We start from the raw sequence: 144,179 nt of genomic DNA on the forward strand, positions 1-144,179 counted from the left end.
TGAGACTAAGCATTTAGAAACGTACAGCAATTTTCTGTCTGTTGAATCTAATAAGAAAAATTTTATTTTTTCAACTTTGTATATCTTTTCAAATTTAATTTTTCTTGGAATTCATTTTTAGCATATTTTACAAAACTAATCATTCTTCTATAGATTGGAAATAAAAATATGAAAACTAGTCCGTACCACAGACAGTTTTAGAAGTCCTGTTTTAGTATAAAGCTATCATTTAGCATGAAGTCATCTATTATTTTACTATTACTCTTGAGTGGTTACTGAGCGTTACACGGTAGGGTAGGATTATAGGTTATTTACTAAATATGCTAGACTCATTGACTGTTATGTATTTATTGAGAACTCAAAATATTTGAGGTACCTGATGAAGTTGATGTGCCTCTCTGCCCATATCCCTTTTGGAAATATTACAGAATTTGGCTCACTTCTGCCCCTGGCCTCAGCTTGTTGCACCATGGTGGGCTAATATTAGTTAGTCTAAGAATATGTGAGTCTGATATTATGTCACCCAAGAATCTGGAATTGGGACATGAGAGACTGAGTGATTAGGTCACAGCAAGCACACGAACTGAAATGTCAACAGTTGTTACAACACCAACCAAAAGCCACACGTAAGCTGATGTTAGGAAGGGAACACAGGAGTCATGAGTAAGCAGAGAATGAGGGGAGGTGGAACAAATGGCAAACAGGCCAGAAGCGGAGAGCGGGATCCTGTCAACATGTAAATCAGGTCCTGTCACTCACAGGCTCAGAATCCTGCCCTGTCTTCTTTTCTCACTCAGAGTAAAGCCAGTCTTTGCAGCTGCCTACAGGTCCTATAGAATCTTCCCTCCGTCTCTCTGACTTCATCTCCCACAACTCTCCCCGACATTCATTCCAGCCTAGTCATCCCTTGTTTTTCCTTGAAGCCAGCCACATTACTGCCTCAGGGCCTTTGCACTTGCTATTCTGCATGGTATGCTCTTCCTGTTTCCAGCAGGGGTGGCTCCCACGCCTCCAGAGCTTTGCTCAAAGTTGTCTTCTCAGCAAGGCACTCCCCAAGCACCCTGTTTAACTGGAATCCTTCCCCCTGCCCACACTCCCTGTCCCTGTCCCTGATTTCTTTTTCTCCATAGCACTGTTTCTCTGCCCTTCCCTCTGTTCCCTCTTTCCCCATTTGGTTACCAATTTTATTGATTTTGGGTTTATCTTTCCATAGTTTCTTTTTACAAATATTAATATAAGCATACATGTACATATTTTCATATCCCTTCTTGCTTCTTACACTAAAGGCAGCCTATTATAAGCACCATTCTGAACTAGTCACCCTGGAGCTATACAGAGATTGCATTCTTTCTTGTTCGTATCGCCCACATGGCACTTCTCACATACTGCTTTGTACATACTCTGTGTACATCTCATCTCCCTAAATGGACAATACGCTGCTGCAGATTGAGGAACACATTCCTTGTGATTTTTCTCATCTCTGGTCCCCACTGGTGTACCTTGAACTAGGAATGAATGCCTGAATGAATAAATACAACAGGTTGCTCCAGCACGTGGCAGTGCCCTGTATAAAAGTGTCTGTTTAGATTTATGTCTCGCCATAGCACCCCACAACAAATCCTAGGTGGACAAAAGAGAGTTAAATATAAAAAAGGTAAAAAAATTCTAACAAAATAAGAAGTGATATTTATTATCCGTTTGGAGATCAGTGGAAGGACTTGTCCGAACCTTGTGACTTTAGACTGACCCAATAAGAGTGAGCCTGGAGCCCTCCAGCACACCATTTTGGACCTCTCAAGTAAGTCCTGCCTATGTTCTCGCATGGTACCGATCCTGGCTGGTGGCCTTTGAGGGTGTGATTAAATGTTCTTGCCCAAATCTAAGGCTCCAGTGTCCAGCCCATTGCTACAGTGACGTGAAAAAATCTGGCAACTATAATACTGTGCTCAGGAAGAACATCAGCTTCTATGTGGAGGTGGTGGCCTTTTGACTGAGCGTAGGAGGAGTTGTTTGTTCTGTGTTCATATGCGCTGCCTGGACTGAGCAGGCTACACCTACTCTTGGACGGCACCTTGTGCAACATTATGAGGTAGCTCTGAATGCATCAGAGGAGGAGAAATAGAAAGATGTCTCTTTTACCTTGCCTGGTGGAGAGGTTGGGGAAACTCATTGCCTCCCGTGTAGCCTGCAATCCCATCGCTGAAAGCAATACACACTTTCCAGCTCTCCTGAAGTATGCACATACCCTCTCCCTGCACAGCAAAATTTTGGTGGTTTGCTCATGAGCTGTCTACAAACGATACTACATCATGATTTGGGTCCAATATTCAAGGACTCAGAAGATGCTCAAGCAGAACTTCTAACTGATGCATATGACTCAAGGTTGACTAAATACTAACTATGGCTGACTGGCAGGTCTTCAGGCCTTCCTGATCAACTGACCTGGGCTGCAAAAACAGGCAGCAGAAAAAGCTCAATATTTGAGTATCATGGTGGTAGGAAAGAGGAAACGAGTCCTCCAATGATGTTGGTAGACATCCATGCCAGCACAGCAGCTCTGCTGGAATTGTGGTCTGCCACTTCACGTGTTGGTTCCCCATCTGAGGTAAACCATACCCACTGACAACAGGGAACCACTTGTCCCATACTACTCATCTCTTCCCACCCTGCCCAACACCTTGCCCTCATTTCTCCAGAGCAGAGTGCAGGTGTAAGATGAAGGCTATCTGGTTTCCAGGAACTATGGGGAGATAGAATCTGTTTACACAACGGTGGACTCTTCTGCATTAGGGAGCTTTGCAGATTGGGCCCTAGTCCAGTAGATCTGGTTACCAATTTGTCTCAATGCTTGAAACCCACAACCCTGCCAGGCAACAGAATCCCTGACCCTTTGAATGCAATTGTCCCTCCCACACACCCTGCTAGAAAGGGCATGGAAACAAGGGTTGCAACTGCCTGCAACCAGTTAGTTTTGGTATTCATCAAGAATCACCCTCTCCATCTAGTGTTGAACCCAGTGCTCCTTGCTCTCATCAGTTTCCCTAGCTCTATACTTTGGCTTTTGATGTCTGCTTCTAGTCTTCCTTATGTTAGGACCCATTCACATTTTTCTTCTCTGGTATCTAGGCCTAGGACTCTTGCCACTAAATTCTGAATCTTAAATCTTCTTGCTTTCTTGATTGTTTGTGGTATTACTGCCCTGGGTAAGAGACTCCTTCCACTAATTTCTGTCCCATAAAACTGCGGTCCCCAATCTTCGGGCTGTGGCTTGGTACCGGTCGGTGGCCTGTTAGGAACCAGGCCATGCATCACCCCCAACCCCATCTGTGGAAAAATTGCCTTTCATGAAACGTAGGAACCTGGCTGCACACGAGGAGGTGAGTGGTGGGTGAGCGCTTCATCTGTATTTATAGCCGCTGCTTCCTGTGGCTCACATCATTGAGTAAGCTCTGCCTCCCCACCTCCTGCCCCTGCCCCCAAGGTGGTGGAAAATTGTCTTCCATGAAACTGCTCTCTGGTGCCAAAAAGGTTGGGGACTGCTGCAGTAAAACCCCTACAAACTGGGCTAGCTCACCAGCCTTTTCAATGAGAAGCTCAGATGCTGAAGCTTCATTTTAGCAAACTGCTGACTGGTAGGTCTTCTACCCACTTCTCAAGTACCTGGAGTCCTGCCCAGGTAAATGGCTCACTAGCAAGTCTTTTGAGCAAGAGATAGAGGAATTGCCTCCCTCTCTGAGGAAATGATTGTTGCAATGTGTTAGGTTCTAGAGGTGCTGAGACATCCAAACTGGCACACTTGCTCTTAGAGCAAGAGGATTGAGTTGTTGAGTATCACAAAGACAATGACTCCAGTTCTCAACATTGTCCCCCAATCCTCACCCCAGGTGATAGCTGACTGAGGTATCAAATCCTCGGCCCCCTTTTTTTCTGTTCCCACAATTTCAATTCAGAATGTCTTATATACCTAACCTTTAAGGTCCCTTGGATTCCTTCCAAAAGTTGCATTGTGCCAAGACAGTGAAGACGAGGCCCCTTGATAGACCAGAGGGATGTACACCTGGAGGAAGGATGCCGGTGAGGAACAGATAGATGAGAGACGACAAGTAGGAAATGACTGGCTGAGTGTGTACCCATGAACATAAAATGGATGTATTGGATAGTAAATGTTTTGTCAAAGAATTTGAGCATTTTTTTAAGCAAATGCAAATTTTTCGTTAAGTGTCTAGCAATTTCTAAACTACTTTTGGGGATGTGCTCATTCATACACCCCCTCCTTGATTTAGGATTTTAGGACTGCTAAATACCTTTAAGCCATTGAGTAAGAGTTTTTCACTCTAAATACTTTTAGTGGTTTGTAATATTTTCCACTTTGTCAGGAGTTTCACTAAGAGCTAACATGCAAGTAGGAGCAAGTTAAAAAGGGCCACACCTGCTTAGAAAAGAAGCAGCTCCTTTATCCAGCAGCAAAGCAAGCTTATCATAAAAGACAATGCCTGGAAAAGTAGTTGGGATAATTGTGATGCATACTTCAGACACCTACTAGCTCTCCTCCTTGTATCTACACAAGGGAGTCACTTTTAGAGTAATTTTTTAAAAAACATGCTTTAACCTTTCTGAGTCACCAGCAAAGACAGAGTATTGTAGTTAACCTGAAACAGGAAGATCCTGGCAATGTTTAGGATACAAAGGAAATATTCTTGTCCTCATAATTCTCAGTGAGAACCTAAGACTCTTAGCCTCAGCAATTCTTAAGGGCTGTTGGCACTCAGGAGGTGGAGAATGACCTAGTTTTGAAGATGACATATATAGAATGACATGTTGCTCTTTCAGAAGAGGAAAATATAATTTAAAAAAAATCAACCATTCAAAATAATTAGGAATTTCTACTCTAATGATTTGGGACATAACATATTTATCTGAAATTCTCTTTTAGGAGGCTTCACTTCACCTAAATGCATTATTCATTCACTCAACAAACATTTATTGAGCACCTACCATGCACTAGGCACCAGGCATATAATTGTTCTCAGGCAGTTGACATCCTACTAAGGAGAGATAAGAAAGAAAGAAAAAAAAGAAAGAAGGAAGGAAGGAAGATGTGTCTGAAGAATGAAACAGTTAAGAGGATGCAGAATGACAGGGATGCTATTTTACGGAGGACAGTCATAATGAGGACAGTGAACTTAGCCAATATTTGAGCAAAACCCTGAACAAAGTGATGGACTCAGTCAGGTGGCAACGTGGAGGAAGAATAGATCCTAGGTAGAAGGGAACAGCAATGTGAAGTTCCTAAAGTAGAAACATGCTTGGCTTGTTTCAAGAACATCAGAAAGGCCCGTGTGGCTGGCATAGAGTGAGGGAGGGGAGGAGTGGTAGTTAATGAGATACTTGCAGAAGTTGCCAAGTATCTAGAGTCCTATAGGCCAAGGAAAAAACTCTGAAGTATGTTGGAGGATTCCAAGCAGGGGAGTAACCTGATGTGACTCACACAAAGGATGATCTGGTTGCTGTGTACACAACAGACTTTAACCAATAGAGCGGAATTGCTCACTAAGAGAGCACCACAGTAATCTAGACAAGAGAAGACGGCAACTTGAACTGGAGTTGTAGCAGTGGAGGTGCTGGGATGTAATCAGACATATTTTGTTTTTTTTGTTTTTTTTTTTTTTGAGATAGAGTGTCACTTTGTTGCCCTGGCTAGAGTGAGTGCCGTGGCGTCAGCCTAGCTCACAGCAACCTCAAACTCCTGGGCTTAAGCGATCCTCCTGCCTCAGCCTCCCGAGTAGCTGGGACTACAGGCATGCGCCACCAGGCCCGGCTAATTTTTTTCTATATATATTTTTAGTTGTCCAAATAATTTCTTTCTATTTTTAGTAGAGACAGGGTCTCGCTCTTGCTCAGGCTGGTCTCGAACTCCCGACCTTGAGTGATCCACCCGCCTCAGCCTCCCAGAGTGCTAGGATTACAGGCCTGAGCCACCACGCCCGGCCATCAGACATATTTTGAATGCAGAGCCAGGATATCCTGCTCCAAGATTGAGTTTTTTGGGCGAAAGGAAGTGAGGATTATCCTAAAATTTTTTGGCCTGAGCATCTGGAATAAAAAAGCTACCATTTACTGAAATGGTGAAGACTACAAAGCAAGCATATTTAAGGGTGTGTGTATGTGTGTGTAGCGTGTATGTGTTTGTATGAATCAAAAGTTGTTTTGGACAAGAAACCCATTAAACATCCAAGTGCCTGATGGTACCTGCCACACAGTAGACACTCAATATTTATTGAGTGAAAAATATTAAGATACAAAGTAAAGCAACTGGGTAACAAAAATCCAAGTATATGTACTATGAACTTATATATATATATATGTCTACGTTGTTTACATTTATGTTTTGCAACTGTAGAATTCATCAGAATCCTTTGCTTTTTGGTACTGGATGAGATATTGGAGATCATTCAATTCAGACGTTCTGAAGAAAGTTAAGGACCAGAGATTAAGGTCAAGCACCTCATTCATGGTAAAGCCAGAACCTGCCATCAAGCCTTCTGATTCTCAGCTCATTGTCCCACTTTACACCAAGCTCTCCTTGCCCCATGGAACATTACTGTTAACTTCATAGCATCGAGTGAATTATTCTTTTCAAGCGAACATATTTGAAGAGATCTCCTTACAGAAACTGGCTAGATGGAATCTATTTCACAAACCAGTAAATGCAGGTGAAAACTGCTATGTATGAAGCAGTCATGAGTTTAACCCTCTCATGTCAAGTTCAGTCATGTCAGAAACAGCAAGGATATTTAGAAGTGCATTATATAAATAATACATATATTACTAGATAACTATTGTATGTTAGCAAACAAAGACGTCTTTTAACTAGGTCTGCATAGCTAGGAAAATGCAGTTAGCCAGCTAACTTTGAACATACTCAATGTGTTTTTTGCTATGAATAAAACTCTACCTGGTCCTTGGCCTGTCAGAACTTAGATTCTGTCAATAATTAACTTTCAACAAACCCAGTATTAAATGTCCACTGTGTCAGACACCATGCTAGCCACGATAAGCAAAAATGAATGCTTCTTTTTAATCAGGTAAACAGACAAAAACAAACAAAAAAGAATTCTCAGAACAAAAATGCAATTTTAAAAAAGACTTAAAATTTGATCAGGTAATGCTACAGGAAGCAGAATAACTAGATCTTTGTGGAATTGTCAGGAAGAGGTTTCCTGGATGGCTGTGTATGGGTTTTAAGAAAAGGAATCGGATTTGACAGGTAGGACATTACAGGCAAGGAAAACACAGAACTGAAAAGTTAAAGGGAAGAAGCAAGTAAATGCTGTCATCTGCGTCCACACCCAGGTGTGGCAGGACTGGATCCGCGTTAGCTAAGGGTGGGGGCGGCAGTTTAAGGAAGGAAAGCTGCAGACAAGCCAAGTGGTTCACAGTCCACATCTGAGGAGCAGGCAATGTGATCCAAACAAACCATTTAAGTTTTGTTTGGTTTCGCTGCCACTAGTACACACGGATTTTGACATTCCTACATCTTTCAGCATTCTTCCGTCTCTGTCAAAGCGTTTAAGTACTCTTAACGCACAAGTTTTTAAAAAGTCAAGACATACTCTGAGAAAGTTTTCCTGAAGCAAATGAAGAGTATGCGTTAACGGAGAAAGGCAGGAGAGGGGCGGTTTTCTATCCTCCGCTTCTGTGCCAGCGTGCTGTAAACATTGTCAGGAACACCAGGTTTTATACCAGGTCTTGTTTTTGCTTTTGTTTTGAGGCAGGGTCTCGCTGCGTTGCCCCGTCACCACGGCGCCCGCAACCTCGCACTCCTGGGCTCGAGCGATCCTCCCGCCGCAGCCTCCGGGGCGGCCGGGCCCACGGGCGCGCGCCCCAGCGTCCGGCCCATTTTTCTATTTTTAAGTGCTCAGCAAGTGTCTGGCCCCACAGGAAGCACTCAACACATGATGATGATTATTTCGACCTTCGACCTCTCATAACTGTCTGAAATTCGGGTTTCTCGTTTTCAGAGGGTCCCCGAGGCTCCCGCCGCGCCGACGATCGCGGGCATCGATTCGACCTTCGCGGAACGGAGTAAACCTTGTCTCCGCGGGCCCGGCTCAGCGCTCGCCCGAGAGCGGCGGGAGCTGCGGAAGGAGCGGCCCGCGGGTGCCAGGCGCGGTGTCTGGCGGTGGCGGACACACCGCACGCCCTTCGCCCGAGACCCAGCGGCGGGGCCGGGGAGAGCTCGGGCCGCGGCCCACCCCACCCGCGGCGAGCCGCCCAAGCCGCCCAAGCCGCCCAGGCCGAAGTCCCGCCTCCGCAGCCAATCGGACACGCCCCTTCCGGCAGAGGCCCCACCCCTCGCGCGCACGGCGCGGCCCCGCCCCGCCACGAGCTCGGCGTCCGGTCTCCTCAGCGCTCGCCGGCGGCCGCGTCCGCCCCCGACGCTCTGAGGTCACCGACGGGGCCGGCCTGCGGGGGGCGGAGGGACGGAGGGAAGATGGCGGCAGGGGCCGGATATTGGCGCCGCCTCCCCCAATCCCGGAGCCGGCGCAGATGAGGCGGCTCGGCTGGGGCCAGCGGCGCTTTGGAAGCCGAGCCGGGGGGACCCTGGCGGTGGGGCCTGGCCCTGCTGGATGCCGGCGCCTCGGCTAGAGTGAGCGGCGGCGGCGGCGACGCCTCTTTCCTCGGGCTCTTCCCCTGTAGCCGAGAGTGCGAGCGGGAGGCCGGGATGGAGGACGTTAACTCCAACGTGAACGCGGACCAGGAGGTGCGGAAGCTGCAGGAGCTGGTGAAGAAGCTGGAGAAGCAGAACGAACAGCTGAGGAGCCGCTCGGGGGCCGTGCAGGGCGCGGGCTCCCTCGGGCCCGGCAGCCCGGTTCGGGCCGGCGCGTCCGCTCCCTCCTCCGGCGCGGCGTCCCCGCGGGGCTTCCCCTTGGGCCTGGGCGCCAAGTCGGGCTGCGGGGCCGGGGCGGGCCCGAGGCGCACGAGCAGCGAGGAGCTGCGGGACGCCACCTCCCTGCTGGCGGCGGGCGAGGGCGGCTTGCTGGACGAGGTGGAGCCGCTGCGGCCCGACGAGCTGGAGCGCCTGTCAGGCTGGGAGGAGGAGGAGGAGAGCTGGTGAGCGCGGGGCGCCGGCCGGGGCCGGGCCTGGGGGCGGGGAGCGTCTTCGCGGGGGCCCCGTGGTGGGACCTCGCTTTGTGTAGCCGGGTCCGCGCTCTGGCGGAAACCCGGGGTTGCTTGCTCGGGCTGTGGGAAGGTCCGCTGGAGTTGGGGAGCCGAGGCGTGCGCAGGGCAAGGGCGTGTAGCCCGTTCTCCTCTGGGTGCTGGAGCCTCTGGGGGTCTCGGGGTTGGCACGGCCTGCGAGGGGCTGCTGGCCGTGGGGGGAGTCGGAGGTGGGAAACTGCCTTGTAGGAAGGGATCCTGCTTTGTGTGCAATACCGGCTTTCGGAGGGTGGCCTGGGCATTTTGGGTGTCGCAGGGGTCTGCTTGGTGAGGTCCCACCGGGTGCCCGGGGCAGACCACGGTCGTCTGCGTCTACGCAGCGGTCAGTGTTTCGGACCGACGTGAGACGGGTGCGTTTCCGGCGGGGATGGGGAGACCGTGTGAATCAGCACTCACTCCCCTTTGGGTAGTGGGTAAAGCTTGCTTTGTGCGGAGAGGGCAGAGGCTGGTGCTGCTTTGTGTGAAGAGTCCAGGGTGGTACGAGAGCCCTGGATCTTGTTTTTTGGACAGGAATTGGGTCTGGCATTTTTCGGAGCTGTGAAGTGACAGTTATCACTTCCATCTTTCATGTCCGCGTCATCCTAGGGGCAGAGAAAAAGAGGCTTATGTAAAAATCTAAACCAAAACTGTGTTGTGATAAGCCACTTCTTGATGAAATTGTGACCTACACCTTAATATCACTTTCATAAACGGGAAGGACACGGGAGGCTTTTCTCTTCATTTTATTGCTTACCTGATGAAGGTGTCCCAGGGAAATTCTCTTAATTCATCCTTTTTAAAGTTTTAACTTTTAGTTAATATGTCTCTACTTTGTTGAAATTGAATCTTCTAATGTGGTGAAATCGAAATCCTTCATAGACTGTGGTATTGGAAGGCTGGAACTTTGCGATGTTCTGAAGCAGTTAAGTGCTTTGCCTGGATTCAGGCCCTGGCTTTGCCACTTGCAAGCTATATGACCTTGGGCAAGTTACCCTGACCTAAACTTTATTCCTCTATTTGATGGAGAAAATAATAGTTTGTACCTTTATAGAGTTGTGAAGATTGAGATCATCCATGTAGGCACTTAGCACTGGGTCTGACATACAGTAAACTCTCTAAAACTAGGTGCTATTACTCTTAAGCTTGGTTATTTAAATCTAGAAACATTTAGTGAGTTCTTACATGATGTGGTGGGAGATTCTAAAGATTCTCAAGTGTTGATCCGTGTTCATAAGGCAGTTACAGTCTTGTTGAGAGCTAACTTTTATGCAGTTAAATAAACTAGGATGTATACAGTGAATTGCCAAAAGAGTGGTAGAACAAAAAGTACTAACAGTGGTCGAAAACTGAGAAGAAAATAATAGCCCAAAGTAGTTGGGACAAACTTTAAGGAGGAGGTGGTTTTGGAGGCCCGGGCTAGGGAAAGAGTGGGAAGGACATTTTATGCTCTGACAACTACAAGAGCAAAGTCAGAGGTATTTGTAATAACCAATTAGGAATATTTGAATGGCAGAAGTACTCTTGAATGTATGATGTCAAGCCTTTATTTTACTACCGAGTGATACCAAACATTATTAGAGCTGACTATGGTAGTGACAGCTTTTCATGTAAGTGTGAAATCACGTCCTCCCAAAGGAATCCTCGGTATGTGTGCACTTTAAAAGAACCCAGAATCATCTAAATATTGTCACATGCCTCTTCCAAATAATGATAATGATGATGGTAATAGGATTAGCTGCACTCATAAGCCCATTTTAGATTATGTATTATTAGAACACATTGACTCCACTTGGAGAAGCTGATGAAGTCTTTAGCTGCTTTGGTTTCTGAGCATAGGCTTTGTTAAGGTAAAGCAAGCCTTAGATGCTATTTCAGGAGTTTGTTTTAACCAGATGAGTCCTGCTTACTGCTTTGATCCTGGCTTCATATATTGATATTATAGATACCCTACACTTTTTCTGAAAAGGTTTGTGTGAATCAAAAGTTGGATAAATCATATTTAAAATGCTTTTGGGTATAAGTTGAAGGGATGGATGTCAGTGGCAGGAAGATTCATATCAAGAGTTATTTCTTAGCAGGCTAAAAATCTACCTCCTGTAACTTCTACCTGTTGTATTTTCATTTTCATCTAAAGGAATGTTTTCCCCCAAGTGTGCATATCACAAACTGCTAGTCCTAAATATGTCAAAGGTGGAAGAATAATAGTGAGTTCTGGGGTCAAATAAATGTGGGGAAAACTGGGTTCAACAAAAATAAACAGGCTTCTTTAATACTGACTTCTTTGAGATGCTCATGTGAACCGAACATAGTAAATCTCTAAGGCGTATGGTTTGTTTCTGAGATTTGAGCTCCCAAGGAACTAGTATCTTACAGAACACACACTGTTTTTTTTGGACCCAGCTTCATGATAAGAAATAAATTTTCCATCATGACCTAGTACACACATGTATATGAATAACTGAAACAAAAGTTTTGTAAACCTATGGTTACTTTTACTACAAGTAAAACTCTAATGATCTAATATTTTCTATTCTGTTCTATTTCGTTAGAAAAAAAATGCTGGTTACCACCTACTAAGCTGGTTTTGTGACCTGTTAATGGATTGTAACTCTGTTTGAAAAACACTGTTCTAGAATAACTCAGAAAAGTCGATGGACAGGAACTAACATTGTGCATCATGGTGTGTCAGGCTGTCCCAGGCAGCTTATAAATATTTTTGCATTTAATTTCTATGCATTTATGAGTTAGATGTCATTTTCTAGGTAAGGAAACTTAATCTCTATATAAGCATCAGATAACATACAGTAAATGATGGCATCAGGATTTGAATCCAGGTCTTTATACATCAAAGCCTATGCTGTTCCATCTATATTTTGCTTTTTTCAAGTATAATCCCTTTCTCACACGAATGGCCCCTTCATATATTTGAAGACTACTGTCATGTCTCTGCCGACCTCTTCTCCCCACCACGTACTCTGAGCATTCTCTTCTCTTTTCCAGAGTAAATAATCCCAATTTATTTAATAATTTCATAAATAATGTCATTCTCTGGTCCTTTGACCATGGTTGTTTTTTTCGTAGCTCCAATTGCTCATTGTCATTACACAGGTACCCAGAACTGTGCTCAGCATTTTAGATGATGCATGACCACACAGAGTATGGTGGGTATATCTTGCTTGAGCTAAATTCTGTTATTTTTTTAACCAAATACTTTGTTAGCAATTTCAACTTCTGTTACTTGTGCTTAATATCAGCCAGGAATGTTGACTTCTCCAAATTTTTTTTTTTTTTTTTTGAGACAGAGTCTCGCTCTGTTGCCCGGGCTAGAGTGAGTGCCGTGGTGTCAGCCTAGCTCACAGCAACCTCAAACTCCTGGGCTTAAGCGATCCTCCTGCCTCAGCCTCCCGAGTAGCTGGGACTACAGGCATGCGCCACCATGCCCAGCTAATTTTTTGTATATATATTTTTAGTTGTCCAGATAATTTTTATTTCTATTTTTAGTAGAGACGGAGTCTCGCTCAGGCTGGTCTCGAACTCCTGACCTCGAGCGATCCGCCCGCCTCGGCCTCCCAGAGTGCTAGGATTACAGGCCTGAGCCACTGCGCCTGGCCTTCTCCAAATTTTTTAATACATAAGATGTTTAATACATAAGATGTTACATGAGTCTTCCTAACCTTGTTTTTGTGTAGTGAGTATTTTTAGCTTAATTGTAAGGCTTTTAAATTTCATTTTGTTAGTCTTGACTTAGGCATTTAATATTATCTATTCTTTCTGATTTTTTTGGTCATCTTTATATTTGGTAGGCATACATGCTAGGTCTTCATTCAAATTATTGATAAAAATAATTAAATTGACAGAATAAATTACTCTGAAGTATACAACTCAACTAGGCTCCCTCTAGGTTAACGTCAATCCGTTAACAAACACGTTACGGCAGTTCAATAACTACTAGTTCCACCTGTTACCGTCAGGCCTATATGACATTTTGTCTGGATATTGTGAAAGATTTTGCCAAATGCCTTGCTGTAATTAAGCTTTACTGTTCCTATAGGACTCTAACCTGCAACGAAGTAAACCTGTTAAAATAGAAATTGCAGTTAATTTGGTTTGACTTGTTCATGGTGAGTCTTCTGGCTTGCATGTAATCACTTTTTCCTTTCCTAACTTCACAACATTCTGTTCAGTCCAGTTTTGAATTTTGTAAGGAGTCAGTTTGGTCTGGAATTTATTATCCAGGCTTTTGATCTTGCCCTTGTTTGCCATGGTATTTCAAACCAACAGTGATTCAGTGATAAAATTTCTATTCTTTTCCATCATTCAGAGGGGTGAGCTTAAACCCATGTCAAGGTATATTCTGGCTTAACTAGATCAATTTTCTCTTACATTTATGAGGAGATTTTAAACTTAGACTAATTTCTCATCAATAATTTTGTTGATAAATTTTCCCAATTGAGAGATAGGTAGGTATGTTGTTTTTACTGTGTTTTTTTACTCATGGCTCTTCACTTCTGAGCCTTAATTTATTACATGAGCTCTTTATGTGTGCTTTTTTTAGAGGATGGTTAGTAAAATATGCTTGTAATTTAATTTGATGAGCCTAGGTTAATAAAGCAGTTTAATTTGCACATCTGAATAGTTTGGCATTCTTTCACTGATTAACATCTCGGGAAGTTTTGTTTTCTAGACTCTTATATACCAAGGAGATGTTATTTTAAAGTAATGTGGTTGATGTATGTTGTGTACGTGTGTTTTAGATGAATCAGAAATTATACAACCAGATGAATGTTCTACTCCCATCTTAGCAGTGGTTTTTCAGTGATTCTAACCTGGCTTTAAATTTTTTTCATTAATGAAACAAATTCTTAGAACCCCTGCATGCAGCACAATGTTTGAACACCGAGCACATGATAATGCAAGTTCTTGCTTTCTTAAAAAGTGGAATTTGGCTGAGAAGGGCCCCATGGCTGGTAAAATATGTTACAATCACTATTGTTTTAGCATGTTTTATTTACCAAGTTTTGTGTAAGGCATTTTATATCTGTTGAATAATTTAATGTTTTACGTTGTAGTTATTGTTATCCTCCTCTTTTTATTGTGGTAAAATATGTATAACATAAAATTTACCATGTTAATCATTAAGTGTTCAGTTCAGTGGCATTAAGTATGTTCACGTTGTGCAGTCGTCACCACCATTCATCTCTAGAACTTTTTCATCTTCCTCAGTTGAAACTCTGTATCCATTAAACAACTCCCTGTTCCCATGGTACCCAGCCAGGGCAACCACCAGTCTACTTTCTGTCTCTATGAATTTGACTACTCCAGGTACCTCACATAAGTGGAGTCATACAATATTTGCTTTTTTGTGTCAGGCTTATTTCATTTAGCATTATTTCTTCAGAGTTCATCCATGTTGTAGAATGTGTAATGTTATCAGCATTTTACAGTAAAGGAAGCTAAACCCAAAGTCACATAGCTAATAAAGTGAAATTGAGATTCACACCAAGCCTCAAAGTCATATCTAAAGAAGAGCATTTGATCTTGATTTATTGAGCCTATAGATATTTAGCTTGGGGAAGAGAATACTTTTTAAATATTTGAAGAACTGTAATAAGGATTGATTATTAGACTTATATAACTTTGGAAGTCATCACTACAACAATAGGTATAATTTAGAGGTAGGCAAATTTTGATTTATTATAAGGTAGAATTTTCTAATAGAGCTATTCTTGGATGTATAGACCACCTTAAATTGTTGGAAGTAGCCTTCAAAAGACTACTGAATATTCCTGTGGCAAGGGATGTTAAAAAGAAGTTTAATAGTTGAATTAGGTGAATTCTAAGTGGTTTTTTTTTAATTCTGTGTTTCTGTGATTAAAATATTGCAGTCTAGTTGGGAAAGTAAGATACCTTCAAGACAAAGTGCTAAGCGTAAGTGTGGGAGAGAACTTTAGCAATGGAAGCATCATGGATGTTTTTCTTCCTAGTCTATGGCATATTTCTCTGAATATCCTCAGTAGTGGTTGGTTCTCTTCCTCTTGAGGGTATGTTTGAGTTTTGAAAGCTATTAGAAGTCATTATCATGCCTAGTGAATAAAAAAAATGGGTTAGCAGGATACTTCAAAGTCCTCAGGAGTCCAGCGCTAATTCACCTTTTCCCTAGATCTACTTGCTTTGGCCGGAACACTTCATGAACATTCATGCCTTTTGGCTTTTGATGTTCATTCTGCATATATTAATAGTTATCTTTTATTCTCCTCTTATCAAAATCTTACTTATTCTTTAAAGCGCAACTCAGATTTTTTTCTCCTTTGTGAAATTCTAACTTTTCAGCTTGGTTTACTTCTTCAGTGTTAACCTATCACTGTTTATATATCCTTTTTTAGAGCATATTTAACAACCCTGTACTTTGGTCTGTCTCTTCTAGATTGTGAGCAATATAAGCAGAGGAACAGTATCTTACTTATCTTTGTTTCTGAACAGGACCACAATATCTTGTGTGTAGCAATGGTTTAGTTACATTGAATTAATTTGATTATCAGTGATATTTGGTTAAAATGAGGTGAGGCTTTAAAATAATGAGACCAAATTTCTTGCTTGACCCTTATGCCAGTCACAAATGAGGGATTTCACACATGTTCTGAATAATGGCAGGATTGAGTCCGTACTCTCCCGTGATGAATTAAAGAAGTACTGTCTAGATACAGTTACTGACGTTAAAAAATCAGTTTTAAAATTAACCAAAAACAGTGATGTGGTTTTCTTTGGTAAGATTAAAGGTGCATTTTGTTTTAAACTTTGTACTTTTGTGATTTCCAAATTTTCTGATATGAATATAAGTTGCTTTTATAATTTAAAAAATCCTATTGATAAAATTTAAGTCAGCTTCCTTACCCTGTGATCATGTAGGAATCATAATGTAACATGATATATTAAAAGCCATTGGTGTTTTCCTTGTTACTTAGTGGTAGTAAGATTATGTATCATGGATGAAGACAGTTTGGTTCCAATAAGTTTAGACGTGCTTTTTTTTTTTTTTTTTTTTTTTTTTGAGACAGAGTCTCGCTTTGTTGCCCAGGCTAGAGTGAGTGCCATGGCGTCAGCCTAGCTCACAGCAACCTCAAACTCCTGGGCTCAAGCGATCCTACTGCCTCAGCCTCACGAGTAGCTGGGACTACAGGCATGCGTCACCATGCCCGGCTAATTTTTTTTCTATATATATTTTAGTTGGCCAGATAATTTCTTTCTATTTTTAGTAGAGATGGGGTCTCACTCTTGCTCAGGCTGGTCTCGAACTCCTGAGCTCAAACAATCCACCCGCCTCAGCCTCCCAGAGTGCTAGGATTACAGGCGTGAGTCACTGCTCCCGGCCTAGACGTGCATTTTTGATAGAATTGGAACCGAGGTCAGCTGATGTGTATTGATCTTATGATCTGTTATTCTTGTTTGGTTTAAATTTAACAGAGTTTAATTGGACAGAAAAAGATTCATGAACTGGATAAAAAGATTCACAAACTGAACAGCACTGAGGACCAAAAGTGGTTCAGAATTTTCCCTATTCTTGTTTTTAACTTGCATTTTAAAAATGAAATTCCACAAGTGTAATTATTAAAACATTTATTGGATTTGCCTAAATAAACTATGTAGTCTGTTTTCTCTTTCTCTCTCACATGTGCTCACACACACGCAGACACACAAACCTACAACTTTATTTTCCAGAAATACCAGAAAAGGAACCCTAGAGCTGTGTAGCTCACATCCTCTGAGCCTTCTGGAAGTTGCTTCCGCTCCTCAGTCCCATCTTTGGGACCATTCTGCATGTGAGTCCCTATGCCCAACTGCCCAGGGAGCCTGGAGCTGATGCTTTGGTGGCCCGCAAGGGCTACTTACCTTCTCTCTCCACTTACAAAGACTCCTGCCTCCTTGCCCTTCTGCTAGGAACATACAGATGAATATATTTACAAGTTAACCTGACAACTAGTATAATTTTGGCCAGGCACGGTGGCTCAGGACTGTAATCCTAACACTTTGGGAGGCCAAGTGGAGGATCACTTGAGACCAGGAGTTCGAGACCAACCTGACTGAGCAAGAGCAAGACCCTGTCTCTACAAAAAATAGAAAAATTAGCCAAGTGTGGTGGTGCATGCCTGTAGTCCCAGCTACTTGGGAGGCTGAAGCAGGAGAATCTCTTGAGCCCATGAGTTTGAGGTTGCTGTGACCTATGATCATGCCCCTGCACTCCAGCCCAGGCAACAGAGTGAGACCGTGTCTCAAAAAAGAAAAAAAAAAAAAATAGTGTAATTTTGACAGGATTTTTTAAAAAGAGACAATTTGGGTGGTAAGTAGCAGAATTAAAGTAGTGTCTTAATGTGAATGGGTTGAGTTATAGTAATATAGTAATACTATTCCTTATAGTATTGACCCGTACAAGCTTAAGCATGCTGGATGTGACTCCTGTTATGTTAGTTTTTAGTAGCAAAAATGAATTTGTAAAAGAATGTAGGATTGAGGGCTTTCAGTAATATAAGTTCTTACTTTGCCTGTTCCCTTTACTCAACATCATGTCCTTGGGGATCTAAATTATGGAGGAAATGAACACCTTTAGGAACAAACTAGCTTATTTAAGAGGAAGGCTTTAAATGAGATCTTTAAACTAGGAGTGGCTCTGAAAATGCGAAACAGTTTATTTTGATCTGGGATAAGTCTCAAATTCTGTAATGAAGTCAAAATTTTCTTAAGCACTATAGAGAGAAAAAGAAAAATTATATCTCCTTGAAATGTGAGGATTAATAGAGGCAAGATAATGCAGTACTACTGTGTCTGATACGAAATTTTTGAAACTATTTGGAAAGATACTAAAGAGGTAGTAAATTAGAGGTTTAGAATTCATCAGGATGAATCAAACCTTCTCCCACTTCTACTTCAAGAGCTGCTGCTCATCTCTCTGTGAGAGAGTAAGAAGGTACCCAATCATGCGTGGCTGTTAAGGTTGTTTTGGGTTTTTTTGTGTGTGTGTCCACATTTTTTATTAATATTTTAGGTTTACCTTTTTTATTGATACATATTATTTTACATATTTATGGGGTACATATGATCTTTTGTTGCATGCATAGAATGTATGATGATCAGGTCAGGGTACTTGGGGTATCCGTTACCTTGAGCATTTATCGTTTCTGTGTTTTGGGAACATTTCAAGTTCTCTTTCTTTTAGCTACTTTGAAGTACATGTTTTTGCTAACTGTAGTCACCCTACTCTGCTATCACACACTAGGACTTATGCCTTCTATCTAATTGTATGTTTGTACCCATTGACCAGCCTTTCTTTTATATTCTTAATTACATTTCTAATAGTTCTTGTCTTAGTCCATTTGGTATTGGTATAAAAGAATACCTGAGGCTGGGTAACTTATAAAGACAAGAGGTTTATTTGGCTCGTGGTTATGCAGGCTATACAAGAAACGTGGTGCCAGAATCTCTTCTGGTGAGGGCTTCAGGGAGCTTCTAATCATGACAGAAGGTGAAGCGGGAGCAGGCGTGTCACATGGTGAAAGAGGGAGCAAGTGAGCTGGGGCAGGAGGTGCCAGGTTCTTTAACAATCAGATCTTGCAGGAACTATAAGATGTCCCCAAAGTCGCTGTACATAGGGAAAATGGGAAATTGTAGCTAAATGTACCTTTATTTACAAAATATGCATTAGAAAATTTTTCATTTGTATGGAGACTTTTGGGACACCCTGTATTATAGTGAGAGCTCACTACCACAATGACAAGGATGGCACCAAGCCATTCATTAAGGACCCACCCCTATGACCAAACACCTCCCATCACGTCCCACCTCCAACATTGGGGATCAAATTTCAACGTGAGATTTGGAAGGGACAGATATCCAAATTGTATCAATTCTCTCATAATGATGTATACATTTAACAATATACATAAATTTATAAACAATTTACATAAATTTATGTAATATATTTAACAATATATATAAATTATGTTTAATGATATTTAGTTTCTTTCTAACGATTGTTGTAAGGGAAAAAGTGACATCTTGAAAAACCAATTTATTTCTAACAGATTTTAACAGCTTTATTGAGATACAGTGTATATACCAAGGCTGTGGCGCAGTGGCTCAAACTGGTAATCCCAGCACTTTGGGAGGCCTAGGTGGGAGGATCACTTGAGGCCAGCAGTTTGAGACCAGCTTGAGCAACGAAGCAAGACCTCATCTCAAAAAAAAATTAGCCGGGCATGGTGGTGCTCGCAACTTGGGAGGCTGAGACAGAAGGATCACTTTGAAGCCAGGAGTTTGAGGTTTCAGTGAGCTGTGATGACACCACTGCACTCCAGCCCGGGCAACAGAGTGAGATTGTGTAAAAAATAATTTACGTACCATGAAATTCACCTGTTTAAAGTGTACTGTGGTTTTCAGTGTTCAGTAATTTTTAATATATTTACAGAATTGTACAACCATCACCATAATTTAGTTTTAGAATATTTTCAACATACTCAAAAGAAACCTTGTACTCATTAGTAGTCATTTTCCCTTTCTCTTCTCTCCACCCCCTCTCCCATCCCTAGGCAACCACTGATCAACGTTGTCTCACAGATTTGCCTATTCTAGACATTCCATATACATGGTGTCATTACAATATGTGGTATTTTGTGACTGACATCTTTTACTTAGCATAATGTTTGAGATTCATCCATGTTGTAGTGTTCTTACTGCCTCCAACACATTTTTTTAAATGTCTCTTTCAAAATTATAAATACCAACTCAAAAAATTCAAACAGGACAAAAATGAATAAAGTATAATATAAAGTAAGTCTGTTGTAATTAGAACGAGGATTAAAAAATTTCTTTTTGGTGGGGCAGATCTAAATGGCTACAAAGATACTTTGTTAAAACATCTTGCTTCCCTGTGTTATACATAGTGGGGCCACCTAATATATAGTCTTACCAGAGATGTTCAAGGGAGGTTTTCCTGAAGAATTGACATTTAAGCTGAGACCCAGTAGAAAGTAGAAATGAGCTGGGTGAAGTGAGCAGGGGAGGGTGAGATAAGCAAGGAGTGAAATTGAACTTATTCTAGGCAAGGGGAACAACATGCACAAATGACCTAGAAGCAAAAGTGTTGGGCTTTCCAGGAATAGAAATTAGTCCATATGGCTTTTATTTAGATTTGTGTGATGGAGGAAGGTGAGAAATGAAGCTAAAGAAATACTGCAGCAGTTAGATCATCGGTCAGGTCTCAAGGGCTGTAGGGACCATTTTTGGAAAAAATTCTATCCTAAGGGCAAGGGAAATTGGCACAGAATTTTTAGCAGAGGACCATTAGTAAAGTCAGATTTGTATTTTAGAAAATACTTGAGCTGCAGTGTATAGAATGGATTGGAAGAGGTCAAGACCAGAGATTTTCAAATTTAAAGAGAGATTTTCATTTTAAAGTTGTTTTGGCCATTGTTAGTCCCTTCCATTTTCACATAAATTTTAGGGTCAGCTTTTCAATTTTATTTATTTTCCAAGTACTTGCATGACTACAGGCTTGTCAATTTCTTTTAAAATGCCTTTCTTTTAAAAGTGTTCTAGGGATGTATTGATTCTAGAGGTCAACTTGGAGGAGATGACAACAGTATAGAATGTTCCGATCTATAAACATGATATATCTCTCCATTTATTTAAGTCATTTTTAATTTCCCTCAGCAATATTTTGTAGTTTGCAGTATACAAGTTTTGCATTTCATTTGTTAAATTTACTCCCAGGCATTTTATTTTAGATGCTATCATGAATGAAATTATTATATTTATTTCATATTCAGGTTGTTTATTGATAATATATAGAAATACAATTGATTTTTTGCTTATTGATCTTGTATCCTGTGACCTTTCTAAACACATTTGTTATTGTAGATGTTTTTTTTTTTTCTTTTTTGTACAAAGGATTTTCAGTATACAGGATCACTTTGTGATTAAAGACAGTTTTACTTCTTTCCAATCTGGATGCCTTTAAATTCTTTTTCTTGCATTATTATATTAGCTAGATATTAGCTATTTACAGCATTTAATAGAAGTGATGAGAGTGTACATCCTTACTTTGTTCCCAGTCTTAGGAGAAAGTATTTGCTTTTTTGCTATTAGGTCTGGCTTTTTTTGGAAGAGTTTGTGTAGAATTGGCATTATTTTTTCCTTAATATTTGATAGAATTAGTAAGTGAAAGCATCTGACTATCCCTGCATTTTTAGTAGGGCATTCAGTCCATTCACATTTAATGTAATTATTGGTGTGGTTGGATTTATGGCTGCCATTTTGCTATTTGTTTTCAGTTTGACACAGTTGTTCCTGTTTGTTGTTCCTCCTTTTAACTGTATTCTCAGTATGATGAGTGATTTCCAATCATATCCTGGACATTTTGGGTGTTATGTTGTGAGACTTAGAATCATACTTATTCTTTTTCAGTCAGTCAACCTGTTTAGGCATATTTTGTGGGTCTGGATTGAGTGGATGTTCAGGTCTCTGCCGGGTCCTGTTGATACCACCTCGGCAAGCGAAGTACTGGCTTCCACGACCTTCTTTCCTATGGATGGCGTGCTCAGATCAGCTCCCTAGTGGGACCCACTGTGACGCATGGGAGGTGGGGAAGGGGAGATGATGTGTCCTAATCCCTGATGCCTTCTTTTGTGGGGGTGGAGGCTCAGCCCTCCACTGGGCCTCTGTGACTTAATTTTAGTAGTAATAGGATAATTAAGTCATGTTCAAGATTTTTAGGCAGGTAAAAACTTGAATCTCAACCTGTCTTGGGTTGCATTAGCCATCAATAAATTGGCTGTGTTTATCAGAAAATATGTCTCTCTTGATTAAACCGTGTACTATGATTTAAGAAATTCTAAAGTGTCAGTGAAAAAATGTTTTTAGTAGGCAGACTATTTTGAAGAATTCCATGTGTTTGTAAGAAATGAGCAAAAGAGATATAATGTATAGTTACTACAAATATTTTTATTTGGGATTTTCTTTAAAATTCAGGAGCTTAGACAACTTGGTTCTGCTACAGGTAGATCCAGTTATGTGATACAGCCCAGCTCATGTGTCCTCTGGCAGGTTTAGAAGAATGTACTTTGAAACCTTAACCAGAGGTTCCCTGACCATAGAATTAATTTCGTGCCAGTATCATATAGGCTAAAGCCCTTTGTTTCTAGACTTGGAGTAGTGATAGGGACATTGAAATAAGAGGATATACAGTGATAGAGAAAGTTGATAGATGAAAGTACCCAGGGATTCTTCTTTCTCTTTGTTTTTTATTTGTAATTTCCTCCTCACAGCCTGTTGAGTTGATACCCAGGGATTATTCAGTCATTCTCTCCCTTTTCATCACTGTGGACACGTTGCTCTGTTAACTTTTGACTGCTAATGGGAGGAGAAAGGAGTGTTCCCTATTCCCAATTAGTGGACAGTAAGTACAGGAATGGGGGGAAAGGTTTATAAAGGTAGGATTAACAAGGCTTAGTGACAGATTATTGATGAGGGTGGGAAATTTAAAAAATGGAGGAATCCAAAATTACTCATAAGTTTTCAGGCTTTCTAACTGAATGAATTACAGTGCCATGGACAAAAACAGGAAAGATACCATGGGAGATTCAGTGTGAGTAGAGGGGGATGATGATGTTTTATTTTAATTGATTTTGAATTATTTATGTTATATTTATTTAGTTTATTGTAGTTCCTTTATTTTTAAAGATGGTAAAGGCACCTTGCAACTTTTTGAAAACAGCTTTACTAAAATGTAATTTACATACCATAAAATTCATTATATAATTCAGTGAATTTAGTATATTTCCAACCACCAAACCATTACCATAATCATCACTACCATCTAATTTTAGAATATTTATATTACCCAAAAAAGAAACCTCATCCCCATTCCTACCTCCAGCCCTAAGCAACCACTAATCTACATTCTGCTTTTCTGGACATTTCGTATAAATGGAATCTTACAACATGTCAGTATGTGTTCTTTTGTATCTGGCTGTTTTCACTGAGCATAATGTTTTTGAGGCTTACCCATATTCCTTAAGATTCTTTTTTTTTTTTTTTTTGAGAAAGTGTCTCGCTCTGTTGTCCGGGCTAAAGTGCCATGCTGTCAGCCTAGCTCACAGCAACCTCAAACTCCTGAGCTCAAGCAATCCTCCTGCCTCAGCCTCCCAAGTAGCTGGGACTACAGGCGCTCGCCACCAAGCCCGGCTAATTTTTTTGTTTCTATTTTTAGTTGCTCTGCTAATTTTTTCAATTTTTAGTAGAGATGGGGGTCTCGCTCAAGTTGGTTTCGAACTCCTGACCTCACATGATCCTCCCATCTCGGCCTCCCAGAGTGCTAGGATTACACAGGTGTGAGCCACCGCGGCTGGCCTCCTTGAGCTTTTTAAAATGAGTTTTTTAGCCAACAGCAGAGTAAGTGTGTACTTAGTACACATGAAACGTGGGTAAATTGTGTAAAACCAGTTAGTGTAGGGAAAAGTTATATATTGGAAAAGTGGTAATAACATCATCAAGTGGTTTTATTAATGTTTATTATTCATCTATAGAGGTTTAGTTTGCTTAACATTTATTAACATAGACTATCAATATATAATATCACAATTTTTACAGTGAAGATGCTGAGGTAGAGATTTGTCATGGAACATCTGTAGTATTTAAGCAGGAAAGAAAATGAACCCCATTGATTTCATTTTGAATTGTTTTTTCATAAATGAGATTCTATTTCAATATTATTGTTCAAATGAATATGGATTGTGGACTGAAGAGATGATCATTTATCCCATTAGTCTAGATTATCTTGACCAAAGCTAAATAATGTATGTGAGTGACAGATTTAGGTTATAGATAGGGGAGAACAGAGAAGGAGTGAGAAAGGTGCATATTGCCACTAGAAGTTGTCTGTTCTAGTACTATAGAGATATATTTATTTAAATATTTGCACTGAACAACACTTCATATTATTGTGCTCAGTTGATTAGCATAAAATGTGAAATTATTAGCTCCTTGCCTTATTGAGACATTTAACTATGTAGATATATGATATCAAAGCACAATTTTGTTTGCCTTATAAATTCTACTTAAAATGTCTTAATCTGAAAATCACTCTAGTTAGAAGTCAAGTAACTATTCACATTTTTCATATGCTTGAAATAAATTAATAACTGACATAATCTAGACTAATCTGAGGAAAAACTATCAAGTAAGAAATTTAAGTACACCCCTCCCCTGTCTTCTACTCACCTTTTCCCTTCCGTGTACCTTCCCCATTAGCTTATAAAATACTGTCCCTTCTTTTCTGAAACTGAAGCAATTTCATAATTGATTCACATTAAGTTATTAAGAGTTTAAAGTATTGTTTTTCTCAGACACATTATTGTTTGAAAAGAGGACTACAGGCCAGATGCAGTGGCTCATGCCTGTAATCCCAGCACTGTGGGAGGCCAAGGCGGGAGGATTGCTTGAGCTCAGGAGTTCAAGACTAGCCTGAGCAAGAGTCTCTACGAAAAATAGAAAAAATTAGCCAAGTGTGGTTGGTGGCCTACGCCTGTAGTCCCAGCTACTCGGGAGGCTGAGGCAGGAGGATCACTTGAACCCAGGGGTTGGGTTTTCAGTGAGCTGTGATGACGCCACTGCACTCCAGCCTGGGTGACAGAGGGAGACTCTGTCTCAAAAAAAGCAGGAAAAGAAAGAAAAGAGGACTACAGAGTGGCTACTGCTTAACTAAAGGGAATGAATCACTGATGGCAGACTTCTGTGTGCGTGTATGGTGGGAAGGGAAGCGAGAGGTGGAGAGCAAGGAATTTAGCTCCTCTTGCTTTCTGTGCTAGATATAACGATATGACTGTATTAGAGAGTTAGTCAAGTACTATTGAAATGGAATAAACTATTGTAAAGGTAGATGTTTCTTCATGGTTTTAGTAATGATAATAAAAGAAAAATAAGACACATTTTAGGAATGCTTCATTTGGGTTCATTTAGTACTTGAAATTTGAGTTTTGTATTGTTATAGTATCATTGTCTTCCTGTGCAGTAAGTAAAGTGGGTAATTTTAAACATACTCCATTTCTTTTACTCTCTTCCGCCCAATTTAAATCTATCCAGAATGATGTCTATTTTATAACCTGTGCTTAGTAATGAATGTTTTTGTTTTTGTTTTCTTCTAGGCTGTATTCATCACCAAAGAAAAAACTTACACCAATGCAGAAATCTGTTAGTCCATTAGTTTGGTGCAGGCAAGTTTTGGATTACCCAAGTCCTGATGTTGAATGTGCTAAAAAGTCTCTTATCCACAAACTTGATCAAACTATGTCAGGTATGTCTATAATTGTACTTGTAAATTTGTCTAAAATTAAAAAACGTAAACGTCGAGCAGTGTGGTTTTAGGAAGGCAATTCCTTGTTTGGCAGCATTTTTCAAGTCTCATTGTGCACACCATCGTAAGAGTTCTTGCCATGTGCACATAACCCTGTTCTATCATTTACTTAATACCTTTTTTGAAAATATCGTCTTTTAGCCTCATCCTAAAGAATAATAGCCAGGAAATAATGAATTTTATGTGATAAGTTTTTCTCTAATACAAATTAAAACAACTATTAAAATAAAAATGTCTGATACTATCTAAAATCATCTCACATGCCACACTTTGGGGAAACTTATGTGGTACAAGATACAGGGGGAGAACCAAAGAGACCTCGTTCTCACTCTGGCACGACATTGCTGTGGCACTGTTCACATTATTTAACTTCTGTGAGCTCAGGTTTCTTTATTTATAAGAATGATGAATCTCGAAAGGTTATTTTAAAGATTAAATGATAACGATACAAAAGAGACTTGCATGTTTTCTGCCTCACAGTAGGTGCTTGGTAAATGTATTTGTTTCCTTGTTGTTTTTCTTGATTTTCTTTACTTGGCATTTTAGATTTAAATTGCTTTTATGCTCTTTTATTTAATAGCATTAACAAAGCTGACTAAATGTGTCTGTGGCTATTTATGACATTTAATGTAGCATGCTAGGGCAGGCAATGTAGAAATGCAGGGAAAATACTGATTTATTCTTGGTATTTCTCTCATTCTCTTTTTACTGTTTTATGAACTATTCAGATAGTAAAGAATTGATGTATAATTAGGTTTTTGGTTTTTGTTTTTGCTTTGCATTTACTTGTAAGCCATGTACTTAAATTTTACTTATTTTGGCTTTATTACAGAAAACAATATGTGCTTTATGGTTAGAGTTTAAGCTGAAAATGGTCAGGGGAAGCAGAGGGGAGACCAGCTAAATAGTTAAACTGGCATACAGTAAAGCCAAGTTCCTTTGGCTATAAGGAGCGGTGATTATTATATGCAAATAACTTATAGGATGAGATTACAGAGCTTCTGAATCTGAGCCTGTTTTGATACTAAAGTCTTACTTTTCCTCTACGTAAAGAAGCCCTTTTGAAAAAGCAATAGCCTTTATGTAAAATATTTTAAAAATATTTAGTCTGAATAGCAACTTGTTTTTAGAAGTATACCCTAGAGCTTGATGTAAGTTATCTTCGTAAGAGATTATTAGAAATATATAGTCAAGCTAGTAGACAATTTGAAATAGCTGAAAATTTTCTAACCAATTTCAGGTAGACAATATGATTTAGACATTTGTTAAGAATATTTCTAGGGACCAAGTCTGGTAGTATGTGCCCGTAGTCCCAGCTGCTGGGACTGAGGCAGGAGGATCGCTTGAGCCCAGGAGTTGGAGGCTGCAGTGAGCTATGATGATGCCATTGTACTCTAGTCTGGACACAGAGCAATACTCTGTCTCAAAAAAAAAGGGAATATTCCTAGGAACCATTTTCCAGTACTGTCTCATCTTAGAAATAATATAGTTTATAATTTAATTAGGAATTTTCATCATTCATTCAATAGTATGTGTTGAGAATCCACTATGCTAGGCATTGTTCTCAACTCTGAGGATACAGCAATGAATGTAATGGACCAAAAAATCCCTTCCTTCCTGGAGCTTATATCTTGTAGAAGGTATCAGACACTAAACAAATAAAACAGGGCTTGGCAGACTTTTTTGTAAAGAGTCAAATAGTAAACAGTTGAGTGTTTATGAGCTCTCAGGTCTCTGTTACTATTACTCAGCTTTGCCCTTACAGCATACAAGCAGCTGTAGACAATACATAAATGAATGGACATGGCTGTGTTCCAGTAAAAGTTTACTTACAAAACCAGGTGGCAGCCTGGATTTGTCCTAAAGGCTGTATTTTGCCAACCCCTGATTTAAAACATCCTAAGGAATAGGAATTATTGGCAATGGGTAACTAGTAACTTGGATTTGAGGGAGAAAAGCAAAGCTGTTGTACCTCAAAAATATCAATTTTGAGTGAGTGACTTTTTTAGTTTATTGTAATGAGGGTTTTAAAGGTCGTGGGGATATGTAAGAAAGGCAGTTATTCTTCAGCCAAAACTTGGTGTAATCACATACTGTATCTGTGTTTAACAATGTTTAAATTTTATAGCTGTATAGACAGAACAATAGCTACAGTTATACTGTATATTTATAATATATACATTAAAAAATTTAAGGGAAAAAATAACTTGGCTATTGCAAATTTGAACTTTGTAGTAATAAACCCCCCTTTTTCCAAGGAGATTTTTTAAAATGTAGTTTTTGATAAGGCAGTGCTTCCTGGGAACTTAGGTGTTGTATTCCAGCAGAGCAGTTTCCATTCCACCATACTTAGCTTCTCTGCAGTGCTCTACCGCTTGTTCCTAAAATTTTCTTCTCGATTTTTTTTTTTATTTTTTTTTTATTTTTTTTTATTTTTTTATTTTTTTATTTTTTTGAGACAGAGTCTCACTTTGTTGCCCGGGCTAGAGTGAGTGCTGTGGCGTCAGCCTAGCTCACAGCAATCTCAGACTCCTGGGCTTAAGCGATCCTACTGCCTCAGCCTCCCGAGTAGCTGGGACTACAGGCATGAGCCACCATGCCCGGCTAATTTTTTTGTATATATATTTTTAGTTGGCCAGATAATTTCTTTCTATTTTTAGTAGAGACGGGGTCTCACTCTTGCTCAGGCTGGTCTCGAACTCCTGACCTCGAGCGATCCACCCGCCTCGGCCTCCCAGAGCTAGGATTACAGGCGTGAGCCACCGCGCCCGGCCGATTTTTTTTTTTTTTAAATAATAGTGCGTTATCTTTTTTACTGTCTCTTACTCTCCCTGCCATTTTCTTTTCAGTCTTCTTTGAAGTTGTTCCTTCTCTATCCATCTTTTTTGTGTGTTTGGTAAAATTTAAATGACATAAAATTTCCCATTTTCACCATTTTTAAATGTACATTTCAGTGGCGTAAAGTATATTCACATTGCTGTGCAACTGTCACCATCCCCAGATGGCCAGAACTTTTCATCATCCCATCCTGAAATTCTGTACCCATGTTAAACAGTAACTTCCCATCCCTCTGGCCCCTCTCTGCCTGTCTTTTAAATTTAGGTTGCCCCAGGTCTCTCTTTTGCCCCATGTCTCTTTTGTTTTGGTTGTTCATCTATTCATATAGCATCCAGTATCAGCTTCTGTTCAGATTAATTGCATTCATTCATGTGTGTATTCAGTTAATTTTTATGACCAGAGCCTGTTATGTATCAGCCTTTAGGAAAAGGGTGGGGATACATGATGATGAAAAATGAACACTATACCTGCACTCATGGAGTTTATCATCTAGGAGGGGAAACTTATTAATACAAATAATCTTTACACTGGTGATGTGTAATAAAGGAATGATTTATAGTACTTTGAGAAATAGCAGTTTTCCCTCAGAAAGTGATTTTTTACCTGCGTCCTAAGGACTCGGAAAAATTTAAGCTCACTAAAGAGGAAGGAGAAAGAGCGGGTAGGGCATTCTAAGTAGAGAGAACGGTATTTGTGAAGGCTTCGTGTGTGAGATTATGGCCTGTATGAGGAACTGAATAAGCAGGGTTGGCTGGAGAAGAGTAAGGAAGGGAGAGAAGTGAGAAAAGGCCAGAAAGATACGTAGGAGCCAGACTCTGCAAGGCCTTATAGGCCATGTTAAAGATTTTGGACTTGATTCTAAGAGCATTGGGAAAATATTGCAGGGTTTTATACTAGGGTGTGGTGTGTGTAGGTGGGAAGACATGATTGGATTTATATTTTGGAAAGGACATTCTAGCGGTAGTATGGACAGTAGGTTGGAGAGGGCCAAGAGTGAATTATTAACAGGGTGCCTTTGAGGAGGGTTAATGATGATAGCTGGGCTGTGTGTGTTGAGGGGAAAGGGTGGTAGTAGAGATGAGAAGATATGGTAGTAAAAAGGAATAAACTAAATAATGAGGGAAATGAAGGAGAAGAAAATATCAACAGTGATTTCTAGGTTTCCAGCTTGTGTGACGTTACATTCTGAAACAGGGACCCCCTAGAAGAAAATTAGAATTTACTGGGAAGATCATGAGTTGGATTTGATATGTTGACTCAGGTACATCTGCCATACGCAAAAGGAGACATTAAATGAGCAGTGTATTATTATATGGGTCTGAAGCTCAGAGGAAAACTTAAGACTGGAAATATATATAAATAATGGGGGTTCTTTGGCACATAGATAATAACTGATGTTGTGAATATGATTGCGATCTCTCAGGAGAAAGAATATGGCATAGAGTGAGAAAATAAAAGGGATGAGAGCTTGAAATGCTAGTGATTAATAACCAAGTAAAAGAGAGTAAGCTTCAGAGGAGATGGAGAAGGAGTAAAAAGATAAGAAGAAATTACCAGCTATTTCTGCTCAAGTTGGTATTTCCAAGATCATGCTACATACTGCATACAAAGTATGTGTAAAGTGTCTGCTGTCTTGTCTCATGGTGAAAATGTATAAAACTACATGGTCCAAATTACTGCTCTAACTGAACAGAAAAACTAAACAGAAAAGGTTATGTTCCTTCTCCCAAAACCACTACTCTGCCAGTAGGCAAACCAGAAAATTTAGTCATCTGATTTTTTTTCTTTAGTGATCTTTTGTGGTTTTTAACATTTATCCCTTTCCCCCATTTTTTCTAGTTACCATATACTGTTTAGTTCATTCTAGTCTATTCAACATCAAAATTTCCATCATTTTTTTCCTAAATCGATTGGATCATTTCAGTCTTGCACAAAATCACTAATAACTTTACCATGCTATTGGATAGATTTCAGACTCCTGCACATAGTGTTCCGGGCCTTCCATGACCTGGCCCCAGCTGGTTTTTCCTGTTTTGTCCCTCCCTGTGCTTTATGACACTAGAGTACTCTGATTCCCTGAGAATGCTCTGTATTTTCAAGAAGTTGCTTTTGTTCATCTTATAAACACAGATGAAAGTACATACTTTCCCTACTTTCAGTGTGCTGTCAAATTATTACTCATCCTCTCAAGAAAGCTCTAGTGCTTCTTCCAAAAAGCCTAACCAGTTTTTCTCAGTTGTAATGAATTACTCCTAACCCTTCCTTTCCGTTGCCCTTTGCACCTTTATGATAGTACTCATTTCATTTGCTTTGCAGTCTTTGTTTCTGCCTAGCTACTTTGCTGCAGTTCTCTTGAGAGAAAGCAGCGTGTCATATTCTGTATATTCCATACAGTGCTTTTGCCCATGCTCAGAAACATTGAGTAAGCTGTGGATATTAGGATAAGAAGGAAGGGAAAAATACTGTGTTAATTATTCTTGTATATAATTGTACTTGAGATCTTAGTCCTACTGTTGTACTGTTTATGTCATTTTATATGCATAGCCTAATTTTTTCTTTGACAGAAGTATCCTGGGGATGAAAGCCTTTTTTTTTTTTAATTTTTTAAAAGGAATTTCTCATGTCTTGACCTTAACCTATGTTAAAACAATCATTATTGCTTAATTTTTTCAAAAACCCAAACTTTGAAAAGGCAATTTTTAAAACTTATTTCACCTGGGAAACATAGCAAGCCCTTGTTTCTAAAAATTAGCCAGGTGTAGTGGCTGGTGCCTGTAGTCCCAGCTACTAAAGAGGCTGAGGTGGGAGGATCACTTGAGGCCAGGTGTTCAGGATCAGCCTTGACGATATGGTGAGACCCATTCCCTTTGCCTTTAAAAAACAAAAACAGCTTATTTCACAGGTTTTTCAAAAAGTAATATGTTTGTTCTAGAAAATGAGAAAACAAATATGCTTTTATATTTGATTTATTTTAAAGATCACTCAGGATTAATACAGCAGTTATTAAAGAATATACTTTAAATTGAGATAATTACATTGAATTTTCTAATAGGAAGACTTTTGAAATGTTAACTTTTTCTCAGTTATTAAGTTTGATTTCCCCCTTCTTCTCATTAATGCAGCTCTCAAGAGGCAGACTTTATATAATAATCCTTTCAACTCTATGAGTTACACAAGTCCTTACAGTCCAAATGCCAGTAGTCCATACAGCAGTGGCTTCAATTCTCCATCCTCAACCCCAGTACGGCCTCCTATAGTCAAACAGCTTATACTTCCTGGAAATTCAGGTAAGGAGAAAACAAAATGGAGTTACTAAGGAATGATTTTTAAGCTGTAGTACCTCAAAAGATAACTTATTCATCAGCTGTTCAAGTTCATTTAATTTATGAAACTTTTAACTGATTAGAGAAAATATTGAAGAGCTACTTTGCACCAAGTACTATACTAAACACCAGGGGTACAAAGATAAGCCAGTTGTTGCATTTATAAAATTTTCTTTAGCATGTTACTTAAAAGTTTTTTTTAATCTGGCTTAAATGGAGTCACAACCTTGATTCTTTTAATCAATAGATCCTAATCGAACAGCTTGCTGGGGTTGCAAAAGCTACAGAGTTAAAAGTTCTTTATAGGAATTTTGATAAGCTTTGATATGCAGTTAAATAACAGTGTAAGGTTATATGTAAATGGGCCAAGAGAGTGAGAGGGGCTGTAAGTGATGTGGGAGGGAAAGATTGCTATGAACCAGGGAAAATATATTCTCTGGTTCTGTGAGTGAGGTTGTTACTGTGTAGCTCACCCTACTTTGGAATTCACCTATTCACTTACTCTTACTGCTGCTATGGTTATGACTAATTATTATAATTCCTTTAAAACTTAAGGTATTGTTACTTTCCGAATCCTGTTTCAAAAAAAAAATTAAGATATTGTTAACCATCTCAAATTTTGCATACACAATTTGAAATAATGAAAACCATTTTTTGGGTTATTAATATGTTTTTCTCCACCATAAGAATTTTTTTTGATTTAAATTGAATTAAATTTTCTAATAGGAAGACTTTTGAAATGTTAACTTTTTCTCAGTTACTAAGTTTCATTTTCTCCTTCTCATTGGTGTAGCTCTCAAGAGACAGTTTATTGACTGCTCTTTGTTTAGTATATAGGTTGTTATTTGCTACTTATTTCTTCTATAACATGTCACATTAAAAAGTTAAATCTGCAATATTTGTTTAAAGAATTTGATTCAGGCATTATTTAAAATCTTGTAGTACTTTTCCTATTATGTACACTATTCTCTTCTTTCAGTAATAATATAAAGATTAATTATTTTGTATTCTTCTTGCTCTCCTTACATGCCTTTCATGTTGAAGCTGACTATTACGGTGAAGAATTCTGGAAAACAAGTGTTTCAAAGAAATTTGTATTAGAAATATTAGTGACAGCGTTGGGATTTTATTCTTCAGTACAAATAGATGATCTGATGAAAGTATTTCCTTAGAAACAAGTTAGACTCTTGGATGTGTATATTTATTCCTTTGGCCTGTTGTCTGTCCCTCTTTTGGTTTAGAATGATAAAGTACTTTTAAAAATCTAGTCATGTTTTTCATCCCATGTCTTGTGCTTCACTACTAAACTTCAGAGAACTCCTTGGATCCCCATTACTGATTTGGCAAAGGAATTTTGTAAACATGGCATAATGTAGGAAAAATGAGCCTAGTGTTCTTCTTTTGGTTTGTTCCTAAATCTCTAAGGAATCTAATTTTCTTCAAATTGTAGTTTTCTTGTTTTTATTCGGGGGAAAAGATGATGGTGTTTGTTAATGACTATGAATTTGGGAGAAGAAAACACTACTTCATAAATTCATCTATTTATAGAGCAGTTTAATTAGCTGTCTTATACAAGTTGAAATCCTCTCTAACATATAGTTATTGAACACTGACTACTTGGCAGGAACTGTGTTGAAAACTTAATTGTTCCATAAGAGAATAGAGAAGTTATACTTGAATGAAAATATGTTTTGTATTAATGCAGTAGTATGTAAAGGAGTCTCCATAGTTCTCATTTTTCTTAATTTCAGGAAATTTTGTAAACAGAAGAGGCAGAATCATAATGACTTGAACCAGAGGATATATTAATAATATGAGGTTAATTTGCAACAGGCATTTATTCAATATTTGTCTCACCAAAAAATTTCTTTTTTTTTTTTTTTTTAAGGTAACTTGAAAAGCTCATCAGACAGAAATCCTCCGCTCAGTCCTCAGTCCTCTATAGATAGTGAGTTAAGTGCTTCAGAATTAGATGAAGATTCAATTGGATCCAATTATAAGCTAAATGATGTAACCGATGTGCAGATTCTAGCCCGGATGCAGGAAGAAAGTAAGTATTTTAATTGTTAAAAGTTGAGGTTTTCAACTCTTGCATAATTTTGCTGTGGGTATTAAATATGTCTTGTAAGTGCTGTGGGAATAGTAATGTAGGTAAAGTAGAAATAGCGCAATGGACGTATCACAGGCATATGCACTTGTTTGTTCATTAACTTGTTTTCAAAGTCCATTTTACAGAGAGCATTTTTTGCTGTGTGAGGGGCAAAGAAAGGCATGTTATGCTCTGCTTCTGTCTTGAATGTTACCCTACACTAGGACTCACTCATGTAATTATTCCTGTTTTCTTAGTGTAAACCAGTGTTTCTCAACCTTTTTTTTTTTAGTTGTTCCTCTAAGGAGCCTCTTTAGAAATATTTTTTCTTTTTCACTCCCCAATATGCTCGATACTGTAAGGTACAAGTACTGTAAGGGCCCAGAACTATTATGATAGCTAAGATTTTCTTCACACCTCAAGAACCAGTTTTTGCCCTCAAGGGCACGAATGGCACCTCAGTTGAGAATGCATGCTTATAAACTATAAAAAAGACCTTTATGAGGATGTTCGAATTGTGACATGAAATTAAATGAAATGTGTGGTGGTGCTTTGCAGAATAATCCTTGAAAATTTTTAGGACACAGACACCTTTGAGAATCCAATAAAAATTATGATCTCTGCCATCACCAAAATATTTATATACACAGAATTTTTCATACCTTTTCAACAGTTCATGGATGCACACCCTGGCTCTTATATGAAGGTAGTAGTAGTATTCTTGCCTGTGCATTTTGTTAGAAGATACCATGTGCTTAACTAGGAAGTAAGAAATCTCTCTAAAGTGATCCTTTTAACCTTTACAGTGGAAAGATCCTTGAGATACACATTTCAGAATTTTGACAATTGGCTGAGGGTAATGGAGCATTGCAGTAATTTAGTTCAAAAACTTTCTGTTGTTTATGTATAAAATAAGTCCTTTCTTTAAATATGTAGTAAGTTTTATCAAGCTGTAACATTTATTAAGAAACTGCAGAATGTTTCTTACTCTGATGATTCATTTCCCATTTCTGTACAGCTTCCCCTAGAAAGATAGCAGGCCCTAGTGGTTGCATTAATTATCTTTAGCACTAAAAGCTAATAACACGGTACCCCTTTCTTTTAACTCCTCACCAAGACTGGTTTTGTCAGCTGGTGAGGACCTGGTTATTGTCATGGATATGGAAGGAGAAAAAAGAATGCTGCTTAACTCTATTATCTTAGAGTAAGCTCACTCATTTCTTTTCTGAACCCTGACTTTTAAAATCCCAGTATTTTGTTAGAAGCTCAACTAGCTTTTTGTTCTAGGTTTGGTATTGTGCTTTCATAACAGATAATAGAAATTTTAGCCTTACTTTAATATTTTCTAAGCCATTCACATGCATGAATATTTTTCTAGTGAATAAAAAAGAAAAGATACTAAAAACATACATGAAACTTCCTCGAAAATGACAACTTTTTTATTTGGAAGAGCTGATTTTCCTTTTTACAACATTGTTTCTCCAGGTTTTTGTAACAGGTTTCCTGTTCAGCTTCTCTCTTGTTTTTAAGATGAGAAATGCAAAATTGTATAGTGATTGTGACTTCCTTAGGATCACTTTGTTAGTGGAAGGGCTGCACTGGGAACTGAACTGGATTTTTCTTTTTCTAAAACAGTGTTTTTTTCACTAGTCTGTCTTTTGTTAGATGATATTAGTGCACGTTTGCTATAACTAGATACTAAGTGACTTGTCAGTTACTACTGTGGTTTCCAAACAGACTGAAAGGCCAAGTGGAGTCCAGGAATTCTTAAAGATAGCTAGGGTGATGAACCATGATGATAACATTTTCTGTGTATGAATCCACGACTTAAAGCTTTCGTTACTATTCTGTAACAGATCTTTTTGACTAGACTGCCAATAGTTAGCAGGAATTGCTCAAAATATTACCTAAATTATATTCTATTGCATTATAATTTGTTTCCTCCACAAATATGTATAAACATTTATTTTTGTTCTAGAAGCATCTATAATATTTTAAGGGCTCCTAAGGTTGCTTGAGTGTTTTTGAGGGTATCAAGCTGCATACGGGACTGCTTTGAAAATTCTTACCTAAAAACATGGAATTTAAGCTTGTTTTATCGAAGTCTCTTGGGTAATGAAGCAACTGAAATTTCATTTATGCTTAAGTACTGAATTTCTAAGAGTGGGATAGAAGTTTCTTTGGTACTGTGTCATCTTCATGAATGAGATTACTCCAAGGATTAAATATACAAGGAATTTTATTTACTCACTGATCTGTTCTTTTCACTTGTTGGATATTGTTTTTCCTCAATAGTCCTTTAATATTAGCCTCAAATTTAGATTACTGTCTTTAGGAGTAGAAATATTTTTAAGTTTATGATTGTATCAGGTAATTTATATTTCTGATTCAAGGATAAATATTGAAATTGGGCAAAAGTTTATAGAATTTCATTCCATTTAAAAATAAACTTCAGGGACAGCCGTGGTGGCTCATGCTTGTAATCTTGGTACTTTGGGAGGCGGAGGCAGAAGCTCATTTGAGGCCAGGAGTTCAAGACCAGCCTGAGCAACATAGCGAGACCCTGTCTCTACAAAATATTAAAAGATTAGCTGGGTGTGATGGTACATGCCTGTAGTCCCAGCTACCTGGGAGGCTGAGAAAGGAAGATCGCTTGAGCCCAGGAGTTTGAGGTTGCAGTGAAGTATGATGACTCCACTGCACTCTACCTTGGGCAACAGAGCAAGAACTTGTCCCCAAAAATAAAAATAACCTTCAGATGTAGTTTATGCATTCTTATGTGGGAAGATGTCTAAAAGTAAAAAGGAGGTTTTCCTTTATACTTTACACCCTATTTCAATTTCTCAATGATAATCTTTTACTTTTAAATTTTAAAAATATTTAAATGTTTAAAAATATAATTAGAGAAATAAAATAACATTCATCGTTACCAGGTCTCCGGCAAGAATATGCAGCTACCACATCTCGGCGCAGTTCTGGTTCATCTTGCAATTCTACAAGACGGGGTACTTTTAGTGATCAGGAACTTGATGCACAAAGTTTAGATGATGAAGATGACAATATGCATCATGCAGTATACCCTGCTGTTAACAGGTTTTCACCATCACCACGCAATTCACCTCGACCGTCACCTAAGCAGTCACCCAGAAATTCACCTCGTTCCCGGTCTCCTGCTCGGGGAATAGAATATAGTAGAGTGTCCCCACAGCCCATGATTAGCCGCTTACAGCAGCCGCGCCTTTCACTTCAGGGGCATCCCACGGATTTACAGACAAGCAGTGTTAAAAATGAAGGTAAAATAAGCACCACAGGTCCTCACCGTCAGATTGGTTTCACTGATCATCGCCTAAGAGCACATTTAGGAATAACGTTAATTGGGTGTCAGGCAGATATGGGGGGGAGTGTATACATACATAATGAGTGCGATGCGCACCGTCTAGGGGGTGGACATGCTTGAACCTCGGATTCGGGAGGGGAACAAGGGCAATATATGTAACCTAAACTTTTGTACCCCCATAATATGCTGAAATAAAAAAAAATGAAGGTAAAACATAGCAGATTTTACTAATAATTAGAATGTTTCTGGAAAAAAATTGTCCTTCGTATTTCAGTATGAAAGTGACGCAGTTTCTACCAAGGTTTTGTATTTCAGTTAAATATAGAGTTTAGTCAAGTTTACCATTTTATTAATAGTGAATCAGTGTAAAAGTACAGGAGAAAGTGAATTTAATTTTACTTGGTTATGTTACTTTTGCTTTATTTTACTCATGAAGTTACCCATATTTAGCTTTTTATTTAAATATGCAATTTGTGGTTCTCTTTAAGAATTCTCTTATTCTAGCCATTTATAGACCCTGGGTTGGGGTTTTTTTTTGAAATAAGACAAATACTTCCTATTTGCTCTCCTAAAATATATAGAATGTTTAAATAAAAATTCAATTTTTGAATGCTAGTGAATATTTTAAATTTCTCCATCTGAAAGAATTTTTTAAATTAAAATTTTATTGTTGTAGAAAAACTAAGACGCAGTCTTCCAAACCTGTCCCGAACATCCAGCACACAAGTTGACTCAGTGAAAAGCAGCAGAAGTGACTCAAATTTTCAAGTGCCAAATGGAGGAATACCTCGCATGCAACCTCAGGCTTCAGCCAGTGAGTATCTTTCTTATGTTTTCATGTGTCAGTTATTTAAAGGAATATGAAAATTATAGATAATTAATTTGTTCTGAATAGCTGTATTAAGCTATAGCTATAGTAAAACTTAGTGTTTATTAGTTGCTATAAGATTATCATAGTTACATTAAAATTTAAAATTTATCCCTTATAGATACCCAATTCTATCGGTACTTTTATTTGTATGAAACTCTTATCTCCCCAGAAGTTTAAAATAAGCAAACTCTACCTATTTAAAAAATAAAAAGTAAGTTTAAGTTTTGCTTATAGAAATTAGAAGTAGAAATAGTAGTTAGTATTATATAATGCCCAAAATATATATCCCTTAGCAAGTACTTAAATTTTCTTTAAAAACCTTCCCTTTTAGAATATCTAAATTTATTTTATTATTATGTATTTTTTAGAGTACATCATACTCCAAATAAACAAGTCATTGTTCAGACTTGTAGTGTATTAAATCTGTTATCAAAGATGGATTTTTGTAGCTCTTTTCTTTCCAGAACAAGAATATACCATGAGAACTCTTAGATAATCTCACTTTATTTCCACATTTGTTGATGTGAAATTTTTGATTTGGGTTTGATGGATTTTGTGTATCTGCTAAGGATATTTTTATGAAAAAATATAATATTGAATCAGTATGTATGCCAAATTAATCCATTATCCTAATCCTACTTATAAGATAGATTACAATTTGAGATAATAAATTGCCAGAAACCATCACTTTTTAAATAATTGATCAGGATTTCTCTATTTAAATTGTCTTTTGGAAAATAATAGAGTTAAAACTAAACTCTTAAACAGAGAAGGTGAATTTTGGAAATATCAAAGAGAAAACACATTATTGTAGATTATAATTTTTGATAAGATTTGGTGATTGAATGGATAGTAACCCATGAATGTGACAGATCTTTCTAAATGGAGGAAATTTTTTTATTCGATTATTATTCGTGATATTTGAGTTTTTATTTTTTGACAAGTAGTATGCTAAATAAATATAGTCATGTCTACTATAATACAAAATATACATTCCTTATAAACCTCATATTCTGCAGTATTACACATTAAAAATGACAAGGTTAGTAGGGGTTGGGAGACTAGTGCTGGAATAGACCACTAAAAACCCAAATGTCTTTCTTACTAGAGCATTAGTAAAAGCAATAATGATCTTTTAAAAATAACTAGCACTGGCCAAGGCACAGTGGCTCATACTTACGATCGTAGCACTCTGGGAGGCTGAGGCAGGAGGATTGCTTGAGGTCAAGGGTTTGAGAGTAGCCTGAGCAAGAGCAAAAACCCTTCTCTACTAAAAATAGAAAAAATTAGCTCAGCGTGGTGGTGCATGCCTGTAGTCCCAGCTACTCGGGAGGGTGAGGCAGGAGGATCACTTGAGCCCCCTCAGTTTGAGGTTGCTGTGAGCTAGGCTGATGTCATGGCACTGCAGCCTGGGTGACAGAGCAAGACTCCGTCTCAAAAAAAATAAAAATACTACCACTGTTAAAAGGCACGTTAAATCCTTAATAAATAAAATAGATACTCCAGCAGATATAGGACTTCATGTTTTTTTTTTTTTTACAGAAAAGAGTTGAAGGTAATGTCATAAAAAGGAAGGGTTGAGACTGTTGAATTGAGGAGACATGCAACATAAAGATTAGAGAGAATCATGCAGTAAGAACTTCTGAGGCAAACTGGCCAAACTAAGCCAAGAAGAAGTGATAAAGGAAGTAAATGGGCATTGTATACATGAATGTACAAGATTATTAAAAAAGAATTGAACACTTTCCAAAAATTATTGCTTATTAACTAGGATAAATATGAGCATATAGTTAAAACAATTTTAAGTGAATTATTACTGTGATCTTATAAATGTTCAATATGTATCACTTGTATCCCACAGCTCACGTAAGTCCTGTACGTGAGCTGTGAGACCCAAGGGATGCATATTCACTCAGATCCTTGTAGGGACACGAGGGATGCTTATTGACTCAGGTCTTTGTAGTTTGCTGCCATCAGTGAGGTTGAAGTCGTGGTAGCCATGATGTTTTCCTTCATTTTCTCAAGACTATGAGAAAGAAGTGATACAACCATGAGGTTATTCATTTATAACTTACTTATTGAGTAATTCAAATTTTGAAAGTATTCAATTCTCTAATTATTTTACATTCTTCCTTGGCTCTATTGTGTTTAGCCGACTTCATGTACTTCATGATAAGATGGTGTTACTGGTGGCTCAAAAATCAGCAGGCTAGGAAAAAACACATTTGAATCAAAATGACTTCTGTGATATATGACAAATTTTCCTTATTTGCCAGTTATAATGATGATACTTATATTACAGAAATTCACATTATGTATTTACATCCATAATCCTATTTAATCCTCAGAACAATTCTATGAAAGGAGGTACAATTATTAACACATTTACAGATTAGAAATTAAAGCTTTAAATAAATAGCTTATCTATGATCATAAAGCATTTAAGTGACAAGTTAGAATTAAAACCCATGTTGATCCCACTCTAGAGCCCAAGGTCACCTAGAGAGATTTGTCACATCTGTGGTTTAGTACCAAGGTATAAAAATTATCAGACATATCATTTCTATTTTTCTTCAGATTTAAAACTCCAAAATTTAAAGCACTGTAGAAATTGTACCTAGGGATTTTTATACCACATTTATTCAGCTTGATATATGCTAAAGTATGTTTTTGTACCAAATTAAATTTTAAACTTAGTATTCCAGGTCTTATGTGATTGATATTGTGAACTCTGTAATTAAGAGTGCCTTATAATACTAATTATGGTACTCATAAATGGTATAGAAAATAGGAATTCACAAAACTTTTAAAATGAAAGTAAGGATAGAATTTGAACTTCATTATACCTATAACACTGAGTGATAGGTTTTGTGCCTTTAAAACCTGCAGATTAATTAGACACTTGAGAATATTGTCTTTCTGGGTTTTTTTTCCCTGATATACTTGGCTGATACAAAAAACACCCACAATGTTAACAAGAAAGAAAAATTTTAAACCATTAAGAAGATTAATAAGACTCACATATGTTATAAGCCATGATTTTACAGCATATACACAGATGATCCGAAACGACATTTGTGCTTGGCTTTCAAAGATGCTTTTATATTTAGTTTGGATGGGTAAGTTCTACATTTCTCAAAACTTTACATGATAAATCTCCAAACAGCATCCCAACTATTGGATAAAACCAGCTATATCTATATCCTCTTTACCTCATCCTCTCATAAATGTTCTTCATTGGAACTATTCTAGCATGTCAAAGCTTTATGGGAATGAAAAATAATTCTTCACAAAAATAGAAGAAAAAAGAAAAGGTTGGGGAACCTAGGATAAAAATGTTAATAGAAAAATACATTGGCTGTATCTAAAACTTTGTGATAATTACTTGCCTTCTCTAGTGGTCAAATTAGCATTATATGATTATAATCACCTGCTGATTCCCTAGAATTATTTTTTCTGTAGGTGCATTATTTTTCCTTTTTCCCCAGTTGGTAATTAAGGAAAATATATAGGGAAAATATAATAGAATTCTAGTCACTAGTTTACTTTTAAGTAGAAAATATGTATGCAGTTTCGTAATGGTGTATTTCAGTATTTGAAAAATGTACAGGCAGAAGAAAAGTAAGATACCATCTTTCTTTTCAATTATATATACTTGTTTGTTTTTACATTTCTAGCTCTATTAAAGCTTACTTAAAATGTCAAACATTATTTTAGTGTAGAATTACACTAGTCTTAAAAATGTATTTGGAAAGTAGTAAATTCTGATATTAGCAAGTTTAAAACATAATAAAGTTTACGAAAATATTTAAAGCTTTGTGTTGAAAGTTAATATATCAATGAAGCAAAAAATGTTATCTGTTTTTCTTGAAACTCTGTATCTTTGATATATAAATATGTTATATTCTTTTAATATAGTTTTCATAGTAGCCTTTTATTTTGATATGTAATTGTGTACAAATACTATAATAGCAAGTTTTATACATTTTATACATGAATTGGTATTTTGTATTTTTTGTATAAACTTCAGTTGTTAGTGTAATAGATGTTACAGTTTGTTTTCTTTTAAGTATTTATTTTTGCAGCTCTTAAGTGGTAAAGCTTTGGTTCTTACTTGCTGGTCTGCATGAACCTAACTTTGCAAGGTTGCTGTTTCTTCCACCTAAGGGATTACTTCTTTTGCCTTGTTACTATGCCTATCACTATTTTTATATGCTTATTTGCTGTGGCTGCATTATTGTGGATGCTGACATTAAAATGACTATTAGAGTTATAATGTATTTTCATTTTTATATAATAGCTATTACCAATTTCTGACTTTTATATTGGAAAATGTAACTTAAAAAGTTTAAGAAAACCAGAGCATTGCAGAGGTCATGGGTACATGTAATTTTTTCAGTTTCTTCATTTAAAGGAAGGAATGCTTGTCAAGGGCAATGTTTTTTAAAAGGCTAATGCCTTGCTTTCTAAGACTAGTAGGGCACAGGTTTAGCAGAAAGTTTAGTTTTCAGAGAAATATAAGAATTATTGGTTCAGAAATAAGGAAAAGGAAGGGAGAAAAAGCCAAGGTAATCTGCTGATTTTTTTAAAAAAAAAAAAACAAACCCAAATTTGGTTATTCTTAAATGTTTAAAGTACTTGCACATGTATTATGTCATTTGAAACTCACAAATATTCAGTTATGTTTATGTAAAGGGAGCAGAGATCCATATAAATTATATGAATTGTACAAGGTCATGTAACTAGAAAAAACAGCAAAAGCACAGCCAGATTACTCCCTCCTCCCAACTCCTTGAGTCTTCTGATTTCCTACCCATTGTTGTTTGAATTACATCATGCTGACCTAATGGCAAATGAATAGGCATCTTGGAAAATATTCTTGGATGACTCGATTGGACCACGATTTGAGATTGAACCGTAGGGATTTTGTGAATTACCACAAGAGCATATGCCAGACAGAAGGCATATAGGATCAACATTCTACTTTGGACCTCTCACTGAAGAGGGCGAGTATGCAGGGAAGTTGTCGGCTGATGTGTAGCCAGACTGCTCTGAGGCCCACGAGGAAGGAATCCCTTCCAGATTTCACTTCCTACCAAAACACTAAAAGATTACACTTGAATGTTTTACATACTAGTAATTTTGAAACATGAAATAAATAAGTCATGATAAATGAATCTTAAGAATACATAAAGTGTTTGTAGGACATCTATTTAAGGATAAGTAGTGCAGTGATGTTGGGTCAATTATCTAGTCATTGAGGAGATTTTATAAATACAGTTTTTCTGGCCTTTCCCCTGGAAATTTTGATTGAATACACCTGTGGTGGGAACCCAGACCATCTGCTTTTTGGAAGTGTTTCAGCTGATTCTGGGGCATACTCAAGTTTGAGAAGCTCTGGGTTAGACCCTGACTGGAGGACCTTGAATGTTTAGGTTAGAGTTCAGATTTTACCCACTAGTCAGTCACTCATGTGTTCCTTAACTATTCGCTATGTTACGTTCCAAGCACTGGGAATAGAAATGTGAATAGGATAGCCCATACCTTCCAGTAGCGGGGAATGATGGGCAGGAACTTCTGTGGGAACAGAGGAGAGAGGCATTAAACTCAGCCTTGTGAAGGGGTGTCAGGAAAGATATTGAAAAATATCTCAGCCAGCTCAGGAGGAGCTTATATGAGTTGCCAAATGAAGAAAGGAGGTATGGGTTTTCCCAACAGTGGGATTAGTGATGAAAAGCCTTGAGAGTGGCAGTCTGATTATGGTGGTTTTCTATAACTAAAGTTTGGGTACATGATGAGTGAGGGAGGGAAGAGCTGTAGATAGGGGACAGGCTATAAGAGTTTTAAAATATCATAGTAAGGAGTTTTAATTTCATCCTGTAAGTGGGAGTGGCCACGGTAGACTTTTAATCAAGGTTGCTTCTTAGAAAGTTCATTCTGGTATCAATGTGGAGAATGGATTAAGTGAGGAGAGACTGGAAACCACTTAGAAGGCAATTATTGCATAATCCAGGCAAGAAATGAAGATCGGAACAAAGTTATAGTGGCAAGGGAGGTGATAAAGTCTGGGTGCAATCTCTGAAAGATAAATAGAAAATACATGACTTGGTAGCACTGAGGAGATCAGAAGTGGAGTGCGAGAGAGCATCTTTAAGCAAAATGTCATGAGCGTGTGGGACAAGGGTGGTATATGTTTAACAGAAATACAGAGGTTTTTAGAGGAGCTGGTTTGTGGAGGAAGACCTTAACCTAAGTAATGGTAGCATGAAAGAATAATTGTTGTAGCGTCTTTGCTTCTCACAGTGGGGTCTTGGTAAATTGGAATTATATAAATATTAAAAGGGAAACCAAGGAAAGTTTTAAACCATAAATATCTTCAAACAGTGAACACATTGAATTCTATTATTTTAGAAAGATTTGGAGAGTTTCACTTAAACTACTATATTTTGTCTTCTAAAAAATAATTTTGTCTTTGGAAAAGTGATCAAATTAAGATTGATAATTCAGATAAAAATTTAGTTTTTGTTCTGCGAGTAACATTATATGATTGTGTGGTATTTTATGAAAATCATTCATCTTTTTTTCTGTATCAGGCAAATTTAGAGTTTACTGCCTGATTCTACATGTAATCTGATTCTTCCAGTTCCCAGTGGACACTTTTCCCTTGTCTATAGATGCCATTATTTTTACATCACCCGTGAAACTTGAGAGATTCATAGAGTCCTTTGGAGTCACCCTGGTTATTAATTCAGCTAGGAGCTTTCTAAAGAGTTCATTATAGATGGTATTTGATAGTGAGCCCTCATTAAAATTTTTTTAGTGGTTAGTAGATATTGTGGATTGCCAGTGGATGTTCAGTTGGTTACCTTTTGCCCTCATGTGCTCCACTCCAGCAGCTGTTCTTTGGACATACCAGGCATGCTCGTATCTCAATATCCTTTACAGTTGCTTTTCCCTCTACCTGGAATGCTTTCTCCAGATATCTACATGGCTCACTTGCTCTCTGCCTTCAGATCTTTATGCAAATGTCATCTTAGGGAAGTCTTTCCTGATCACTTTATTTATAAATGCAACTTAAATCTCCTTCCTGTCCCTCTTTCTTACTTTTCTCCTTAGCAGCTGTCACTATCTGGCAGGCCATATGTTTTACTGCTTTGTTTGTCTGTCTCTCCTTTCCTAGAATATCAGTTCCATGAGAGCAGGAACTGTAACCATCTAGTTGGCTGCTGAAGTCATTGTACCTAAAACAGTACCTGGAATAAAGCAGATACTAAACTATTTCAATGAATGAAAGAAAACAGGAATGAATGAATGAATAAAAGTATAAATGGTTGAAATATGTATGAATAAATATGTAGATGAAGAATATTAATGATGATAGTAGCTTTAATTTTTGTGGGATAGAAATAAGGTAACCCATTATAAAATTGATTTTTTTTTAGGTATGGGTAATTTTTTTGCTAGTTTGCCTGGCAGTATTTGAGTTCAGTTGACGTCAGATGTTATTTAGTTACAGTAATGTTTGGAGTGCTATAAAATTTGAAATCAAATACATTTGTTACTTTTTTTAAAGTTTATTATCTATGAGGTAACAATTGTTTTCCAGATTTGATAGAGTTAAGCAGTAGAGGGGAGAGAAATTCTTAATGTTCTCTGATGCTATATCAAGTGTCCCTTTGTCACCCCAGTGATTTTTATGCTCTGGCTAAATGTATAGGGGTGGGATCTCTTTGTGTGTATGTGTGCACATAAATCCTAGAGGTACATGAAGTTTGATTTTCAAATCAAGTGACATTTTAGAGCCACTTAAATAGGTGAGTATACTTGTAGGTGTGGGACTCATCAGTCCCTTGGAGCCGTAGTAACTGTGCACTGGCGTAATCGGAACCGCTTTGACTCTGGGCAGCTGGGGACTGCTTCTTACACGCCCACGTTGAGAGTTTCAGTGCAGTTGATGGATTAGGAGTGTGGAAGGAAGCTTCGCATTCCTCACTGAGCACTTGAAAAGGCAGATGCTCGGACTCCTCCGAACCCATCAACCTACACCAACATACACACACTCCTACCTCCATGCATATGTGCACAGCCCAGATAGGCTGCTACCCAAAGTCTGAGGTAAAAATTAACTGTATTCTACAGACAGATGATGTTGAGCATATTAGAACCACTAGTTTGTGACTTCCTGAGGACCTGCCTGGTTCTGAGTTTTCTTCTCCTTTTTGAGTATGGGGATTACTGTTTCATGTTAGGGCAGTTCATCTAACAATAACTGCTTTGCCAAAACCTGCTTCTCTGCATTGCACAAGTGCTGCATTTATTTTATTCTATACTGTGTGCTTGTGTTCATCACTTTTATCTTTGTATTCTTTGCTTCCTGTAGCATGTTTGCTGGTGGTTTGTTTTCTCTGATATTTTGACCCATTGACATACTGGGGATTTTCTCATCTATAAGAAACTATTTTTAAAAGTTTGTTCCATCCCCTTTTCTTTCCAACTTAATGCACTAAGCATCACTTTAAAATTCCTTTGCTTCTAGAATTCTAACATATTTGTACCTTATGATTTCTGTTCCTTGATAAATTTTAAGTTTGTATTAAAATATTCAAGTTTACAGAAGCTATAGCCTTTATCTTGTACTTTCAGGCAAATGTTACAGTTCCTTATTTTTCAACAGCTTCGCAAAGGCTGAAAAATTTGCCTCGTACTTCCCTCAAAGCCAAACAGTTGCTTCAAACTTCATCTACAAAAAGAGGTAACTACAGCCTCTTACTAAGTTTAAAATTTCAGCAAATGGTGTAGTTAAATCTTATGCCTTTTGGCCTACTGAATCAGCGATGTCTGTAAGGCAGGTTTTAGTTTTTCTTTTAAGTGATGAAATAATGTGGATTTATTCTCTGTTATTTGGATAAATCCAGAGGAAACACATTTTCTGCAGAGGTATGTATTGGGTTGCTATTCTGAAAGGAGTAAATGATACTTAGAGAATTTACCGTTTTTCTTACCACTTAAAAGCAAAGGTCATTGTTTTAACTTAATGCCAACTGAACTAATAAATGCTTCAGAATGAACCAGATGTCCGACATTCTGTATGTTAATGTTTTTCCTTGGACTTCATTTTCTGGTTTTCCTTATCTGTAGGATAAAATGGGAACACTTTTCACATTAGAAGTTGATTGAAGTTAAATCACAATTTGTGGTTAACTGATATGTTGGAATGTTTATGGAGTGGTAGCTTTGTAAGAACTGAGTGTTGAAGAAATATATGAAGGTTGGACTCCAAAGTTATCCAATATTGGTTCCAAGACATTGGATGTATGGGCAGCTAGAAGGAAGTAGAATTGAGAGAAAACGGGGGATCAGATAGACCGGAAGTAATAAGAATAGAGTCCTCAGAGGAAATGGGATGGAACAAACATAGACAATGAGGAAAAATATTTCTCTTATCCAGAACATGTAGGTTCCCTGATAGCTTTACAACTCATTAAATAATAAAGATACATAAAAGAGATAAAGCACTAAAGAAAATTATGGGGAAAGAGGAAGTTCAAGATCTGATTTGTTGAAAAAAAGATTTGGTTAATATGGTTACAAAGGTACTATCAATAGAATAGATATTTTGGCAAATTCATTACTGTAAGTGTTTTAGCAATGATTTCGTGGACCAAGTATAATTTAAGGAAATAATTTTAGATAATAGAATCTGAAACAAAGTCAAATAGAAAAGTAGGATGTGTGAATGGTTTATATAATTTAAAATTTTTACTTAAAGATTTTATATTACACTCCTTATTAGGTTAGGGGGGGCAGTTGTTGTTCTGTTTTGTTTTATCTCTTATTCAACTTAATCTAGTCTGTCATATTTTCTGGTTGGTATTGTGGCTTAGGGATAAATCATTACTTCTCTGTAAATTCTAAACCAATTGAGAAATGGACACAGGTATAAGGTAAGATTTAAAATATTAGCATCATTACTGGTCAAGCTGAATTGGAGAACACCTCTTGGATCGAAGGCCAAAATGGATTTTCTAATTTCACCATCATATCTAGACTTTGGGAAAGAAGGGTCTACGTTGACTGTGGGAGTCTTTTCTCCTGTGGGGATGTGAGGCAGACAGGAGAGAGAGGCCACGTGTTCACAGGCACCCTAGGCACATTTAACCTGTCCAGTAAAGAAACGTGGATCAAGGGATGGTAAACTGTCACACAAGCCAATTCTTTCATTCTGGGGATGAGCATATACGATGTCCTAGAAAGTTAATGTGCCTATCATAAGGAGGGCTGGCAGGATCATGGGTAGAGGAAAAAGGTAGTTTCCTTAACAAATGGAAATGTAGTCACATTGATTTTAATTGCATTTTGTAGGAGCAGGTGTTTGAAGATGGTAAGGAAAGTATTAAATAAAAACTGTTGCCTGGCACAAACAACCACTCCATAAATACTTGTGGAATGACTACAGTCATGCCACTAAGGTCAAGAAAGGCTGGACACATTCCTTTTTGCATTTTCTTCTTGTAAATTTTTTGTGTTTTTTCAGCCCATCCCTCTCTAAGGAAAAGAATTCATTGTATGTTTTTAAGACTTCATAGACGTGACTGATTAAACTGCTTTGAGAAAGGACATTTTATTCATTCCCGATTGTTAGGAACTTAGTGAAGTAGTAGAGGTAAACAGGGTAGAGACCTCACCAAGTCAGGGGAAGAAAATGAAGAGTAGACAAAGTGAATGCAGAGATCAGGACAAATTAAAATAGGAACATACTTTCAGAATGTTAAAATTATAGCTATAAGACCTTTAAAGATAACCTAAGTCCAATCAACCTTGTATTTTCATTGTTCCCTGGCCCCCAAGTTTATAGATAGGTCAAAATGCTGCTACCACTAGAGGAAACATTCTTTTACAAGAGTAAAACTACAGCTTAGTGTGCCTTTTCAGATCCTCTCGTTTCCCTCAACTTACACATTAACCTTGTTAAAATATTTCTCTCCATACCTTGTTAAAGTATTTCTTACGGAGTTATAACATTTCTTTATATATTCTGGATACGAGTCCCATCTCAGATACATGATTGGCAAATAGTTTCTCCCATTCAGTGGGTTGTCCTTTCACTTTCTTCATGGTGCCCTTGGAAGCACAAAAGTTTTTTACTTTGATGAAGTGTAATTTATCACTTTTTCATTTTATGGATCCTGCTTTTGGTGTTAGAAACCAGTACCTAACCCAAGGTCATAAAGATTTACTCCTGTGTTTTCTTCTTTTTTAAAAAAAATATTTTTTTATTTTTATTTTTTTCTTCACCCTCCCCATTCCCAAAAATTATTTTTTTAAAGACAGAATCTTGCTCTGTCACCCAGGCTGGGACCTTGAACTCAGAGCTCAAGTGATCCTTCCACCTCAGCCTCCTGAGTAGCTAAGACTGCAAGCGTGTGCCAGCACTCCCAGCTAGTTTATTTTTTGCAGCAGCAGCATCAGCAAGCTCTTGCTGTTACCCAGGCTGGTCTTGAACCCCTGGCCTCAAGCTGTCCTGCTGCCTCAGCCTCCCAGAGCACTGGGATTACAGGTGTGAACCACTGCACCTGGCCTCCTATGTTTTCTTCTAAGAGCTTTATAGTTTTAGCTCCTACATTTAGGTCTGTGATCCATTGTTAGTTAATTTGTTTATGGTGTGAAGTGTAGGAGTCCAGCTTTATTCTTTAGTATGTGGATATCCAATTTTCTAGCAACATTTGCTGAAACCTCCCCCACTCTTATCTGGACTTCATTTTCTTTATCTCTAATGTCTCTGGTGTGTGCAATTTGGATCTTCCTCACAGTTTTTTTCTTAGCGTGAAGTTACCTGGAAGAGAGGTTTGGCTTGTTAATTTTAGGCGTTCATGGTTGTTCATGTTCCTCCCAGACTTTACAGTAGATCTCCTGTACTCACCCACTCTTGGAGTGTGCAAACTCCTCCCAGTTTCAGCTGCTGTTGAGCATTGCTTTCTGTGTGAGTAGTTATTGGTTATTTTGGAATGCTCAGGATGTTGAGATACTCCTCTGCTTCCTTCTGCACTGATGCTGACATGTGGTCTTCTAGTTGTCAGTGGCTTCTCCCTACCCATTCATATTTTGGGGTTCACAGAGTTACTCTGTCACCTGGTTTTATTGTAGCTGTTGTAACTGGGTTTTGGTTTGACTTTCCTAGTTGCTCTGTGTATTTAAGGTGGGATTTGGGGAAATTCATAAACTATGCCATTACCATCCTCTAAGAATCTTCATAAATCTGTTTCTTAATTTTGACATTTCCCCCCTTTCCTCACTAGGTACTAAAAGGGTAGTTATATAAGTTAGATAATTTATTAAACTAAAATGTAGTGACCTACATGATATAGGTATAAGTTTGCAGCTGTTTACATGTATTCTGTGTATTAATGCTAATGTGTCTCTTAAGTCTTGATATCTGGTATCTTGATACCTAGTTAATTCTTTGGTTTTTGAAAATGTGGCTATATAGTTAAAAACTTCTACCGGGGGGAGAGGTACCTAATGGATCTTCATAGTTCCTGAGTTGTATCTTTGTTTATGTATACATTTAGCTTTGGCACACCAAGGGTGGTTAAGATTTTCAGTTGAAAAAAATATATATTTTCAAAAAATTTACCTTTTAAAAGTGTTTATTGATGTTGGGATAATTATCTTGAAGACGGTTGGTTCCAAGGTTGTTTTCTATTTTTAGAATAAACTAGAAGATTAAACTGTGAATGTTTGCTGGTAGGTTGTTTATTCATGTACGTCAGTCTTTTTGTATTTATGGAAGAAAAGCTAGTGAAGTCCAATTCCCAGGGCTTTTTCTGCCTTTTATGTTTAATCTTTTCTGATAACTTACAAAATGTTTGTATGCTTACAGAAGAAATGGTGAGTCATGTACACTAATAGAAGAAGAAATCAAAGGTTTCTGTGCCATGTTATTTTTTTTTCTATGATTATTTGTCAGCAGTGACAAATTTAATGTGCTTTGGAATCATACCTTATAAAACCTGCCTAGGATGGTAGCCATACCAATAAACTTTCTGAGTCTAGTTGAAAATTAAATTGTTGAAAATAACATTTTAATTTCTACCCCCAGAGATGTTTCTCTTTTGGTTTTCAGTAAATACCAATCTGGGAATCAGGAGACCTGGTTTCAAGTCCTGACCTTCCTGCTTATAAGCTCAGTTGCCCTCTGTGGTTGTGGCAGTTTTCCTTCTCTCTACAGTGGGAGTCGGAATAGATAATCACTGGTAACTCTTAACAAGCATTCTTTTACTCTGTAATGAGAAAGTCATATTTAATTCATCTCTGTGGTCCTTAGCAATCAACTTATTTTTAAGCCCTTTTTATGTCAGTAACTTGTTATTATCATTAATGGTAATAGACCATTGAATAACTGGAATGATGTAACTTACTATATATAGTAAGGGATAGTTGACCAGGAAATATTTTTGTCCTTTTCTTTATTTGTTCATAATGGAATGCAAATGTATTTTAACAAATGACTTCTCCCCATTGGTCATCATGGCCAGTATTTGGCAATATGTGTATTTTTTATTGCTATACTATATATTTAGTGGACAAATTAGCCTTTAAGGAAAGTTGTAGTTTGGAGGACACTGCACTGTGAGGACAACCACTTGGAATATCTAATTTTTATATTGCTAGGCACATGTATTAGGTACATATATTACTTATAAAACATTTTATATTCAGGGAATATTTATCAAGCTAAAAACATATAATTTACTCAATTTTTCCATGTTAGGGTTGTTTTACATACCTGCCTGAACTATATAAATCTTAATTTGAAAACAAACTTGATGTTATTAAGTGCTTATTAAAAGACAAAAATAAATATTTTAAAAATATGAATCCTCATATTACCCACCATTCCATTTTAGAGATGACTGAACTTACACACCAAGGTTAGCATTCTTAGTCATATGTCAGTTTTATAAATAGAGTTCTAATTCTTACTCAGAGAGGATAACACTCCTTCATTTTATGCCTGAATCTAGTGTAATTCTTGGTGTCCAAAAAGAGTAAAACGAAATTATGTCCTGTCATAATTAATTTAGGCAATACAGCCGAACTTAATACTTAATTTATAAGGACAGCTTAGGAGACTGTCCCGGGTGGCATTGTTGCATATCTTTCCAGAATAGTCAGCTGGAGGAGGCTGAAAGGAGTCCTGTTCCTTAGATAAGGAAGGCACAGATACGATATGACAGTTTGTTTAATATTTTACATTTTACCAGTAGTTCACACACGTTACTCACTTGTTCTTAACAGCTAGCCTATATTTGCTGAGATTTGTTTTATTAGGTTTATACCTCTGTTTTTTTGAGCAATGCTATTGGTATTCTGTTTTTAATTTTGATTTCTATGTGTTCATTGCTAGTTTATGGAAACATAGTTGATTTTTGTCCGGTCCTGTGACCTTACTAAACTCACTTATTTCTAGAAGTTTTGGGGTTTTTTTTTGTTGTTGTTGTTGTTATTTGGATTTTGGTTGGTTTTTTTTTTTGTTTGTTTGTTTTTTAGATTTCTTAGGATTTTTCTTTGTAGATAATCATGGATACAGTTTCTTTCTTTCTAACCTATGCCTTTAATTTCCTTTTCTCATTTATTGCACTGGCTAGAATTTCCAGCACTCTGTTAAATAAGAGTAGTTAGAGTGTATGTCCTTACCTTGGTTTTCACATGTGGGAGCTAAAAACATTGATCTCATGGAGGTAGTGAGTAGAATGAGGGAGGGGTGGTGGGGGTGGGAGTGTGAAGAGAGATTGGTTGATGGGTACAAACATACAGTTAGACCAAAGGAATGAGTTCTAGTGTTCAATTTCACAGTAGGGTGACCATAGTTAACAACAATATATTGTATATTTCAAAATAGCTAGAAGAGATTTGAAATGTTCTCAACACAAAGAAATGATAAATGTCTGAGATGAAGTGTATCCTAAATACCCTGATTTTGATCATTACACACTATATGCATGTATCAAAATATATGTACCCCATAAATATGTACAAATATTATGTATCAGTCAAAAAAATGTTTAAAGAACATTTGTCATTCATGGGAGGAGGTCAGAATATCAACATTAGCAGGAGTTTGGAAGAAGTGGATTCCACTGCTCATGGATGAATGACTTTGAGGAGATCAAGACTTCAGTAGAGGAGATAACTGCAGACGTGGTGGAAATAGCAAGAGAACTAGAGTTAGAAATAGAGCCTGAAGATGTGATTGAATTGCTACAATCGTGTGATAAAACTTGATGAGGAGTTCTTATGAGTGAACAAAGAAAGTGGTTTCTTGAAATGGAATCTACTCCAAGTGAAGATGCTATGAACATTATTGAACTGACAGCAAAGGATTTAGAATATCACAGAAACTTAGTGCAGCAGCACATAAAGCAGCAGTAGGGTTTGAGAGGGTTGATCCAATTTGAAAGTTCTACTGTGGGATCCTTTTGATGTCTATCAAGCAGCATGGCATGCTACAGAGAAACCTTTTGTAAAAGGAAGAGTCAATTAATAAAGCAAACTTCGTCTTATTTTAAGAAATCTTCACAACCATCTCAGCCTTCAGCAACCGCCAATTCAGCCATCAATATTGAGGCAAGATTCTCCACCAGCAAAGATTATGATTCACTGAAGCCTCAGATGATCGTTAGCATTTTTTAGGAACAAAGTATTTTTAAATTAAGGTATGTTGTACATTGTTTTTTTAGAAATAATGCTATTGTACACTTAATACACTACAGGATAGTATGAGCATAACTTTTGTATGCACTGGGAAACCAAAAAATGTGTGTGACTCACTTTATTGAGATATTTGCTTTATTGTGGTTGTCTGGAACCAAACTTGTGATATCTCAGAAGTAGACCTGTATTCACCTTACATATAATGTTTTATAACAGATGAGTTGTGATAGTTTATGCTTTTTGAAGAATTGGTCCTTTTCATCCAAGTGGTCAAATTAATGTGTGTGGAATTGTTCCTAGTATTTCCTTATGATCCTTTTGATATCTTCAGGGTTGCAATAATAGCTCGTTTCATTCCTGATGTTGGTAATTTGTGTTTTCTTTTTTTTCTTTGTTAGGCTTGTCAATTTTGTTGACCTTTTTAAATAACCAACTCTTTGTTTCATTGATTTGTTTTCTCTATTTTTCTGTTTTCAATTTCATTGATTTCTGCTCTTTATTATTTCCTTCTGCTTTAATTTACTCTTCCTACATTCTTAAAGTAATAGATTATTAACTTAAAACTTTTCTTCTTCCTAATTATGCCCCATAAATTTCTATTTGTTCAATTCCATGTAGTTTTTAAATTTCTGTTGGAAAGTGTATTGTTTCGTTTTCAAGCGTTTAAAGATTTTCCCGTTATCCCTTGGTTACTACTTTCTATTAATAATTTCCTTTTATTATAATTAGAGAAGTACTCTTTGTAATTTCAATTCTTTTAACATTGTTGAGACTTGCTTTAAGGCCCAAGAAATCATCTACATTGATGTACGTTCTGTGGGCACTTGAAGAGTGCGTGTGTGGCTGTTGCTGGAGGGCAGCTTGGATCCTGCGTCTGAATGTCGGTTAGGTCCTGTGGTTGATGGTAGTGCTGAGTTCTGTGTCCTTGCTGATTTTCTGTCTAGCTCTGTCAGTTGTTGAGAGGGTGATACTGAGCTCTAATTATGGATTTGCCTGTTGTTCCTTTAAGTTCTATCAGTTTTTCCTTCGCATATTTACAGCTCTGTTGTTTACTACATATGCATTTAGGATTGTACGTCTTAGTAGTTTGACCCATCGTGTGTTACCCCTCTTTGTCTCTGGTAATATTCTTTCCTCTTACCTGGTATTAATATAGCCACTCTTGTTTTCCTTTATTGTTTGCATGATAGAATGTTTGCCATCCTTTTACTTTCAACCTCCTTATATTGTTATATTTGAAGTGAGTTTCTTGAAATATAACAATATAAGGTCATGTTTTGTAAAGTGTAGTGTAAAGTTAGTATAAAGACAGTGTAAAGTTAGGTCATGTTTTTGTTTTTTCATTCAGTCTGCCAAATGTCTCTCTTTTCATTGGTGTCTATAGGCCATTTACATTTTACGTAATTATTGATATGTTAGGGTTGACATCTGCCATTTTATTTGTTGTTTTCTGTTTGTTCTGTTTTCTTTTTCTTGCCTTCCCTGATGTTATTCAGACATTCTTTAGAATTCCATTTTGATTTATCTGTAGTGTATTTGAGGGTATATATTTGCATAATTAATGTAGTGGTTGCTCTAGGCATTATATATACAAATAACTTATAACAGTCTATTGGTATTGTCATTTTACAAATTTGAGTACAGTACATAAACCTTACCTTCCTTTATGTCCCTTTACCCAGCCCCATTTATAATTATCTTAACGACATACATTTCAGATCACACCATGTTTTAATTTTTACTTCAGCCCTCACATATCATTTTGAAAACTTGAAAGGGAAAGCCTGTCTATTTGCCTATGTGTTTGCTTACCCTGTTTTTCCTTTCTGGTATTCTAAAGTTCCTTCTTTTTATCACCTCCTTTGTGTTTAGAAAACTTTAGCCATCTATTTTGGGGTAGGTTTATTGGCTACAAGTTCTCTTAGTTTTCTTTTGTATGAGAATGTCTTGATTTTCCCTTAATTCTTGAGGGATATTTTCTCAGGGTATAGGATTGCCAATTCTTTTCTTTCAGTTCTTTGAAAAATATTGTGCTGGTTTATGATGAGAAATCCATTGTCATTAGAATTGATTTTCTTCAGTGGGTAAGCTGTTTCTCTCCCTGATTTCGAGATTTTTCCTTGTTTTAGTTTTCAGAAGTTTGATGTGTGTTGGCATGGATTTCTTTGGATTCATCTTGTTTGGTGTGTGCTCAGCTTCTAGAGTCCATAGGTTTATGTCCTTTGCCAGATTTGGAAAGTTTTTAACCGTTATTTCTCAGAGTACTTTTTTGGCCTCTTTCTCTCTTTGTCCTTTCCTTCAGGACTGTGATGACGTGCAGATGTTAAGATCTTTTTGTTAAAGCCCCATAGGTCCCTGAACCTCTGTTTTCAGTCTGTTTTCTCTGTGTTGTTCAGACTGGGTGATTTCTTTTGTTCTCTATTCTAGTTCACTTATTCTTTCCTCTGTTTTCTCCATTCTGTTGTTGAGCCCATCTAATGAGTTTTTTATTCTGGTTATTATATTTCTTTGGTTCTAAAATTTCCATTTGATTCTTCTTTGTATTTTCTATTGCTAAAATTTTATATTTTTGGATATTTCAACTGTGTTTGAAATTGCTCATTGAGCCAGTTTTATGATGCCTGCTTTAAAATCTTTGTCAAATAATTTTAACATCTCTGTCATCCTATCATCTTGGTGTTGATGTCTTTGATTATCTTCTTTTAATTCACTTTAAGCTCTTCTTGGTTCTTGGTATGATGAGTTATTTTTTATTAAAGTCTGGCCATTTTTAAATTGTATTCTGAGATTCTGGATCTTATTTAAATTTTCTTTTAGGTGTCTTTCTCTGATACCACTCTGCCACTTGTGGGTGGGGTATCAGCACAGCAGGGAGGAGGGGAAGCATTTTGTTAGTAGAAGCCCAGGTTCTCTGCTTGGTCTCTGTTTACACCGAAGGGGGAGGGGTCTGGCAGGTGCAGGTAGGGCTCCGACTCCCCACGTGATCTCCACTGACACTGTGGTGGGGGTGACTACTCTCTCTAGCCAGAGGATTAGGAAGGAGAACTTTCAGACCAGTGGTCCCCAACCTTTTTGGCACCAGGGACGGGTTTTATGGAAGACAATTTTTCCACCAGAGTGGGGCAAAGCTCAGGCGGTGATGTGTGTGGCCCAGTTCCTGACAGACCGGGAACCAGTGTGTTAGAAAGTAACTGTTCTATTCCAGCCAAATACGGCAGAAAAATACGTGGCTCCACCCACACCAGCGAAGGTCCGGCAAGGACCTAGGCTTTGTGAGGCTATGACAAGGCACCCCAGCACTCCTGCCAGGGAGGTATCAAAGAAGGCCACATAAGGAGCTGGCTGGGACTTTCATGCCTGCTGGCTGGCAATGAACCATGACCCCATGGTGTCATTGGAGACCTTGCAGAGAGCCTGGACTTCTGAACTGCCACCACCAACCCCCGCCCCGCACCGCCCCCCACAATAATAAAGTGCTCTTCCCCCTCCCCTTGGGTTGGTGTCAGCGGAGACCTAGTGGAAAGTGAGGACTTGGATGATTGCTCAGTGTTTCTTTGGGGGAGTGGGGGGATTGTTTTCATATTCTAGGCAACAATTTGGTACTCAACCATTTTTTCACCCCTAGAGTGTTCGCATGTGACCCAGGTTCATTGCTACAGTGAGACAGAATCCTGCAGTGCCTTTTCTTCTTTCTCTGTTGTGGGTTCCTAGCTGACTTGGTTAAAACACTGTGGTCAAGGACAGTTGTAATCCTCTGAATAAGGACTTGATTATTTAGAACTTACCAGTTACCATTTCTTTTATTAGCCCAGAAATATCCTTTATTCCTTGCATTGCTATAGAGTGCAGTTTCATGAATATAGATGTACTAGTGTGTAATCATCAGATGTAATATAAAGCAGTGGTCTCACTTATACTTGATTTCCACTGAAAACACTGATTTTTCTTTGCCATTCCAGTACCTTCTCCTGGCAAATTCCGCTCCCCTGCAGCACCATCTCCTTTGGCTCTCCGGCAACCAATGAAAGCATTTAGTAACCATGGCTCTGGTTCTCCTGGTAGCCAAGAAACAACACAGCTCACACAAACCACCTCCTCACCTGGGCCTCCCATGGTTCAGAACACGGTCTCAGCAAATCCTCCCAGCAATATCAACAGCACTACTCTAACAAGACCTGCAGGGACAACCCCCATGAGAAGTGGCTTGCCCAGACCCAGTGCCCCTTCTGCTGGGGGCATACCAGTGCCTCGCAGCAAACTTGCACAGCCTGTTCGCAGGTAAGTGGCAAATGCTCTGTTTCAGCGTTTTTGAGTATATGGAAGTTGGCAGACTGGAATCAGCCTGATCCATACATTTGGTAGTAAAGAGAGAGTCACGGTGGGCTCCCAGTAGAATTTTTAGTACAATTTGAATAAAGCATTAATTTATTGTTTTAAAGAAATCCTTGTTTGGGACATTATACCAGTTTGGTTCAGATTAAATTTGTCCAGATACATAACGTGATTAAGTATCTCAGAGGATTTCTAGAAAAAACTGTTGGAACCACTCAATTTGGTTGTGATATTTGTTCATTTTAAATATAATGGTATTCAGCATATAGTCCCAGTAATCAGGAAGATCATTTGAGGCCAGGAGTTTGAGACCAGTCTAGGTGATCTAGTGAGACCATGTCTCTTTAAAAAAAAAAAAAAAAATTCAATAAAGATGATAAAGGCAAGTTAGAATCTAGAGTGATAGTTAAGATACAACTTTTAGCTACTAAGTCTAATATGTAAGCATGCTTTTCACACCCTGTTAAAATTCAGAATTATCTGTGGAATTTATATAAATGTAGCGGCCTAAATTTTACCCCCAGAGAGTCTGTCTTAGTAGGTCTGGTATGAGGCCCAGAATCTGTGGGCGTGCTGTTTTTTTGTTTGCTTGTTTAATCTTCAAGTGATTCTGAACCCATACAGGTTGGGAACCATGCATCTGTAGACTTGATGTACCTTTCAAAAATGGGACTGTGACCATCAGTAAACTAAGGTGTCAACTATAATTAAACTGGAAATATTTATTTGCATGAAAAAAATGTTTTCATCTTGTAAGCATTTAAACTGAATTACCCCATACTGCCTTAATTCTAAGATAAACATTTTATTATCTCCAAATTCAACAGTAGAGTCCAACAGCTTTTTGCTCTGCACTGTGCTGAATAACTTACCTTGTTTAATCTTCACAGTAACATTAAGTAAGTAGGTGTTCTTACTACTTTTCAGAGGAGGATATTGAAATTTAATGAAATTAAGTAATTTGCCTAACGCCACACAACTAATGAGACCTTCAGGTCCAAGTACGGCTGACTTCACAGTCGTTTGAACCACCGTCCCGTACTTCCTCTCTAGTGAGGGTGACACTAAACCTCTAATACCACATTCATCATTCTGCCTCTCAAAAAAATACAGTAAGATTGGTTATCCATGTGGTTGGACAAGGTGAGATAATCTTTTCCCTTCTTGTAATCTAGTGGCTGTGTTAACATAAAGGGAAGTCATCTGGTGGTGCCTAATGAAACTTGAAAATTGTGAGAATGCCGAGTGTGGGGAGGTTGGTGCTGATAGCTATGCAGAGCTTTGGTCTTAGTAGTTCCCTGGAACAGCCTTCATAGGATCATGGTGCCACCTGAAAAGTAATTAATATATGTAAGAGATAGTATGGTAATATCATAAAGACATGCAAATGATGTAAAATTGCTTTATTTCAGATCCTTGCCAGCTCCTAAAACCTATGGTAGCATGAAAGATGACAGTTGGAAAGATGGCTGTTACTGACCAGCAGAGACAAGAATGCAGAGGTCCACGGCTTCATGGATACCCCTTCACCAGGCTACAAACAACTTTTATATGCAGACTGTTCAGATAAGACTCTTGGGATTTATAAAATCCCAGCCCTCTCTGTCTTAATTAGCACAAACTGGCAGAGATCATCAAACAGCACTTTAATGACATTTAACATCAGATGTGTTTGGTAATCATACAATCACTCTCCATGGAATCACTTTTAGTTTTGTTTACTAGAAACTAAGTTGATTTTTAAATATTTGACAGAGGCCAATATCTGGGCATATACCTAATGGATGCCAAAGAGAAATGCCCATTTGTAAATGAGAGAATACCTTTGTACACAAGAAAATGGTGAACTCAAGCTATCCAAAACTTCACATTCAACCTAATTTCCTGTATAAATAGTATCAATAAATATTTGTGTTAAAGAGAACTAATATTCTGACTAATTATCTAAACTATTTCACTAGTGTTTCACTAGTACTCCAGGAAGCTATAGATTGAGATTGGGGGGAAAGAGAGGAAGAAACCTGGACTAGAGATTTAAAACGTGATTCCTAAATTTAGAATTCCATAAATTATTTTTGCAGATTCATTAGAAAAATTACCGTTTTATTTCTTCTTAAGTTTTGGATGTAGCTCCCATATCACCACCACCAGATAGTTACAGCGAGCATCCGTCACGTCGCATTGACACATCAGACTTCTGCGTGTTTGTTTTGATGGCCAAAAGGGCTTAATATCAGTTGTACAATCTTTCTAGACTTTATAGTTCCTGGCTCAGGAAAGATGGCCTTTGCTATTGAAGCCAACTTCTTCACATGCTGTTATCTGTTACAGAACTAAGAGATCTTGTTTCTATCAGCAGGTTTTCATGATAGGAAAGAGCAAGTACTGTGTATCTTTATTCTTGATATATCAACACCTCAGTGCTTACAACCTGGAACAAAACCATACAGTAAGAGAGAGGGGGGGAAAAAATCTATGCACTTAACCTACACATCTCTAGTGATGACAGTTGTATTGTTGTTATTAAATGGTTATAACGGTCTGTTATGTGGTAGGAAAATATAGCCTGCTAAATGCTACTTAAGTTGATCTATTTTAAACTGAATAACTGCATAAAACATCTTTTGAAAATACTGTCCCTTTTGACTTAGTTTCTGCCTTACATCAATTTTGCATTTTTGGTAACAAACCAACATATAATTCTAGCCTGTTAAATACTTGCTCTCTAATGGCTCATATATATATCCTTAAAATCACCTATTTCAGTTTTATCAAGACTATTACCAGATTAAAACTTCCTTCTGTAACAGGCTTCTCATTTTTGATAGTGAGGTCTGTTTTTAAATACTTAATTTGAACAAAGGTCTAAAATATTGGCAGTTGGGTCACCTAAAAGATTTTAGAGATTTGAACATAAGTTCATTTCCTGCTAATTAAAGACATTCCATAAGTTGGCAAAAGAAATTGAGAGAGAGAAATGGAAGGTTTGATATTCAGGACAGCATTCAGATTGCTAGGTTGAGAGAATGTTAGAAACTTTAACCAAGACTTTCATTCTGCCTTGACTGACACCATGGTAGTCTGTACATTAGCTTGACCAGCGTGGAGGCTTTCAGTTAGCACAAGCAGCTGGAGATTGAAACTGCCAGTACTATGCATTTGGTGTATACTGCAAGAAAGAAATTGTATCCTTGAATTTGAGGGTGATGGGGCAGGTCAGGAAAGGATGGTGCCAGAATTCTATGTGATGATGAATTAAAAAATGTTGCTTTTCAGAAGAAGATAAAGAAAGCATCAGCTCTGGGGAGGGGGTATCTCATGTAAATCTAAGTAAGTAAAAGATAGGACTAGCCACTGTCTCTTTTAAAAACCACATATACACAAAACAGGTCTCAGTTTTCAGTGCAACGTTTTAAAAATATATATGCTGCAATCTAAGAATTAAAAGGAATTTTAATATTACGAAACACTCATTACATTTTTTAAGTTAGATAATCAGTTTCAAAAGATATTCAGGTTATTTAACTTTGTTTTTAAATGGCTGCATCAGAAAAAACTTCTATTTTTTTTTAATTAAAATATTTCATCACTTGTTAAAACATTTATTTTCGATCTGAGTTTGGTAAAGTATTATTTTACATGCTGTTGTACTACCACAGACTATTGGCTTTTAGTTTCCTAAAGAGAAAAATTGCCTTTTTACTAGAAAGCCTTTGTGTATTGCCAATTTTTCTGTTTGGGAAAATCTAAGGATTTACTGTGGTCAGTCTTACAGGAGAAATGTAGATTTGATAAACTAGTGCCTATGATTTTAACTTATGTTTGATATATAGTAGTAAGGGTTTTACGAATGTTGATTATTTTGTGCCAACAGCCCAGAATTGTCACTTATATGTAAGCAGAAAACTATGAACTCTGCTTCCAAAGTTATTTAATTTTCTCAGTGTTTGAATGTTATTTTTTGTAAGTGTGTTAATAAAAGTGTAAAGAATTGGAAAAAAATATAAATATTCTTAACTCAAGCATTTGCTGGATCATTTTTCTACAGAACTTGTTTGTATAATATAAAACACTTTCTGAAGAGTTGACTTTTTTCAGTTTTCATATCCTGGAAATCACATTTTGTAAAACTGGGGACCATTCATAATTGCCAGATACTTTTTAAAATTATCTCAATACATCACTTTTATAGAAGCAGTTTTTTTGAAAGAAAATTAAACACATATGTGGCCCCAGATGTTTGTATGACTCTAGAATGATCTAGATATGTATGTTTAAATTAACTTTTTATTGAATGTACAGGTGTCCATTTTTGACATTCGCATGGTCCTTTTAGATCACATGAAGTTTGATTTGCAAACGTTTCTATAGCCGAACTTGTATATGTGGTTGCCTCCTTAATAAACAGCCTGACCATAATGTTTACTATTAAATTTATATTCGTTTTTTCAAGTGTTTAATTTCTGGATATGGTAAAATACCTTTTTTTCCCCCAGTTGCCTACAATTGGTTTTACTAAATTACTCAGTTGGTTTTTTAAACAGAAACCCAAATCATATTGCCCTCTCAGATTTAAACTTCATGGGGTTGGATTATATCATATTTTCTCTACCCTAGTTATCTCATATGTGGACTATTGGGAGTAAATTTATAGTTTACTCTAAATTGGTTCGTTCTTGGAACTTTTTCACCTGCTGTGAATTGATATCTAGTTAGAAAAAGCTAACATAGATAAAACAAGCAAAAAGCCATTATGTGAGTTTCCAAGAGGGAAAAGTAATGCATTTTCAAACCAACGACAAATATCAAGGTGATCATCTGCATTTTTTTTATGGATGGAGAAATCAAGAATTGTACACTGTTTAATTGTACACTGATTTCCCTAAAATCCTTTAGGAGATGTTTGCTGTGCCCCATGTTAGAATTAATCTCACTGGTAAGAGAAAAATGACACCCTCATGTTTGAATTTTCTCCCAAGCCAGCCTAAAAACTTTGAGAACCATTTAAAATTAAACGTCACTATGTCACTATACTTGTAAATCACTGAATGGGAGGTTGCCTAAACTTGTTAGATATCCAGTGCAACAGGAAATATTTGCTATATCAAAGTTTAGCTTTGAGTTACAAAAGCAGAATAAAAGAGAAACTAACTTGGAGGGAGTGAACAGGGTGCTCACGTAAGCGTAAAGTCAAAATCAGCAACCACTAAGGTATTTTGACCAATCCTCAGTCTGGGCTAAATGGCCCTCTGGTTACCAGTCTGCAAATGGAACAGATTTCACTCATGGACCTTATTTACTACAACTCGATTAAAACTATGTTAACTGTGTGACAATTTCAAACAAATTCTTTATCTACATTGGGTCATCTTAGCATTTTCATTTTAAAAATAAGAAAAATCTGATTTTGCAAGTAAAAGAGACATTTCTGTAAAAAATAAACTGAAAGTATTTAGAAGTATAAAAGTGAAAACTGATAGTTGCCTACAGTCCTATCGTCCAGAAATAAATATTGAAGTACTGACCTAACATGGTTATAAAATATTAAGTGGAAGAAGAGTAGAAAGTCATCTTTTTCAAATGTGAAAATGTTTTTCACTTAAAATGCTGACATGAGTTTGCTTTTGCACAGAGGTGTACATTAACTGCCATTGAAAGGTTGGCACGTATCTTAATTCCTGATTGCAGACATTTCTTGATAAAATCATATATTATTTGTATTGTTATAACACTAATTGGCTTTTCTTATAAAGTTATACATGTTTATTATAGAAGTTAGAGAAATATAGTAAATTATAGAGAAGTAAAAGCACTTAATTCCATAGGTAATCAACCAATTATATTTGAAGATATTCTGTTTTCTTTTTTTTCTTATGAAATTGGCATCACAGCCATGCTTTACATTAACTTTTTCTTAAGTCTGAAGTCACTGATGACTGCCATGATTTAGGTGGATGCTGCTGCCAAAAAAAAATTGTGTCCCAGAAAGTATATAAATATCAATGCTAAAACTTTAAGAAACCAACATTATCATAATCCTTCATATAGTATCCTTTATTGATGCTTGAACTGCCCCCCCCCCACAGTCTACCAAGCCATAAATTGACAGTATTGATTGAATACAATGACAGTTTTTAAACAAGATACCTTTAAAGAAAGAACAGGCACAACCAAATAAAGAATTGAGATAGTCTACATTAGAGTTCTTAAACTTGGCCGGGCGCGGTGGCTCACGCTATAATCCTAACACTCTGGGAGGCTGAGGCAGGAGGAATTGCTTGAGGTCAGGAGTTCAAGACCAGCCTGAGCAAGAGCGAAACCCCATCTCTACTAAAAATAGAAAAAATTAGCTGGGTGACTAATGATAGAAAAAATCAGCCAGGCATGGTGGCACGCACCTGTAGTCCCAGCTACTTGGGAGGCTGAGGCAGGAGGATCACTTGAGCCCAGGAGTTTGAGGTTGCTGTGAGCGAGGCTGACACCACGGCACTCTAGCCCAGGCAACAGAGCAAGACTCTGTCTCAAAACAAAAAAAAGTTCTTAACCTTTAGAGTCACCTAAAGGGCTGTTAAAACAGTTTACTGCATCCCACCCCCAAGAGTGCCTATTCAAAAATACAACTCTCGTCCCAAGTCCAAAAATCGTTAGGGATAGGGTTCCCCAGCATAGGTCAGGCGCCAATTACCTGACTAACTGGCTGTGGCCAGAGGATTGGGGTTAAGTTGGAACAGCCTAGCTCCCATGGAAACCGTACGGATGGAATGGGGGAAGACCATTTTCCATAGGGGATGCTGTTCCCAGTAAGTGGGCCAAGTCCTGGGCAAATAAAACAACAGGTGCACATCACCCATGTCTCAGTGCATGTCATATAAAATGATTGTTTCATGTCAGTAATCACGTTTTCCTGGAGGAAACATTTGTAGTGAGAGAGAAAGTGAGCTCTTGGCTCAATTATTCATGAGGTCCTGTATTATTCCCGTTCTTGAATTCCACTAGGCATCTAGGTATCCTTATTCTAAATTCCCCTTAGTACACAGGCCAGTTTAAGCCACGGTTCTGTCATTTGCAATCAGAATGAAGAGTTAAATTTTTCAAATGTTTTGAAAATTCATACATCTGTCGAAAAAAGTATACAAAAACCACTATGTAGACAAGAAATAGAATCTTCACAGCACCCCAAAAACTCCTAACGCCACTTGCCAATTATTACCTCCTTCTTCCTCTTCAAAGATAACAGCTGTCCTGACTTCTAACATCATACAGCGATGCACCGCATAGCATTTGGGTCAACAACGGCCCACGTGTTCAATGGTGGTCCCATAAGATTCCAATGGAGCTGAAAAATTCCTGTCGCCTAGTGACATCATAGCCAACACGTCACTCACGTGTTTGTGGTCATGCTGGCGTCAGCAAACCTGTACTGCCAGTCATATAAAAGTATGGCACCTAACACTAGATAAACAACCACGCTTATATGTTTACTTTTTAGCCTTATTTTAGCGCGTACTCCTACTTATAAAAAAAAAAGTTAACTGTAAAACAGCTTCAGGCAGGTCCTTCAGGAGGTATCTAGAAGTCACTGTTATCATAGGAGATGGCAGCTCCATGCATGTCACTGCCCCTGGAGACCTTCCAGCCGGACAAGATGTGGAGGTGGAAGGCAGTGATACTGATGATCCTGACCCTGGGTAGGCCTAGGCTAGTGTGTGTGTTTGTGTCTTAGTTTTTAACAAAGTTTTAAAAGTTTTTAAAAATTTAAAAATAGAAAAAAGCTTTTGAGGATAAGATACAAAGAAAAAATGTTTTTGTACAGCTGTATAATATATGTATTTTAAGCTATGTGTTACTACAAAAAAGTCAAAGTTTTAAAAATTAAAAATGTGTCAAGTAAAAAAGTTACAGCAAGCTAAAGTTAATTTATTATTGAAGAAAGAAAAGTTGTGTTATAAATTTAGTGCAGACTGAGTGTCCAGTGTTTATAAAGTCTACGGTAGGGTAATGTCCCCACCACTCACTCAGTGACCCACCCAGAGCAACCTCCAGTCCTGCGAGCCCCATTCATGCTATGTGCGCTGTACAGGTGTCTCTTTCTCCACCCCCCCCCCACCTCACTAGCAATCTGTTGATAAATCTTGTTGATTCTACCTTCAAAGTATGTCCAGAATCTGACCTCTTCCCTGCTTCAGCCCTCACTCCCACACAGCCACAGGCGTCCTTTAAAAACCTAATTCAGTCCTATCAATCCTGATCTCAAGTCGTCCAGGGGCTCACCATTCACTCAGCATAGAAGCCAAAGTGTCTGCCGCCCCCACCTCTACTTCTCTGGCATCATCTCCTCCCTCCTCCTCCCTCCACTCCACTCAGCTCCCAGCCTCAGGCACATGCCCACGGGAGTGGCCCCCGATAGCAATGTGGTGAACCCCCCACCTGCTCCAACTCTTTGCTCCTGTGTCACCTTCTCAGTAAAAGTTACAACTCAGCCTCTCCCCCGGCTCCTAATCTTTTTTCCCAAGCTCCTCCTCTTCCATAGCACTCACCACCTCCCAGCATCCCATGTAATTAACTTATTTTACGAATACAATATAAGCTTCATGGGAGCAGAAATCATTAATTTGCTTATCAATGTATCATACATACCCAGCACCATGCCTGGCACAGGGTGGGCACTCAGATATCTCAAATATTTGTTGAATGAAAGTACTGCTGATGGGAGTCTTTTAGAGAGCAATTTGTAACACTTAAAATTTAGAATGTACCCTTGGATCCAGTGATTCCACTTCTACGAATTTATCTGACAGATATACCTGCACAAGTGATTGTGTAGGTAAGAATACAAGAATATACATTAGAGTGTTATTTGTGGCCAAGGCTGCACTCAAATGTCCCTCAGTAGGAAACTGGTTAATTTCTGATACAATATTCACTGAAATATGCAGCTGTTAGGAAGATCAAGCGTCAATAGCTCTATAGGTAACGCTGTGGAATGACCCCCAAGATGCATTGTTAAAAAGTAGAAACAAGCTGCCTGCTTGTGGGATGAGAAGGGCTGTGAGTCACCGTTGCTTCATTAGCAGTGACTGCGGCTGGAGGAACAGGGCAGACCCTGGGACCTGGCTACCTGTGGACAGGGCAGTGGGGACCGAGGTCGGCCAAGGGAAGGAGGTAAGGACTCTGCCTCTTACCTGAATTGTCTTCCATGCTGTCTGAATTCTTTACCATGTTCTTATGTACACCCACTCCTTTTTCAAAACGTACAGGAGAAATATCACCCCTAACTTCCCGGCCCCCTCAAAACACCTATTTGACTTGGTGCAATGAGTAGAATCTGGTCTGTGGGACAGTCTTCATTTAACCTTCTCAGTCATGTCGTCGTAAGTTTAGATATTTGGGCCACAGGAAGCATGTTTATGGATTTTACTTTAATGTTTTTTGACTTTATCAAGGGTTTTATAAAGAAAAAAAAGCTGCTTCTGCGTCTGGTGTAAAGTTATCAAGAGCATTGTTCGTTACGTGCCTCAGCAGCCCGCATACAAAGGCCCGTGTGAGAACTGTTTTCCAGAATGCAGTATTGGAACATTGTCCTCTCTGTGAACTAAAATAAAAGCTTAAGCCCCACCACCAGCAGCCGATTCAATGGACCCCTTCTTGGCCAAGGGGACCCACCCCAAAATAAAAAAACCTTACAGCTGAGCTGCAGACCGCGAGGAGAAGGGAGGTCAGACACGCCTGGATATGCCCCATCCCTTTTGCAGTTATTCTTTGAAGCAATTAGATACCAAATCATCAACAGGCCTAACGCCAGGCAAGACAGGTTAAACCACACCTGCGGGTCATCAGTTTACTTAACAGATTGCTTGAGTCTGGGCAAGTGTCCTGTGGCTTGTGTCTGATTAACAGAAGCCCTTATCTTAATTTAAAACATTCTAAGCCTTTAGACAAAGCTTCATTTCTTTAACCAATTACACATCAAAGAATCTTTAAACCCACCTATAACCTATTAATCCCCTGCTTCGAGATGTCCCGCTTTTTCAGGCCAAACCGAGGTACGTACACGATTTAAGACTTTACGTGTAATTCCCGTCTCCCTGAAATGTACAAAACCAAACTGTAACCCAGCCACCGCGAGAGCACTTGCTCAAGGCTTCCTGGGCGTGGCTCTCCAGGCCATGGTCACACTTAGGGGGCTCAGAATAAACCTCTTTTAATTATTTTACAGAATTTGGGTTCTTTTCTGTTGACATCTCTCTTGAGGAGCTGAGGGCGCCCCCTCGTGGATACAAGACCTAAGTGCTTTACCATGTTTGTATTTTTGTCCCGGTTGCCAGAAAGTTTAGATCTATGTATGATGCTCAATTGCACCAACTGGATTTGTAGTCTTACAGCCTGTTTTGTTCCAAAAAGGATTTCAGGTGGTTCGCATAAATGCAAGATGATGTGTTTAATTCTATAGGAAAATGGTGAAGTGGAGAGGGTAGGAGAGACCTCATGCAGAACATTTGCTTCTCTTTCCTTTTCAGAGCCCTGAGCATGTTTTTATTTTACTCTCTAAGTATTCTCTTAGAAAGAAGTAAGGTAAACAGAAGTAAGGAATTCTTATTTACATTTTTAATCTAAATATCAGATCTTTCTACCTATTTTCATTCTACAGCAAGTTAGTGAGGCTTCTGTAGGTTTCACTTATTTTGCACAGCCCTAAGCTGTGGACGGAGAACAAAACCACTCCTCCTAACATAATTTATATAATTTTGCAATTAAGTTAAACATATTGGTTTTGTAGGCAATAAAGGAGATTGTGGCTACTAAATAAGTGTGAGCAAAATCTGTTAAAGCCTTTTACAAAAAGAGTTTTTATAGGAGTTTCTTTATCCTCATTACTTTAAAATAACATGAAAACTGGTTTTAATTAGAAAACTGATCTACAGCCATACCACCCTGAACGCACCCGATCTTGTCTGATCTCGGAAGCTAAGCAGGGTCGGGCCTGGTTAGTACTTGGATGGGAGAAAATTCAAACTTCAGTGGTAGACATCCTTCTTTTTTTGCCCTTTTAGAAATTTTTAGAACCAGCGTTCATATCTTTACACCTTGAAGATAGAGCTGCTCTGAAAATTGACTAAGATGACATCCTTTTTCATAGAAATGTGAAGTAACAATATCCTTTGAACAAATTTCTCCTGTTGTTGATTTTATAGACTTCCTAATTAATTAATTCCCAATTAAGTAAATTCCTAATTAAATAATCAAATAAAAAATGCATAGAAAATCTAAGTAAACGTAACATAGCATTGTTAAAAAGTAATTGTAAATGTTTAGAACATTGCAAGTGGATTCAGTGTAAGTCGTACACACAGATTTTTGAATTCCTTATAAAGGAGCAATCACTTCTCTTATATTAATTAATATTACAGGACTGATGAACCCCCCCCCCAATAATAGAGCAGACAAGACATCAGGTTTAGTAGGGCTAGAGAGAATGGCTGGTTTTAATAGTTATTTTCATTTGTTGAAACATTTTACTCTTGCAGAATTCAGCTATTTAGGTTTCATTGTCCAAAAGAGAGCAGAGCAAAGCCCTTCAAAGGGTGAGGAATGTGGTTAGCTGGGGCGATAATGCTAACTAACAATAGCAACCCTTTGTGAAGCGCTGGGCGTGGACGTGCACCCTCTCAGGTGATCTCAAAGCCCTGTGAGGTAGATACTATATTTTTTCTCACTTTTCATACAAGGCCATTTTGGCTTACCCAGGGCAAGCAACTGGTCCCAGCGGCACATAGCTAGCAAGTAGCAGACTCAGGATCTGACTCAGTCAAGTTGCAAAGCCCTCTCCCCCCCACCGCTGTGCCCACCTGCATAGCCCGTAAACTCTCACCGCGTCCATTTCTACACGGCGGTCTCGTTTCTGTCCGTCTTCGTGGTGGTCATTCCACAGGCTTCCTCCTGATCTTTCACTATGGCCAACTGTTTGAATAGCCGAAATCCGAACCCAGTTAATCGGGGAGTGGGGAGTGAGAGGAGTGAGCTAACTACACTCTCATCAAAACTAGTAGACAGCCAGCCACTTAGAATAATAATACGTATGGGGATCGAATGGCTCGCCTTTTAGGTTCCTTAATCCTGATGAATGCAGAGAGCCAACTCTGCAGGTGTTTTACGTGCATCCCTCCGGTCCGAGGCTGTGTCTCTCTCTTCAAGGGCACTTGGTTGTTAGCCATTTCTGTTAGTAATTGACTGTGGTTACTATTGGTGACAGCAAAACAGTGATGTTTATTATCATTTCCAAAATAACTTTTGGAAAGTCAAGGTGCTATTACCTCGTCTAAACACGAGGGGGAGCCCTTGTCTTTCTCTTGCGCCCTTTCCAACCCCAGCTCCCTCTGCTTGCTCTGAATTCGATTTGTTTTATTCTCAGCGCAATTGAATCAGGGTGAGATTTGCACAGTTATCAAAATAAAATGAGGATCCATGACGACTAAATGTAACGTGGTAACGTGGGCGAGATCCTGGAACAGAAAAAGAACAATAGATAAAAACTAAGGAAATCAAGCCAGGTGGGGTGGCCGGTGTGTGTTCAGCTGCTGGGGAGGCTGGCCTGGCTGGGCCAGGTGCGTGTCATTGTTCTGATACCTCTGCGAGGGTGATTTCGAATGAGACTCACATCGTAGGTGGACTTTGAGAAAAGTAGGTTGGCCTCATCCTGTCTGTTCAAGGCCTGGGTAGAACAAGACCGACCTCCCCCGAGGAAGAGGAAACTGCCGGGAGGCCTCCAGCCTTCCGGCCCACCCTGCAGACTTCGGACTTCAGGCCTCCATAATTGCGTGACCCAATTCCTTAAAATGAATCTCTTTCTATATTTATAAACGCATCCTATTGGCTCTTTTTCTGACTAGTAACACTGACATTGATAGTTTAGAGGATTTAGTATTCTCCCTTTCACAATGTTTAAGGAATTCCTCCATGGTCTTCATGTATTTGAGGCTGGTACTGAAAGTCTTATTGTCATTCTATTACTATTGCTCTGAATGTGGCCTTACCCCCCCCAAAAAAAAACCCCAATATATCAAACCCCAATGTTTTGATATCTCATTTTATGTATATATATATGTATTTGTTAGGGTCTTTTTAAAAAAATTTGTTGTCCTGGGCCTCTGGAAATTTTCTGCTTTATTTGAGAGTATACTTCACTAGACTGTAAGCTTGGTGAAGGCAGGGACCATATATATCTTGCTCATGATTCTTTTGTGGTGCCTAGTGAGGTATCTGGAGCCCAAGAACTATTTGCATGAGTGGATGAATGTGTGCAGGAGAACATGAATGCTTGGGGAAGAAGATACTGAACTGAGGTTTAGACATGTCGAGCTTAAGGTGTAAACTGTGCATAAGAGCCTGGGGCCCAAAAAAAGTATCAGGGCTGTAATCCTAGACCAGGGAGATAACTGCATGCATTTAGTACCTGAAGCCTTGGTCATAATATGATCTCCCTGGAAAGGTGTATGGAGAGATAAGGAAAGAAAGTGGGGCCCGGCGCGGTGGCTCACGCCTGTAATCCTAGCACTCTGGGAGGCTGAGGCGGGAGGATCGCTTGAGGTCAGGAGTTGGAAACCAGCCTGAGGAAGAGCGAGACCCTGTCTCTACTAAAACTGGAAAAAATTAGCTGGGTGTGGTGGTGTATACCTGTAGTCCCAGCTACTCAGGAGGCTGAGGCAGGAGGATCATTTGAGCCCAGGGGTTTGAGGTTTGCTGTGAGGGAGACTGACTCCACAGCACTCTAGCCCGGGCAACAGAGTGAGACTCTGTCTCAAAAAAAACAAAAACAAAAACAGAAACCACCCTTCTTTAAAAAGAACAGATACTTTGGTGCTTAAAAAGGAATAATCTTGAAACCAGAAGGCTGCAGGTTCCCCACCCCTGGGAGAAGCTGCAACTACACTCCAAAATGTCTGATTTTTATCAATCGCATAAGTCTTCCTTCGGCTCAAACTCTGACCAAGCGTATAATCATTTAGGTCATGTACCTAATGATTTCAGATCCTGCTTTAAAAAAAAAAAAACAACAGGCTTCATTTGAAAATAAGCCATTATCATCATCAGGCATTTATTAAATTACAAAGTGAATGTTTCATAATTTTAATGATTTCACTTAGTCTCAAATTTGAAAAGTAACTCAGTTATTTAAGCCCTTTGAAATAGCTTGATATCAATGAGCAAATCATGATTCAATTCAGTTATATAATCCCTTCAACCCTTGAAAGTATAGCTATAAAGAGAGACACCCAGGACTTGATTTTCTTGGCAAACTTCCAACCTGAAACATAACAGTGGTTAATAAATTGCATGGGACGGGGTTATATTAATTCATTTAAGACTGCAGTAGAATTTCTTGGCAGAATTTCTCCTAATGCTACAGGCTCTAAAATAGGACGCACCCGGTAAAATTTATGCTGTAATTGCCCTCGAGTGACTTTGTGCCACTGCTCAGTGCAGCCATACGGACAGAATCCCGTGGCTGAGACTCAGGATGGCGCAGATTGAAGTCAGGAATCTGATTTCCTGGAACCACTTGAATCATCAAATTCAAACTGACCAATCAGATAAGAGGGGAAAAAAACATCCCTTCAGCATCTGTTATTAGCAACTGATAGATTCCTCACTAAGCCTCCCCTCTCCTTCGCGGAGGTAGCCTTTATTTGATACGGTGGAAATCCCCAGGAACAAACCCGACTGTAAGCAGCCCCCTCGCTGAGGCTGGCTTGGATTCAGCTCTGGGACAATGGAATTGAAAGGATTTCCAGGGCATCAGGGGACTGGCAGGGTACTTGCCTGGTGACGTCTTCCTGTTAGGAGATGGCTGGACTTTTCATATCCCCAACTTCGATGATCTCAGCCTCCCAATACATTTTACAGCTGAAGTTTGTAGAGAAGAAATTTTTACTTATGTCCCCAAATAGAATATTTTTTAACAAAATGATAATGTTTCAAAATACTTCCAAAAACAACTGGGGGACATCAGAACGGAATGAGGACGGTCTGAAAGGGCATCACGTGTGCAGGCTTGGATGTCACTGTATGTTGCGGGGCTGTGTCACTGCACACAAGACAACCGTGTTTACCAACCTTATTTGTTATAAGGTCCCCAACAGGTGATGTTTTAATCATTATACATCCTAATACAGGAGCTTATAATTTACAAGTAGATGTGTAGATATTTTACTAAGTCTGATTCTAGGAAAGTGATTGAGTTCTGAGAAACACATGGCTCACCAGTTAGGACATGTGGCAGGGCTACCGGGTGGAATTTATAGATTGTCATAAAAAATAGGATCAAAGGGAATGGGATGCCCTGTATTTTCTGCTTCTAAGATCACAAGACCTACCTCCACCTCTCAGAAGTAGGTCAAAATATCTTGGGATGAATGAGTTTTTTAGTCGATCCAAGCAACAGGATATAAAGGGGAAAACAGGAATTTATATAGCAATGGTCAGGAAAAGTCAAGTACATATAAGAATATGGTGAGATGTGCTGACAAAAAGAGAGAGTAGAATGATGTCAGGGATCTTGTGATGACAGCTATGAGTGTGGCATCCCTTGAGCCACACTGCTCTGATACAGACGGGTTTCCTCTGCATCTCGTACACAGCTGTCATCCTGGTACCCCCTTTCAGCATCCTCCTGAGGATTCCCTTGCCTCTCTCCTATTTTGGACCTCCTGCTATCTGTTTCCCATATCTCCTTGGTTTACTGTTTGATTTTGATGGGCCACATCCTACAGTAGCTTCATCAGAAAGGGTGTGTGGGAGGTAAACTGTTTGAAAGCTTAACTGTTGAAAATCTCTTTATCCTAGTCTGATAGTGTCTTAACAGTTTAGCTGGGTATAGAATTTTCCTTCAGAATTGTAAAGACATCGCTCTACTGACTTTTTTTAAATTTTAATTTTATGTATTTTTCATTTTTGGAAATTCTCTGTGTTTTTTTTTTCCCCCTAAAACTCCTGTCATTTTCACAACTCCTTGTTTCCTAAAGCGTTTACTCAGCGTGCTCTGTTTTCCCTTCCAGGAACGACTATTAAATATTGTGCCTCATGGACTGGCCCTCTAATGTTGTAATGTTTCCTTCTTACATTCCACCTCTGTCATTTTTGCTTTGCTGTATGGAAAAATTTAACTTTACGTTTAATTCTGTTGAGAGTTTCATTTCTGCTTTCACATTTTTAATTTTTAAGGCCTCTTCTTTTTGTTGTTCTCTAAATATTTCTTTTTCTAGCATCCTGTTCTTATTTCATGGTTGCAATCGATATCTCATGTCTAAAGGTTTTTTTTTTTTTTTTTTAACTTTAAAAAGTTTTGGACCAGGTGCACAGAGGCTCACACTTGTAATCCTAGCACTTTGGGAGGCTGAGACAGGAGGATCACTTGAGGCCAGGAGTTCAAGACCAGCCTGAGCAAGAGTGAGACCCCCATCTCTACTAAAAATAGAAAAATTAGCCAGGCTTGGTGGTGTTCACTTGTAGTTTCAGCTACTCGGAAGGCTGAGGCAGGAGAAACGCTTGCACCCAGGAGTTTGAGGTTTCAGTGAGCTTTGATGACACCACTGCACTCTGGCCCATGTGACAAAGTAAGACCTTGTCTCCAAAAAAAAAAAGAAAAAAAGAAAAAAAGTTTTATTCTCCCTGTTTGGTCTCTATTGTTATCTATTGCTTTTGCATTTTTTATTGTATGTGGGGGTCTTTATATTCTGCATTGGGGGTTTTCCTTAGATGTCTAGTCATCTTAGGTTGTCTGCTCAGACTTAAGAGAGGGAGACTACAAAGCTGACTGGAAGCTCTGAGCACATGGGCAGGATTTATCTTCCCTTTATGTGGAGGGGCCACTTTATTGAGTCTCCAGTGTCGTTATCTTTCGCCCCCAGCTGCCAAGTTCTAGGAATCAAGTGGGAGGGAAAAGCTGTGGGGTTCACCGTACCCTGCTTCACACACTCAGCTTTTCTTCCTGCACGGTGCTTGTACCCTCGACCACGCCTGAGGCCCCAGCACAGAGACTCTCTTACCCTCTGCAGAGAGGAAACCTCCAGTCCAGGGGGCTGTCTCCGTCCGTTCTGGCTGCTACAGCAAAGCACCGCAGACTGGCTTATAAACAGAAATTTATTCCTCGCAGTTCTGGAGGTTGGAAGTCTGAGATCAGGATGCCAGCAAGCTCCGGTTCTGGGGAAGGTTCTCTTCCGGGTTACAGAATGCTGTCCTTTCGTTGTGTCCCCACAGGGTGAGAAGAGGGTGAGGGAGCTCTCTGGGGTCCCCGTTAGAAGGGCACTAATCCCATCCATGAGAGCTCCACCCTCATGGCCTCCTCACCTTCCCAAAGCCCCACCTTGTAATATCACATTGGGGGGCGCAAGGTTTCAACATATGAGTCTGGGGGGGACACATTCAGTCCATGACAGGGAGCTTGTCCAGATTCACAAACTGGGGAGGAGATCTGAACGTTTAACCACTTCTACTTCTTTTCCTTCTCTTCCTCCTCCTCCTCTTCCTTCTTCTTCTTTCCTTCTTTGAAAAAAATTTTATTCAGATGTCATTTACACACTGAGAAATGCACAAACCTTAAGGGTGGCGCTAACCACCTGCATCTGAAACGAGCCTTCTAATTCCAGCCCACACTCTGCCTCGCCTTCCTGAAGCGTGTGGGGCCGCCGTTCCCGCGCCCGGGGGTCCCCTGTGGAAGCTGAGTCGCTGTGCCCTCAGAGCCCAGTCTGGTGAGAGGTGAGCTCGCCCTAGGGCCTAGCTCCTTCCTCTTTTTCTGCCCCGGCGCCTGTGCTGAGATGAACAACTTACATCTCTAGGTGCTCTGCCTTTGCTAAGGACACAGAAGGTCTCTCTGCGACCTTGTTCAGGAGATTCTGGCTTTCTGTGGCAGGTGTCACTCCCGTGAGCCTCGGAGGCTCTGTCTCCTGTGGCCTGTCCTCCGCACCCCCCGGCCCAGCCTCACCCCAGGGCTCTGGCTTCCTGGCATTGACAGACACCCTTCTACGGTCCTGGTTTTCAAAGGATGTTTACTGTATTTAATTCAAGAGTTTTGGTATTTCGTAGCTGGAAGATTTTTCAGAATATCTAGTCCGAGGTATGGCCAGGAACCATTAATCTTGCTAAATCCTGTTCATCTTTAAAGGCTCGATTCAAAGGTCACCTCTTATGCAAACACTTACCACCGTGGAGGAGTTAGGCTTCGTTTCTGTAATGAAAGAAGCTGCCGCAGCCCCTCGTGACGCTCCCGCTGCAGTGCTGGACTCACCTGGCAGCTTGCTGTGGCATCCTCTGCTTCCAGTCTGGTGCCCGCCGGGCGCGCGCTGAACACTCACTGAATTAAAGGAAAAGTAATTAGACCGGGCGCGGTGGCTCACGCCTGTAATCCTAGCACTCTGGGAGGCTGAGGCGGGTGGATTGCTCAAGGTCAGGAGTTCTAGACCAGCCTGAGCTACAGTGAGACCCCCGTCTCTACTAAAAAAAAAGAAAAAATAGAAAAAATTAGCCGGGCATGGTGGCTCAGGCCTGTAGTCCCAGCTTCTCAGGAGGCTGAGGCAGGAGGATCGCTTAAGCCCAGGAGTCTGAGGTTGCTGTGAGCGAGGCTGACGCCACGGCACTCATTCTAGCCTGGGCAACAAAGCGAGACTCTGTCTCAAAAAAAAAAAAAAAGTAATTGATGATGCGCTAATGCCTCAGTCCACATTCTGCCGAGGGTCGCTCCCAATCTCGTCTGCTAAGAGATATTCAGTGTATACACGTTCAGTACACACATGTATTGGCTGCCTTCTTTCCGTCCCTGAAACGTGCTAAGCTGGGTCCCATCTCAAAGTCTGTGCACTTATTGTCTTTCTGCCTGGAACACGCTTCCCTTGGATGTTCACGTGGCTGTCACCTTCCCCTCCCGTCGGTCTCAACTCAAAGGCTCTCCTAACCACCCCCACTCCATGCCCCGTCATGTTATCCAAATATTCTCTTCTTCAGAGCATATGATTATATAATCACCTAAACTAACTTATTTATTTATGCAGTTTCCAAAAAAATATGTAATGCAATTTATGTATTAATAGTAGCATTCCCAGAACTTAGAATGATGCCACATGACAAATATTCGGTCAATAATTTGCTGACTGCCTTATATGTATAGGTGCAAGGGATTTTAAAGAATGAATGCTGGGCCCTGGCAGATTCACGCACAAGTTCAACTGGCAAAAACAGATATTCTTTCAGACCATTCTGGAGATTTTTCTATGGCTGTGATAGACAACTAGTAACACCTGCCTTTTTCTGGGCCAAAGTTATCTTAGCCACCCCTTGGCATTCTGGTGACCTCACGTACCATTTAATCATGAGTCTGAGTGGGTTCAGCCTGTTTCCTGAGTAAAGCCCTGGCTTTTTCGGTAGGTAGAGCCAGCTTTGGTCCCCCTTGTCATAGAGTTTGGCTGATTCCTTCCAGGTGGGACTTTGGGTCAGCCCTTCAGTTTTCCCTAAAGGAAACTGCTTCTGCTACATCTCTGTGAAAGAAGTTCGTGTGCTCGCTAGGAGGGAGGCAAGAGATTGTACGTAAGGGAGAACACACTGCAGTGGGGATTTGGAAAAACGAGGTGACACAAGGCACCAGAGAATTAGAAGAGAGGGTGGGCCTAAAAAGTGGGATACAAGGGGGGTGAAGCAAAATTGAAAGGCCTCAGAAACGACTTGGACCTACTTTGATGTAGAACCCAGGGTCAGCTTTGCCTACAATTGGCCTGGAAAGATGCAGTTCCCTTAACTTATCTTGGCCAGAAAACTTACGTGCAAGTAGAGAAGAGAAGGCTCGAGATGGTATTTTTTTCATCCTGGGACACGCGCTTCTTACCTGACAAGGAGTATGTTGAAGCAGGGCATAGATTCCTCCTTCAATTCTAACAGTGCCATCATTCTAGATCTCTGGAGCCCAGTGGAAAGGTGTCCCCTTCCTGTCTCCACCCCAACCTCCCCAGCCAGCCTGTCTTTCACCTTTCACCTTTCACCTGCTCCAGGACGCCTGGGCTGCAGGGTCTGTCTCTGCATGCCACGTGTGTGCTCTGTGGAAGTAGTTCTGACCGTGTCCAGCCATGCACTCACAGGGCTTCCAGCAGGCTCCTTCAGCTCTTGTGTGCAAAGGGTGTGCTAAAATTGCCCGCCCTTCTGCAGAGCTTCTGCTCCAGTAGATCTGATGCCGGGTGCAGGCCTCTGCATTTTGAACTAACACCACAGGAGCTTGTGGATCACTCTTTCATAAAATTGTCTTTTAGAAAAAAAAATAATAATAGTTAACATTTACTAAGTATTTCTAAGAGCAAGACAGGGTGCTAATTCCTTTAGGTGCACTGTCCTGTTACAGCTGAGAGCCCAGCTAGAACTTGTAAGTGGGGAATCCTGAACTTAAAAACAAAGGTCTTTGATATCAAAGTGCACCAGGCTACGGATATTTTTTAAATCTTTAAATTATTTGTAGGATTCTCTGATTCTCTAACAGGGGTCCCCAACCTATGGTGAGTTGTATGATTATTTCATTATATATTACAATGTCATAATAATTGAAATAAAGTGCATGATGAGTATAATGCACTTGAATCATTCCAAAACCACTCCCACCACCCTCCCATCTGTGGAAAAATTGTCTTCCATGAAAACAGTCCCCAGTGCCAAAAAGGTTGGGGACTGCTGCCCTAGTCCCTTGCTCCTCAGTGTGGTCCACAGACCTGCAGCATTGACATCTTCGGGGAACTTGTCAGAAATGTAGACTCTCAGGCTGCCCCGCCTCGAGCCTGTGGATCAGAATCTACATTCCAACAAGACACCCAGGCGATGCCTCCACACATTACAGTCTGGGAATCACTGCTCTCATCTATTTTATTCATTCATGTGTACTGCATCTCATTCCAGACAAATCAGTGGTGTGGTTTCCTGTGACATAGATTATGGAAAGACCCTATGCTGTATCTTGAATGTGACTCACATTGGTTTATGAGCTTTAACTCATCCATTCAACTAGATTTAGTGGCACTAATTTTATTATTTCTCTCCCAGATCATTACAATTATCTCCTATTTGGTGTATCTGCCTCCAGTCTCTCCTGTCTTTTAACCCATGGCAAGCTTTTTGGTTTGAAAGCAATGTAGCACATGACAGAAACGAAATTTTGGTGAAAGATCTACGCTAATAAAAGCGCAGCCCTCCGGCTGGAGTGAGTGGGGGCCAGGGCGGTGTCAGAGCTCTGTCTTCTTAGCTCCCCCCGACGCTGCCTTGGAACCCGCAGGTGTCTGCGGAGCACAGGGGACCATCTTGCTCTACCAGTGCTCAACCACGGTGTCATGACTCTTCCATAATCAGTTACGTGGCGCATAGCAGACCAGGCAGTCATAACCGAAGCACGGAAGGTTGTGATGAATGTAGTGTGAGATAACTTGCGGTGGGTTCAAGTCATGCTCCCACTTTCCATGTCAATACGCTCTCTTGAGGGTGAAAGTCCCGACATTCGTTACACACAGAAAAATGCAGGGAGTGGCAACATGGATAGTATGGTGGGGAAAGGTCAAGGGTCACGGGTCTAGGCAGGCTTGCGGGTTGCTGCCAGGGAGACCTTCCTTAAAGCTGTCACTCTGTCTGCCTGAAACTCAGCCCTCCACAGCCCATAGAACTAGGACCGATCTGCTTCCCCCGGCTGCTCTCTCCCATCTCTTGTCACTCCTCCCCCAAAGCCTCCAGGGCTCCAGTCCCCTCACACCTGAACAGAGCCCACCTGCCGTGAGTCTGTGTCCTTGCAGGTGACAGGTGTGGTTCCTCTGCCTGAGAACGTCTCTTGACTTTCCTTCCCCCGCCCTTGGCTTTGCATGGAGCCGGTCTCAAGGTAGGTGCACTTTGAACAGGGTTAGCTGAATGGATGGATAAATGAATGGAGTCGAGGAGAGGAGTAGAGAGAAAAGGAGATGGGCAAAGAGACTGAGAGAAACAGGGGTATGCAAAGAAAGTGGAAAGAGGGAAGCAGAGAGGCACGTGGAATCGTGACCTTCTGTACCTGGCCCTAATGCCACCTGGGGCCAGGCTGTCCTTGCCTGTGGGCTCTTTGACACTCTGTGATACCCTCATGCTGGGCTCCAGCGTGTCCTTGTACATTTGTGAGTCACTCACTAATCTTTGTGTCCCCAGGGCCTGGAACGCAGTGGGCCAAGTTATTTGCATTTTTTCCTTTCTGGAAGCAAAGCAAAGAAAGCTACCTTATGTTGTAGGGTTTTCAGATCCTTCTTTCTTTCCTTTGCTCAAGGAGACACTTGAAAATACTTCTTTGAGTAAAAATAAAATACAGTGTGTTCATCAGGGCTCTAACTGATCACAGGGATTTTTCAAGTTCTAACTTTTTATAGCAACAAGAATTATTCACATTGATTCCCTCGGGAATCAGCAGTGTTTTATCATGGCAATCACTTGCCATTTGCGGGAGACGCCCATCGGGATGGCCTTCTCTGGCCCCACCCAGCGGTGCACAGAGCCAGGCTCTTAAGAAGTAATTCATTAGCTTGAAAATAGGAAGTGACAAGAAGCAACTGATCTATTTCAGTTTGCTCTCTGATGAGATAGCTTTTATTTCTTTGCCCTCTGGCCCCTTTCTATTTACTCTATATATTTTTCAGAAAATCCTTATCTTTTTTTTCTCAACGCAATGGGGAGCAGATTTTAGACTACGTAGACTATTTTAAATCACAAATGCAGACCTCTCAGTCTAAATCTCTCCTTTCCTCTGATAATTAAATACAGAGATCAGGCAGTACCCACGTCTCCTGTCTTGCCGCTGCTCTCAGCATCGGTCAACCTTCTTTATTCTCTGCTCTCCCCTCCCCCACTGAGATTTTAATTTTGTTAAAACATTTTTACTGCAGCTGTGACTCAAGCAGCTCAGCTAGCGGCAGAAACACAATGTCATTTAATATTCCAACCCACAGCCCAGACAGTTTCGCATCGGGTCATTTGGAGCCGAGCTGTTGAGACTGCTTCACACGACAGTGATTGGCAGCACCCTGTTGTTGGAAACCAGACTGCAGGAGAACAGCTAGTGCACTCTGAGCAACAGCTCTGCTTGCAACACCAGAGCACAGATTAGAGCCAATTTAACAGAACTGAACGTGGTCATCAGGTGATGATGTAACACTAAAGCCACGCTCTTGATTCCCTCTGGGTTGGTTGGATAAGATTCACTCATTCATTAATCCATCCACTCAGTCAACTATATCCAAAGCAGGCCTGTTTCTGGATTGTCACATGCAGAGGCAACGCTTAGCACACAAAGCTACGTGAGCACAGCTCCGGCTACTAACATACCTGTTGGAAAAGGCAGACTTCAAAAATATCTACAGGTAGTCTGGAAAACCAGAGAGAACACCTAACACTAACAGGGAAACCCAGAGTGCCAGGATTACAGGCATGAGCCACCACGCCCAGCCAAGAAGGGTTTTCATGTTACCGAGTCAGCCATATTGCCAGAAAGTGGAAGTGCAAGAACTGCCGTCATCTTGACTGCTAACTTATGTCTGTTCCCAGTTCTTTCCTCTGAGCTTCAGAGCTGCAGCTCATGTGCACGTTAGACTGCAAGAGGGCATTCCAAACAGCCTACGCTCAACACACCTAAAACCCAAGTCTCACCCTTGTCACTTTGCCTACGTTCTCTATCGCAGGTAACGTCATGACCATTCGCCCAGTCTTTCCAGTTAGAGCCTGATTTTGCTCTGAGCATCTCTCTCCATAACAAATTAAGCTGCCATTATCTCCCAGGTGTTATCCTAATGGTCTCCTAGCCTGACTCCTGATTGTTCTTTATTGCTGTCCCCACCCACTTACCCAGGGTTCTGGACCTGCCTCTCCAAGTCTTTAATCTGCAGATGCCACTTCCCTGCGTAGAAAACTTAGCGATATTTCTGCTCTCAGCAAAATTAGAGTCCAAGCTCTTTACGTGGCAATGGAGACCCTGAGTAACTTGCTCCACTACCCACCTTCCACAGCTGTTTCCTGTCCTTGCCGCTTGGTTTCCATTCTCTGCCCCCACGTGGAAGTAATGTTCTTCCATGGCTTTGCTGAAGCTGCTCTCCTTCCCTGGAATGTCCTTTGCCTGCCTTTCTTTACACGTGGACATCTAGTAACCACTGGTAAATGACACCCATTCCCCAGCCAGGATTCACTGCTCCCGCCTCTGTTTGGACCTCAGTGTAGACAGTTCATCTCAGTGCACCTTGCACTGCAGGTAGCAGCAACGTCCTTGAGAACGTGAAACACACCTCACGTATGGTTAATGTTTCCTGTCGTTTCACTGTCTAGCAAAATTTGGGGAGATTAATATACAGTTGTTAAACTGAGTTGTGACAATACAGTATTTCAAAAAGAACTCTGAAATTTTAGGAGTCCATGTCTACTAATTATAGACAACTCTGGAGCAATAGAAGAAAAATACATATACAGATATTATGCACAGACATATATATAATTCCAAAATATTCCAAAATACCAGGTATTTTAGAAAAGTCACTTATATCTGGGCAGCTGCTAGGAGAGAGCCTGAGGATGTATGATAACAATGTGAGGACCAATTTTTAATCCCCCTATATCCAGCCCCCATTAAGTCCTCTGTTTAAATCATGAAGCAAGATTTTGCAGAAGTGGGGATGGAAAGCAGTGACCCTCCCTACTAGCCTCCAGTCAATATTCTAGACAAAGCAGGGCAACGACAGCAATGGCAGGTGCTGGGAAGCAGCAGCCATAGGTAATAAATTTTTTTATTATTATCTGCCGTCTCAGATCTACTGAACGGCAAGACCAGGTGAATATTGGGAGTAGGAAAAGATGTATGAAATATGCAATTATCAACAGACCACAGTCTTTCCTTAGGATCAGATGAAACCAACATTCTTTACAATTTTGCTAACACCAGCGAGTGAGCAAGAGGTTGTTTCTATCATTCGCTTCCTGTATAGTGGACAAGTTTTAAATTATTCCAAGAGAAACCTACCTTTAAAGGATGTTTCAAAGTAACGCTTCCTAAATTCAAAAATGTTAATGCTTTTTCTACTTTGTATGGAGTGACAGAAAACGAAACGATCCAAATCCAAACCAATTAGTGGAGTCTAATTTTAATAAAACTTCTTTTGCTTTTATCTCATTTTTGCTTCTTATTGTGTTGTCTGGTTACTCAACAAAAGGTAATTTTTCAGTAGTGAACCTTGAAAAATATCCCTGGAGATTTTATTTTTACATTTAGATCAAATAAATTCTCAGTTTAATATCCTGCTAGAGCTTTGTAGATATTGTTTTTTCCTTTTCAGTTTATCAGATGACAAATGCCTCCTAAGTCTTTCTGCCATGCAAAGGTAGTTACGTGAAGTCCCCGGGAAAATCTTCAAAAACGTACATCAAAAATAAGTTGAAATGTTAAGTTAAAGGATAGGTGAAAACAAGGATGAGACTGATTAAAAAACAGAAGATGAGTAGAGAAGAGAGTGAAAACAATCTTCCACGTGAAGCAAACCCATGTTAATCATTTAACAGGTCTGGAGAAGGCTGAGACCTCTCTGCTACGGACTTGGAGACAATACGCAAGGAAGACCTGGATTAAATCAAATCTCAGGTGATGCCTTTTTGGTAAGGACTAGGAAGTGCACAACTGAATCACATGATTCAAGAGCTGATGAGATGGTGTTTTTACAAAGCTGACTGCAGTATGAGATCTGACCGGTTGTCAGAACAAGCAGGATAGGCTGGGGAAAGTCATGTGAGGACACAAAGAGTCACAGCCACAGAAAATGCAGCAGGAGGTTTGGAAGCAACAGCCATACACAAACCCACTTTGAGATACCGACATAACCTCAACAGAGAAGCTAGGTTAGTTACAAGGCACACAGAGTTACACACAGCTACCTGTTAACTCTGTGTTCAGGAACAGTAAGATCGTCTCCAGGTATGGAAGGCTCATTATTCCTGATGACAGATTATGCTGTTAGCAATTGCTTATTTTGTGGAACAACTTAACACAGCCCATACTTCTCCTGGCCACGTGAGTTTGGGGCTGCGATCTGGGAATATGGGTTACCCTGAAACCAACAAAGTAATAGTCTTTGACTGACTCCCAAACACCACTGGTAAACTTATTGGATATTTAATTCCCAATTTTTTTACCACTTAGTGAAAATGGTCTTATTATTTCGGGACTTCTTGGTTGCAAATAGCTTGACTAAAAGAAGAAGATTTAATAGCTCTTGTAACTGGGCAGGTGAGGAGCGTTGTTAGAAAGGACCAGAACAGGGTCTTGGTGTTGCCGGCACTTTCTCCCTTCCCCTCTCACTTGCTTTATTTTGGCTTTTATTTTTGGCTTTATTCTCCCAGTCTGGGTGATTTCATAAAATAGAACCATGGTTAATAGCAGTTTCTGAGCTCACAATTTCCCACCCTCTTAATTAGAGAGGAAAGGACTCTTTCTAAGGCTCTCATTTTAAAAGAATAAAATCAAATCACTGGGAAGGATTCCAACTGGCCTGGGTTGGATTATGTCCCACCCTTTGGATCAGCCACTGGGGCTAGGACGTTGGTTTCTGGAGTCACATTGTATGAACAGTTTAACTTGCACAAATTCAGTTGTGAGGGTTAAATCAGGAGAAACGAGAGAAAGAGACATTGATCTGCACGGTGGCCACCGGCCATCAAGCACAGGAAGGCCGAGCCGCACATATGAATCTGCTGTCCCCAACGTCAGCCTCAGTGCCCGGTGCTTGTCATGGCCTGAACATCTGGCAGAAAGATCCAGAGAGTCATTTCATATGACACGGCCCCAAAATGTAACCCGGCCACGTTACCTGGTATTCAGCTATTCCCATGCTGGGGGAAGCATGTCATTGTGGCCTTGGTGAAAAAAGATGATTATGTTGTTATGAGTAGTTAAAGGATTTTCAAGGCCAATTTTACTTATAAGTGAATTTCTCCCCTACAAGCTGACATTAAAATCTAAACCCTGCTTAGGATGACTGTGGCCTCTATTAAGATGGGCCCAGAGTGGGTCTGGGGGTCTCATCCCTCAACCAATCACTGACGACTCAGAAGGGGGGTCCTTTAGGCAGCGGGTGGCTTCCGTTTAGACTTTATGGTAAGAGCTGTCGGATTTGCTACATCTGACCATTGTATCAGTGAGGCGTCCACAAATATGACCGCTGCCTGGCTCAGCCACCAGGCCGCCCAGACACTCCTGAGCGGGTTTTAACAGGCTTGAATTCACCAGGAGCAGACAGCCAGGCCCTCACTGACAAAGTATTCAGACTTTCATGCCAATTGTATAAATGTAATATCGTGGATTAGTGTTTTAAGAGTGGTATACTTTCTGGACACAGAAAATAGTCTTTGGTTGTAGCTATCACTAGCGAATTCTTAAAGAGTAATTAATGTTGTTAGAAATGGACATTTATTCTGTAAACTAGACTTAATTCTATAAAGCAAGTGTATTACCAGGCCATGTTGCTTTTAGATACAAACCAGCAAAAAGCAATATTGCAGTCAACTCTTCTGTTTGGCAGATCTCTATTAAAAGAAAGCCTTCTAGCTTCCTCTCAACAAAAGTGGCCCAAAAAAATTACTGTGCAGTAATCCCCCCTTATCCTTGGATATATTCCAAGACCCCCCAGTGATGGCTGAAACAGCAGATAGTACTAACCCTGTATAGACTATGCTTTTCCTACACATACATACCTCTGATTAAGTTCAATTTAAAAATTAGACACAGTAAGAAATTAACAGCAATAACTAATAATAAAATAGAGCAATTATAACAATATGCCACCATCACTACCCTTGCACATTGGGGCCATTATGAAATAAAATACGGGTACCTTGAACATAAGCCCTGTGACACCTCAACAATCCATCTGGTAACCAAGCCTGGCAACTAAGTGGCTAATGGGCAGCTAGTGTAGACAGTGTGGGTACACTGGACAAAGGGATGATCCACGTCCTGGGCAGGAGGGATGGTATGAGAGTTCATCATGCTGCTCAGAATGAGGGCAATTTAAAACTTCTGAATTGTTTATTTCTGGAGTTTTCCACTTAATACTTTCAGACCATGAAAACTGAAACCTCAGAAAGTAAAACCACGGGTAACGGGAGACTACTGTAATTCAAGCTGCTTCGATGAACTTAGAAAACTTACCTGTTTTACTACTTAAAACCCAGTGTAAAGGCCAGGCATGGTGGTGCACGCCTATTGTCCCAGCTACTTGGGGGCCTGAAGCAGGAGGATCGCTTGAGCTCGGGAGTTCAAGGCTGCAGTGAGCTATGAAAATGCCACTGCACTCTAGCCTGGGTGACAGAGTTAGAGACTGTCTCTGGAAAAAATAAATAAATAAACAACGCCCCCCACCAAAATACCCCAGTATATACTCAATATACTTGTTTGACTATTTCAGTTTCTATGGGGGAGGGGAGGGTGGTGGTGTGCAGGGAGATAAAGAGAATATAAGAGTGCAGAAGTCCTCCATCGGCCAATATATTTTGATAGATACTGGCCCAATCTTTTTGAACGCCATCCTTACTGTTGTAAAGATTAAATGAGATGATCCATGTAAAAGCTTGGAAGAGTATCTAGTACATAGTAAGTGCTCAATGTAGCTCTCATTGCTTTTTAATTCCTTCATTGTTTCCTTAGGCTAAACACCTGGAAGCAGCATTCCTGGGTCAAAGGGATGCCCATTCTTAGGGCTATTGTCATCGAGTAAGTTTTATTCCAGAAAGGGCATATCACAGGCAAGATGAGAGAATGCCAAGTTGATTATATCTTTGCCACCATTTGAATCTTTTCCAAGGCTGAAAAAGTGGTATCTAATTGCTTCAATTGAATTTCTGTGGTAACTATTGAATGTGACTATTTTTATAAGTATATTTTCTATTTGCATTTCTTTTTGTGCTCTTGTGTCTCTTCATTTCATTTGCCTTTTTTCCGTATAAAACAACACAATAAAACTGTTTTTATAAATTAATCTCTTGGCTTTATATATGCTGCAAATATTTGTTCTCATTTTGTAATTTGCTTTTAATTTTTTAAATGGTGTTTTGTCGCTATACCAAAATCTAAAATTTTTATGTATTCTTATCTGCTGAGCTTTCATCATGATTTCTTCTGTCCCATTTTGGCTTAGAAATATTTTCCCTATCCGAAAATGAGATACTTGCCAATAGTTTTCTCTAGTATTTTGTTGCCCTATTATGGTTTATCCTTTAATTCACCTGGAACTAGTTATGATATATGCTCTGCCCCACAGCTCTAAATTTATTTTCCCCCAAATAGCTAGCATATTTTCCAAGTACTATGTTATCTCTCCCTTCAGTGTATTCTCTTCCCCTGGGTGAACCAGGCCCCTCCTTGGAGGCAGCAAGAGTAAACAGGAGGCAAAGGGGTAAGCAAAATGACCCAAACCACTTCGCCAATGTCATCACACCTAGAGAATAAACCCAATCCTAACCCTGAGGTGTTCCCAGAAAGAAGAGACGAGGCCAGAACACCTGCTTTCTTTACATTGACAATAACCCATCAGCAGAACCGATGATGGGTCTGCAGGTCCCAAGGAGCCCCCACGTCTGCAGGTTTAGTGTGATCCTGGTGATTTATAATCCCAGCCCAGCCCTTTCTGTTTTCAGTCTTTGCCCCATTGCACAAATTGCCTCCAGAGTCTCTTCCCAAACCCTGACAGGAGCTAGTTGCATGACTTGGTCTGCCTCTAATGACTGCTTATTTAATATGATTGTGGATTTTAATATCGTTAGCACCAGGAGGAGTTCTGAGGCACATAGGAGAGATGTCTTTGTGGTTGGGCCTCAGCTGGATGCTCCGCCATTTGTGTTCTTGGCTCCTCTTATCGTGTGATTTCAGGACAGTGAAGGCTCAGCGGTGCCGGCTCCTTATCTTGTCTGTTTCTCCAGGTCTCCCTGGATAGACTCACGTGACATGTGGGTGGCATGGTTCACTGTATAACTGAATATCTTTCTTTTACCTACATAAACCGACATGAAAACTTGAAAAATATTTTTGGTCACAACCCACTTCCTTCAAAGCTCTATAAATGTCACTTCATTGTTGTGGGAGTCTAGTGTTTTGGAAAAGTATAAGGGGGCCTTATTTTCCTAGATGGTTGTTGAAGCCCTGCCCTCCTGGGATTCATAGCCCAGTGGAGAACATATAAGCTGTTTGTGATGAAGAGTGTAATATGCTGTGCACTCAGGCTGATTTTTCATATTCTCTGTCATTTTCATGAGATTTGGGGAGGAGGAAAGACAAATGCCTGGGCTCAGGCCACCCTTGGGCAATGGAAGTCACTCTGTGCCAGGAAAGGGAGCAGGGACAAGTTCCCAGGAAGAATCCACTCTGTCTTGGCACCACATGAGAGTAACCCTAAGCTGAGACTGAGCCTTGCTGTCAGCCTTCACTTCCCAGCTCAACTGACTGTCACTTTGTGGTCACTGCAGAGAGCCGGATGCCTCCTCCAGAGGTGCCGCCCGGTTGGTGAGCAGAGTTCTTTTCCCTACTACATTCATCCAGTGACTGACTTAAAGTTGTTGAGACGCCATTCCTAAGAACCCCGACTTTGATTTGTTTTGGGATAAACATGCCTGAAGCAGGGAATCTCAGCACTCTATTTCTCTTCAGTCCTTTAATCCTAATGCCAGGACTTTAGTCATAAGGCTTCATAAATCTGTGGCCGCTGAAATAACCTCTCCCCACCTGCCAATAACTTCCTAAACACACATTTTTCATGAAGACTTTTCTCAGCCGAGCTCTTCGCTGTCCTCTTTAATATCACTTTCTACTTTAAGACAACATAAAAATCATAAACAATTCTTTGCAATTTCCAGCCAGATGTTGTGTCATGCTACCAGGGAATCGCTCATAGGTCGTCAAGCCTCCCTGTTGATGCTTAGCGTTGCAGACTATTGGAACCGTTTGCATGGCCATGTGCGTGCGTAGATAAGCCTGTTTTTTTTTTTTTTTCCTACTGTGCGTGTCTGGGTCCCCAGATTTCAAAGAGGCAGAGCCCATCAGAGAACTTGAGCGCAGCCAGGCACGGTTTTTCCTCCTCTTGTCCTTTGTCAGGGCTTTGTTCCGCCCCTGGCTACACTCTCAGAACCACTTACTGGTGATTCACAGGAGGGGACCGGGCGGCGGGGGCGGGGCCTGCGGGGCGCGGCGACAGGGCTCGGCCGGGCTGCGCTTTGCGAGGTGCCAGCCCCGCGGCCGCAGACGCGGGATCGGGGCCGGGTCGTCGCGGACGCCAGCGCCGGGCTTGGGAGCGAGTCGCCGGCGGCTGCCGACCGACGGACAGACCGACGGACCGCGGCGGCAGGGACCGCAGGCCCGGGGCGGTCGCGTGCGGCAGGAGGGGACGCGCAGCCCCCGCGCAGGCCGGGCCGGACCGCGGCCGCCCGCTGACAGCGCCATGGACGGCGCGGACGGCGCGACCCCGCTCTTCGCCCCGCCGCTGCCCGACAACTGCAGCCTGTCGCCCACCGCCGGCGGCCCGACCCCCGGCCCCGGCCTGGCCCTCGCGCCCGCCTCCAGCGCCGGCCCCGGCCCGACCCCGGCCCCGCAGCCGCACACGGCCGGCAGCCTCGCGGGGGGCGCGGCGAGCCCGGGCCCCTCCGGCTTCCCCCGGGCCTGGGCCGCGCCCGCGCCCGCGTTCTGGGACACGCCGCTGAGCCACGCGCTGAACGTGCTGGTGGGCGCCGCCCTGTGCATCGCCATGCTCGGCCTGGGCGGCACCGTGGACGTGACCCGCTTCGGGGCGCACGTCCGCCGGCCCCTGGGCGCGCTGCTGGCCGCGCTCTGCCAGTTCGGCCTCCTGCCGCTGCTGGCCTTCCTGCTGGCGCTCGCCTGCCGGCTGGACGAGGTGGCCGCCCTGGCCGTGCTGCTGTGTGGCTGCTGCCCCGGCGGGAATCTCTCCAATCTCATGTCCCTGCTGGTTGACGGCGACATGAACCTCAGGTATGGATGCGTCTGTCCCTTTGGCAGCTTTCTCATCCCCGCCACCCGCGCTCACAGCCGTGGAGAGAGGAAGGACAGGTGGTTGGCATGAGGACGGAGGAGGCAAGCGGAGAGGGGAGGGTGTTGACGCCGGGGTTAGAAGGCAGGTGGACCCGGACAGGTTGAGCTGCAAGGGGACCGATCTGCCATCTAGACGGCGACAGAGCTGCTGCGAGATCTGGCATCTCACCCACAGCGCGGCCCTCGGCGCTCTCAGCACCCCCCCAGGGCCGGGCGACCCGCACAGGTCTCCAGCCAGTGGGGACAAAGAGAAGGGGGGAAGTCGGGCGTAGCACTCGCAGGAGACAGAAAGGCAGAGGAGGGCTACTGGCCCTAGAGAGAAAGTCGTCTCATACGGAGTGCGGTGTAGTTGAGTTCAATCCAACAAGTAGCATTCGGCAGCCTTGCCATGTCTAACACTGCAGGGGGCTTGGGAGGATTAAAAGCAAAAGGAAAACACTCCTTGTCCTCAGAATCCACCAGACTCGATAGGCTTTATAAAGCCTAGGGCAGCAGTCTTGAGATACTGATTTTTTTCCTGCCTCGGGTTCACGGTTCCCTTGGGCTTAGATGTGTTGCTCCCTTGGCACTCCCCGGGATGGAGTAAGTTCTCCCCAGACTTCAGCCTGGGGGACTTACAGTCTCCCCCATTCCCCTCTACCCAACAGGCAGGGAAAAGGTTGGCTGGCGCCTCGGCTCAAAGCCCATTCTGACTTCTCATTCCCCTTGTGCAGCATCATCATGACCATCTCCTCCACGCTTCTGGCCCTGGTCTTGATGCCCCTGTGCCTGTGGATCTACAGCCGGGCTTGGATCAACACCCCCCTGGTGCAGTTGCTACCCCTAGGGACTGTGACCCTGACTCTCTGCAGCACTCTCATCCCTATTGGGCTGGGCGTTTTCATTCGCTACAAATACAACCGGGTGGCTGACTACATCGTGAAGGTAAGGCTCCTCTTCCCTTTACATACAAGCTTGGCGAGACCCTGGGCTCTGACCCACAGCTGAAATGCTAGGAAGTTTGGGGAAGAGAGGAAAGGAAGAAAAGGACTTGGCAGTATTTGCATGGATAAACTTAAAAAAAAAAAAAAGTTTATGCAACAAAGATCTTTTCCACCTGTTGGGATTCCTAGAATGATAGCTCGAATTAAAACATAGCTTACTGAAAACCAGTGTTAAGAGAAGTATCAGTACTCATTGGGAATAAACAAGTCATGGGGGCAGGGGAAAGATGACAGTGCAATTGAATAGCAACGTATTTTCCACTAACTGTATATTAGTAAAAATCAAAGCAAATTCAATGCAATTGTTTTAATAGAATTTGTGCAATATTTTAGAAATGCATTACCATAGTTTCAAAAGTGGTACTCTAATTATGAGAAACCCTGTATTAGGTTCCTTAATTAATTTCTAAAAAAATAAGCTGACACTAATAAGACTAAAAGTAATCGAAAAGTTATATTGTAGCAATATAATAGAATACATAAAATATTGGCTTTAAAGCACAAAATTAAAAAAAAAGCACAAAATAAAATTGGGTCTTAGATAAATAATGTAGATTTTATTGCCCTTACTAAATGTGTGTGTTTCTTTTTCCTTCCCCATTGCAATATTTTATATGGTTTGTAGAGCTAGTGAAAAGATGAGGGATTTCTATTGTTTACACGATATGTCCAATATTGCTTTAATCTTTGTAAATTAAGCTTTCTTTGAAAACTCCAAAACAGTAGTGAAAATGCATATACAATGATCATTTTAAGAAGTTAACCAAATATGTAACTATTACTATAAAATGCACAGGCAAATTTCTTTAGACAAATGAAGAGAAAAAGAGCTGCTCCAATGATTCAATTATGTAGATTTAAGGCATAATCTCTTGTGTTTTACTTATATTAATTTATTTTCTAAAGTAATCTGATTACACAGAGAAGTCAACTTTTATTAATATGAAATGCAGAGGGTTCTTTTTTATACATATATCCAGCCCTGAGTAAAAGACTTTTATCCTGCTCCATAATAAACATCTATATGTGAACATATTATATATGATCTACCCATATACATAAGATGTACTAAGAACTTATTTAAGCATATTCTTTAAACTAACATTATTAATGTGATGGCATTTACTATAAAACCTTAGGAAATCTACAAGAAAATCAATCAAATGAGCTATTTATACACTGAAAATAGAAGAGATATATTTAATAGGCAAGTCAATTAGATTGGCTACCTTTGAATTTAAGGTGAACCTACCCCTATTCTTTAATTAGCACACTATTAAGATATAGGTTATATAGTTGCTATACTTTTGCAAACACTTTAAAATGAGCTTTCAATCATTCAATATCAATGCTCAACAAATGACTTAAAATAGTTCAAAGGGACTTTGAAGCCAATATTTTCAAAATGAAGAATCAGATTTCTTATTAATGCTTTTAATGTGACACACTTTGAAATTTAATCTAATAAACATTTTGATTTGTAATAGTTGGTTTCTGCCAATTGTACGTTTGTAGTATGTGTACCTTATATAATAATTATTTCAGCGTTCCGATAGGGTAGAATTTTTGGCCAGCCCAAATAAACTTTAAATAATTTTTAAGAGTATAAAGTATATGCCAGTCCCACAGGCAGCAAAAGGGTTTCCTCCCAGACATCCAGGGAACCAGAAGCAACATTTAAGCTGTTCTCTCTGAATCTGTAACCTCTTTCCCTTCCCTCTCCCCATTTAAGAAAATGAGTTAACTACCAATATGAAGGAGAAAGAGGAGAGGAATTTTCAGGTTTCCATCTTACTGTTGACACAGCCTGTTTTACTTCAATGAGTGAAATGTACCAGTCAGAACATCAAGATGACACGTTTTACACAGAAGCCAGTTGTACTATATCTACAGTCCATGTATTATAATTCCTAAGCATCATTAGAAACTTATGGATGGGAGGTTTCTCACGAACACGTGAAAAAGGGTGGCGTTTCAAAATTGCAAGGAATTCTTCACATCTTATATTTACATTTTTTTCTCTTACATCATCTAAGAGTAGGCAACTGTTTCAATATTGCTAACAATCCTCTGCAATATAAAATATGTTGAAGGTTAAAAATATCACACAATAAATTTCATAAATTTTAATAGCTTTTTATTTCAGGTGTAAAACAAGAACTAATTTCTTACGGAAAACGTGGGGGCTTATTCAGGGAAAGTAAACATCCACTTGTCCACTCTATTCATCAGATCAGCCCTGGGGTATTCGGCTCAATTCTAACTGTCCCGTTTATAAGGGGCACGGTCACAAATTAAACGCATGCTCAGAACAGTCAGAACACCAAAACAAAGCTCCGTGGTTGAGGCTGAAAGTCTGGGGATAATCTGCCTGGAGAAGTGTAGCCTTCCCCTGCTAATTGGTTGTTAAACTTCCGAAGAGCTGTTTTTCAGCTGGTCTGTGTTGTGCGGAGGGCCTATAGCAGGTCAACGGCTAGAGATTCTAGAAGGCAAATTGTCACGACATCAGGGCAGGCCGCCACACAATTAGAGACATAGGTCTGCATGCCTCCTGAAGAAGTGACCTACCCATCTTCAGAAATGCTCTGTCAAAGATCTCCACTTTGTGTTGGGTGTCAGACTAGACGGGCATCTTCTTCCCAGAGCTTAGGATTCTCCTGCCTGATTTCCTCTTCAGCTGTCTCATTGCTGATGGCTTGTCTATCCCTTTTCTGTCACTAGGTTTCCCTGTGGTCTATGCTAGTGACTCTGGTGGTCCTTTTCATAATGACCGGCACTATGTTAGGACCTGAACTGCTGGCAAGTATCCCTGCAGCCGTGTACGTGGTAGCAATTTTTATGCCCTTGGCAGGCTACGCTTCAGGCTACGGCCTCGCTGCTCTCTTCCGTCTTCCACCCAACTGCAAGAGGACTGTCTGTCTGGAAACGGGGAGTCAGAATGTGCAGCTCTGCACGGCCATTCTAAAACTGGCCTTTCCACCACAACTCATAGGAAGCATGTACATGTTTCCCTTGCTCTATGCCCTTTTCCAGTCTGCAGAAGCAGGGATTTTTGTTTTAATATACAAAATGTATGGAAATGAAATGTTGCACAAGCAAGATCCTCTAGATGAAGATGAAGATACAGATATTTCTTATAAGAAACTAAAAGAAGAGGAAATGGCAGACACTTCCTATGGCACAGTGAAAGCAGATAATTTAATAATGATGGAAACCGCCCAGACCTCTCTCTGAACACGGAGACACACGGGAGCTTCTAACTTGCTGAGCTATTACTTCATATTTATGGCCTGTGGTAGTCCATATGGTTTACAACATAAAGGATAACAACCGGTTCACATTATCATACATGTAACAATTATGCTCTTCTCATTTTAAGGTTCGTTGGTGTATTAACCAAGCATTTTCACAAATTACAGATCAATGTTGTAATATGATTTGCACCTGGGACAGCTCAAGTGTTGCCTGAACTCGTTAAAAGTGCTTTTTGATTTTTACCATTACCAATTTCTATGACTGCTTTAAATATAGAAACTATTAGAAAACGGCCTTGGGAATGTAGAATTTTGGTGCCCTGTCTTACGAGTAAAAACACACTATCTTTGTAAGGCATAACTGAGTTTCATGTAATTGTTGAAAAAAAAAGTATGCTTGTTCAACTGATAAATACCTGATAATGTTGAATTTTGACCTGTATTCAGAAAAATTCCAAAACAGGTCAATTAAACAATGAAACACAGTACTTTGTTGTCAAACCACTATCAAACCACAGATAAATTACATTAATGTCTTTGATTACTTGATCTGATATCTACTTCTTGGTAATGAACCACCAACATTTTTCTAGTGGACAAAGCATTTTCTTTTCAATTGGTCTGCCTTTATGTAAACTCATCTCAAATCAATTTATCTTTTGCAGAGATGGTTTGGTGAGGAAATTTTGTACAACCACCATCCACCCAGGAATAGAGCTAAACGGTACCCGGTCACGGGTGGGAGGGATATAGTCCAGGGGAGGAAACAATTAGCCTAGACGCGGACGCCCTGGGCGCTGCCCCGCGCACGCACTGCGCCAGCCCGGTGGGTAGACGGCTCGGCAGCTCTCAGATAAACCGTGGTCCCAGATAACAGGCTACAGAGCCCCAGCAGTTCCCAAGCCTTGGCATTTTCGCTCAACTAGCCAGAGACACCCCGCCTCGCCTTCCAGACACCTGGGACAATCAGGGTATGGGGATCACCTGGCTCAGCTAATCCAGATGATAAATCTCTCTCGCTGAAACCCTCCTCAGCTCGGGCACCTTGGTTCACTTACAAATCAGTACTTTTATCTCAAAAAAAAAAAAAAAAAAAGCCCTCTTTCCAGATGTCTCAGGGTGTTTGTGCCGACCCCTGGGCGTGGAGGATTTCCGTACCGAGCAGGCCAGGGAAGGCCCCGGCGAGGACGCGGGGACAGCAGGCGGCGGTGGGGCGGGCGCCCCGCGAGGGCCGGTCACGCCTCCGCCCGGGCGCGTGGCCTATTTAGCGGGCGGCGTGCGGGAGCGGCTGGAGCTGCGCACATGGCGGCCCTGGGGGACGAGGTGCTGGACGGTTACGTGTTCCCGGCGTGCCCCCCCTACCCGTACCCCTACCCCTACCCCTACCCGTCGGCCGCCAAGGGCAAGGGCGCGGCGGACCGGGGCTGCCCTCCCGCCTCGTCGTCGTCCTCTGCCGCGGGGGCGACCGCGGCGTCCTTCCCGGGCTTCGGGCAGCAGGCGGCCGCCAAGCTCTTCGACAGCTACCAGCGAGCGCAGCTCATGGCCCTCCTGTCGCAGGTGAGCCCGAGCCCGGGCCCCCGCAGGGCCGGCAGCCGCGACGCGGCGGTGCAGGTGAACCCGCGCAGCGACGCCGCGGTGCAGTGCTCGCTGGGGCGCCGCACCCTGCGCAGGGCGGGCGACCCGGGCGTCCCGACCGGCCCCGGCCCCGCCGAGGGCGCGACAGGCGGCGGCCCGCAGCCCGTGCGCTTCCCGCGCACCGTCGCCGTGTACTCGTCCGCGGCCCCCCGCCGTCCCGCCGCAGTCCCCGAGGCCGCCGAGGCCGGGGCGGGCGAGCAGAGGCCTGGGGCGGCGGCGGCGGAGCGAGGGTCGCCGCCTGCGAGGGCGCAGGGCCCGGGGCAGGGACAGGCGTCGGCGAGGAAGGCGCCCCCGCGGCCCGAGGACCACGACGCGACCCGGGCGGCGGCGCGGGAGGCCGAGGTGGGCGAGGCGGCTCCGCTGTCACCGCCGAGGAGCCCGGCACGGCCCCCGCCGGCGGGGAGGGCCCCGGACGGCAGCGACGGCGGCGGGGACGGAAGGGACGGCGGGGAGACGGTCGCCACCGCAGAGAGGTCGTCGCTGAAGAGCCCCGAGCAGGGCAAGGAGCGCTTGCGATTCCAGGTGAGGGACGCCTGAAGGTGTGGGTCCCCCTCCGCGCACTCGGCCCCCGGTAGTCGGGGACACGCTTCCTTCGGCGCGGGCCCCATCTGTGTGCGTTTCCGCAGCCGCTGACAACGACAGGCGTCGTCTGTCCCCGGTAGCAGGATCACGTTGCGGTAGCCTAACTCGCAGCGATTGCTCCACAGGTTGGCCAGGGTCGCCTTGCACGTGTCGCGTTCAAACACGTTTGCCCTGCAAGACCCTGGCGCCGGGCGCCTGGTCCTGACCACGCGTTCGGGTGACCGGAGCGGGCGGGCGCACGGCAGGACGTCAGGCGAACTTGGAGAGGCGACTGCCAGCGACCCCTGTCCCATTTCCCCACCGAGTGTGGCAAAGCCCTTGTCGGCCAGACTGTGGGGATCCTGGTCATCTCTACACTTTCTTTTTTGTCTCTGTTTTGCACGCTGACAGTCCGTTGGAAAGCTGGGGCATTTGCCTGGCTTCTTAAAGCGTCCCCACTCCGAAATCCGACGCTGCAAACGCGTCTGGGCTGTTGCTGCCCGTGGGACCCGCAGGCTGACCCCTGTAGGGTTGCGGCACACGCACAGCAGGCCCCGGTAGCCCTTTGCGGTCTCTTCCACAGCCTTCACCGGCTGCTAATGGCTTTTTTTAGGGAGGGAGGGGCGTGGGGGGCCCTAAGTGAATCAAGAGGCCCGGACTTCCAGCTGGGCCACGCCTGGGCTGTGTGTGTGACCTTGGGCAAGTCTGTCTTCCTGGATCCCATTCAGTTTGCTCACCTGTGGAATCGCGCTAGGTGCTCCCCAGAGCTCCCCTTAACCCCAAAGGCCTACATTCACAACTTGTTTCTAACTTGGCCCTCATTGGGAGGGAAGAAAAACTTGAAAACAAGGTGATATTACTGTACTTCATATTACGTATAAATCACGGCTTTATCCACAACCTAGCTTCCCAGCACCGCTGCTGGGTAGTCATTAAGCAGCAGCATAGAGAACTTGGGTGAATGCCTTGAAGTATCTTAGATGCAGGGTCTTACTCCTTTCCTTTAGCTTAATAACCTTCATATATGTGTATTGCAAGGTCAGAATTTATCAGAAAATCTCCCCCTCCACCTAAAGAATTCCAAGCTTCAGAGAGCCCTGGATGTTTGGCTTTTTCCTTGGCTTATCTGAGGGGGAAATGCCTATTCAGCTGTCGACCAGCCTTATGAGCTAAGTTAATCTGGTACAAACGCTTCTGGGCCTGTGCTCATTTGCTCGAGTATGCCGTTGGCGCAATCACTATGTTGTAGAGGTTTACCCAGACCTGACACTGCTTTCTTCCATGAGCTGGAATGAAGTTGCCGATTGCAAGTAAAGTAGATCCTTCCCAGCTTCTGAAATGGAGGGTGATTCAGGTGTCGTGTTGGTTAAATTCTGATCTCCTGTTCAGTTCTTAGAACAGAAATACGGCTATTACCACTGCAAGGACTGCAACATCCGATGGGAGAGCGCTTACGTGTGGTGTGTACAGGGCACTAACAAGGTAAGAAACGCCACATAATGGGCATCCTCTTGCCAAAAGCGTCAAGGGCCTTTGCTTCAAGGTTATCCTCTCTCTCGTCACAGGTTTACTTCAAACAGTTCTGCAGAACTTGTCCGAAGTCTTACAACCCTTACCGAGTGGAGGATATCACCTGTCAAGTAAGCCGAATGTTTTTCATTTTGTCTGAATTGGGTTGTGGTAGAAGGCTTCTGGTACAGTTTCTTGAATGCATCTGCAAAAATACATAGGTTCCCAGACCTTAGGTTTTGATTGTTCTTTTGCTAGGAGTTGTAGGAATAATATTCAACTAGAAAACAGGGCCTCTGTTAGCTTCCTTCTGCCCTTGCAAATCTTGGTCACGTAACCTCTGTTGAAACTGTTACCTTACGTGCAATACGGAAGGGTGTTTGCCTTACCTGCTACCTAGAGTCTAAGAGGAAGCGAAATGAAAACTACTTTTCTACTGATGAGGGTAGAGGTTGACTATTTTACCCAAATGCTTTTTATGAAGTGTATATTTGGAGTATGTAGCCTGAGCACACAGGAGGCTAAAGTTTTCTTGCCCGAGAGCTCAGGAAGGGATGCTTTAAGATAAATCTAGGTTGCCTGGCTTTATGGGGGGTTAACTTCTAACATGCTGCTTGCTTATTGTTAGCACTGGGCTCTAAGGGGCTTAGATAATGATTAAGAGGAAGGAGCTAACTTCACCTGGTCTCACACAGCTAAGGAGCCTGAATTGCCAGTTGAGACAGCCCTAGTCAGTGTACTTGACTCAAGCTGGATAATTTGGCAGCATTAACGCCCTACGGTGGTGGAGAGAAACTAAGTATGCAAAGCCATTTGGAATTGCTTAGATCAGGGCAGAACATGTTTCTAAGGTGTAGGGTGCATTAGCCACTCTGTTCTTGGCTTTCATTGTTAAATTCACCCTTCACTTGTTCTCCACCCTTCCCCTGCCCTTCCTCTTAGAGGAAGTTTCCAAAGAAACTTCACAACTTAGAATTGAACCCAATGTTATGCAGCACCACTACAGTCTGCTTAAACACCTGCTGTCCCGAACTGTCACTGTTGGGTAGAGATGGAGACAGTAGTGTACAGGCCCTCGCTTAGTCTGCTTAGTATCTGAATGGACTAGGAAAATAACTAAATCCCAGGTAAATCAAGTGCTCATCTTCTGCATGTACTTTAATTTTTTTAGAGTTGTAAACAAACTAGATGTTCCTGCCCAGTAAAACTTCGACATGTGGACCCCAAACGGCCCCATCGTCAAGATTTGTGTGGGAGATGCAAAGGCAAACGCCTGTCGTGTGACAGCACGTTCAGCTTCAAATATATCATTTAAATAAAGGAATGTAAAAAGGTGCCGCTGAGTGTGTGCTCATGGAACAGACAAGTTGAGCTTTCTTCCACCCTCCCTTCCACCTCTCCCTTCTCGAAATACTCCATTGAAAGGCAGTGTATTGTGACAAAGCCTTCAAATAAAGGTATTGCAAAAAACACTTATAAATTTCCCAAAATCTTTGAAAAAAGTCTTGAAGCTTGTCTTGTTCTGACAGCCTGGGCCTGTCACTTTACCTTAATATGCTAGTTGATGGCATATCGTGGCCCAGGCTCTGAGCTAGGTGTAGCCACTTGAAACGACTCAGAGGGCCTCACAGCCACGAGGCTTACTAATTGGGTAGGTAGCTAAGTGAACAAAAGCAAGCATCCCTCTGGAGGGAGGTGGAGGCAGAGCCCGTCCCTATTGTATGAGACGAGACCATTTGAGTAGGAACCCTGTGTGGCTGATGAATGTATGTGGGTGCTTCAGGGTACAGGTGACCTTAGTTTAGGAAGCTACAAACTGGGTGGAGGGAGGCGGCTAGAACTCGCCTGATTTGTTAACCACAACCTCACAAATGTGCTGCAAGTGAGGCTTGGAACAGGGTGGCTAGGGGCAGCTCAAGACACCAAATAACAGGTGGTAACATGTTCAGAATCAAAGCTTTAACAAGTAGGCCTTTGTATTTAAAGACTTCAAGTTAGACATAGGCTTTTAGCCTTTGTCTTGACTCTTACGGATGATCTAGTCTGGCTTGTATTGATTCTCATGCTAACTGTGTCTGCAGGGACACAACACAGGTCCCACGGCCAGACTCCTAGTTGAGAGGATGGCACCGAGTTGAGGCTCAGGGTGCTTCTAATGAAATCGGAGTTGCTTGGCTATTGGTTTAATGACTGCAGAACCCAAGATTAGAACCAGGTGCTAATTATGTCCCCAGTTTTTCTAACATCGCATTTAAGTTAACCCTTACTAGCTTAGAAGGGCCATAGAAGTCTCCTAACAGCTTGGAACCTCAGGTATACTCAAATAAAGAGGTTCAGAGGGCCGAAAGCGTGTTCAGGGCCTCCATAGACCCCTGTCAAGGGGAAAGGCCGACCTGCATCTACGTGGACCTCGAAGGTGTTTGTAAAAAAGATTCCCAGGCCTCATCCCAACCGAATCATTATTGAGTGACACTTCAGGTGTTGCATATGGAATTTGTAGCACAAGGACCACCGCTTCAGCCAGCCTTGTTAAAATGAACGAGGACTGGTCTCTGCCCTTAGGGAGGGAATGTCCAGTCTAGTGGGTAGATGGCCATTAATCTTCCCCTAAAGAAACGTAATACGGAAGTTCTGGCATGTGAGATGGCAGAGCTACTTAATCGTAGTAAACAGGGGGTTTGGCTAAGGGCGGTCAGGGAAAGGCCGACCTGAAAGGAATGACACCAGCTGAGCTCAAGTTTGGATGAGTTGGAGGAACACACTGACTGCCATGTGACTTGTATTTAACTCAGGCTAGTTTTACGCCCGGGGCCACGTGAAGCAAAACCCTGCGGTTGGCTTGTGAAAGTCTTACTTGCTGATATTCTTACAATTAATGTGGACAATTCTAAAAATGTGAATTGTGCTGCATATAACTCACGAACAGAAAACGATAACAAATTAGAAAGGATCATGTTTTAATTAAAACACCGTGGCCCTAGGTGAAAAAAAATGTTTTTCTAGTGTGGCAGTCAATGTGTTAAGCAAAAAGGGGAAGGAGAAATTTTCCCGAATAAGACAACACCATGTGCAGAGGCCCCTGTGGTAGAATATTCTGGAGACATGATGCCAGGTGAAACCAGCAGGGCCAGAGCAGGAGGACTTTCTAAGCTTTGGGTAGGCTTGGTCTTTAGTCATCCGTAAGAATCCACTATAAGGTTTTATTTTTGTGTTAGAGACAGGGTCTTGCTATGTGGCCCAGGCTGGAGGACAGTGGCTAGTCAAATGGCATATTCACCGATTACAACGCAGTACAGCCCCGCACTCCTGGCCCTCAGCCTCCAGCAGGCACTGCATGCGGCTATGCTAAATGGTTTTAAAGGTGTGGTGGGGACAGTGGGACATGGTGACAAACAGAATCACCTTTAAAAATATTAATCATTCTAGCTATAAAATGTGTAGCTATAGACAAAGACTTATAGGGACCAGCTAAAGTGGTGGGTGGGGCCAAGGAGAAATAAGAGCTCTCTACATGCTTATAGAGGCAATGCATTTTTGCTTGTTCTAACATATTATTGACTTGGTTGGGGGTAGGTGCGGGACTAGGAAACTTATTTGACTCCTGTGGCAGGAACGTGGTGCTCAACATGTGCTCGATAGCATTTGGTTGTAAATGAACTATAGAAAGCTATCTGTAATGAGTCCTAAGACAGAAATTCACTGGCTATTAATATGGTTAAGTCATTCTTTAATATTTACCATTAATTTTCCTAACATAGCAGCTAACCCTTTTATAATTGAGGAAAGCAAGGATCAAACTGTGTTTTACTTAAGGTTAGTGCACATTCAGGTATTGAACAAAGTGGCAGAAGAACATCTTGCTGTCCTAAGAGTTATGGAGATAACATTCTAGCAAGGAGAAGGTACTGCTCAACTCCTATGCATGCAATCCAAAACTTGTAAGATGTGTGTAGATATTAAGACAGATTGGGAGAAGCTAGAAGGAAATACTTCGTGATGTCATCTCTGGGTGTCAGATGTGATTGTAGTTTTCTCCGTATTTCCTACATTTCCTTAAAGTGACCACGGATTACTTTGAAAAACTAGCTTTGAAAAACTAGAAAAAGGAAATGCTATAAAACAATCATCTTGATTCTAATATTTCATTTCCTCTCATTTAGTTCATGCTGGTATCATAGGAGTACTCCTCATTTATAGCCCTAAATGAGAGAACCTTATTTTCTGGCTTTGGTCTTTTCCAAGACAATGTGTAATGATTTCCTAAGTTTTAAGGTAGGTTGTGGGTTATACCACACCCCCAATTTTACATCACTAAAAGCAGAAAATATGTTTTAAGTTGTGCAAAATTCTTCTGGTTTTCTATTTTAGAATCAGCAGGAAGAAAATGCCCTATCTCTTCTTCTGCTGTTATTTTTACAAATTTACTATTTAGTTATGTGATAAATTTAGTGGGTGAAAAAAGAAACAAGCATATATGTAGCAAAAACTGGGCTCCATGTGGAACTAAAGGCAGTAAGCTAAGCATTTGATATATATACTGTTAATAAATGTAAACTTTGCATTCAGATAATAAAGCAGCATAGGTTTGAGGAAAATCCAGTGGCAAAGGGACAATCCTAATGAGTTTATGTTTGCATCTTGCTTTCTATAGGTGTATCTGTTTTTATTACATTAAAAGACTTAGTTACATATAAACGCAAAAATCAAATTTCAGCTGTTCAAAAGGTTTGGTTTAGGTAGTCAATGTAACTATTTTGTTTACTTTTTAAGGCAAATTATATTTAAGAATGAAGGTAACATTTGACAGTTTCCAGGTAATGCACACTATAACCATTCTTTTTTAAAATACAACACAAACCACCAGCTACAATGCTTTTTATTTTTAACAAAAAATGTAAGGAGGGAGAGAAAGAAAGGATGTAGAGTGTGTTGTGTCTCTGGACACCAACCCTCTCTGCCTGCCCCGCACCCAAAAGTTATTAAATAATTTAAAGGACACCATTTACAGTACCAGAACACCATCAAAATAATTGGTTTTTATCAGGGTCAAAAAATACAGTGATTATGAATGAGCCGTGACCAGTTAGGGAATTTTACAGGAAACATAACTATGGTCAGCAGTCCAAGGACGTGCACAGTGCCTTCAATTAATGCAATTAATGCACCTGGGCATACATAATTACATTTCTGGCAGGGTCCACACCCCCAAGAAGAGGCAAAGCTAAGCATTTCATTTCTACATTCTAAACTCTGGAATCAGAGCCCAGTTTAAAAGAAAAGTCACAGTGGATAAGAGATGCATCTAAACAGTACAAGGTGTTCCTTTCAAATCAGAAGAGTTTGTGGGACTACGTTCTTTTTTTCCTTTTTTCTTTTTTTTACAAAATGCTATTTAAAAAAGGCCAGAGGCTCCAGTTCATGTTATGCTACAGCCCTAGACAGTGAATAGTATATTGCATGTTTGGGTAGTCGGTCTCCAGGCTTCCTGTCGTTTCCCCCACAGCCCCAGGTTCCTTTAGCATGAAACATGTGAGCCCTGAATGAACATATAAGAATGCATCTCCTTTCTGCAGACTTCAAAGCCTGCAAGTCATATATGCTACCATCAATGACCACATTTTTTTCTTTAGCTTTGTACACCTATTCTTGTATAACAGTGCATGGCACGAATGTACAAGAAAATACTGGTTTTAGTCTATACAGTTTCTAGAATAATTATGGGGTAAAATAAGTTAACTCTTCTAATGAGAATAGCTGACGGGCAGCACACATCTTTATTTTACATTTTTAAAGTCTCTGCAGGCATCTACTTTGGTTAGTTATCAACAGTTGTAACATAAGCACTGGTCAGAGAACTGAGCAGCATTCCAATAACGTTAAACAGATATATTATTTCTTTTCCAAATACTGGGAAAGCCCAGCTTTAAAATATTATTAAAATGTCCTAACATTTACAACACTATGAAGAGTTAGAGCTAATAAAATAAAATTTCTTCAAAAATAATCTTGCAGTGCTCTTTTAGGCATGCTCTGAGACGTTATCACCAAACATCCATACCTTGAAAATACGACTATCACATATCCATACATCCCAACTCACACACACACACACACAATTCCTTATACAGACCAACAAACAAAACAAAAACACCCCAAACCCTTATCCCACATAGTGAAAAATCAGTTTGCATGTGTACATCTGACTGGATGTTCATGTAGATGATTAAGCATCAACTGTAGACAATGTTATGACTGCTGGAAATCCAAGCAGCTTTTGCAGGTCTTCGGCTAAAATGAACCAGCCGTGATTTCAGCCTCATTTCACCTGCTCCCGGATGTCCCGGTACTCAAGGCCATTATTGCAAACATTCTTGGACTCCTTTGTCTTTCTCCAGAAAGTAATGGATTTGTATGCATCACTTTTAGCCCTTTTCTTTTCACATAGGTTAAGTAATTTAAAAATTCCATCTTCAGACAGTTATTGTGGGAGGTATTGGCAGCTGTTAAACAATTAGATTATTTTTCTTCAGATCTTTGTTTTGTTACAGTTTCACATTAGTTACGCTTTCATTGTAGATGCTGCCAGAAAGTTATCAGTGAATCGCAAGGGTTCATAAAAGGTGCTTGGTTAATATGTGTAATTATCTTCAGTTTCATTTCTTTCCTAAATGCCGGAAGTCTCTCAGAATCCAGTGCTCACCATATTTCCAATTGGTTTGGCCTGTGCTAGAAGCTGGTATGATTGCACCATGCGTAGAGACTCTCTTATTTCTAGATTAAGTTCCATCAGTTTGTAGTTTGCTTCTGACATGTCCAGGTTAGAGCCGACAACTGCAAAGCTTCCTGTCTGGCCCAGCGTCTGGTGATGGAAATAGATGTGTAACAGCGTCTGCACAGGGTCATCTTCGTAACTGCCAAAGATGTCACTGGGCCATAGAGCTCTGAAAATACACAGTATTTTTTAAGTTCCAAGACTTTAAGCAATCATTTATTAGTCAAGATTAACTCAATTTTAAGTTAGCATGTAAAACAAAAACAATTTCCTTGTAAATAACTGATGTTTTAATATAAATGAGCAAATACGTTATCAAAGTAGCACCTGAATATGAAAAATAATCTAAAATTGGTATCATGTCAGTGGTAACTATGTTAAACATGTTTTCCTTTCACAAAAACATGATATTGAAACATCAAATTGAAAACCAAAGCCTAATATTAAACTTCCAGTCTAGTTTAAAGGCATTATTTTTAAATCCTTTCACATTTTACCTGAAAGCTTTGACTTGTGCTACAGCTGATATAAATTCCTTATTTTTCAAAGTTTCAATTAAAGAATGAATGGCAGTTTCTATAGTAGTTTGCGCAGCTTTGGAAATGTCAATTTCTTCATTTTCTGATGCAGACTCAGCTTCTTTGAGGATACTTTCCAACTGGGCAAGTTCCTCTGACATGTTGATGACCTAAAACAAACACACCTTTAAGGATCTGTTCATATTTGGTTAAAAAAAATTTAATTGGCTTTGAGGAGATACCTGATGGTAACATTTTGTCCCTTAAAGATTATTTGAAAGTGTTAAATGTAGAAGGGCAGTTAATATTTCAAGTTCTTCCTTCTGCAGCAGTCAAATTCTACCCAATAGTAGTCTTTAAATATTCTTGATAAAGCAATAAGTTGAGATAAATGTGTATACTGGTTTTAGCATTATTACATTTTGGGTAGTAAAATACATTTACTGTCATAGAGGGATCATGAAAACCTTTTTTGATTTTACATTAAAAGTTTTTGTTTTTCTTTTTACAGATTTAACCATTAAAAAAAATTAAGGTCTTGAACTTCTTAGGACTGCTGGCTATCTGCTCTTACTTACTAATAAGTCCTGCCAGGGTATATCATTTCAAAAAAAATCTCTCAACTAAAAAAAGTCAGTATAAGTGAGTTGACTTAAGCTATTTTAACAAGGAACATATGTACATACGTTTTAAAATTTTCTAGAATCAGTTACTGATACCTAGTACAAATGAATATTTACCTCTGGTTCATTTTTTATTGTATTTACTTGGTTGATAAGTTTACAGTAGGCCTGGAACAAAAGCAGCAATTGAAAATGTAATTTGTATAACCTTCGGCAGAGCTCCAGTTCCTAGAAATAAATAACATTACATTAAATTTAGGTGGTGTTTTCCATGCTATTTGACTAGACAGCATATTTACAATAAAACTTTATAAATATGTTAAAATTATCTTGGCATTTGTTTCTGAAGTAAGCAAGTTAATATGGTGTGAAGCTGATGAAAGGTAGATGAAAGATGCTTTGAAGACTGAGATTAAAATAAAAACAAAGATCATTGTTGGTTACATACTTTAGTGTTAAGCACGTTTTCATATTCAACAAATAGAATGTTTCAGCAGGCAATAAATAAGATGCTTTAAAAAGATTTGCTATAATTTAGAACTTTAAATTAATAATGAATTTACAAATCCATAGACTTTTGCCCTCAGTGAGATGTAGATCTCATTGCATTTATCAACAAATGCTTGATAAAGCAAAGTTGAAACTGGGTAACCTCTTACCTAAGAAGTAAGAAGAGTTTGTCTATAAAATGAAGTCATTTTTCTCAAGAAAACCACTTGGTAATCTCATTGAAATGAGACTATGAAATTAACATGTGCACTTTGATTTTTAAAATTAAGAAATTTAAAAGGAGATAGGTTAGTTATAGATGTAGAAAAAGGTGACTGCTAGTTGTACATATTATAAAATCTCATTTTTATAGAACCAACATTTCATGGATTACACAAAACTGAAGCACACACTACTTTTAAAGTAGTCCATGACAGAACACTGCTAGGTCACAAATGGACAAATGGCAGATGAAAACCAGTGTATCTGGCAAGGGTAAGTAGTCTGTAAATCAAGACAGGTCACTTACTGCTAGAATTTCCATTTGCTAAGCAAGAAGGTGATCAGGTCACAAAAAATACAAAGGAAGAAAAAGACCAAGAATTAGTGTAAGAAATCATTTTAACTAGGGCCACAGCTGTCCCAGGCAAACTGAAGAACATATTTATACCCCAAAGAAAATTTTATTACCAGACATTTACTGCAACGTTAATTCAGGGTGTTTTCAACTCTTTGCCAAATAATAAGTAAATTACATTTAGGCTATGGTTTATTTCTGTATAAAAGCTACAAAGAATAAAATTGAACTAATGTGATTTTGGGAAACATGGCTATTATGTGTTCTATTTAGGTTTTGAAAAAAAAAAAAAAAAAAAAACCAAACCCAAATGTAACAGAATTTCTATTAGTAAAGTGGACAACTTATGCTTAGAAAAATTACCATTACTTCTCAGAAAAAACTGGCTTATATAATTTACGTAATAAATACCCTTCTGTGGATTATTTTCAGTGTGGCTTGTTCTAAGCTTCCTACCCTTCACTGTCTAATTAGGTCCTAGGTTGTTGTAACTGATGCTGAGCCACAGGGCAGAACATCGGAAGCAGATGTGTGTTCTCAACTTCATTCCAAATGCAATTCAGTAAGTTTCAGAAATGTAACCCAACTAGGTTTGAATCAAAGGAGATGATGCACATAAAACACATAGTGAAAAGTCTACCTTACGGACTGCCTTAAAAATTCTACTAAAATATCTACAGCCACTTGGACCTCGTCTCATTAACAGAAGAATGACTTCTAATTAAAGCAGCAATTGGTATAAGGTAAATGTAGCTTCTAAAAGTCATTCTTAAAAGCCTGCTTTTCTAAATATTTTCCTCTGAGGGGCTATTTATATAACATTTATTCCTATCAATTTAGAAGGGATTTGCTAAATAAGCAAAGGTGAACTTTAGCTCATACTGCTTACCATAAATTACATGGATAGTCATTCAGTAAACACTGGTCCAGTCCAGCCCGGTGTCAAGCATAGTAGCATTTCTAAACTTCTGAGGTTTTATTTTATACAGTTGATTTCATAGGAAAATTAATGATTTGAGTTTCATAAATGAGAACTGACATGCATATATATATATATATATATATATATAGCCTCTACTTTGGGATGTAATAGGAAATAAATCACTGATAAAGTTTATGATCATAATTGTAGGAAATAGCACAAATATAATTAATTCCATAGCTCTAAATTACCAGAAGTTGCTCCAAGCATGCTAACTGTAGTTTTTGAGGATGACCATGCATATGCACATTTTAAATTGGTGCTTTTTACGCATATTAAAATGTGCACATACATTCTCTTTTATTCATCCACTAAATACTTGATTTTTTATTATGCAAAAGTCTACACTAGTACACAAGGACAGATAGTAAAGTTGTGTAAAAAGGGTCCCCCCACCCTCAAAAAGCTCAATATGAAAGGGGAGCTAAGATATAAATGAAAGTCCTTACAGTTTTCACTTAGTAGAAAACCTCAAGCTATGTTAACTGATTTAGAGTCTTGGAGCTGGATCTCATTTCTTTAAGGTAGAAGGGATATAAAATATCACTTTAGTATAACCACCTAGTTTATATAGGAAAAAAGGTTATATTATTTACTTGATCGATACAGTTAAACAGTGGCAAAGACAGAAAGAATTAGAACCCAAAGGATCTTGTTCTGGTCTTGGGTTAATTCCTTATCTTGCTTCATTTCTTACATGGATGATCTCACGGTTTCTAACACAGTGCAGGATTTGGAGTCAGCCTGCCTACATGTGTATCTTGGTTCTATTCTTTACTTATTGATTTTAGATACATTAGCTTCTCTGAGCCTCAGTTTCCTCATCTTCAAAATGCCGACAATTAGAGCATCTAATTGATTGAGTTGTAGGGATAGAGATAATGAATGTGAAATGCTTATTAGCACAGTGCCTGGTAAATAGCATTTATTGAGCATACTATTATTTTCTCAACATTGCGTTTTTTTCAAAACTTTAGATTTTTGCTATAACTTTTACAGAACCTAGAAATCTGTAATAATGTAACTGAAGTTGAAAAAGACTGGAATTCTTACATCAAATGGAGATGAATTTTAGTTGATGAATACATTTTCCCCATAGGAAGCTGTACTCCCGTTAGAATAATCTGCAGGTCCTAATTTATCCTCACTATAATCTATGTATTATATATGTGCACCTTTTTCTGAGAAAATATATGGCTATAATTTTCAACAAACTTTATAATAGAGAAAAGCATTTATCCAATCAGAATTTCACCTTTAGAAAGGCTAATATGGATGTCTATCACGTGACCCTTCGGTTTGCTTTCCTGACCAGACAACCTATCTGCAGAATACCAATGCAGTCCAGATAGCATCAGACTTATCTAGTGAATGTTATTAAGCTTCAGTCACAAGCTGGTCGTTCATTTTTATTACAGTGAATTTTTCATTCCTAAGCCAATATTTCCTAGAACCTAACTTTTACAAAGATTGTTCTGATAACCAAAATGAAAAGTTTTACACATAATTCTTTATTTTTAGAAAGAGCAAATAAAGGCATTTGAGCATCAGCATATACATTGTTTTGCCTAATATAGAAATACAGCAAAAACAAGAATTAGGAACTTACTTGTGCATCTGTGTTTATCCTGTACATGTCATCTTTGGCACCGAATGTCATCTTACAATTGTCTAGCCACTAAAAATAAGCAACAGTAAATTTTAACACAGTAACTGTATAATGCACAATGAAATTGGTAATATAAACAAACAGCCTGTCCATACAAAACAACACAGTGAACTTGAAGTTCTAGGATTGGTTTGAGGCATATACTTTCCTCTCCATTTAAACCTAATCATTTATATGGAACAAATGAAAGCAGGGTACTGTCAGTTTAACAGCAGAATGCACAGACTTGTGACAATTTAACAAAAGCACAATAAATGGTCTTCTGTTATAGGAAACTGTGGTGTGCTCCATTTCAGTAAAGAATATATTCTTCATTTTGCAGATTTTGTGGAAATCTTCATAATCTACACCTGACCTTTATGTAATGTAGGCTGGGGAAATGAAAGATGTGCTTCCCCTCTGGTCAATTTAATAAAGGCAACTTAGACTGAGCCAGGTCTGCCTGCTTATCACAAGTGTAATTCTCCGAAGACTGGTGTCAGTTTTAATTAGTGAAACAAATCAGGATCCATTTCAAACCTTGTTTTTCTTTCTTTTTGGGCAGTAATGAATGAGAAATGTTATCACCGAAGAATATCGGAGGTAGAAGCTGAATGTGGTTTTTCTTTACCCAGGGGCTATTCCTAAGGTTGATATTAATTTAAAGTACATTTTTTCCAGTCAAATAAAAATACAATAATAGCATTGTGGTATAGTGGAAAAGAACACTGGAGTCACAGTTTCCAAGCTGAAGTAAAAGCCTTAGGAGCCTTCAGGTTAAGCGCCTGGGTTTTGATAGTTTGATGTTATCAATTGTTTTGACTTCCTAAGTTCTTTTCTATGGTGATATTACTTAAAAACGTAATCAAACTAATATATCAATGATTAGGACTTTGAGGAAAAACTACTAGCTACATTAAGTAGCTCCTCTGAAAAATATTTTGGTATTTGACATTTAAAATTCTCCATTGTAGCTTATGTTCTACATGCAAAGAATTAAAATTAGACAACTCAGTTATTTCAAAAACAATCTCTTTGACCTTTGTCCCTTTTATTCCAGTCCTTCAGATTTCCCTGGCCCTGGGCTATGTGCCTGACAGCATTTCTGAAGAAAAACATGTTCAGCTTTTCTGGCGAGATGCGACCGATGGCGGCCATCGTCAAAAGCCATCAGCAGACTTCTGTGTATCGGCAGAATTCAGTTGACATCTGCCATGGACTTTGTACATTAATCTTTATTCACACAAAATGTTACAATGTCTGTACACTTAATCATCGTCACTAATTTGGTCCAGTTTATCCAAGTATACTAATAAATTTGAAAAGAATAATTTCAGTTGATTATTTAATGGCTTAAGTCTTATTAAATATTTTTTATACTGTATACTTAGTGATACAGCCCTTTTTGGGGGGGGCATTAATCAACATAATTATTGCTGATTTATAAAAGACAAGCCCCAGCCATAGCGTCCCAGGGCCATGCACCGGCCTGGGAAGCGCAGCTCTGCACGGGCCCAGCCAGCGCGTACCCAACAGGGGACATGGTCTATAAATAGAACACCCTCCAGTTCATACCTAACCAGTCTCTTGTCGTGATGTTTTCTTTACTCGAGGCTCAAATGAAGGATAAAATTTAACGGGTGAGGCTCTGCTTCTGAGCATGATGGAGCGGCTTGTGTAAGACCAGCCCTCCAAGGACAGCTACAGAAGCCAACACTTGAGGAGTTAGAGAAAAGCGCCGAGGTGAGCCCTACCCTCGCCCCAGGGGTAAACATGCTCTTTCACGGCCCTGGACATCAAGGCTGAACAGGAAGCAGTAGCCTAGAGTTCGTGCCCTACAGCGTCCCTGGGCTAGGCAACCGGGGTTAGCGAAGGTAGTGAGATACCGAGGGCCACGATCCTGGACAGAAGGGAACGACCGAGAACTGAGCCCAGTAGTTAGTGTGCAGCTGCCCCTTGGGGCACTGCTGCTCCTGTGTTGGTCACGTGCTGGGGGGACCCTGAGAAACCACACAGCAGCGACCGAGAGCATAAGAAGGTAGACAGATTGCTCATCTCATGGAGCCGGAGAGCCGAAAATGATTCAATTCCTGCCAAGATGGTGGGGTCCTGGTAAATACCTCAGCCTTTCACTTATGATCCTTGGAAATCTTGAAGAATAAACAAGAATGTATAACTAAAATACTATTATAACAGAGGGGGAAAACTGAATATTAATAATAAAAATGGCAGGCTGGGCGCGGTGGCTCATGCCTGTAATCCCAGCACTCTGGGAGGCCGGGGCAGGAGGATTGCTTGAGCTCAAGAGTTCGAGACCAGCCTGAGCAAGAGTGAGACCCCGTCTCTACTAAAAATAGAAAGAAATTAGCCAAAACAACTAAAAATAGAAAAAATTAGCAGGGCATGGTGGCATGTGCCTGTAGTCCCAGCTACCTGGGAGGCTGAGGCAGAAGGATCGCTTGAGCCCAGGAGTTTGAGGTTGCTGTGAGCTAGGCTGATGCCACGGCACTCTAGCCCAGGCAAGAGAGTGAGACTCTGTCTCAAATAATAAAAAGGGCAGATGGTAAATATTTTAGGCTTTGCAAAACATACCGTCTCTGTTGCAACTACTTTGTATTGCAGTGTAAAAATAGCCATAGAAAATATTTAAACAAACGGGAGAGCCGTGTTCCAAAAAAACTTCATTTGCAAAAATAGGCAGTAGGCCAGATGTAACTTGAGGTGTGTAGTTTCCCGACCTATGTTCAAGACGACTGTTTATACTATTATTAGTTGTTTGTATCCATATAAATTTTAGAATCAGCCTGTCAGTTTCCATTAACATATCATCTGAGATTTTGAATGAGATTGCATTAAATGTACAGACCACTTTAGGGGGAAAATGACATCTTTACAATATTGAGTCTTCTGATTCACACATGGTATACAGTCCTCCATTTGTTTAGGTGGTCTTTAATTTTTCTCTGAAGTATTTGGGGTTTTCTGCAAGGAGGTTCCAGTATATCTTTAGCTAGATCTATTTCTAGGTGTTTGATATTTTCCTGTTATAAATGATATCTATTACTGTAAAACCAACCACCCTAAAACTTAACAGTTTAAGACAACCAAGAGCAAGCCATGGGTTTTCTAGGAGTTTCTTCTGGTCTTGCCCAGAGCCACTCATGAGTCTACCACCATCTGATGGCTTGACTGGGGGCTGGAAGTCCAGTCTGTCCTCATTCTACGCCTGGCACGCTGGCTGTCAGCTGGAATGCCTGTTCTCCTTCACATAACTTCGCATCCTCCAGCGGGCTAAAGCTCAAATAGCTGCCCAGAGTTTATTCCCGTTTACACTCTGACCAGCACAAGGGCAAAGGCAGAAGCCGCAAAAGGTCTCTTCTGGGCTAGTCTCAGCGGTTGCACAGCATGGCTTCTGGATTCGATGGGTTAGGACAAGTCACAAGGCCATCCCAGATTTAAGAGGTGGGGGAACGGACCCCATCTCTCAGTGGGAAGAATGGCAACGTCGTGTTGCACAGGGGTGTGGACACAGAGAGGCATGATTCATTGGGGCCGTTATTAGAAGAATCTGCCACAACTTGTCGGGTAGGCAATAATTCCTAAAGACATGCAAAGCTTAACCATAATGGAAAAGACCGGCAACTTGGACTTAATAAAATTAAAATTTCTGTTCATGAAAGGATGCTATTAAGATAGTGAAAATGCTAGCCACGGAGAGGGAAAAATATTTGCAATACATATATCCAATAAAAGGCTTACATTTAGAATAAAAAGCTCCTATAAATCAGTGAGAAAAGTACAGTCCATTTACAAAAATGGGTAAGGTACTTGGCACAATATTCACAAAATATCTATACCAAAAGGTGCTTAACATTAGTCACCAGGGAAATGCAAAATAATATCATGAGATACTACTACCCAACTACCAGAATGACTAAAATTCTAAAAACTGGCAATACCAAGTGGTGGCAAAGATACGAAGCAACAGTAACTCTTGTGTACACTTCTGATGGGATCCTAAATTGAAACAATCTTTTTTTGAAAATTGCTTGGCAGAATCTGCTAAAGATGGACATAAGCATATCCCGTGACCCAGCAATTCCACTCCTAGATACTCAGCAGATATATGAACATACACAGGCAAAACATATGCATAAAACCGTACACAGCAATATTATTTCTAAGATCACCAGATCTTGCCTGGTAATTTCCTCATGTTGGAAACTCTTTCCTCTTCTCCAATCTGCCACCATTGTTTCAGGTTTTAGTCCAAATATAAGAGCATGCTCCCCTTATAAGGGGAGAAAGCTTCGATGTAAGTATTTTCCCATACCACATGCCCTCCCTGAAATAATACCCCAATCCAAAATTAACCACCTGTCACAGCCCAAGATCATATCACCATTCCATGAGGCTTTCCTGTTGGCTCAAAGTGACCTCTCTCTGGATATCACAGTATTGCTCTGCATTAGTTCTCTGTTAGCCCTGTGTGATCTTGGGGTGTCTCTTCTATTGCCAGGACTTTTTTATTTGTGGCTGTAACTTAAGTGACAGATACTTTATTTTTCTTACTAATTATCCATATATAGTATCTATGCTTTATAATCTTATCTAAAATAGGGAACAAGAACCCAGTTTTAATACTTCGTTTTTCATAGGCCTTTACATGTGCTGGATATTTAATCGTTATTCATGAAAGATCCATCTCCTAGAAAGAAATGCGTCTATTGTCTGCAGCGTGTGTGAAAGGGAGAAGCGTTTTGCTTTCCTGCGCCTGCTGACTGCGAGCCTGCTGGGCTTACTCTCGGGGAGCCGAGCTGCTCTGTCAATGCCAGACTGGAATTGCAGGACGTTTCTTAGCAGGTAGCATCTGCAATTTACCACACGCCTGTTTCTCCCTTTGATGGCCACGTACATAAACACAACACAAGAAAAAGACCACAGCTTTGTCAGAGGTTGCACGTTTTCAAGACCGCAATTCTGCAACGCATTCTCAGAGAAAAACCGCCTCTGTTTCCCCACCCGCAATGTTGACAGCAGCTGTATGGTCTCCACAGAGAAGCTTTTAACAAAGCCATGGTTTTCCATTGTGCTTTTAGAGGGCAGATTTCTAAAAGCCAAAGATAGGAATTCACTGGACAGAGAGCTCAAAGGATGCACAGTTCTCAGAAAAACCCTGAGGCAAGTGCTAAGTGGTCTTTCTGTCTGGGCTATTCTGCTGCCAGGTTAACGCAGGAGCAAACTACTTTTCTCTCGCGGTAACAAGGGACTGACCTGCTCAGCTGCTTCCCTTTTGGCATTGTACGTATCCAGGTGTTCTTGCAATTCCAGAACACTGAACTTGAGTGTCTCCAGCAGACCACAAGACATCAGCTGTCAAATCAGAAACACACATCGACCCGGGTTACCACTTCTGATCACAATCATGAGACTGACAACTTTCGGGCCAGGGAATATCTGGTTTTCGGTTTCCCTTACTACACTCTGTCCCACACTAAGGGCTGACTTTTCACTGAAACAGAAGTGCAGAAAGTTTGAGGGGTGTCAGGAAGGACAAGCAGCCTTTAAATGCTTTCACAAAGTGGCTAAGGCAAGCAATGGCACGCCAGACCACTAGATATCGCAAAGGTATCACCCTTAAAGTTTTTAAAACCATAGTTCTTTAAATATCTTACAATATGGTCTAGAAGTATGCGTGGAAATAAGTCAGGGGAAGACCAAGAGGCTCTGGGTACTTCATGGGGGGAGGTCTAGCTGTGTCCTACCCATTTCAATTCAGGAATCAGGGAAAAGTGCCCATCTCTAGAGCATGACTCTCCAGCACCCCCACCTACGACTCTGCGGAGGGGGCGGACAGGTGAGGTCAGAAGCCACTGCATCGAAGGTGCTGGAATTGTATTTTGCCAAATATTTATAATCAAGTTGACAATATAAACCTTAACCCTTAAAAATTCTGAATTACTTTAAGACCATTTACTGAAAGAAGCCATTCAAATATAGCCCTTATAATAAACTTGCATGTAGAAACTATTTCACAAATACTGCACGTTCTCACTTGAAGTGGGAGCAATGCTCTGGGTACGCAGGGGCACCCAGGGCGGCACAATGGACACTGGAGACTGGGGGCAGGGGGAGGGGAGGGGAGTAAGGGAAGAAAAACCACCTGTTGGGTGTGATGTACATTATTTGGGTCAAGGGTACACTAAAAACCCAGACATCACCAGTATACAATTCACCCATGTAACCAAAAACCACTTGTATCCCTAAACCTATTGAAAACTGAAAAACAAAAACAAAAACAAAAACTTACTGTTTCAGCATCCACGAAGACCGTCGGGCATTCTGAACACATCATCATCACTTCCAATGAACTCCTAAATTTGGTACCAATCCGTTGCAGACTCTCACCAAGAAAGCTAACTGCCTCATTGGTTATCTCTGCAAACTTCCTTTGAATCGTCTGTGAGGAATAGCATATGAAAAAGTTCAGTACTAATTTCATAAGAAGGCCTTTTATCACCTTTAAGTAAACAAGCATAATAGGGCAAACTTTTACTTTAAAATTATTGTAGTGATAGATAAAATGCTAATAAGGTATTCCTTTAGGAAACATGTTAATTTCTAAAAATAATCAAAGATTTACAAACTAGCATTACTGAAAAAAATTAACGATATATGCCATTTATCTTCCCATTCCTGAGATATTTTTTCATTAGGACAGAAGGAATGTATGCTGTACATCCTTGTAAATAAAAGTGCTCACATGTCAGAAGGAATTACTGCTTCTAAAGACAAAGTTATTACCTGAAAGAAACTTTCAGTAAATGTGGTTATGGGCTGCCATATGACTTAACTTTAATTAAAATTATAAAAGTACATTAAGGGTAGTATCTTCTCAGGATCCAAGAATATCCATTTCCATAAAACAATCAGTGCCTGACCCATTGTAAGCACTCAATTAGACTATATTATCAGCAGTATACTTATTATACAAATAATTAATGTGTACCTACTGATATATGTGTAGCATTGTTAGGTGGCATTATGATTGATTAAAAAAAAAAAGCACAATCCACAGTCTCAGCCATCAAGACACTTATCACTGGAAAGAAAAGAATACAAATAGAAAACCAAGCAGTAATGCAATATGTAGAGAATTAAATAAACAGATGCTCCCGTTAATGAGCATGAAAGAACTTCCAGGAGGGAGCGAATGGGGGTTGGAGCAGTCGGGAAACTTCAGTGAGGAGCTGTACTTGGCTGGTTCTTCCAAGCTGAGCAACATTTGCTCAGGTGGGGGGGGGAGTGTGGCAGACAGCTCAGAAGATAATGACTTAAATGGTGGCATTTCTCTGTGCCTTGGTTTCCCTCTCCACAGAAAGCTAAAAAATAACATCTACATTCCACAGTGGTGGTGGCAGAATACTTAATGCCTGGCGTGTGGCGAGTACGCAACACATTAGCTCACGTCGTCATCATCATCATCATCGTGTTGTTGTTGCTGTTGTTGTTGTTATTATTGGTATCAGAGTTGGAAGCAGCAACCTTAACAGCTAAAATTTTTAAGGCCCCCACAGCATAATACAAGTGCCAATTCATTTAACCCTTGATTATAAGCTGATCTGTGAAATTTATCAGATCCTGAAGTTTTATTTTAATCGCTGTAGGGGAGGTATCTGTATCGGGCACTGCCTTACATAAAGTCCCAGCAGCACCATAATGTCACAGTGTAGATTTAGGTAATAACACTAGCTTAGAAAAAAATCGGTAGGAATATTAAAACTCGGAATACTGATTTTAGAAGACAAACTGGAACTTGATTAGGCAAGTGTAACAGGAATTCGGAAGCCTCACACCGTCCTGACCTGAAAGAGCCTGGAGAACACGTGGAAAGTGAACACCGCGCAGGACCCGTCCGTGTCCGACAGCATCTGGTTGACGTGGCAGCGCCAGGCTTCCTCTTCGTCGTCACACGCCGCGGGCTGAAAGGCAGCGATGATGGCAGAAAGAAACGGGGACGGCAGAGGCGACGTCTGCACTTCCGGAAAAGCATCCTGCTCTTCTTCATCTTGACTGTTAACACAAACAGCACAGTCACGTAACGCTATCGTAAAAGAACAGACGCAATCACGGGAAATGGTTTCAGTCATTCAGCGAGGGTTATTTTTATGCGTGTCTACACATTGACTTAGAAAATGTACATACAACAGCCTCAACTTTATAAGAAAGCACGAATAAGCAAATTCATGTTCTCTACTTAACACTTTTTGAATTAGGACTCTAATTTCAAGTGATTTCCTTAAAGTGACCCAAGTGCTATAATATGCCACTGCTATGGATTAATTTCAGTAACTTCTATGAACGATAACAGATTAGAATGCTTTCATTTTAAATGGTCAGGCTGGGTGCAGTGGCTCATGCATGAAATCCCAGTGCTTTGGGAGGCTGAGGTGGGGGGATCACTTTAGGCCAAGAGTTTGAGATCAGCCTGAGCAACATAGCAAGACTCCATCTCTATCAAAGATTAAAAAATAAAAAAAATTAGCCAGGTGTAGTTGCAAATGCCTATAATCCCAGCTACTCAGGAGGCTGAGGCGGAGGGGTAGTTTGAACCCAGGATTTTGAGGCTACAATGAGCTAAGATTGCAACACTGCACTCCAGCCTGGGTGACAGAGCAAGACTCTGTCTCTAAAAAAAATAATAAAAGTTTGATCATGTTCTTTCATGTCAAGGGCTCCGTTAGGTGCTTTATAAGGATAATTTCATTCAGTCTTCACAACTCTAAGAGGGTTAGATTCTATTATATCAGTTTTACAGATGGGGAAACAAAAAGTTCAGTGAGGTTAAATAATATACATAGGTTACTGGGTAAGAAATGACAGAGCCTGAATTTGAACCCAGGACTACGAGTCCAAAGCCAGGGCACATACAGCCTGCTCAGCCATGTCATGAGCACATACCATGTACCTAGCAATATGGTAGATTTCCTTTGAGAAATTTAAAATCCCAATGGTCAGATAATACATACAAAAATGCAACAATGAAAAAAGATGAAGATGTATTTGGGCTGGAGGTTTTACAACTTCAGGTTGCAAAGATAAACAAGTATATGAGTCTGACACTCCACACAGAAACGAGTTATTCCAGGTCTTAGAATGGCATGTTTCAGATTATGAGATAGTTCTGTGAGGCTTTACAGAAATTTTGGAGCAATTCATACGGAAGGGAGCAACCTGAGTAAAGACTGGAGAAAACAATCAAAGCAGACATCGGAAGTGAAAACTTCAATCATACCCCAAAAAGATTAATTTTTAGAATGTCACGGTGGTGACTGATTTTAACAAAACGTGTACTGTAAGCTGGAGTAGATAACCTCTCCACTTCGTAGGGAGGCATCACTCTATTCCAGCTGCAGGACTTGGCCAAAGTAAATTATTTGGCTTTGGCCTTTGGGAAAGCCAAAATAGCCGAACTTCTACCCTCACATCATTTCTGGCATCCCTGAACTTGGGCGTGATCAATGACTGAGTGAGTGTGTGGGCTACTGCCATATTCACATCAGTAATATGGAAAAGGCATTTCTCTAAGATTTATTATTAATATCTGGATATACAGTTTCAAATATAGGTAAGTATTCTAGATATACTGAGAATAAAAACATCTCCCATGTGTTGTACATATTAAAATTCTATTATCACAGGAAGTATAAAGATATGATTTTTATTGTAAAACTCTGAAATACTTGATTATTAAATATTAATTTTATATAAAAATAATTATCAAAGAGCTCCAAATTATTGAATGGGGAAATAAATACATTGATATAGCAACATGAAGTTAGATACATTATTTTGAGCCACAAATACTTATAAAATTTAAGTAGTAGATATTTGATTGTATCATAATTCTGATCATTGTAGAATTGTTTGGTATGCGAGTTTCATAACAGCCACCAAAATTTCCTTTAAGAACTATATATAATAATTGATTATTCAAATTAGCCCATGAGTGAAGAAACAGTCCTATATGAGAGTTCCTTATACTTTCTAATAATAAATTTTGAACGTATGGAGCATTAACATTTAAAAGGAAAATCTAGCATCTGACAGTACTAAGAAATAAACCACTCTGTCTTTCATAGAAATCAAACTTTAAAAATCTGACAGTTGATAATGAAACCATAAAATAATTTCTGGATCTATTTCAGATTTATTTTGGTTATCACAGATACTTGGCTATTTGGCATTTGCCAAAACAGGTATCTGGTGTGCTTCTAAATGTGGAATGCCACTTACATAATGCTTTGAGAACGGCCTAATTGTTTCTCTTTAATTGAATGTCAATAACAGAAAAAAAAAAAAACCCGTCATAGTAAGTCATTTTATCTTTAAAAAGGAAGATTACAGACTGAAACACACAAAAATGAAAGTAAGTAAAGTGAAATAGAGAGGCACTTGGGGAAGCCGCTGGGGAGAAAATCGCGCCGCGTTACCGTGTGTCTGATACCATATTCTCACCTGGACAGTCCAGAGAAATCCGCTTCTTCTTCCTCACATCTTTCATCTAGCTCTTTCAAAGCTAAGGTGACATCTTCTTCACAGATGGACTCGGGGTAGCTTTCAGGAGCTAGAGGCTCCGGCATTTCAGTTTCTTCTAAATCAAGAATTCCTTGACACACAAGAGAATCCTGCTGTTCTTGAATTATATATGACCCTTCATCTTCAAAGGTTGTAACATGTTCCTCCTTTAATACTGAACTTGAATCCTGCAAAACAGTCATATTTTTAGTGGACTTCAAAAACATTAAAAAAAAAAAAGAATTTTATAACATAATAAGTATTGCCATCTGTCTGTTTTATTAAGTAGTCTTCCTTTACACAGTCTAATTTTTACAGTTTTTGAAATGATATTATAAAATTGTTTTTTTTAATGGTCCCAGGTTTAGGATTTTTTGAAACATATCACCTATTGTCACATAGAAACAGCAAGGAGATTTTTTTCTTTTCCTTCTTCTCTTAAGTGACAGGATCTAGATGTTTACTTAGAAATATATCCTTTGGTAAAATATCTTCTCTCATAAATATTCTAATTCTATACAAGTAAAACTTTATATCATTACTATTATAAATTCTGTCTTCTTTGAAATGTCATTTCTTTCATTATACCACAGCACAGTGAGCTCTGAACAGAGGCAGGAGAGATGATTCCCAGTAGCTGCCCAGGGGCCTGGGAGCTGCCCACAAAGCAGGAAGAGGCTCAAGCCGGATCACAAGGATGCTGACCCGGCACAACCAGGGCTGCCTCCCTGGTGTAAACGAGCTGAACACTTGCGATGTAAAGGTCGTTTTCAGGGAATAAGACTATAATAAACTCGTTTTGGCTTTGAGTATCAATAAAGCTTCAGCACTGAGCTGGAGTTCAGGGGACATTAGGACATTTTTGAAAATTAAATGAATCACAAGCTCATTTATCAAAAAGAATGACAACATTCTCTTAAACCTAATAAAATAATGAAAATGTTAAGTTATAAAGTATCCTAGTGGTTTTCCTCTTCCCATCCATTGCAACATTACTGAAACAATGTTGTCACATGACTGGCCTGTAGTACTAGTAGAAGCTAAATAGATACCGGCTGAATGAGTGAGCTACCACCATTGAAAATGAAAAATACTTCCGAAGTACATAGCATGATGGAATCAACACCAGCCCTTAATCTGCATGAATATTAATCAGTTTGAAAATAAATACAAATGGTCTCACAGTTTCAGGAATAAAGATCAGCCTCTTTCAGTATTTAGACTTAACTTACTTCTTAGCTGTACAAGTTTCTTGTCTCATTTTCATGGATAAAAATAGAATTTCCTTCCAAACTATGAAAAGTAAGTGAAAGTGAGAGCCCCTGACCTTAGACTAGCCTGGGTGCCCCGGTATAGATTAGTTCCTAACTACAATTAGTTTATGATCTACTAACAGTGTTAGGCTAATATGCAAATGACAAAACTCTATACTAGGGGATGGTAAAGTGCAAGGTAAACACCATCAGATCTTGTCCTTCTTCTGCTTACAATCCTGGCTTTAACGGCTCCATGCCGCGCAGCCGGGAGGATGCACGATGTGAGCGCGTTGGCCCACCCCGACTCCTCGTTCACCGCGCACCAGCCCCGCCGGCCAGGTTTTTACACTTCAGATACACCAGGGTCTTCTTAACTGCTGCTTCCTCTCCCTGGAACGTTCTTGCTCCAAGTCTTCAAGGGCTGGCTCCTTCTTGTCACCTAGGTTTCACCTCCAATGCTACCCTAATTTTCTCCCTCATCTAAGCCCACATTACTGTTAGATTTCCTTAACACAATCAATAAAATGAGCATTTTCTGATATATTGTTTATATTTTATTTGTTTGACCTGCCTGTTATCTGTCTCTCCTGCTAGAATGAAGCTCCACAAGACCAGGAGCCTTTGTGTGTTTCGCCCAGGACCTAGAACAGCACCCTGTAAGCGGCAGGGGCCCAACAGATCCTGGGTAAAGGACGAATGCCCACGGGCCATGTATTGCCACCTCGGTGTCCGGCACGGGGCTTATCACACAATAGCGACCTCGCGAAAGACTGAAAATCCAAATGTCTTCCCAGTATCTCAAGACAAAGTCCAAGCCTTTACCATGGCTCGTAGGACCTCGCCTGCCTTAGACCCTGTTCACCTCTCCTACTGCTGTTCCTCTCCCCATTTTACTCTCTATAAATCCTGCATTTCCTGCTGCAACCTGAGCACGCCACGCTCTTTCACACGGCCATGCCTTGCCATACGGTGCCCCTTTGCCTGGGACGTCCCAATCGCCACAAAGCCTGCCCTTTGCCGCCGTCACCCCCAATGCACAGCTGATTAGTCTGAGTTTTCACAAAGCCTGGAACATATCTATTACTGAGTTCCTATTTTTTAAAAAAGCCTTCTTTGTCTCCCTTAATATACAGTGAACTCCCTGAGAACAGGGTCATGCCCTATTCTTCTTTCTAGCATGTAGCCGAATGCCTGGTGTCCACTGAAATCACAACAACTACTTGTTGAATTGAATCACTTAAACTGTAGCCAAGCATTTTAAGGCTTGCTAATAAGGAAGCCAAAATGCCTTCATTTCAAAATAGGTCTGCTTACTGCTAAAGAGGATTCACATATGTAAAATAAGCAGCCTACTAAGAACATGAGAACTCACCTTACTAAAATAAGATCTGATAGATTAGTCTAGATCTAATAACGACATTAATTTTGTTAACACTGACAAAAATATAGTATTTCCCTAATATTTACCAAGGTATAAAAGCATATATGGGCCGGGCGCGGTGGCTCACGCCTGTAATCCTAGCACTCTGGGAGGCCGAGGCGGGCGGATCGTTTGAGCTCAGGAGTTCGAGACCAGCCTGAGCAAGAGCGAGACCCCGTCTCTACTAAAAATAGAAAGAAATTATCTGGCCAACTAAAAATATATATACATAAAAATTAGCTGGGCATGGTGGCGCATGCCTGTAGTCCCAGCTACTCGGGAGGCTGAGGCAGGAGGATCGCTTGAGCCCAGGAGTTTGAGGCTGCTGTGAGCTAGGCTGACGCCACGGCACTCACTCTAGCCCGGGCAATAAAGTGAGACTCTGTGTCAAAAAAAAAAAAAAAGCATATTTGCCAGAGCTACAGTAATTACATATAAAAACAGTATCCATAATAATCTTAAAAAAAATAAATCACTAAGAAAACTAATACTTACTTATTTTTGGTCATTAGCTTGAAATCTGGCTTACTTCTCACAGGCCTTTCCAAAAAACACAGTACTAGTGGTTCCAACGTCTTTTTAAAAGGTTTCCTTTAACAACTGCTAACACAGCCGGCCTGAGGTTTTCATTCCAATCACAGCACCAATCACACAAACCCAGTACCGAGCGAGAGAGGAGAAAGCGAAGCGGTCCCCCGAGGAGGACGCAGCCTGCGGGCGATGCTGCCACCCCCAAAGCGCCTGTAACATTAACCTGATCACGTCCTGCAATGCGCAGCGCTCATTAAAAACCAGGTGATTTTTAACCTGTAGGTCATTTCTTTTCACCTATCGACTTTAAAACAAAATCAGATTTGACTGTATCTCATTTAAAACAACCTACCAGGTTAGAAATACCGGAAACAAATCAAAGGGTTTCAAGACTCTTTGGAAAGGAAAGCAAAGGGCGGTGGAAGAGCTGCTAAAAGGAGCCCAGATCGGCCATGCACCAGCCCCCATTTCTCCCCACCTCAGGCAGCTGGCTGTTAGCACTATCTAGAGAAGCCTCCAGACTGGGGGTCTCATCTCTGATCTGAAGCGCGTCCTCGGCCGTGACGCTGCCCGTGGAATCCTGAGACTGGAGCAGTAGGTCGGGGGCGTCCAGCAGCGTCTCATCTGCAGCAGAATCGCTGTTCAACTGAAGGGAGAAATCGGAGAACAAGGAATTCGTTTATGAGTCAGCAGTGGTCACAGAAGCCAAAAGAAACAGTCTATATCATAAAATATTTTAGGGGCTTAGTTGTAAAGAGCTTCCACAATTTCCTAAAATTACCTTTCTTTCCGCCCAACCTAACCCAGCACGGTTGCCTGTCAATGTACGCCGCTGACCCCTCGGCAGAACTAACTCTGCACGAACAGGTTAAATGTTGCCAAACAAAAACTATCAAAGTGGAAGAGCTCTATGTAACTACGTAAATCTTGAGCTAAAACTCATATTTTTTATGGTGATGTTCTTTCAGTTGGTCTGAGGATTTTAGAGGCAGGAGCTCTCCGACCCCCAGTGGTGGCAGGAAGCAGTCTGAACTGGCAATTCCCTTATTTAAACAAGAATCAATTCCACAGAATTGCGATAAGACACAAAGAATTAGGGAAATAATGCAAAGTTGTTAGAATGGCAATCCATTACTGGTGGGGTTTATTTTCTTTGAAAAGTAGTAGCTATTAATTGGAAAAAAGAAAATATTACCCTTTTTCCTTTTAAGCAGGGTTATAATTTTTTCAGAATCAATATTTAAAATAAGCAACATCAAGTTCATGATTTAGAGTATGTTAAGGCTAAACTTAATTTTTTTTTTCCTATGAGGAGGAAGCAACTTCCAAAACAGTTTTTTTCTTTTTTACCCGCAATACCACCATGCCTAGGGTTGGCCTTGGAAGGAGACAGTCAGTCCTGCCCGTGGCTCTCATGAGAGCTAACCTTTATTAAGCACTTACTGTCTGCGAGGTGGCTTTCCTCCTCCTAAAACTCCCATGAAGCAGATGCTATCAGGAGTCCTGTTTTAAAGGAGAGGTTGGGTAACTTGACCACAGTCTCACAGCGCGTGAGGCCGGCCCCTGAGCCTACAGTTGCACAGAGGCAAGGCGACAGTGTGTGTACCAGTTTGTGAACCTGAGCCACAATTAAATGGAGGCAAAGCCAGATTCTGAGCCTACAGTCTGGCTCCACACCCACCGACTGTACCGCGGTCAGTCACTGTTGCTGGTGACTTGACCCCTGCTTCAAACGACAACAGCCCCACAGAGGACGACAGACCCTTGGTGTCATGGTTAAGTGCTCAGGCACTAGAGGTTCAGATCCACGCACTAGTCACTTGTGCTGGGACAAGTCATTTAATCTGCAGAACAGCAATAGCCAGTCTTGCCTTGCGTGGCTGGGGTGACGGGTGTGTAAAATACCTCCAGTGGAGCCTGGCGCACTGTACCTGCTCAGTGAGTGACAACTGGCTGTTGTTATCAGTAGCAGTTTATCATTTAACACTCAGATGGGGGGGGGAGCAACGGTGAGATGTCAAAGCGGGAGGGCTGAGAGGAAGCCAGCCACAAACCAACAGCTTTGCGTGTTGTCTAGGGCTGTCTCGGCCCCGCCATTGCACGTGGCTGCCAGCTCTGCCAGCGGAGTGTGGAACAAACTGGTCCAAATTAAAGGGGGGATAGCTTAGTTTAGCATGCAAAGGGCATTCCCGTAAGCGCTGTGTGACCGCAGCTGGCGCCTGGTCTCCTGGCTGCTTCCGCGTCACCTGCCCCAGGGCGGGTACGCCACCTGCCCCCTCTCTCCTCACACGGCCCTTCCCGAGCCCCACCCGACCACCGCACTGCTGTGGCCTCCCGGCTCGCCCACGACTGTGAAGCAGCAGACTGCTGTGTGGCCTCCGTCTCCCCCTTTCCGACTCGTTCTTTCAACCTCTGGCGTCCAGGCTGCGGGACGGGAGTCAAAGCTCCCACACAAGTGACCTGATCTTTAGGGACCACAGTCACGCTCCGTCTTTCCAGGCTAACTGGGAAAGCAAAGTGGGTGGCGAATGAAGCCGTGTTGTTGCACACACAGATACAATAATTACTGAGTTGGAAGTTAAGAGGAAAATGAGAGCAGCTGTCTCTGTGTGCAAAGGGAACTGTGTACCATCTGCGTGCGCGACAGTATCTGGCTTGCCGTGAGTGCCACTTCTTCTTCCGAGGACTCGTCCGTGTCCTCCTGGTTTGTCAGGTTCAGGCTGGGGGTGCTGCTAGAACAGTGGTATTCCTGGAGGGAGGGTGTGTCCCCTTTGTCGATACTGTCCAGTGAGCGCCTGCGGACTCCCCAGTTGAAATTGTCCATACTTTCACCCTGGAAAAGCAAGACGTGATTTCTAAGACCTCAAACATAACATATAAATGTAGGAAACGTAATATACCAGGAAAACATATACCAAGACGAAAAATACTCAATGCATCATCAAAAGCAGAGTTTCAATCAGCCCTTCAATTTCTTTAAACTTTTAACTCACCATTAAGGAGTTATGTTTAAAGGGACCAAAATTATTTGGTTGACAATCTGTTTTAACTAAATTTTCTTGACTTTCTATCTTGTATTACTGGGGACCAACCAAATCTAGTATTATCTAGGCCACTTCTGTTCTAATACACAAACACGAATGAGACTACAAAGAAGACAAATACATCACAGATGACAACAGGTGAACAATCCACAACACCGAGCGACAACTTACCTGCAGCTCCTGGTTAGCAAAAAGGAAAACACACAGAATTAGAAAGAACGAAGACAAACATTTAAATATATGCTACACTTTTGGGGGAAAACTCTGTGATTTCTCTAACTCAAAGACTGATTCAAGCTCTGGATTAAGCTTTTGTGCAGGAAGCCAACATGTGATTCAAACTACTTTTTTATGCATAATATATTGTGAAAAAGTCAGAGACAGACACTTAAAACAACATTTCTATGATACACTTTGGCAACACAAACTTTAAGAAAATCTTCAAAATTTACATAGATTTAATGCTTGGTACAATGCAAAAACTGACTTAAAATACCCACATTTAACTGACAACATACAAAGTCACAATTAGTTTAGTCTGTAGGATGGGTCTGGCTAAATCCAATAAGTCATTTTTTTACTACAAAATAATTTAAAATCAAGATCACAGCTATCAAAATATAACTGTTGCCAATTTCAAAGGAAATATGACAAATTTCAATTTCATCCCACTTAAGGATTTATGTAAGTTGTGTTTCTGTTATTATAAGCTGATCCTGCTTTTATAAGGATATAAATATAATTCTTACAACCTTTCTCAGGCCTTGATATGACAAATTACACTGAGTTGGCTGGAAAAATGAGTTATTTGTATCACTTTACTTAGGAAGGCATTGTCCAGATTAGAGGCTTTCAAATTTTTCTTTTCTTTTTTATAAAACAAAGCAGAAGAGTATTTATTTCAAGTGAAATTTTAGATGGAAGTCAATTGTGCAAAACTAACACCAGAGCTGCTCTAGTTGAAGATAATACCCAGGAGTTCTGCTCATTTGGCCTTTGGATCTGTCCCTGTTGTTTCTCAAGGTATCCTAGAAGCCCAGGGCTCTGCAGGTCCAAGTTTGAAAACCACGTTCCTAAGGACACTTTAAATATTATTATGCAGCATAACACAGAATCATGGCAGCAGCCCTTAATATATACTTGGTGAGTGAATAGACACTGTCTGGCTTTTAAAGTAGGGGGACATTTTAGAAGTTTCATTAGTAGTTAAGTTTGTTTTGTAGCAATCAAAATATTTTCTGTTACCATGTTTTAAATAAGACTAGATCCAGGTTCTGGAAAGTCTGTATCATTTGATTTGGACTAAATGTGAGGTACAAATTAGCATCCTCAGATTACTGTGACTTGGATTAAAGACAGAACTACAATAAGCATCTTTAATCCATTCTGACTAAGGGTCTGTTAAAAGCCATGTTTATTACTACTGACATTTTAGAGTACTGGATGAACTTGAAAGCATTCATAGCGCTCTTTAAACAAAAAAAAAAAAAAAAGGCAAACAAACAAACAAAAATAAGCCTACCATTACAAAAATGTCAAGAGCCTGCCTTTAGAAATTTAAAATCTGAACTGAGAAAAACAAAACAAAACAAATAACTACAGAAGAGTTTAGAAGCTGCTCATGGCCTTAAGGTAGAACAATAGGTTTCTTTGACTCATCCCACTTTGTTGCCTGGTGGTGCAGGTCTGTCCTATTTCCTACAATACGATTTTCAAATGATGAGTGTGAAATCAGTCTTAGGGGGTGGTGACCTACCCTTTCTGAAAAAAAAAAAAAAAAAAAATGAAATGAAAAGAAAGAATAGAAAGTATCAACATGCACAGCACAGAGTAAGGATGCACATTCTTAAAACCTTTAAAGGTGTGTCTGTGTATATACCTGGAAGTTATATAAAATATATTAACTGTAGAATAGTGTCAAAAAAAAAGTTTAAAAGCTACTACCCTCCAAGGTGCTGAGCAGTACTTGCTCTTGAGTTCCTGTGAACCTGTACAATTGTGTCTTTGGGGACATGTGAATGGTGAAGTAATAACAGCTCCTGAGCTGGCACAAAGGCGTGTGTGTGAATCTGAGGCACCGTGGTCGTATCCTCACATCTGCAGGGGTGCAGAGGCATACTGAGGCGGGGAATCTCACCTCCCTCAACTGGTCTCCTATCAACACTAACAGTGCGATACGGGACAGGCTGTCACATCTCACTCTTCGCCATGCCTTACGGCCAAAGGAAACGTCCCTTTGAGACAGTTGGTGAATGTATATGAGCTATATGGGTTTTGGTTCTTTAGAAACAGTTACATCAAGATATGGCGTATAGATACTTGATATTAAGGCATTTGGTCTTCTTGCATACAGACATTTGTAACAATTTAAGAATGTATACTTTTTGTTTTTTAACCTATTTGACATAGACTTTTCAGGGTTAAGAACCTCTGTTTTAGGGAATTGATCTCAGGTTCAGGAATGGATCCCTCCTAGGCTATGATAACCAGGGCAATACTATCCTATTTGCACCAGTGACAGTTTCAGAAGTTGGTGTGTGTCCCAACTTGGGCCAATGAGCTGTGACGGGAAGTTTGCTAAGAGCGTTTAAAGAAAGCAACTTCTTCACTTTTCTGGGAGCATTTCTGGAAGCTGCTGTGTGTGATCTTACATTCGCACACAGCAGTGACAGCCACCTTGCCTCAGCGTGAGGTCAAGGTGACTTGCAGAGAAGGGCGGAGCCCAGAGAACTCCAGAGAAAGAGCCAGAGACTTCCCTGAACCACAGCTGAGTAAGAGCTCTCACTCTGGACTAGCTCGGTTTTGTGAGCCAAGAAAGCTACTTTTTGAATTTAAATTTCCATTTACATTGATACAGGAAAGCGTCTGTCAATATAATCTAGACTGAGTCAACTCGGAGGAGAAAGCCCTTGGGCATTAAATGAAAGGAGGCATTTGAGAGAGTTAGCTACATCACGGAGAACAAAGTGGTCGGGAACCTCACAGGAAGAACCTCAGTCATTTGCCAGAGGGAAGAGTTCTAGAAAGACAAAGCCTTCCTGACAGGCAATATGGTGGTCAGTGCTACCCTCTTTCAAGTTGTTTGATCAATTTTAAGGTAATTTTTTATTTTTTCATTGCACATTAATTTGTATACCTCCTGCAAAATATTTAAGACTAAGCACACTCTAAAAATAATTTTGAAGAAACTTTTTATATTTCCAAAGATAAAGATGAAAAGCTGAAAGTTCTTGTATTTCATACTTATTTCTGCTATCAATCGTGGTAATCACATTTAGTTCCTAATTTAGATTTTTACCTTTGCAACCTTACACTGACCTCAGTGAGGAATCACCCTAGGGTCAAATCCTTAATGGTCACACAACCGTTAACTATTCCACAAACGTGAACGCAGAAAGGCCACAGCCTTACCTCTGCATCCTCCAATTCCACATCTAAAAAGTCAAAATCCTTGAAAACACCGAACTGCTGCTCGCTGCTGTTATCCTCCGCGGCTGCCTCCTCCTCCTGCATCATGTCCTCCGTTGTGGAGATCAGGCTGGTCTGCTGGTCTCCGACCTCCAGATCCTCGTTAGAAGAAAATACAACCTGACACCCCACACGGCGGGGGGTGGGGGGGTGGCGGGGGCCGGAAGGACAAAAAGAAAAAAAGTCCACCTGTCAGATTTGTCACTCTGCGCACGAGCTATCAGCGTCCCAAAGCCACTGCGGGTCTCATCCATCAATAAACTCAGAGCTGAAATTTGGTCTCCATGTCCAACGAGTGAATCCCTGATTAGCCTTGCTGCCAGGCACCCCAATGGATGGGTACTCTTTTCACTCTTAGTCAATACCATAAGTTAGGTGAATCAGAAAAGGCAGGGAAGGAGACCGATCATCTCTTCACGGAATGACACGATCCCCCCAGAGTACTCACCGACGGGTTCTTCGGGAGGCCGGATTCCGGACCACACAGGGAAAGCACGTTCATCAGCTTTTCTCTCGTTCTTCGCTAAAGAAAAAAAAAAAAAAATTCAAATGTTAGGATTACTGAGGAAATGAGACACAGTCTCCAGTTTTCACACATATGACAAAACTGATTCTTCTGTTCCGTGAACGTCAACTGGATGTTACTTATGTACCTGTGATAGCTGTGGCCTTTTCCAGCTGACAGGAACCAGGGCGTTAGAATTGGAACCAGAGGACGTTGAGGAAGTGCTCCTAGTGACAGCAATGACTTTTGGTTTCCCGTTTCTTCCAGCTGCACTGTGCTGATCACCATACTTATTTCCAATAATTGGTGTCTACACAGAAACAAAATGCCAGCTTTTGACTCAAATAGTTCTGTGCAAAAGAAACTTGTGAGACTTAACAGTGTACCTATATTGACTTTTTTTTTTTTTTTACAAACAGCCAAAAAACAACATAAGGAGAGAAATTACTTAGCATGAAGTAGATGTTATAAAAACCAAAGGTAATGATGTCTTTTTTTTTAATCAAGAGACTTTACTTTATTGCAAATAACTTTATATCTGGGATTATCAGAAAGCCTATTCCTATTTTAAATGCAATCTGCTTTCTTTAAAAACCACCACTTCCACCTTCCCCTTGCCATGATCGTAAAATAGATCTTCCTGGTGGAAAGCTCAGAAAATATAAAAAATTTTAAAAAATCACCTGTATTCTCACCAGATTTAATAGCTGTTAAATTTTGGTGATTTTCCAATGCACAGAGTTAAGTATGCGTCAATAATGTGGTTTAGCAAATATTGATGATAAGTAACAACTTCAAAGAGGAAAATTTCTACGTAGCTTCTTACTACAAATCTGATGTGTAATATTCCCGACATTTATTTCAGTAAAAATTCTGTGATAATGTAAAACTCCTTTGTATTTGTTTTGCTTTGCACAGTATTTTGAATTTGCATTTGAAGAAAAAAATTCAAGGTCATCTGCATGACATACAAGTCCCTTTACGATCTGTTTCCTTCTTATTTTCTGAGCCTCCAATACTACTGCTCCCTCTAGAACTTCACACTCCAGCAAAACTGAGCTTGCTATTGTTTCCCAAAAACACTATCATCTTTTATGGACCTATGTTTGGCACCTGCTGGCTCCTTTGCATGGAATGTGCAGTAAGTAAACCCCCTAATCATCTTTTCATGTTGACTCCGGACTTCTAAGGATGCCTTCCCTTACACCACCTGTGTAACCATCCCTGGACATTTACCGTACTGCCAATGCTTTGTGTCCCTGTCTCCTCTACTACACGTGTGTCCCCTGGACCATGTGTGATCACCTCTGTACCTCCAGTACATCTCCAGTGTCTGTGCATGGCAAGCACTAAAGAATTTTTGGTGAAACAAATGGAAAGTAAGCATATAAAATGTTTTAAGAATTTGCATTACTGCTTCAAATAAAATAATTAAGTTACATGATCAATTTATAACTCAGAAGAAACAGGAAAGCCGAGTTTCTCTATCATGTCCTCATGCTACATACTTCATATTAGAAATTCTCAGATGTTAATTAACGTCATTCAAAGTTAGCAATAAACACCCTTTCTATGGGGGGGGGAACACCGAAAGACCCCCCCCAAAATTTTTAGACAAATTCTATTACCAAGACTAAAACTGCAATAAAAAATATTTTTAACTATAAATCCTAATCAATAAAAACGTAATTAGATCTTTAATTTTTTTTTTATCTTTCTCAAGCTCCCTACAATACTTGATTGATAACTTCTTTCTTAAAACATCGTTCCCATGGCTTCCAAAAGACCATTTCAATGGCATCACAGCCACCAAGAGTGGGCTCAGGTGCCAGAGGAAAAAAAATCAGGATTCCCAGTAAGGGTCAAAAATCTTGACATGAGACTTGTATTAATATGTAACAAAGTCAGGCTTCAGATTTCTTTCTGGACCGGTGGGCCCTGCCTTTGTCTAGACCCAAAATATTTGGCTTCTTAGGTTTCATTTTATTTTAGCCTTGTTTTGTTTTTAGTTGTCCTTCCATGGTGTTAGCTATCCACTTACACAACACTGAAAACCCTTAAAGTGTTACTCCACCCAAGTTTTCCTCTAAAAATTCAGACCCTGAAATCTAATTGTCCACTAGGCATCTTCATTTATATATTTTAGTGACTTCAGAGTCAACGTGTCCAAGACCCAAACTCATCACTCTCTCCTGCCTGGGGCCACCGTTCATCCTCTGTCAAGGCCACTCCTCAAACCCTTGATGCCCCTTCCTCCCTTCCCATCAAATCCCATCAAGTCACTTCCTTGGTCTTTCTGTAAACTATCCTTCCCCCCTCCTTCCTTTCCTCTGCAATTGTTTTGGGACAGTCCCACATTATCTTTTGCCCAGATTATTCTAACAGATTCTTTAGAGTAATTTTCCTCTCTCCTCCCTGGGCTATTTTCCATCCTGTTACAAGAGTGATCGTCCTAAAATGCAAATGCTGATATCTGCTATTCCCCTAAAAATCCATTAAAAGCTCCTACGTGTTAAGATAAAACCAGCTCCTTACTATGGAACGTAAGATCTCTCTGATCTTGCCCTTCCTGAGCCTCCAGCCTCATCTCTCATCACGCTCTACCTGCATTCTCTGAACTCTGCGCTCAAGGTGTGCTGTACTATCGGAAGCATCCAGAACACCATAGTTTCCCACATGTACAAGCCTTCGTTCACACCACCCCGTTTCCCTGGATTTAACCTCTCCTCCCCAGATTGCCTGTCTAGGGTTACTTTGTCTTTTAACACTCAGCTCAGATGTTACTTCCTGGCTGAAACCACACCTTTAGGGAGGTGCTATATATCCCATAGCACTTTTAATTTGCTTCCAGTCAGGCACTGATCAGCATGTTTATTTGCCTTTTACCCCAAGAGACTGTTAACTTCCTGAGAGTGGGCTTCTCCCCAGCCTACCCCGCTTTTCATAACAGCTGTCGCAGGGGGCTGCCGCTGAGTCTGAGCTCAGCAGTGCTTGTGGGATGAGAGAATCAATGAATGAGTGAATGAACGAACATTCCTAAAGGAGCATCTTTATCAATTCCTGAGCATCTTACCTCAGATATATCAAAATGAAAATCTAAAGTCTTCCCAGGCAACTCCTTAGAAACGTTATTAAAAATTTTGGTGAAGGATATTTCTGGAGAACCGATATCCCCTCCATAGGTCTTGGGGATGTCGTTGGGTACAACAAGACTTGCAGAGCGTGACACCACCAGTTTTAGTATGTTAAGGGCTTCCTTCCAGTAAGAACTCTGGTTTAAAAGAGAATTAACACATAAAAGTTACAAATACATATTTATGTAACAATAATTTAGTGTACACTGTAGACTATGAAATTATTATTTACATACATCATAATGCTACCACATCAGACTATCTTACTTTTCTCCCAATAAGTCCTTTTTAATTATCATTAATTTGGAAAGTCTAATATAATAATCTTGCAATAGAGATAAACAAAGGGGTTGTAGATACTTGCATTTTCTAGGTGAATGAAGTTTATGGCTTTAAGATTTTAAAATGTAAATATTTTAAGTCTTGCAGATACTTTTTTATTATAGACTTTCTTTCTCAGACATAAAGATATTAAGATACTAGAACATATTTTGGACATTTTTTCTTGATAACCCACGCTTCAAATAATGACTGCATATACTATGCTAAAGTGATGTTCTCAGGGATTTCTGAGTTGTACAGGGTGAGTTTTTTCCCCCCTACATATTTGTGGCTATGTTTTTTAAGATATCTTTCTGCTTTTTCCTACCAGCATAATTTAGGGGTGATTTACATGTTAGATGTATATGTGGAGAAGAATCAATGTTTGCTAAAAAATTTACAGTATCTTTCTTTTACCATCTACTTAAGAGAATACATAGAAAAAAGTATTCTTTTTCTTATTTATGGTACTAAAATCGTATCTCAACCTTGTATTATACATATTCTTTCACAGTTGACATCTAAAGAAAGAAAAACACCATTAAAATAACAATAGCAAAAAGGAAGTGACAAATTTTTGGCAGAACTGAGTTATCCAATTTAGTTATGATAATAACCTCTTGATATGAAGATACCTAAAACACAAAGTATTTAATAATAACAAAAAGGTCCACATTATACTGTGACATTTTAAGATCATTGTTTAAAAAAAAGCTTATATCTAACAAAGCCATGACAAAGTAGAAATTATCATTTTTTTTTTTTTTGGACAGAAATAATTAGAAGCTCTGGGCATGATGAAATGCTAAACTTCTTCAGGGACGTTTCCATAAATCATAGTGGCAGGTGTGTTCTAAATCTAAGAGAGCGTCAGGAGTTCAATTCCATGAAACGTTTAGTGTTTAAAAACAGCACGAGTTACTGTGAAGAGCCATCAGCTAAATTATGATCTTGGTTCACACAAGATTTAAAAACAAATTTATGAGTCAACATTTTAAAATTAGGAGATTTTAGAGAGAAATCTAAATTTTAAGCCTTCTCTAAAAGTGAGAAGCTCTGGGCACACTGGACCTGTATTCCAACATGACAACCATCAGGGAAGCTAAGCTGTGACGTTCCTTTTAGACGGGAATGTTCGGTCCCCTGAGCCACAGACCCGTGCCCCCTCTGGTTACTCCCTTGTGCAGTGGGCATGGGCGAAAGAAATGTACCTGTGGTTCGTGAATCAGTAATTCAATGCGGTACGTGTTTCTGTGTGAGACTCGGCAAATATTTGATAAGTTAACTTCATTAAGTTTTAAGAAGAAAAGAGAAATGTTCTCTGGAAAGAAGTATATGTAAGCTTTGTGGTCACTCACCTGCACGTATTTGCCAATAATCTTTATGATCTCCAGATTAAACTGCTTGACGGGGGCCGCAGACAGGTCAATATGACTCAATAGACTATAGATAATCTGTAGTAATGACTGCTGCATACTGGACAATCCTTTTTCTAGCAGCTAAAGGTAATATTAAAAAGTATACTTTAATGAGGTTGAAGAAAAACTCAGTATTTACATTTATGATGTTGAAAAACATAATAGATTTAACCTATGAGTTTATAGATTATTACAAATCTAGAGACTAATGAAGTAAAAGGTAACATTACTGCTATTTTCCCTGGCTCAGAAAGGAGAATTAGATAATTATTTTTCATCTAAATTGTGGTGTTTGATTTCCTTAACTTAGTTAAAAACCACTTATTTGGGGTTAAAAAGAAAACTGCCATCACCAAAGAATAACTACTTGCAAAACCATCATACCAGTCATGTTATTAGCTATATGATCTTGTACAAGGTTACTGACCTCTCTGGGCTTTGCTTTTTTTTTTAAGTGTAAAACAGCAGTGTCACATACCTTGTAGGTCTGTGATTAAAGATACATAGTTTTAAAAACATCTAATTAGTTTTCATACAATTGTTAGTAATAATTTGAGATTTATGAATAACAACACAATGATCGAAAAGCATTCTCTTTACAGAGTGGAGAAATATTGTCCACGTGTGGTACCCAACAGGCTGTATCACGCCAGTTCTAGACCTCGGAACCCCAGTTGGATCCCGCGAGAGCGCAAGTGCTACCTTGATGGTGAGTTTCATGGTGGCACAGACGTGAAGCTCGTCTGTGGCACTTACATATCATAAGTGGACGAATATTTTTTGTGATGAGGAATTTCTTCCTTTTGAGATTCTCTTTGTGGCTGCCTACTCAGGAATTTAATTTTCTGGGTGTGAAGTTATTTCTCGTGCATCAGATAAATATTAACTTTTTATGCTGTTCTATAGGTACTTTCTTTGTCATCCGTTTTTTTGCCCCCTCGAAATCATAGTTTAGATAGGACCTAATACATCCTCAAAATAAAAACTTACCTAGCCAGGCATGCTTTTGCATGCTGTACTATCATTCTAAAAAGGATTTCAAAGCCAAGAACTACGTTTGTAGAAATAAAAATTATAACCATTCTGTAGGATTAAGAGCACTAAAAACCCATTTTCCATTTTAAATAAAGGTGAGGTTTACATTATCTAGTTTTATATCACTTAAGGAAGGACAGTGAATAAGGAAATAAACACTTGGAAAAACAAAAACCCACCTTTATGAATGAGAACTTCCTTTGTACTTGAAAGGAATTACCTGTATTTTTCTTTAAAAAGATATTATCTATACTCACTCTTAAAGACAATCTGAATATTAGCACCAGGGCTGCTTCCAGAAATTCTGAAATTTCACTTGAAAATTCTGCCACAGAACAGTTAAAAAGAATACACACACACACATACACACACACACACACACGTTTTGAAAATTTACCTCTGCGAGATAAATGACCAGGTTAAAAGTAGTGTCTGCAAAGGAGTCATGCAGGTATCTGCACACCACGTTGATCCAGTTCGAGCAGTCTCTGGAGTACGTGTGCGTGCTGTATAGACTCATCATGTGCGCCAGATTCACAAGCGTGGGGCACTTCTCTTCTGCGCAAACCTGGGAGACAAACAAACTTATTTCATTCACCTAAAAGACACAGGTTTAAACTTGATTCATACTAAATGTATTTATTTAATGAAACGATTCAGATGTACATTTTAAAGTTTTAATACATTGTATTCCCATACAGTAGGAAAGTTAAATAGAAGAGAAAAAAGCACAAGGCGTTCCTGAGAACAACAATAGATAGTGCGGAAAGAGGATTAATATGTCAGACGCTTCTGTGGATACCAAGTAGGACGGCTTTCTTCGGTCTAAAGATCTGTAAAAGTGTCTTTGGTAAAAACCTGCGTATGGTTTTGGAAACCCTGGACATCATCTTGGAACTGTTTTTATCAAACCCATATGTGGTTCAGTGCACAAGTGCCTACACGGGCAGCCTCAACCTGGCAATTCTCAGGGAGGCTCAGAGTTGCTGTGCCAGGGAGGACGTGCTTCAGACACCAGCTGTGGCCAAGACAGCTCAGTAGAGTGGTCAATTCTGGTCAATTCCCAAGAGCCTCAACGTGTGAGATAGAGTCAAAGGACGCCACTGGGGGGCTCTGATAAAACTCTGAGTCTTGCATCTCTAATGGATGATACAGTCTGCAGAGTAGACCTCAAACTACTTGCTCTTCAGGAAATCTCCTAAAGCTCCAAGATGCTTGGCCAGTCTTTTAGAGGCCACTCCAAAATATAGTGACTTCTCAGCGTTTGATACAGTTCTATAGAATCTGAATCAGCAAATGCTTGGGGCATCTTATTGACCAAATGCACCTTCTTAGTCTGTCTGTTCCCTGGGTCATTGGTGAGGATGTTCCTTAGCCTCTTCCAGGGGACACCTGAGCAACGCAGAACTGGAAGAGGACCACGCTAGTCTTCCATATCTATCTATCTTAAAAGGCCAGCCACATTGCAATTTCTGCTTTTAGTTTTCCTTTTTTCACTGTCTTTACTTACTCTACCTTATTGATGTTTCATATGTATTTTCACAACTGCCTAGAACATTTTCTAAAGAAATTAGAGTATTACCTTTTAAAATATATATTTTTTCAACTTTCAAATGACTACCACTGGCTTTTACTTTGATAATTCAGAAAACATTTAATAGGCTACGTTTGTCATTCAGGCATTATCACTGGATGGGCCCGAGACACAAAGCCATACAAGATTGTGCAGAGAATATTCACATAAGTACCTTGGAAGCTATTTTATAAAACCATTAAAAGCAGCCGATTTCATGCATCAGCCCTTTACCCATAAAACAGATACCAGAAAGAAGGAAGAAAAAATTTGTTGATATTTGCCTGGCTATTTGTATTTCAAAATGTTAATAATTTACCATATTTATAAAAATCACATACTTTTATAATTTCAAAATAATTTGTTTAAATTCTTTAAAATATAAAAAACTTTCCTGAAGAATAAAACATTTTTCAATTTTTTTCTAAAGAATGATTTTTAAAAACCTAATTTTGAAAAGGGAGAAGATTCCTTGGAATATATGCCGTGAAATTTTATGGAAAGCCAATGACTTAGATTTAATTTTGGCATTTTTAAAACATCAGGTTAAAAATACGATTCAAAAAGAGTGTGTTTTATAACAAACTTTTTAGTCTATTTATTTTTGCCATAATGAAGTCGCTAAAGAGAACAATATTTGTCCTAAGTGTTGCCTCGTTTTGACATCATCCTATGCTCTCCAAAGGCACAAACAGTGTAGAACTAGGGAGATTTGCATAATGAGGAAGCACATAATGGCAGAAAATTACTCTCCACAGTTATGAGTGAGAGAATAATTAAGGAATCAATTTAATTCGCATCCTGCAGGCTGCTAAAAGCATCCAGAGAGGGAACCTTTGTGTGGTGCCCAACAGGAGGAAAACAGACTTAAAAACAACTGATGAATCACAGAAGGCCGCATTTGATTTCTTAAAAACAAAAAAGATATTTGTGAATTTCTGGCGCCCTTCTGTGGCCGTGACATCAGCAATTTGACGCTTAGGGGCTGTGACATCCATCCTTCAGGCCAGGAGGCCAGGACCCTCCGTCAGCCCAGCATTTAGCTGGTCATTAGTTATTCAGCACATTTCAGCTGCCACTCTTAAATGCTTCCACTTCCCTTTTTAGGGGATTTATACCTTTTATTTCCTTGAAATCCCAAATTAAACCAATATATAGTTTTCCCCTTTTCTTTCTAACCCCTCATGTAGGGAAAAAAAAAAAATCCTTGTTTACAAAATTTTTCTAATGATGTGTCAACAGAATATAAAACTGAAAGTTATTTTAATAAATTTTACATTTTATATCACTTTAATACCTACCTTACTCGTACAAATATATGTTGGTTTCTTTGGGGGCAAATAATTATTTTCAAAAGATAATATTTTATGTCCAATAATCATAATTTTTCATGCTCTCTTGCTATTTAATGTTCTGTTGGATTAGTTTAACGAAGTAAAACCAAGAATGAAAGATAATTTTTGGTTTATCACCATTTTTCTTAAAAACTAAGATGTTTCTATCAGCTATAATAATGGCTCTTCTTTTCAAATACATGCTTTTAAAATGATTAGGGGTAAGAATCTCGCCATATCTCATTTATTTAGAAATTTAATGGGGATGGAGTCAATAGCATATTTTATTAAGTATTTGCTTGCCATTTATTAAATATTATCTATCGAGATAGTGAAAAGGTTCTTACTCTTGTTACTGTGAGTGGGATTAATTGGGTTGGTAGTTTTTTTTGTTTTGTTTTGCTTACTATGCTGGCATGCAGAGGTAAGTTTGCACTTGCCAGTGTTGGAATCTGGGCCATGGAAGGCGGGGGTTTTATTTGTCTTCTGCACGCTTGCTCTTTGCGTTTGCTACTCTACTTGCCAATGGAATCTCAGCTTTTTAAAAAAAAAAAAAAACTCGCTTATCTAAAAAGCTCTTCCTGAGGATTTTATTTGCTTGTTCCCTTCTGTTGAAAACGTGTTTTTTTTTCTCCTAGAGCTTTATCTAGGTTCTCTTTCTTCCGTTGCTATTCACTCACCTTCCCCAGTTCACCAAATTTCCCGTTATATGTGTATTACTTGTACATTTATATAACTCCTTTTTGTAACTGTTTATATCTTTAGTCTGAAAAGCCTTCCCCTCCCCACCCCCCCGCAAGACTCAATATTTGACACCTCCCTCCAAAATTAAGAATTATATTTAAGTAGAAGGCAAGCTGTTGAGAGTTCCTTATTGTTCTTAAGAGGAGAAATTATTAAAAACAAAACGTAAAACATATTTTTTAAAATTAAGATTAAGAGCTATAATATTTTTAAACAAATGTTATCAGATGATTTAAACAATCTCTACAATGGGAGTGGAAAAGCTAAATAAGGAAGAAAAAAAGAGTGAAGGGAGCAGAGAGATGATGACGAGAAAGAGTGTTAAAAGGGAAAAAGGCAAACATAAAGGGAGAGGGAACTTTCAGAATTCCAACACACATCGTTACTCCCTCTTCTTCCTCGGGGCCTTTGCACATGTCATTTCTCCTGCCTGGAAAACTTCAGCCCCCTAACCCCACTCTTTGCCTCTCATCCGGGGATCCTTCTTTGGTTATTCCTGTTCAGCCTTCGATGTCAGCTTAGATATCGCTTCCTCCAGAGAGACCTCTGCTGCACGTGCTCCTACAGTATTTTGCCCTCCGGCTGCTAAAATACTTACCAGACTCTGGGGACTGTCTATTCACTCGACTGCATCCCCCACAATCACGTCCACAAGGGTAAGTGTTCTGCCTACTTTGCCTATCACTGTATTTGCAGCACCTAACATAGGGCTCGGTAAACACTTGGCAGCGAATAAATGAACCAATGAGAACACTGACAGAGAGGTAGAGGATAAAGTTGGGAAAAGGAGCAGAAAAAGACGCAGACTCAGAGGAGTGTCACTCTAATGAAATAATTTTATTCACTGTCATTGGAGCAGTAACTCACATCGTTACTGTATGACTCCTTTATGTGCATAAAAAATGAATAAAAGTTTAGATGCAAAATTCACACAGGAAGTGACAGTAAAAAGATTTTTTGAGAGATTCCCCCCCCTTGATAAACTACAGAGTGATTTCCCTGCAGTGATGTTACCCTTTCACCGTAACATTTGCTTACCTTTGCTATGCGACTAGCTGTTTCTTTGCAAAACTGAGTTGGGCTGTCAAAATGCTGGATTAAGTGAGGCAATAAGCAAAGGATGTTAAGAGGAAAGCCTATCAAAACAAAAGAAGCAAACAATAACCAATTTTATTGCACATGATTTTAAAAGTTAAAGGTATTTTTTAGATGGTTCACAGAAACCATTTTCTTTTCATTTCCCAGGATACTCGAGCTTCTACATTTTTTTTTTTTTGCTTTTACCAAATAATTTAAGCTACCTGACACATAAAAACGATAACTATTTGCAGAAAAGCAGAAATTAGTATATCTCAAAACAAATGGTTAGTTTACACTTCACTAGTTAAAATGCAAAGTGTGGGGGCAATTGTATTAACGTCACCTGACAGCTGGGAGGGATCCACCAAGGTGTGTTTGGAGACAGAAATGAGTTTGCTGAGGAGGTGCACGGTCATTTCTTGCGTAGATACTGAGGTAAAACCCTTAAGGAAGAGCTGCTGAAGGCCTGGAAAATTGTTCCATTTCAATTTGCTTTGTACACTTTCAATCTTCTCTCGACTCTCTGATTTATCCAAAGGCAAGTGGATAAGCAGTTTGTTGAGAAGCCTGAGAGCCAGGAGGTATTCATATTCATAATCCGATTCTAATAAAGACGCCGCTATCCAAAAAATGGTGGCCATCAAGTTGGCCGGCTCAGTAGTGGACTGCACATCGTACACGCCTCTCTCCCTCAGACAGGAAAGGCTTCTAGTCCTCGCCAGGCTGTTGCTATGGTTTATCCGCCCGTCCATGATATCCAGTGTGTTGCTCCGCCGCCGGTCACCTCTTCGGTCACCAATTAAACTTAATCTCAAAGAGTTACTTCTTGCATTGCTGTTATATCCCAGATAACTGCTACCGTTAATGGGACTTGTGCTTAGATTGAGTTGTCCAGTGCTTTTCCTGTTAGCTGCATACTTGTTTCCCATTACAGGATCGTGGTATGAGGTTCTTTAAAGAGAAAAAGACAGAAAAGACGAATGCACGCACAGTTGCTGCTTTGGCTACATTACTGTTACTTTCCAAAACAGGGCAAAAATAGTAACTATTACCAGAGAAATAATTTTTCAGTCAGTATATCTGATTTTGTTGAATCAAATTTCAGTTTTTCCTCCAAATTACAACAATAGTACCTTTGAACTGTGGCTGTTTCCTTTTAATTGGGATGAGGTTTGACTTGCTAAGGAAATTTTGCTATAGGAATCAATAGCAACTTTCAGCTTTGGGATTTAGGCATATGTTACGTCCAAAGCAGACCCCGTTTGTCTTGTCCTCTGACTTGATGGTCCCGATGTCCCTATTTCTCCGGGACACATTCTTTTCAAGAGAACAAAGCTCAAAAATTTATTTTGTGTTTTTCCTTCTCCTGTAAATCTAATTATCATTGATTAGGAAGATATTGACTGAATGTTTTCTAGATGTGCTAGCAGTATGCAAAAGGCTAGAAATTTTAGAGTCCACTGTGGGAGGAGATAGATACGTAAATGGATACATTTATAGCTTGTTAATTGCTATTATTCAAATATGAAGAGAACACTGTGAGAACCCAAAAGATGGAATAATTAGCACTGCCGTGGAAGAGTCAGAAATGCTCAGCTAGGAAGTGACATTTGGGATGGGACTTGAAGGATTAGTGAATGCAGGGTTTGCAAGGCAGAGAAAGTGGGAGGAGAGGCTGCTCCAGGGAGAAGGAACCTCGTGTGAAGGGTGGGTGTCCACGGGCCGGGGCTGTGGGGGGAGCAACAGGATGCCCGGTGTGAGTGTGGGAGGAACGAAGCCCGAGCGGCAGAAACTTCTCTGATCTGGACGTTAGAGGAACAGCATTGCCAAAGTTAGCTCTAGGATTTTTCACAAGTCCTCAGGGTCTGAGGCCCATTTCCTCACCACCCATCTGATTTTGGGGGTATCATTCTCACAACCAGTATTAGAATGATATATTGTTACAGTTATACGTCTTTAGCTACCAGAGTTCTGTGTATGTTAGATTGCCTAGTTTCAATTCTTACTGAGAAAAGGCAGAAAGGAGATCATAATGCTTCATGGTTTCAGCCAAAGTATCAATTGCAGATTCCAATGTGAGAAGAAGCTCAATCACAAATCCCTGGGGAGAAAAAGGCAGATTTTAATTACCCATGCTCTGGAAAAAAAGTACAATGGACTTCCTGATGAGAGTTAAAAATAGAACAAACTCCACATTAATATCACAAAATGATTAAACTCTTGAGCAACGTGATCTTGTTGGCTGATGAAAACTCACCAAAGTAATGGTATAAATTGATTATAATGGTGCCACAGTTTACTCAAAATTGCCAGGTCAGAAATCTAAGAGCCATCCTTGTTTCTCTCTTTCACGTCTAAACTGAATCCATCAATAAGTTGTGAAAATATTACTTTTAAAATATTAGGTCATTAAATATGAAAAGTCTGATTTCAAATCAGAAGTTTATCTCAAACAAGAAGCAGTACAATTAATCAAAGTATGTGCCTAAACTATCGACACAGTTTTGCCATCTTAACAGTAGCTTGCTTATGCCAGCAGTGAAGAAGCCTGAGGAGCGAGTGGCAATGAAATCACTAAAGGTGTTTTCCACAGCTTGTTGAGAATGGAATATTTTTCCTTGCAATAAGTGGTCCAAAGCCTGGGAGAAGTGGTAGTCAGTTGGTGCAAGGTTTGGTGAACACGGTGGATAACAGAGAGTTTCCGAGTCCAGCTGCTGTACTTTGAACAGCGTTGTTTGTGCGATATGTGGTTGAGCATTGTCTTGCAAGAGGCTTGGCCTGTCTCTAATTCACCAATCTCAGCTGCTTAATCACAAGCATCCTCATCATTTCGTCCAACTGGTTGCAGTTGACATCAGCTGTAATCGATTGAGCAGGTTTCATGAAGTTGTAGTGGATAACACCAGCGCTGGACCACCAGACAGACACTATTAGCTTTTGCTGATCAATATTCGGTTTTGGACTGTGTTTTGGCACTTCATGGTTATCCAACCATTGTGC

At 40.2% G+C, this 144,179-nt stretch overlaps 4 protein-coding genes across 6 annotated transcripts in view; 3 read left to right on the forward strand and 1 right to left on the reverse strand.

Moving 5' to 3' along the window:
- The first annotated feature begins 8,326 nt into the window (after positions 1 to 8,326).
- SLAIN2 (SLAIN motif family member 2) lies at positions 8,327 to 62,520 on the forward strand. 2 transcript variants are annotated; one of them, XM_045532975.1, is made up of 9 exons: positions 8,406 to 9,114; positions 25,389 to 25,537; positions 31,558 to 31,722; positions 33,647 to 33,808; positions 36,781 to 37,140; positions 37,861 to 37,998; positions 46,730 to 46,807; positions 57,729 to 58,047; positions 59,514 to 62,520. In XM_045532975.1, exons 1-9 carry the CDS (start codon positions 8,726 to 8,728, stop codon positions 59,578 to 59,580), a joined length of 1,827 nt encoding a protein of 608 aa, XP_045388931.1. In that variant the 5' UTR covers positions 8,406 to 8,725; the 3' UTR covers positions 59,581 to 62,520. The 2 variants fall into 2 exon arrangements, with proteins under 2 accessions (XP_045388932.1, XP_045388931.1); XM_045532976.1 differs by lacking the exon at positions 46,730 to 46,807 and having other exon boundaries at positions 8,327 to 9,114.
- A 27,058-nt stretch (positions 62,521 to 89,578) lies between these two features.
- SLC10A4 (solute carrier family 10 member 4) lies at positions 89,579 to 94,677 on the forward strand. The gene is made up of 3 exons (XM_045532980.1): positions 89,579 to 90,127; positions 90,901 to 91,111; positions 93,892 to 94,677. Exons 1-3 carry the CDS (start codon positions 89,583 to 89,585, stop codon positions 94,402 to 94,404), a joined length of 1,269 nt encoding a protein of 422 aa, XP_045388936.1. The 5' UTR covers positions 89,579 to 89,582; the 3' UTR covers positions 94,405 to 94,677.
- Positions 94,678 to 95,726: 1,049 nt separating this feature from the next.
- ZAR1 (zygote arrest 1) lies at positions 95,727 to 99,460 on the forward strand. The gene is made up of 4 exons (XM_045532981.1): positions 95,727 to 96,581; positions 98,010 to 98,102; positions 98,186 to 98,260; positions 99,301 to 99,460. Exons 1-4 carry the CDS (start codon positions 95,727 to 95,729, stop codon positions 99,442 to 99,444), a joined length of 1,167 nt encoding a protein of 388 aa, XP_045388937.1. The 3' UTR covers positions 99,445 to 99,460.
- A 3,530-nt stretch (positions 99,461 to 102,990) lies between these two features.
- The window catches only part of FRYL (FRY like transcription coactivator), a 207,812-nt gene continuing 166,623 nt past the window's right edge, over positions 102,991 to 144,179 (reverse strand). For both annotated transcript variants that reach the window (XM_045532978.1, XM_045532977.1), the window contains 20 exons: positions 143,186 to 143,280; positions 141,523 to 142,130; positions 141,138 to 141,235; positions 136,846 to 137,016; positions 135,354 to 135,494; positions 133,614 to 133,811; positions 130,689 to 130,850; positions 130,484 to 130,558; positions 129,979 to 130,155; positions 126,153 to 126,356; positions 124,002 to 124,169; positions 120,257 to 120,504; positions 117,604 to 117,811; positions 116,049 to 116,198; positions 115,013 to 115,111; positions 109,700 to 109,768; positions 107,061 to 107,078; positions 106,160 to 106,270; positions 105,399 to 105,589; positions 102,991 to 105,070 (listed from right to left, as the gene is read on the reverse strand). In XM_045532978.1, the coding sequence (XP_045388934.1) occupies positions 104,812 to 105,070; positions 105,399 to 105,589; positions 106,160 to 106,270; positions 107,061 to 107,078; positions 109,700 to 109,768; positions 115,013 to 115,111; positions 116,049 to 116,198; positions 117,604 to 117,811; positions 120,257 to 120,504; positions 124,002 to 124,169; positions 126,153 to 126,356; positions 129,979 to 130,155; positions 130,484 to 130,558; positions 130,689 to 130,850; positions 133,614 to 133,811; positions 135,354 to 135,494; positions 136,846 to 137,016; positions 141,138 to 141,235; positions 141,523 to 142,130; positions 143,186 to 143,280 (3,450 nt within the window). In that variant the 3' untranslated portion in view covers positions 102,991 to 104,811. The remainder of the gene's footprint in view (positions 105,071 to 105,398; positions 105,590 to 106,159; positions 106,271 to 107,060; positions 107,079 to 109,699; positions 109,769 to 115,012; positions 115,112 to 116,048; positions 116,199 to 117,603; positions 117,812 to 120,256; positions 120,505 to 124,001; positions 124,170 to 126,152; positions 126,357 to 129,978; positions 130,156 to 130,483; positions 130,559 to 130,688; positions 130,851 to 133,613; positions 133,812 to 135,353; positions 135,495 to 136,845; positions 137,017 to 141,137; positions 141,236 to 141,522; positions 142,131 to 143,185; positions 143,281 to 144,179) is intronic.

Source organism: Lemur catta, chromosome 19 (genome assembly GCF_020740605.2).
Source record: "Lemur catta isolate mLemCat1 chromosome 19, mLemCat1.pri, whole genome shotgun sequence".
NCBI classification, from domain to species: domain Eukaryota; kingdom Metazoa; phylum Chordata; class Mammalia; order Primates; family Lemuridae; genus Lemur; species Lemur catta.

What these genes read in the sequence shown, in the direction of transcription:
- SLAIN2 (XM_045532975.1), top strand. Translation starts at nt 8,726, where the DNA reads ATGGAGGACGTTAACTCCAACGTGAACGCGGACCAGGAGGTGCGGAAG. An exon ending in TATACTTCCTGGAAATTCAG is followed by an intron (nt 31,723 to 33,646) that starts GTAAGGAGAAAA and finishes TTTTTTTTTAAG; the next exon opens with GTAACTTGAAAAGCTCATCA. An exon ending in CTTGCACAGCCTGTTCGCAG is followed by an intron (nt 58,048 to 59,513) that starts GTAAGTGGCAAA and finishes GCTTTATTTCAG; the next exon opens with ATCCTTGCCAGCTCCTAAAA.
- SLC10A4 (XM_045532980.1), top strand. Translation starts at nt 89,583, where the DNA reads ATGGACGGCGCGGACGGCGCGACCCCGCTCTTCGCCCCGCCGCTGCCC. An exon ending in GACGGCGACATGAACCTCAG is followed by an intron (nt 90,128 to 90,900) that starts GTATGGATGCGT and finishes CCCCTTGTGCAG; the next exon opens with CATCATCATGACCATCTCCT. An exon ending in TGGCTGACTACATCGTGAAG is followed by an intron (nt 91,112 to 93,891) that starts GTAAGGCTCCTC and finishes TTCTGTCACTAG; the next exon opens with GTTTCCCTGTGGTCTATGCT.
- ZAR1 (XM_045532981.1), top strand. Translation starts at nt 95,727, where the DNA reads ATGGCGGCCCTGGGGGACGAGGTGCTGGACGGTTACGTGTTCCCGGCG. An exon ending in GTGTACAGGGCACTAACAAG is followed by an intron (nt 98,103 to 98,185) that starts GTAAGAAACGCC and finishes CTCTCGTCACAG; the next exon opens with GTTTACTTCAAACAGTTCTG. An exon ending in TGGAGGATATCACCTGTCAA is followed by an intron (nt 98,261 to 99,300) that starts GTAAGCCGAATG and finishes TAATTTTTTTAG; the next exon opens with AGTTGTAAACAAACTAGATG.